Raw genomic sequence first — 144,179 nt, forward strand, 5'->3', positions numbered from 1 at the left:
TGTTTAGACTGAAACATTTTGAAATAGGTAGTTTTTGCGGTAGTATTTACTCAGATGTGTTGTGTTTTGCAGGTGTGAACCATCCGCCTATTGCACCTGTTTCATTTGCACTTAAAATCAAAATCAAATTGTTCGGAGAAAAATCAAACAAAATATTGATTTGTAAAAGCACAGATCTCAGTTCTTTTATCAATGGAATATATTTCTTTTTATTTTTGTTGTCTTTAGCTGATTTGGTGACCTACATTTCAACCATAATGGATAGAAAACAATTGGTCCTCATTTGGGAACTCAATTGATTTCTTGAACCAATACAATGTGGTGGCAATTCTCAATTTTGTTTTGTCTGAAGTTTGTGCTCAATTTTTAACAATAAGAAAACATTTCAATGTATGCAACCGCTTATAGAACTCATTATGATTTTTATTACGTTCTAGTTAAATGGATTCAAAGCAAAATTCTAACTAAAAAAATTGTTGTGAAGTAGTTTCAGTTAACTGTTTTTCCGCTGCGAATGTTACATTTTAAAGCGGATTTGCATTGCGAATGTAATGCAATCAACTGAAACAATTTTTTTCTATTAAATGACGTTTTATTGTCTGACAGAATCCGGTTTTCTAGTTTCCCGATACCGGTGAGCAATATAAATATAGATTAGCATCAGCAATTTTCTCAAAACAAATGGTTTTGTTTCCTAGGTTTCATAATAGTTAACTGCACGGCACAAACAACCAGCGAAAACCCAAAACTTTTTGGTCATTTTAAATCTTCCTATCATGCTTATTGTGATGAGATGGTTTTAAGTTTCAATAAACTTCTGATGAGATCAGTTTATGATTTCCAAATTTCCTAAGCTGCGTGTAAATTTTTGAGCAAATCTTTTTCGTGTGCAGCCTTTTTAACTAAGAAATAACTTTTCCGCACAAAACAACTAAAAAATCAAAAAATCGAGCAATACTTGTTTTATTTGTGCGCATAATCAAAATAATTGCTTTCAAGGAAATAAACAAAGCACAATAATAATATGTAAGAGCACATTTACCAGTTCGTTTATCATTCCAATATAAAAGTTTTAATTTTGAGTCGTGACTTACAATTTGACGGTAAATAATGGAAAATGGTTTGTCCTAATCTGGGAACCGCGCTGAATGCATTTAAAAATTGACAAAACAAAGCAAATCACAGTTTTGGTTAGTCCCACTTTTGTGCTTGGTGTTTTAACAATAAAAAAATAATTTCGGAATTTTTACCTGAGCTTAAAGCTGATTATGAGTTTTGCTACTATAAAGATTTCAGGAAAAACTGGATCTTTTCTGCTAGCGCCTTCCCCCCAGCCTTATATAGCCGTTAAATTTGCACCCCCCAAAATCTAAGTTTTCGCGAATTTTGAGAGCGAAATTTGCATTTCATTGAAACAAGAGTGTCTAGGTAGATTGAAGGCACTTTTAGAATAGTTTCCTTAAGAAGTTTTAAAGAATGAAGCCCTTATTGTAGCCGATAACACCAAAAATGATCTAATGCAGAAATTTTTATTGATGCTTACGTTATATGCAACAAATTTTGCTTGAATACGTAATACTTTCAAACCATAGCTGTGCTAGCTTTTAGTAAATGCATATTGCTCTTATATGTTCACGTATAAGATTACTTAGCTTTAACAATATGTTTACACATTTATAAATGGGGGGTGCCTAACTAAGCGGGGGGGGGCGCTAGCAGAAAAGATCCGAAAAACTTTATTAAAAACAATTTGTAATTGAAAAAATCAGTTTACTGTTGTCTAGCTGCAATTGTAAGAATTTATTTGAAGTTGGATCTGCAGTGCGAATCTTCAACAACGTAATTTGTTTCACTGGCATTTACCTAGATGAGTCTGAAGAAAACGCGGCCACTTGAAAAGGTTGAATTATGCGAATTTCTAGGAAGAAATAAAAACAAAGATTGATTACTTGATGAGAACCAATAAATACCACAAAAACTTTTGAACGAAAATTATGTAAATTGAAAAGCAATAAATTTGCGAAGCGACTGCAGATCAGATTTAAAGTAAGAGCAATTGTACAGCAAAAATGGGGATGAAAATTTACAATGATTTCTTTTTGATACCTCATGTCCCGTTAAACAAGAAAATCAATTACACCAAACCATTAAACAATTTAATAAAACGAAAACAACGAAAACTAAAACTATAACAAAAACGATTTTTACGCTGATTACCATGACTGGTAATAATCATATTAATGTATATATTGAGCGAAATTTCGTTTGATTAGTATTTTGAAAACGTGAAACAGGTGTAAATCGGTTCTTTAAAATTGATTATCAGCATCCCAAACTTGTTGTTCTTTTTTAAACTTGAAGACTGAATAACCTATATTCGCGTAAAAAATAAAGTAAGAACTTGGATCGGGTGAGATGCAGAGCTCATCATTAGTCTGTCAGGCGAATCTGTTCCGGCTAATGATTTCTCCTCTTATATCTTTATGAAGTTACCGTTTTGTTGATGGAGCATTTGGTTTAGAATTTTTTTGGTACATTGAGGACATTGGAGGCAAGGGGAATGATTTGAGCGTGGCTACTGTATTACATCTTCCTGTTTTAAATGGGGGATTGAAACGTGCAAGTCCCTACAGAAGCTGTGGATGTAGAGGCTTGATGATTTACACTGGTAATAATTGTTATTGATAATTCAAACTCGTATTTCTTTCCTCACTGCGTCCTTCATTTTAAGAACGGCCAGCATTTGTTTTGACATAAGTTGATTGCGATTTGATTCAAAGGTTTCCTCAATATAATCGATTGTGAATAAAGTCAATTTCTATCGATTCATTTGCTGCCCTTGATGGTTCAGTTGTATCAAGATTAGCCGTTCTAGGCGTTGATTTGAAGGTCACACGAGGTGGTGGCGTTCAAGAAACTCCGTTTGTATTTGACATGACTCAAACTTTAAGATGAGTCCATGGTGCAATTGAAGAGTCAGAATTATTCAACGGTTTTGTAGCGCGATTGATGGCAGAGAGTAATTTGGTTTTGCCTATTTTTTGGGACAAGGTTTAACGGCGTTCCTTTGTTTAAATTTATTTCGAGCGGCATTTATGTGTAAATTCAGATTTTAGATCTTTTCATTCAGTTGTTGACGTGTTAATAGCCGCTATGAACGCTTCGGGCCTTCCATGGATTTGAAGCAACTAAAAAAGATAAGCAGATTGACCACCAGTCCCTTGATAGACCATTAGACTTTTTGGGTTAGATCCGTTCTGTCATTTTTATCAGACACATACGCTCTATAAGGAAAAAGCCCCAATGGAGCTTTTTCAGAAATCATATTCGAAACCATAAACTCAAGACTCTAATACTCAAGAATTAGGGAAAATACGTTTGGCCACTTCAACTGGTAAATTGTCATAAAATTTAAAGTTCATTGAGTGATTTCACAAGTCAATTTTAAAGTGAGGTAAGTTCCCAGTAAGTTCACCAATCTAAGTACTTGAAGGACTTCTAAACGCGGCTAAGGGTCTCTAATAAAACTGAGACCGCCGTTTTTAAAGCTTAAAGTCATGAAAAGTCATCAAAGTCATGTAAGTCAGGGTAAGACGAAACAAAAATCTGTTAGACGATTTTAAAAAATTGGGAGCGCAATAATAGCCGCCTAGAATTGCTGACGCGGCTATTAAACAAACTGATAGCTACAACACAGCAACCAGAAAATACAACAACTGCCAAGTAAATACCGCGTTTCAAAAGTTCAAAAGGAACGTTTTTCTTTTTAACAACAATGTAATTCTCATTTATAAATCTATGGGATTAAATTCCCTCAAAAAACTATAAATGACAGCCAACCGGTTGAGCTTCAGCCAATATTAAAACTTTGAATTAATTTTCAGAAGCAAGCAGGTGTGGTCAGACAGTGCAGCCTGTCAACAGCATGCTGTTCAATCATTTTTGAATAAAAGTTTCTGCTAAACTTTTATTTTACAAAATATGCTTTCAACAAACTTGAGCCTGCATGTTCAACCCTTTATGAATGCCAGATAGAGAACGCTTGACACGCCAAATGAACTGCGTTTCTCTTAAATATATAAATTTTTTCTCGGCTGCATTCAGCATAAGAGAATCAATTATTCGAGCCGACAGAATAGTATTTGCTTCCATATATTATTAATCGTTTCTAACTTTGCGTGCAGTTTTAGTTAAATTCTAAAAGTATACTTAATTCAGTTTCAGTACTGAAAGCTAGAGTGAATTATGAATGGAATCCGAAAACCATTTAGAAAACAATGCGATCTAAAAAATTGAAAAAAGCATTAAAAATCAAAGTGAAATTGCCGCATGTGAAAAACACCACTAGCCAGAAAGCGAATTTGTGCTCAATCACCGTTTTCTCACTCTATTTAAAAATCAGAGTGAAAAAAATTCAAGTCGAAAAGCCACTCGCTTTTTTGTTTCACTTCATGTTTCAGCATGACCAAAATCACTACTCCAATTTGACTTGAAAAATCATAAAGAAGTGTGAACAGATAGTAAAGAAAACACTGCCTTAATACAATTCAATTTTTTGAATTGTGAAGAAAGGAGAGCGCCTAAATAATAGCCGTTTGAGAGGCTGATGGCGGCTATTAAAAATCTCAATAACTTGTTAAAAGGAGGACAGAAGAAAATATTTTTAAAAAAAGTGATGAGAGGTAGCCCTACCCAAAATAGTCGTTCTTCAAAATTTTACCGATTATCAAAATAGCAAAAAAGTAAGGCTGTTCTGAGCAATCAAAAAAATTAATCTCTCTTTCTAAAATTATCAATAAGAAGTGTAAAAAAGTTGAAATTCAAACTTTAAAGCAACGCACCGGTAAGCATTGAAAAATATCTGGATATATCTTAAGAGCGATTCGCTTTGAGAATTTTTATACATATCATAATAGAAAATAATTACGTCAGAACGCGTTTAGGTTATATTGCAAAACAAGGAGGCTCGTTGATGTGCGTTTGCACATAAAGTTCCGACCCCGCTCGCTCATCAACTTTTTTGGTTTAAATGTCCAACTTTTCGAACAGTTCTCGTCTACGGACTGATTGAATTCCGACTGCTGAAAAGATACGGAGGTGTTTTACAAAAGCAAGACTTACCAAAAATAAACATTTAATTGTGTAAATTTATTTTGTTAATACGCTCATCCAGATAAAACCAGCGCCATTGCTGGTCAGCATTTTGACGTTTTGAAAAAGTACTCCCAGTTTCTAAAAAGCTGATCATACTTAAGTTCAAAACTTATAAATACTTGCATAAAAATAACGAATACAAATTTAAAATGACTAAAAAATAATGCACTCACAACTTCCTGTGACCCCTGGGTTGCCATTTGTACTTGATCCGCCGACAAAATCTGCACTTTTCGTGATGCCATCTTTGTGTGTTGCCAAATATCCGACTTGAATAACACTACACGCAAACAAATCTGAGAAGCACTTTGTTTGACACTTAGGCAATAGCTAATACTACTAGTTCTGGGGGAGGGGTTGGGTGCTCGGCGGTTGGGGAGGGGAGGTATAAGCGGACATCAGTGTAATCAATGTTAGTATAATCATTAGTATAATCAATGGGGGGAGGTATAAGCGGACATTAGTTGGGGGGGGGGGGGGGCGGGGAGTTATAAGCGGTCATTAGTATAATCAAATACCAGACCACTTGAATCAGATCAAAGCCGAATATAAGCGGACATAATCAAATACCTGAGCCGAGATTAATACCGGACCCTAGTGCCATAGTAAATCAGTGCTGAAACATTGTATTCCATTTGTATATCCTCTCGCATTAGAACTGGAGCTAAAACTAAGCCATTCATACAAATATCCATTACATTCTGAAATTAAAACCATAAAAATCTGCAATTTTGGTGCAAATTTGACACTATCCAGGTTCCCGGCGTGTTTTTTCTGGTTTCGGCGTGTATTTACTTGTTTCGGTGGTTTTTTTGCTAATCTTAATACGTCACTTGCAACGTTTTAAGATTATAAGTCATCTTCATGTGCATCACGCAAAACTTTGAACTTTTTGAAATTTTAACAATTTTCTATGATTTTGCTATAAACATCATGGGAATCAAAACAAGGATGTACAGTCTATTTTCAGAAAAGAGGTATCTATGCGAATAGACTGCACATAATGAGGTGCCAATATACTCTTAGCATACACTGATACAGTACTGGGCCGACGTTATACAATTGGAATCCAATGTATCAGCACTGATTTACTATGGCACTAAGGTCCGGGTGAGGGCTGAAGAGTGTGTCTATTGAATTTTCGTCCCCATCCAAGACTGCCATTCTTAAGTGTCTTTTCTAGCATTCGCATCTCAACGGGTGTTGAATTGCCGGCGTCTGCCTAAACATTTTTATTCTAAGGGCTGAATTCACAAGATCAAACACTGATGACTGCGCCACGTAATTGCTGATGCGTAGCTCACTGTAATCGCGATGCGAATGTAAAATTTCATCTGAAGGTGGATTTTCAGTCCGAATCTAAAACAAAGTACCTCTTGAAATTTGCGTGAACAGTTGTTTTCAAATTTAGGGCCTAACTTTTTTTATAATCATCCAATAAAAAAATGTGATCAACGTACGTTTTTGTGCAGAGCAAATAATCAGATGCAATGAAGTTTTGCGGCGTTGCTTTTTTATAGTAATGAATAGTAAGTCTTAAGTTTTCAGCAACCATTTTATAGTCAGGATACTTAGTCATTGTGAAAGCAATTGAATGAAAACGACTGATTTTGCTCAGGTGTGTTTTTACTTCTCTTATTTCTCTTAATTGTTTCAAAAAATTGAACTGTGTGTTGATATTTGTATGTAATTTTCCTTAAGATGTTATTGATACCAAACTCAAGCGTAATTTTGTTGTTACTTGGCGTTCTTTATCCATTGACTTTTCAATGATCTAAGACACTGGACTCTTCAAACCAATATTTGATTTGTCATCCCTATCTGATAAAACCTCAGATTTCACTGCCGTTTTTCTCATGTTGCATCTGCTCAGACATTCAAAGGCATTTGTGTTTTGAGTCCAACAAAACGCAATAATTAGCTCAAATTGATTCTAATATTAGGGCAGTTTGCTGTAGAATCCCGAATTCAGGTAAATTAATTTTTTCCCTCAATGTAAATAAATATTACCATCAGATTTTGTGATCTAATTTTTTGATCGATGATTTAGTTGTGAGCCTATAGTCATATTTTTAGTTGTCAATATTGAGCTGTTGAACTCCGAATGGTGATTGATTTTTGTTTTTTGTAGTTGTATATCTCAATGGAAGGAACCAAGGAACAAATTGTGTCATTAATGTAGTGTAACAATATTCGCTTCTGATGACAATTTTGTTGACTATTGCGTGTGCATGTGCAACTATTGTTCACATGAAACTTTGATGTCTTTTTGATATATACAATCATCTTACAATTCTAATGGGAATCGAAAGGTGCACTGTTATGACTGACGAGTAAATTTTGTAACTCAATTCACATTTCGAGTAATTATTCTTTTTTATCAAAAATTGATTTCAAACTTATCAGCATGGCATTTAATCGATGAAAAATTCAAAATCTCGGCTATTTGTTTCAGAAGGTTGACGATTGAGGTTGTTAACTATTTCAATCGGAGGAAGAAAAAGATAAAACCTATAATCAATATTGAATTAGACTTTGATGATTGACAACTGCGATAATTGGAACCAGTTTTGCGCACTATTAGATAACAAATCATGGTAACTTTTTTTCTGAAAATAATATTAACTTAACAAAACTAACACAAATGCGTTTCAAATCAATCACAGTCAAATAACTCATTCGTGTCAAGTGTATTAAGTCAAATGACTTATTTTTTCAAGCAACAAACAACAAATCAACGAGATCCAGAAGTAAGCACATAATGAAAACATGCAAATGATCTATATTTGTTCCCAATAAATAACATAATGCGTAACAACAGAGTGACGTTTTGAACTCAGTAGTAACAAAGCTATACACCTTGACACACTTTTTGACTCGTTTTTTCCGAAAGCATATTGAACCATCCACCCCATCCATAAAAAATACATGCAGTCCTTCATGGTGAGTATGGATTGTTGTATGAATATCCAGGAGAACTACGAACTATCAATGGAGAAACTATACTATGATTTTTTTCAGAAAAATAGCTGACTTTTCGGTAACGAAGTTTAAATAAATAATGTCAAATATGAAATAAAGCAGCAATATTATGAACAAGCGTATGAAATGCACAAAACAGAAGATAATTTTTAACAACTAGATCTTTTGTCAGAAATTTAAAATCGGTTGACTTATTGTGATGATTTCATCGTCACAAAATTACATAGACGTCAAAAAAGAAAGCGCAGGGAAGATTAATAAAGGTTAAAAAAGGATCATTTTTTGAGCTGATAGTTTTTCAAACAGATCCTGAGGTGATTAGAAAAACTTGATTAAATTTCATTTTTTGTGGAAATTCCGAACGGTGTTGAATTGCGCAGCTGCCCCCCCCCCCCCACCTTATAGAGCTGTGATTGGAATCTCCTGTGTGTAGGGGGCGTAGGTCATTATATATCCTCGTTGTTAATTTATGAGTTTCCAGGCCTGGTTTAGAAAGCAAGCTGTACCCTTATTGAGCTGTTATTGACAAAAAGCTCTTGCGCATACCAAAGGCAATTACTTTAATCTCCAGGTCGTCACTGCTTAAAACTACCGAACAGGGAGGGAACCCAGCACCTATACCCTTTTTGAGCTGTAAAGGTATACGAAGCTGCTGTGCGGAACAACTTCAGGTCATGAACAATCCAGTCTCTGAGATCGTTAGACTGCCTTCCGAGGTGGTATCTCCGAGCTCAGCTTCCTGATTTACGAAGAGCCATTGTGGGGTCTCTGCTCCTTAGAACATGACTCGATCTTTTAGCTCAGAATTAGTGTAAGTATGTTTTGCGATTTATTCTTTTTTCAGCGGTCAGTTGACTTCTACAATTTCTTCTTAGTCATGCCTAATTTAAGCAAGCTCCCAGAAACCTGGTTTTTTACATTTTGATAAGATTCTTGCGAATCTCCCAAGCTTTTTCTTTTTGTTTCTGCTGAGATAAATCCTCCTTCTGCTCATCTTTTCGTTTAATTATGGGCAATAGTTTAATGCATAAGAGCAATCTTATTACCCTGTATGGTTCAACTTTTGTATATAAAAAGCACTAAGTGCAACTTTTTTTTAAACTTTATAACAAGTAAACTGTGTTTGTTGCTGTTTATATTGGTCACATTTTTTGTTTTCTTTTGAACGATGGTCTAAATTTTTCTTGGTGAAGAAATTTCAATAGAAATTTGCTAAAATTATTGGAGTTTCTGTGAATGCATCGATGAGTTGATTGTCATAGTAAGTTTTTGGCCTAAAAACGATAGTTTTTTCTAAAATAATTGAGCAGTTAATTTTTTGAAACATTTCAACGGGCAGGTGACCATTGGAGAAAAAATGTAACTGCAGACGATGTCTTCAATTAAACTACCAAGGGTTTTTTAACACTTGGACTATATATAACACAATATGTTTTATCTGAAATTAATTCAAATAGATATTTTACGTTTTCGCCTATGTTATGTTTAGCCTTCGCTAGCTGAGTTATCTGGCTAACTAAATTTGAGCAAGTTTTTAAGGATACGCAGAATTTCTACCTCAAAAGAACGAGTCAAAGCTATGTGTTTTCTTTTTTTTTATAAATTGCCAGGATAATTGTTTTGTTCGAGTACCAACTTTGAGGCTGAAAGTGTTTTCTAGAAGCACGTTTTTTGTACAGACCTTTGTTTGACCGGTTAATATCTGTTGCGTATTTCATTAACTAACAATTTTACCAATGAAAACTTTGTAAAACCCTGAGTTGAACTAAACTTGATTAGTTTTGCTGATTTTGCAAGAACACAGGAATTTAAGTTTTTTTTCCTGTTTGCATTATGTCTCGCAGAATCATCTCACAAGACATTTTTAATATTTTCCTGCTGAAGAAGTTCAGGAAACCGCTTCTATCAACTATTTTCAACCAACGGTTATATTTATGGCTGGTCATTTTTTAATCAAATGTTGACTTTTCACGTTTTACAGTAAAATTTGAGTGCAACTTCATTTGTTGTTCTGCCATTTCTTTTTCCCAGAGTCCAAATAATGACACGCCTAACGTGCTCACTAACGCAGCGTAGTTTATAATCTTTCAAAGTTTTGCGTTCTCTCTAGTATAATTGACTTCGTTCTGATCAAAATTATATTCGTTTAATGTGTATTCAATGGGCCAAGTTACCTTTTGTTCGCTGGACTTTGGCAATATCAAGTTTTACCAGTTTTCTTGTTACTCAGTGGATTTGCCTCACCAATAAAAAGACCATAAAATTTTTAAATTAGAACAATTTTGAGATCTGGGTTGTGTTATTAAGTCGTTATGAAGTCAATTTTCGTCTTTCGAACTTTTTAATTTCGGAAATTGTTAGAGGAATGGTTTTAATGACCTGGATACGATTTCTTTTGAAAGAGTTTAAATTAATTTCCGCTTGGCTTTGACATCACTAGTTCTCCAAAATTAACTGGAAGGTTGCAGAACGGGTTGCTGAAAATAGATGTAGTGGTATTTTACTGATTTTTTTAAAGAATTATTTTAAGTAAAAGTATTTTGTAATTATTTGTTTGCCTGTTATGGGGCCGAAAATTAAAATTCGACGAAATCCACGCTTGTTTTTTTTTTGTGGGGCTCAATCGAAACAACAACAAATTTGAACAGCAATACGAACTCTAAATCCCAGAAACTAACGTTTTTCAGAAAAAAGATGAGGTTTTCATTTGATTTTTTTATATATTTTTTTATATCGAGGCAGGTGATATCCAATATAACAAGGAGAATAACAATTTTCACAGTAATCTACACAAGATGAGAATTATACTTACGTGGCTTATAAAACATACGAGAAAAATAGTTTCTCAACTATTCAATAAAGAAAACTTCAAATATTGTTTATTTTTCATTATAAAACAAAGTTCATTTTCTCAATAAAAACGAAGTTCAATTTTGTAACAGTGAGAAAACTGATTGGAGTCTTTTTCGGTAATTAATATATACAAAAATTTACTTCCTTGATGAAAAAAATTATTTTCAAATTGCGCAAAATGGAGCAAAATATTTTCATTTTTGTATTCTTTTGCTTTAGTACGCTGTGATGGTCTTCCTAAGCGCTCGTTGTATTACAAGAAATGCGATTATAGAAAAGTTATAGGGACCAACTTTTAAAACATTGCAGCTTCCTTTTTTTCCTATACCAATCTAGTGACCCCAATTTCTCCAGGATTATAATGCTGAAATAAACTGTAAAAAAGTTTAGATAATTGACGAGAAATGATCTGCACTAATTGAATGACTCTTACTAACGATGAAATTATTTTCTCCTATTGTTCATGGGTCAATTAAACTAACCTATTTGATACCCTGTCTCTGAGATCTCCCTTTTCAAAATCTCTAAATTTTCTTGAAGATTTCCGATGAATTCAAAAAAAAGTAAGAAGGCTCGGTAATGCGCGGTTGAAGATGATGTTCCGAATCCGCTCTTCCACATTTTTTGATTTAATTGTCTTCCAAAAAAGAAAGAGACAAAAAATTTTTTAATTGATTTGTTTTTTTTTCCAAAAATAAGTGGTACCTGAATAAACATGGAGGTCCGGTAATGTGCGTTCGCACATTAAGTTCCGACCCCGCTCATCTACATTTCACTTAATTCTCTACCAAATGAGGAAGAGATAAAAAATTAACATATCAACATATCGTTCAACAAACTACTAAAAAAATAAAGCAATCTACTGTAGAGGGCCTATGAAGATTGTGGCTACCATAATATGACTACCACAAAATACCGCAATAAAAATCAAATGGTTACAAGTAATAATTACGACGAAAACTCCTTGTCCATTTACTGAAAACCACTATTAACTAAATCAAAAGGGCATCAGATAAAATTTATACTAAGATGATTAACCGGTACTTTTGGAACAAAATGTGGGATTTTTCCTCAAAGCGATTTTGCAACAAGTCGACCAGAAATTACCAAAACCGGCAAAAGTTTATTAAAACATTGCTTTTTTTTTAAAAAAAGTATTAAATTCGAACAGATTCGAAACATTACGCATCAAATGAAACCATTGAGAGAGTCCTTTATACCTCAATAGAGAGTGACTGAGGCCTTTCATTATCCAGGATATGTCATAAGACTACAAAAAGAACGACAAATACAGGCAAAATTTGGACGAAAAATAATGCACGAAAACGGTGTCCCCCCAATCAATTAAATATTAAGCTGATCACTAAGAATAATAAAAAACTTTGTTTGCATTTTTTGCAGGTGACAAAATTGCTAAGTCAAATGACGCTCATTATTGTGATACTGTGAAAAGAAAACAAAAACACAAAAAAGGGGCAAATTTATAAAAATCACGAAAATTGGTTTATGAGAACTGGTTTTTCCAAGAAGAAAGACCTTTTGAGGAAAATGAGACCGACATGGAGAGCAAATTGTTTTTCAGAAGATAAATGATGTGAACTGTAAATAGAGATGCTTAGCAACAATTTAAAAGACATAAAATTGGCAGATCTCAAAAATCTATCTCTCTTTTTAGTAAAAAAATTATTTTCAAAATTCATAGCCAACAAAAGCTTTCGACTAAAAGATTCGACAGTTTGTCTTGTAACTTATCGGAACACTCCTTGCGACTGTTATCATTGAAAATAAATCATAAGACCATAAAATAACATTAAATATAAGCTGAACTTATAAGTTTCAAAAACAACTTTACGAAACCACAGTTTTGAAGCCATTAAATTTATATATTAACCGATATTAACCGAGAGAATATAACCGAGAGAATAAAGATATTAACCGAGAGAATATAACATCTTCTTTTACGTCTCTTTTGATCATCATGCATCTTTTTGTAAAACGACTATCACAAAATGACAAAAAACAAACCAGAAAAACTAAAAGTATATAAACTTCACAAAATTCTTCTGAAACAAATTGTCTAAGCCCTGAAGACATCATTTAAAAAGTTTAAACAACAGAAAAATTATTGTTTGATTCAACAAAACATTAAAAGAGCTCTAATTAATGAGGCTAAATTACGAAAATGATACAACATTGTAAAATACGAAAAAAACGCAAGCCAGAACAAAAAGGGATACGTTGAAGAATGCTATTACTCTTTTTCTTTAGAAGTTTAATTCGAAAGTCAAAACAGCCATTCAGCCATTAGTTATATACCAACATCAGTTATTTAAGCTCACTTGTTTTCCTATAGTTTGCCACTGAGACCTCTAATTACACAATATTTAACATATGATAACAAAAATTAACAACAAGTAAAGGGCAAAAAATAAAAAATTATACCAATTTCTGCAAGAGAACGGTGTCGCAGCCCTTCAAACCATATATTTTGAAAACAAAAATTGTGTTCACTCTCAAATGTTAAGTAGTTTTTTTCATTTAGATTTTTAAATAATGGGACAATTTAGAAAAAACAAAAACAACAGCAAAAATTGGTAATTATGGGCAACAGAAAAATTGGGCAAAATCAGAAAATTTTGCATAAAAACTCGTAGTACCAAAAGCAAGGAAACCTTCTGTTAAAACAATCGGCCACAAATTTAGTTTTATTCTATAAGGAGGAAAAATTGACCTGTACTTACTGAGTATAAGCAAACTGTTGACAAAAAAATTTTAAAAAATTGACCAGTTCAAAAAATCACAGAAGCTGCCGTAAAACAAATACATTCGATTACAATAAGAGACATTAGGTAACAACCAAATGAATAGAAAAGGGTCACTGGCACCGTTGAGGAACAAATGTAGATCTTTGAGTGGTCAATATTGAAACTTAGACTGCCGAAAGAATAACAACTGAAGGCAAAAGACTAGAATTCAGATAAGTTTTACTAAAATTCTGCCTCAAAGCCATAAAAACCCTTTGGTTCTCTGATAACAAACTGTATCTAAATTCGGCCTCAAACGGACGTAAATTGGAGCTGTCTGTCATTAACGGAGCCGTGAATAAAAAAATTAGTCAGTAATTAACATTAAAAGAACAAAAGCAAAATATTTTGAAAAAAGGCAACATAAAAAAAACCAAAAAGTCTATGATTCTAAGAGTCCAAGATATTATCGAATCTCTCCCTGATTTTGTCGCGCGCCAAGTTAACCAACTAAGTGCTCCACGTATTTGCGAATTAGACCAATTGTTGAGTGGAATTCTTCAAATATTGAAAAAAATGCATTTTGTATAATTATCGAGTTAAATCTGCAAAAAACGGCAAAATTTTAATTCCAGAAGACTTTTATACGGCGCCTATTTGCCACTAGCGCTCTCTTTTTTTTGAGATTAGGGAGTCTGTGTTAAGGTGTCTATGTCACTAAGTCTGGCAAACTTTAACAAAGTGTACCAAAAAAGCATATTTTGTGCCATTTTTGATGAAAAGCGTTTGAATTTTGAAAATTTCATCAAAATTTTCAGCCAAATAAACTTCAATCAAACAATTCATCAACGTTCTTCTATCTCTAACGGTAACAACAACACTCTGCCGTTAAAAGTTTTAACTTACTTTGAATTAAATTAGCGAAATTGTGCCAAATTTTAGCGAAAATTACTTTAAATGTGAACAAAAACAGTCAAATGTTCACAAAATTTTAAACCTCGATAACTCCCCGTAAAACACGAAAATGGAGAAAATCTTTTTAATTCCGTATTCTACGCTGGACGGGCTTTTTAATGATACCACTCACAATTCTCTACGATGAATATATCGGTCGGCCAAAACTGACTGAACAAAAAAACACCCAGTTGAGTATGTAGTTCCTCCCTCCCCACTAAATGGGGGGTCGGAACAAAAATTACCTGGAACTCAAACTATTAAACGAAGTAAATAAATAAGGCCGCTTTAGAAGAGCGATGAGATCTGCCATTAACCTGACAAGGCAGACAGCAAATTCAAATAAAAAAGAGACATAAACTACAACCAAAGCTCAATGTCTATATTTTAAACGTTGCCGACGAGTATCGGACGGATTGCTCTCAAACGAAGGCGCGGCGGTTGGCTTCCACAGTTGTTAGTTAGTTTTAGGGAAGCTAGCTTTAATGGATTCAGCTTTGCTGCCGTTCTTTGCAAGTAGTGTTTTTCAACGATTTTTTACCAATGACAGCCAATTCATTTTTTACCAATGAATTGAACGATGAGGATTAACTACATGTCTTTTAGGAGAAAAAAAATTGAAACAGTAAATTAAATATTTCTAACTAAAATATGCTCATGCATTCATTTGTTGCTTTAATATTTGGTTTGAAAAATGAAGTGTAGGTTACACACCGCAAAATACATTTTATCTAATCTAAACATTAATCTGCAAAAATTTACAAGGGGCTCGGAGAAAGAACGAAGAAAGGAGCGTGATTATATTGCACAGACGGATGGATTTAAAATGTTGTGGATAAACCGCTTCATGATATATTAGCTTGTTGAGAGTGTGCACAGACAATTGTTTATGATTTGGTGTTCTGGTAGTTGTGATAATAGGTTATGTACCTGCTGCAGTATCTTGGTTATATTAAGATATTTGCCATAACTGTCGAATGGTTGCCAACAACAGCTGCAGAATATATCGATGATATACCCCCGGTTACCAGTGGTTACCCGGGTTATCATACAAAATACACTCGACCTGCCGGTCTCGATTCTCGCATTGATATAGAGCTAAACAGGTCGACAAATAGCCAGTATGTCGCAATCATGGTCTAGAACAGGTCAAAGTGTGGCACCAATTACTTCGAAAAAAATGTTAGAACATATGACCCGGGTCGAATTTTCCTCTTCAATTCTCCCATTTTGTTGCAAAATTGGGGGGGGGGGGGTCTAAAGGTTTGAAATGATATCATAGATAATAGTGGGGCTGCAGTGGCAAGGTCTCTTTGGGAAAATGCAGCTCAAAGCTCTAACGTCTTAATGGTCTGCATGGGCTGCTGCGGGGAGGGCGAGGGGTCTGTTGTAATAGGAAAATTCCTAAAATCTTCTTCGATTGCAGCCCAGCCCCGCACTTATATCATTCAGGGCTCAAAAATTCGACTCGGGAACCAATTGTGTTAGTTTGAACATTAGGTTTCAGTTTGCTCTGACTGAACATGAACGCTGTTAATGACTTCATTCACTGAAGTGAAGGGTGACATTGCGTTGGTTTCTTCACGCAGAAGAGCTGCACTGTCCATATTTGCATTTTGATCATTCAAAGGTAGACCGCTGCTCTTTTTACGCCTGGATGTCGAACTCAATTTCTTCTGTTGCAACGGAACTGAAGTCTTCTGATTGGCGCTTTGCACTCGTTGGTTTCTGCTCCATTTCATGTAAAGTTTCAGTCCAATGAACAAGATTGGGTTTATGATAGAGTTCAAGTGGGTTAAAGCAGTGCATGTCCGTTCGATGTAGGTTCCAACTCCGGTTGGTCTGATCCAGAGAAGGATGTGGAACCCGGTAACGCTGTCAACGCTCTGGATGAATTTCAGGTTGTAAAACGGGGTGAAGCATACCCAACAGCTAATGCTAACTACACTAGCATAGAGTTGCAGAAACTTGTGCGCCAAGCTTGAAGAGTTGTGGCTACTACCACTTGTATTATTATTGTTAGCATTGTTATTGTTACCGATATTGATATTGTCATTGTTTGTGTTGATGTTGTTCCGACTCGAGTTGATAGCTCCGTTTTTGAATGTGCAATGAGTGCCATTATTGTGACTGGATGTTGACTCGGTCCTCGCACTGTTTTTAGTTGGGGTCAGGTGATGAGAATGCTCAATGGAATGTTCATTTGACGATGATGATGACAGGAATTGACCAGTGGAGTTAGCTTGATTTCGGTCACCTAAAGTAAACACAGACTCTCGAGGGGAAACGTTTTTTAAAGTAAATCAACCAAATTTTCATGAGGTGAAATCCGTACTAAAAATCAAAAATGGATTAGCACCCTATATTTCTACGAAGTAAAAATATATAGTTCAACAAATTTTAAGCCACTGTTTTTCTACACCACTATTTGTTTACACACTGTTCTACACCACTATTTCTACATTTTGTCTGGGACTGTTTTGTCTGTTTTCTTGGGACTATTTTGTCTGGGACTGTTTTGTCTGGGAATATTTCGCTATTCGGGACTGTTTTGTCCGGGGCTGTTTTGTCTGTTCACCGAATCAACTGGGAATCGATAAATTTTTTTGCTAGTAAGATTTTGAGATATGACACAATTACTTACGGCAAAAACCTCTGTTAGAACATTCGAGTTTTTCCCAATAAAGAATAGTCTCAATCCCATTTGAAATATATTTAACTTGACCATAAAACATTTGAATTCATACCGCAATTTTTTCTTAAAAAATGGCATGATCATATACCAAAACACTTGAATTCTGAATGCACACATTTACATTAACAATCATGTCAATCAATTTACAAAAACATGATGTCTAAGAGGCAGACAATTTGTAATCGCTATGATTGTGTAAACACCCAAATCAAACACTTTCAAAAACCTTTATAGAAAATTTCCAATCAGAGGATCCAACCGACATTTTTTACGAGCAGAATTTGACAAAAAAAGGGGTTTGAAGCAATTTTTATTTTCTTAAAATTTTAAAGTTAATGGTGAGTCAATCCAACTCTTGAAGACATACCAGGTGAAAGCTTGTTTGAGTTTTCTGATTTTGAAGCGAAAATTCCTAAATATCGTTCTTATTAATCTTGTTATGTGCCACGTTCAGAGTGGTTGACCAAGTTAACGGAAGAGAAGGTAATCCCGGGTTGACCAAAAGTTTTAATCATAGAACTTTCATTATATGTGACTTCATAAATCAAAAAAGTTTTAAAAGATTGGCAAAACTATAACTTTGCCATAAATGAAAGTTTTATGACTAAAACTTTACCATAAATGGAAGTTTCATGACTACAACTTTTCTATAATATGGAACTTCTATGGTTTCTACTTCTCCATAACAACAGAGGAGGCATTTAAAGAGTCTTGGTTCTTTTGTGAGTCCTCATGACCTTCTTAAACTACAATGGAGGCTCTTTTTTCCAAGATATATATATATATATATATATATATATATATATATATATGTACATATAGCCGAAAACTACAATCCCGGATAGGCAAGGAATATTATAGCACATCATAAAAGAAAATAAATAAAGCAAAATTAAAATACAGCACATGGGAGAAGATCCCTGTAAGGGCACACAGGGATGGAACAAAAAAATCGATTAAAAAAACATTTTAACCCCCAAAGTTTAAATAAGACGCCAAATAAAAAGAAACCTGCTGCCTTACAATCCTTATGGATAGAAGGCACTGTCGAAACAGTATGTGTAACATTGAACAACTGATTGACTCAGAAGGTCTCAGTTAGCCTAGCGCACGCTTTTTATATCACTTTGAGCAGTCTAGATTTAGTAGTAAATAAATGGGACTAAATTTTACACAAACAATCAAAAAATTAACATTTCCGCACTATTTGCTAGTTCTACACTCTTGGACGTGAACTTGAAAGGAGGACCGTAGATAAAGCGTTTTAGATGCTGCAAAAATTGATAACCTTACATAGAAAAATTTCGAATGCCAAAACATTGAGATAGGTTGGTTCCGTTCTTGATAAGGTGAAACTTTGCTTGACATCAGCTGAAAGATACAATATGCGCTTCGAAGAAGTTTGATTCCTCAAAAAAACTCATTGGCAGTTGCAATTGGTCTTTTCAAGAAAGAATTATCTATATTAACCAAAATTGTGGGTGTCCGATATACGCCAAAGTTTTTTTGGGAGAAAACTAAAACGATGTTCCATCGAATGTTTAATTTCCCACACCATTTGCGCTAATCTTTAGTTTTACAACCGAGCACATGAACCTGAGAGACCAACCACAGTTAAAATGTTTTATATGGTGCCAAATATTGATATTATGAGAAGGAGTAACATCGAAAGACAAAACAGTGAAAAATTGCTTTCAGTTCCTTATAAGAAGAGTGTTTGTTCAATATCAGTTCAAAAACACGAAATGTGCTTCAAAAGTGGTCTGTTTTCTCACCAAAATATTGAAAACCAAGAAAACATTTCTTTTTAAGGAAGAAATTAGGTCTTTTACGGAAAACATTGAACAAAAACTGTTCTATGAAGTTATATGACCGTAACTTTTTTAATGTTGTTTGCTAGTTGCAATTCCACTTGATGCGACGGTTTTGCATTGAACATTTGAGAGCATTCAATGATTTTTTCATTGGAAAAAAAGTTCTTTACTTTTTTCAAAATTTGTTCTTTTTCTATGATTTTCTATGACTACACCATTTCCATAATTCTCTGGTCGCTTAAAACTCAATTTTTCAATTTTTTTAGTTTAGTTTTTTGAAAAATATTTTACCCTCCTTTTCATGATGTATTATAAATTTTAATAAAAATTTTATTTCATTGAACTCCCTTTTATGAAAGTTCTGTGAATACAACTTTGCATAGACGCCATAATATGAAGTTTTATTTTTTTAAACTTTTTAATTTATGGGGTCAACCCGGGATATCATAATTTCCACAAATTCACAATTGGCATAATTTTCCCAAATTATAACACTCATTTGGTCTCACCGGATAATTTCACATGGAAAATGTTCTACTCAATTGTTATGCACAAAGTTTTTCCAACAGATATCTGTTTTTATCAGTTATCAGTTTATCGTCAAAATAGAAAGCTTATAATTTTTGTTATGTATATTGTCTTCATTCCCTTTGCCATTTTTTCAATAGAGATGTAAACTGACTCTGGGATTTCAATTGAATAGCGGGCAGATTTCCGCTTGGAATGAACTTCTTGCTTCCTAAAGAAAACTTAGTAACTTTTTGCAGTGATTACTCGTATAATGTTCCAAAAACTTAGGACCAAGTTACATTTTATCGATTTTTAGTCAACTTAAAAATTCCAAGAGCAATGGATATTGGAATTGTAGCTAAAATGCACCTCAACAACAGGCAATTTGTAATTTTGCAAATTGCAAGTTTACTTTTCCTACCGCGTGCAAAACTGAGGGCTTATTTACCGGCATTTCACACGCGCAACCGTTAGAGAACTGGAAAAAGTTCTTTGCATTTAGCAAATGTGCTCTACGCGCGTCTAATCGTGGCGGCAAGAAACACAAGCAGCAGCAAGAGAAACAGTTGTTGAGCAGACTTGAGGGATGGAAATCAGGTAATTATGCTGCACTGTGGTATGAGGCGGCCTCAATGAAGCAGTCAAATAAAACTAGCAATGAGTCAATAGACGCTTTAGCAAGCCGCGCGAAATCTCTTTGCCTGCAGGGGCAGTTTGGGAGGGCAGCGAAAGTTCTGTCTTCTGACGGCGTCGCACCTGACAATGCTGCAACGTTGAATGAACTTAAAAAGCTCCACCCTAAGGAAAAGCAACCTGATCTCCAATTTGATCAAGATGCTAACACGAACGCATTTCAATTTGACGAGGCATCAGTATTCTCCCAAATCGAGTCGTTCTCCAAATTTACTGCAGCTGGGCCGTCAAAAATGTATCCCGAGCATCTGCTGCATGCAGTAAACTGTGGTGCCCCTGATCAGTCAAAGCGAGCAATCACTAGTGTAATGAAATTCGTCAACTTGGCCAGCAGGGGTCAGCTTCCCGAATTCGTTGCTCCTATACTATGTAGTGCAACACTAACTGCATTGAAAAAGTTCAAAGGTGGGGTTCGTCCTATCGCTGTTGGTGAAGTCATTCGACGTCTTATTGCTAAATGCATAGCTCGTGAAGCGAATTCAGAAGCTGCTGATCTAATTAACACAAAACAATTGGGAGTAGCAGTCAAGGGTGGTGCTGAGGGGATAGTACACGCAATAAGAGTTTCCTTTGAAAAACTGCAAAAATCAAAAAACTCCGGAATATTGTAGATTGATTTCAAAAATGCCTTCAATTCGGTAAAAAGAAGCAAGGTTTTGGAAGCAGCCGCAAAATTCTTACCTAGTGTTGCCCCTTTTGCGACATTTTGCTACTCACAACACAGTCATTTGCATTTTAACAACACATACTTAAGTAGCCAATCGGGAGTTCAAATAGGGATCCTTTGTGGCCGCTTTTGTTTTCTCTAGCTCTGTGGCCAATCATTAAGGAAATTGAAACAAAGATATCAAATCTAGTACAGCATAATTGGTATTTGGATGATGGCATACTTGCTGGTACTCACCATCAACTTTGCACAGCTTTGAATTTGTTGACAAATTTGGGTGAAGGATGCGGTTTAGAGCTCAGAATAGAAAAATGTGAGCTTTGGTCACCCGTTGATCTGTACGCTATATACAACAGAGTAAAAAGATAGCAAAGAAGGACTTGAGGTCTTGGGCGCTGCCCTCGGCAATCCCAGCTTTGTTGCTGCATCTTTGAGAAAAAGAGTCAACAAAATAAAAAAAACTACTCGAAAAACTACCTCGTATCTAGACGACCCACATTGCGCGCTTGGAATTCTTCGAAGCTGTCTTGGTGCCCCAAAGATGATATATTCCCTGCGATGTAACACTCCATCTGAAGAATCCTCTGTTATTTTGCAGGATTTTGACAATCTTCAGAGAACAGCATTTGAGAATATGTTAGGCACCGTTATAAGTGACAGCGCTTGGAAGCAGGCTTGTCTACCAATAAACAAAACTGGCGTCGGTATTAGACAAGCGGTTGGCCAATTGAAAGCGGCGTTTGTTGGGTCAGTATCACAGGCAGACGCTTTAGTTGAACAAATAACCGGTGAGAAAATTACAGACAACCAAATTTTCAAAGAAACAGTGGAAGAACTGCAGAATCTAGAAATTAGCCAATATACACAACACAAGATCCAGGAGGCACTTGACGATGCTGCTTTTTCTGACCTTCTTGGTAATCAGATTTCAAATCGGGAGAAAGCTCGTTTGCTTTCAGTAACGTTGCCTCAATCTGGTGCCTGGCTTTCCGCACCTCCAATCCCTGATCAGGGCCTTCACCTTGAGCCAAATGAATTCAGAGCCGCATTGAAGTATCGGATTGGTGTTCCGTTATACATTGAGGAACAAAAATGCCCTTACTGTCAAAACGGCAGACTGGACAAGCTGGGTAATCACGCTTTAAGCTGTCATGTTCGGGGGATATGATATCACGGCACGATAGAGTGAGGGATAGAATATTTGCTGCTTGCTCGACCGCAAACTTATCACCCGTCTGCGAACTGAAAAACTTGATTCCAGATAATAACTCAAGGCCAGGAGACATATACTTGCCCAGCTGGTCAGCGGGACAACCATCTGCATTAGACGTAACCATAACTTCCACACTGCAGCCCAGTCTAATTTAAGATGCGGCGAGGAGGTGTGGTTTTGCTCTGACAAATGCTGGAGATAGGAAATATGAACAATATGCTCAAAAATGTGCCGAAATAGGTATCCAGTTTGTACTACTCGCGTTTGAATCTTTCGGGGGCTTCTCAGATTTGGTTCGAAAAACTTTGAAACGTAGAGCCTTGCTTGCCGATAACCGAAACTTTCAACCAGCTGGTTTATCAATTGCCTACAATCGGTTATCTCAAGGAGTCTCTGTGACTTTAATGAGAGTTTCAGCCACAATGCTGATCGCCAGAGATCCCCTGTTATGAGATTCATTCCTGCGACAACACCCTCAGCCCCACAATGGTTAATTTACAGTCTTGGCTCTCCCAATTTTAGTTGCCCAGTTATTGCTGTGCGCGAATTTGCTTGTCACCCAATGAGTGGGGACAATGCTCATTTCTTCCGTTCAATCCGATTGTTTGGGTTGATGATGACGAAATTTTGAAGACGCGATTGTGAGGGTTTCTGGGAACAAATTAAAGGCAAATACTCAATTGCGTGGGCACCATGGTGATTTGTGGGCACAAGGCTGATCGCAAGAAAATTTTCTGAGAATCGACTGAACTTAGAAATGATTTCAACCATGATTTCCCCATCCAAGCATATCTTGGAAAAATGTTTTTTTTTCTGTAAAATTACGAAAAATGTATTAAAAAAATCAAATCTACACAGTAAGAAAAAAGTGGAAAAAGTTTGTCGTGTATTCAAAATTTTATTCTAGTTTCCTGTAAATATTCCTGAATAACACACTGTGAAACACAATATAACAAATTTTATGGAGTTTTGACAACTGAAGGTTAAAGAAAAATTATCACCCCCTAGTCTTACGAAGTAAAAATTCAATTTTTTAAGCATATCGTTTCTCCAACTTGTGATAAAGATTCGAAAATTTTATTAAACCATTGATCCTATTGGCTAGTGGTCTTGTCTACCTATGAAAATCAAATAATTAGTCTACCATAACTTGACAGATACCCCCAATGTAAAATTGACAAATTTCATCTAAAATTCAAAAGATAAAGAAAAGTGTCACGAAATCAAGTTTTATTCACATTTTTTCTCTCTATAATGTTTGACTCAATCATTCTTGAACAAATTTGAAATTAAATCAGATTCTGAGACAGCTTTATTGTAACAATGAAACTTGTATGGAGTTCGTCAATTTTACATTGGGGGTATCTGGCCAGTTACCATTTCGTATTTTTTGAATTTCATAGGTAGAAAAGACCACTAGTGTAGGGCAACAATGGTGTAACATTTGTTTTCAAAATATTTTGTTGGAGAAAAAGTTGGAGAGGTAGTGCGTCAAAAACTAGGGGGTGTCAAATAACGTTTACCGTTCGGTATTTTCACTGTCAAGATTATCCGGAGATCACTTGCCCCTTTTGAAATTGGGATACGTATCTGGTAGGTTAGCTTGTTATTTTTTGACACAATCACCGGTGGCAGGATCACCATAGTATAATTTCCGAACACATGCCGAAAATTGGAGAAATTTCATGTTAAACATTGAGTTTTCAATGCGTGAGACTGTAGAGTGCTAGCTTAATTCAAGTGTTCACATTGTACTGAGAAAGTTGTATGCATAGCAGGTTAGATGACTCACAACAAAGTAGGGTAAGTTAGTTTGAAAGTCATATATGTTATTTTATTGGGGTTCTTCATTTGTTCCCACTCATTAGCAATGAGCTTCAAGTTGGTTTGGTTTGTATAATTAGTATTTTGATCATAAACGACTTAGCTTGATCTGTGACTGACTTCTGACACTATTATGAGATCATTTAAAAATTTTCCGGATCTTTTTCGTTTTTTCAGTGAACCTGTCAATACGCAGTAATTCACTATGTAAAAATATGGCATGTGTGTACGTGCGTCTTGGCAAATATGCACCCATATAATATGCACCCACTAAGCTGGGGGGGGGCACAAACAGAAAAAATCCATTATCCCATTACTTTCAAAGTTAATTACTATCCCCAAATAATTGATGACGTCTTCATGATAATAAAAAATCAGCTAAAAAGACAACAGAAAATAGGATGTTAAAAATACCCTTTCTTTCAAAACAAGCAATGTTTAGAAATGGGCTATATAGAAAGCATATCACCAGTTGTGAGTTCAGTTCTGTACTTGTTTTTGTTTATAATTTGAGGTCTTTAGTTTTATTTTAAAGTTTTCTCAGATCCGCTTTCTGATAATTAAGACAGGTGAAATCGAAACCATAATTGAAATTAATGATAACCAAACCTAGTTTCCTATTATTTTCTAACCGTCAAAAAGTTTAAATACAAAACGAAGCAAACTGAGAATTGTTTGATGCTTAACTAGGAAACAAAAAAATTGCTGGTTTATTTGAAAACGAAGGTTCTGGAAGCTTCCGTTTGAATTGGAAATGAGTTCCTTCAAAATCAATTAATACCTAACTGCTTTCGCGCTTCAGGATCCAGAAAAGGTTCTTTCTTAATTGAGATCAGTAAAAATTGGTGTTCCAAGAACAACAACTAAGGGCCAACAATTGTTGATATTGGTCAAGAAGAATGTGAAATGAGTGGTCTGCTCATTGATTAAAAAAACCGCCAAGCGGGGCTTGTTCCATCCAACTAAATGAAGTAATTGAGTTACTGATGACGGTTAGTTAAATGAGAATATTATATTCGTCACGTATCTAAAGAATTGCTCAACGAGAAACCTGATTTTTTTCTTTTTTTCTCCTTTTGGATTATATTATGTGATATTGTTGAAGTACATGCTTCTCTTTCGCCTATAATTTCTGCTCTCATTGGAATACTATTTCTTACTCTACACCAAATGTTCATCAAAAATTGTTTGGGAATTAGATAGAGTTCACTTTTAACTTTAGAAATTTTTTTTTGGAAACACTGGAGATAAAAATTTAATTCTATTTTTCTTGAACGTTTTTGTTGCATAATTAACGTCATTAAATCAACATAATTGGTGGATATAATTTTTTCTAGTTTCGTTTGGAAACAGTTACATAAAATTTGATGCCACCCCACCTTTCTTTATATTTTACCAATCTCAACGAATATGTCGTAAGATTTTCACCTATTTTCGAAGAGGAGGAAGAACCGATTTTCAAAAACTTCTCCTCAAAGGTCTTCTCAAAGCTTGAAAACACAGTCATAGCCAAGTGTGGCATTCCCTTATTCAAGAAGGTTTCGCTATTGAGTTATTATCCTCCTAGTACGGGTTTTATTCAGTATTTTGCTAAATTTTTCCAAGTGCGGGGTACGAAGTGCGGGGTACGTTCTGATTTCTGCTAAGTTAATTTCTAAGTTAATAGGAGTGCTTAATACAAGCGACTGAATGGAGGTGTGGTAGTGGTAAGAACTTAAATTAAACAATTTTACTGCGTGTAATATTTTTACATTTTCTATTTTTATCAACCAATCAAAAGCTAAAGCGTGATACTACGGCTCTCTAAAAAAAGGCGGAAGCCGGGGAGGGAACCCGGGACCTCCTGATACAAAACAAAAAAGTATAGTGTACTGCTCTACGGTTGCTCTACTGGTTAAGTTTTTGTTTAAGGACATGCTTGTTGGGATGGTTTTGTTCAGCGATTTGGTAGCAGAGGACAATTCAAGGTTGAATTTTTTACAACTCATCATTTTCGCATTTATCCCAATTTATAAATTTTGGAGGAACTTTGCCTTCAAAATACTATCCAGTTATTAGACATCCAGCCCATAAAGCAGGGGCTTGATTATGTTTACATTCTATGCCGATAACTTCGCTGGTAACTTCTAAGTTTCAGTTCTTATGCTGCGTTTATCATTTGACGGATTTTAACATTATGTGCCAACGCACATTGTGGATTCTCCTTCCTTGATTAATGCATGGGAGATTGCATTTCAAATCCCTTTTTGCATATGTTTTCATTATTGCCGCCCTTGAGCACTTTTTACCATATAAGGGAACTTACATCATTTCTCGTATGTAACACGTATGTGAAATCGTAGCCACATGAGGAACAAGGCAATTAAGAGGTAATCAAACTCATTTCGGTAAATCGTTTCCGATATACTTTAATGTGCCATTTCGACCCTGTTATTAACTTTACGGATGGGGGGCGGGGGTACAATCTTGGAGCTCCCCGTTACCGTGTCGCGGGGTTAACTGGAAAAGAAGGACCATAGATTTTTTATTTTTCGCGTATTTCTAGAATGCAACATGAAATTTATCTGAACAATTGCATGTTAACGGCAATTGTATGTTACCAATGTGTTTTTTATTAAAAAATTGTATAATACTGACATACCGCTATTTTGATGTGCAAAAGCGTGACAAGCACCTATGAAACAAATGGACCCCTTTTCAACGTAGATAAAAATGCTGAATATGATCCCATTAAATGGGTAATTATTGTGCAAATTGGTCTCACGGGAGTCTTTTCACAGGCAGTCTGCATGTATTACTCTACACTTTGACAGAGGTCTAATGGCACACCAGAAAAACACATTCGCACTTTCACATTCGCAATTTTCAGTCTTAATCACCCACTCAACACATGATGTTGCAAAATTTATATCAGCTCTAGCAAATTTACAGTTGTCCACGATTGCTCTTAACAGGTGTCAGGACAAAATACCCAATGCCAATATACCCAGTGTGACAGAATACCCTAGCTGTACCCAAAACTTTATCCTAAAGTTGAAACTACCAGAACGATTATAAAACATAATATTTAGCCACTGCATTTGACCATCACGCGTGGGCCATGGCAATGCTTCAGTGGCCCGTGGGAATTGATATGAGACTATCACAACAGAACATGGGATCAAATTATCACTTTAATGATGAGTAAACATGTTTGTAATACCGAGTACTAGGCTGTAATCGGATTATAGAACAAAAAGATCATAGTGAATAAATTGGGTATAATGGCATTATGTATATTGGCACACTATGTATTTCGGTATTGGTTATTGTCATGTACCCCAATTAGACAATCAAGGAAAGACTAAATTTGACGCAAAATGGACCTTTTGCAACGTAATGCACAACGTATCATTTTACATTTTTTCGCCATAAGTTTCAACAAACATGAACAACAACCGCGTGATCAGAAATTGCACTTTGTGCTTTCTGCACAGCGGGCAGAGAGGACAATTATTTATTCATGTAGTAAATTGAATGTGAAGTGCGCATGCTGCAGTTCGTCGACGGGACACATTTATCTTTACTCCCACCTCTCCCAAGGGTAATTTTCCATCTATACAGGGTAAAATCCAAAAGAAAAATGTGTAATACTATGCTGTATTTTTGGCAGCAACACCCTCTAGAAGCCATTAAGAACCCAAAAGTCCGATTTCAAAATAGATTAATGAATGGAGTGTTATAAAGCCCCTTTTTTATAAACCAGTTTTGATTCATTTTGTGCTATTTTTGTTCCAAATTTAGACCATATTTTGGGTTAAAATAACTCACCCTCTTGAGAATTTGCTTGGGCTGCCTCTTTAACACCTGAACTTGATTGTGTTGGGTTTCGGATGCGTTCTGGGTGAAGATTTTTGTTATTTACCCCATTGGGCTGAGCGGCGCCATTGGTTACAGGGCCTGAACCCCCACCACCCCCGGCATTAGAATTTCCTGCCCTGCGCCTGACTTCTTTTGAAAACTCCCAGTAGTATTTGGTGACTAGGACAGCTGGGATTAGAAAATCGGCCGCATATATCAGCATGTTGGTCACAAAGAATTGAATTGTCGAATATCTCTCACTAAAATAATGATATTCCTTTAATTGCACATCGTTTGCACTATTATAAAATTGCAAATTGTATAAAATCGACAGGTTTTTCTTGATCAACTCCTAATTTAAGATCAAAGGAGAGCTAATGTCGCTCTTTTGTTGAGTCGATTCAAAGTATATCAGCTCAAGAAAATCAAAACACGGGAACACTTTCTTCGTAAAAAAAACATTGTTCCATCAGAAACCAATGCAATACTGAAGCTCATGATAGGGTTCCAACTGATTCAATTGCTAGCTTCGAGCTTCGAACAAGACAACTCAGAAAAAAAGTTAATGAAATAGATCTTAGAAAAGGAAAAAATTGCATCCCGGGAAATTTAAATCAAATTTTCTGTTCTCTTTTTTTCTTTTACAAAACGCCAGTTGATGCTTCTACAAAAATGGTTATTGTTCCGACCAACTTTAGTTGGGGAGGAGCTATATAATCAAATGTGTTTTTTTGTTCAGTCAATTTTGGCGATCGGTGCATTTATCGTAGAGGTCTATGAGTGGTATCATAAGAAAGCGCGTCCAGTTTACATTATATAACTAACAATTTTTTTGAATTGCGTTTTCTCCACGGAGTTATAGAGTTTTAAAGCTTTCTTATTGTTCGCGTTTTCCATATTTTTACGCATTTTTTTGACAATTTTGCTAAAAGAATATGTTGAATTTTGAAACAACAGTGTTGCTGGTTTTTGCTGAAAAAACATAAGAGTTTTGTTGAAATGTGTGATTCAATTTTTGTCCAACACCTTTGCTGAAGTTTTTTCAAAATTCAGCCTTTTTTAATCAAAAATGACAAGAAATAAGCTTATTTAATAGTTTTTGTTTAAATTTAAAATCACACTCAGACTACTGAAACAAAGTTTTTTTTGTGCATCTTTTCAGAGTGTTGTTGACATAAAATTTGGCCTGTTCTTGACTAATTTAACTCAATAATTATGCAGAACGCATATTTTTTTTCCGATATATTGATTTTTTTGGTCAAATTATCTTTATCTTTCATTTTTGGAACAGTTACCTGTTCTAATTAATGAACGGCATTAGCGAGACTAGTTTTGATCAAATCTTTGTTCTTTAAAGGCCCTAAAAATGCTTATTTTAATCTGTCGACATTTTTTTTATTTTCGAATTTTTTAAAATTTTTAACGCTAATTACAGGGAAAATTATTAGAAATCAATAGATCAAGGCGTAAAAATGACAATTCCGATTAGTTGTCTACGGGGATTCAATGAAATCTATCTGGTTTATCAGTCGCAAGCTCATTGTAGTTTTGACTTTTGAATATACATATTTTCAAAAAACTCAATAGATTCTTGATTTTCGCCATTTTTTTTACGTTTTTTGGTAAACTTGTAGCTTGCCTTCCAATTTACGGTTCTTTTGCTTTGATACTACGAGTTCTCACAGAAAACTTGTGAAATTTGGAATTTCTCCTGTCTTTGAGGTTCTTCTTTTGTCCTTTCACATTATTGACCGGTAATATTTCACTTCATTGGCGTTTTAAAGAGAGGTACAATTGAACACATCAGTTTTTCACTGACCATATTAAGGTTTTAACTGCTTTGACATCATCTAGCAGAATTCATTGGATTTTTTAACTTGATTTGTCTTTCTTTTTGTAGTCGTAGAAGGATAGTTGGATATTTGGAAGAGGAGATAGAGGAGTTCTGGATAATTGGAGGCCAAAGCAAATTTCTGCGGATGAACAAAGGAATCTGTTGACTGATTTTAATTGATAGCTAAATAATTTCGTGACTTTGGAATTAGTTTTTATAAAAAATTAAGTACAGATGTACTTTTTAAATTTGCATTTTGCTTGCTGTTCTTTTGATCTATATATTTTGCAGTTTCATTAATTACAGGTCAAATATCAAATTGAATGTATTAAAAATGGCACATTGAACACATCGGAGGTCATTAGTTCACTGCCTAGTGTTTTATTGGCTTCGGTACAGGTTTTTCTGAAATTAAAATTTTTTAGTTTTTTGAAATTATATGTTTTCGAGAAAATGTGCTTTTAAACTTTTTATTTTTTGTACTTTTTTCAAATCTAGATACTCGGTCTCATTTTTGAGAGATCATTTATTTCATTTTTTGGTTCTCAATGAAAGCGCAATTGATTTCGTCATATTTATTTGGAATAGATTAGATCATCAGCGGCTTCAAAATCTTTTTCTTGCAATTTTATAATGAAATTTTTGTCGGAATATGTTTGTTTTTCTGGACATACGACAAACTCTTTATAATAACGGGTATCAGTGTCATATAATGGTAATTTGAATGAACATAAACCTATTTAATGATAGCAATTTATACCTAATGGTTTTCGTTATTAGAAATTTTTTTCTGCTGTTTTTGATCTTTTTTGTCTACTTGTTGCCTAGTCTCATGAAAGAGTCGTTCGTTGTCTTTAGATGTCAATATTTGCTGTTTTTATTAGATGTTTTTGTGGGTCTTGTCTTGCAGTGTTAATAATGGCAGCTATCATCGGACCACTAATTTAGCACTATTGAGGTTTCTAAATGATTTGAGATGGAAGGAACTTTTTATTCATACACCAATTATTTTTGATCAATATTCGAGATTTTTTGAATTTTTTTTCGAACGCACATAACTGAGCCTCACTGCAATTAAGCGTAATTAAACGGAAAACTTCAACAGATCCAAACCGAGAGAAAAGTTTTTCAAATTGCTCAAATGTTTCGAAGAAAAAGCAATTACAATAGAAACAAATGAATACAAACAAACTGAAATCAAATTAGTTCAGATCAAATTAGTTCGGTTGGTTGTCTACGGCAATTCAATGAAATCTATCTGGTTTTTTAGTAAATTCAAAATTTCATAACCATAACAAAAGTTTGGTTAAATATTTATATTTAACAATCACTTTAAAACCTATGAAAAGTTTGGTCCTTAAAATACCAGTAAGAAAATTAATTTGAAACAAGGAGAACTGGTAGTCAGCGTTCTCACATAACTTTTCAGTCCCTCCAATTATAATCAACAAGGAGGCTCGTTAATGTGCGTTCGCACATAAAGTTCCGACCCCGCTCATTCGTATTTTTTGGTATAAATGTCTACTGAAAAAGGAAACAACGGAAAACCCCCAAGAATTCATGTATCTTTCAAAAAAAATATGTATGAACAAAAAGATTGCTTCCAACGCAAATAACTGTTTTTGATTTTTTTTCGAACGCACATAACTGAGCCTCACTGCAATTAAGGTTAGTTAAACGGAAAACTTCAACAGATCCAAACCGAGAGAAAAGTTTTTCAAATTGCTCAAATGTTTCGAAGAAAAAGCAATTACAATAGAAACAAATGAATACAAACAAACTGAAATCAAATTAGTTCAGATCAAATTAGTTCGGTTGGTTGTCTACGGCAATTCAATGAAATCTATCTGGTTTTTTAGTCGCAAGCTCATTGTCGTTTTTATTTTTAAAGTACATATTTTCAAAATTCACAATGGATTTTTACACATTTTTTGGTCAACTTGTAGCTTGCGGTCAGCAAAAACAGGTCGGATTGTCCTTCTAAGGGCTGAAAAATTAAAATATGATTATTAAGATAGGGTGATTAGCTACAACCACTAATCAGCCTATTGATTCCATAAGCTGTAAATGATTTAAAGAACGCTGCAAATCTTTTAATGAATATGCCTAACAGCGAAAATGGTTTAATTTTTCCTCTGTAAGATCTAATACTTGCTCAAATATATGCTTCATTAACCAAAAAAATAAAACAGAGAACGATAACGCCCCTTAGGTCGCCATAGAATTAAATTGTCATAACTGCTCGTCGAGTCGAAATACTTGACCAAAATTCCTCATTGAGTAGAATCAAGTGCTAAGTCAAGACTGCTGCAAGCTGAGAGAAGTTTGAGGTGTTGCAAAAATAGGGAAAATCCTGCAAAATAGGCGCCATCCAAGTGAAACGGAATTTGATACAAGATCTGTCATGCAAGATCTGGTCAACTCGTGCAAAACTTGAAACATCTTGCCAAGATCTTGATAGACAAACAATTCTTGGAACACCTTGATAAGATCTCGACAAGATCTTATCAAGACATCTCAAGAAACTTTCTTGGCGTAATTTGATACGAAGTTGATAAATCCTGAAACATAGAAAATTTTTTTCTAAGCAACCCAAAGTGAGGTGGTGGAAATATGAAACCGGGAATCCATAGAAAAATCGGCCATGACCAGACAATTCAGACTAAAAATTAGCTATGACTCGATGTAGTGAGAATTAGCATTGCGTGACAATTAGAAATTAGTAGTGAAATTAACGAGAAATAATCACAAGTCATATCCATTTTGGGGTTTCAATTGTTACTATCAATTGCAAAAAGAGTGCCGATGAGCCTAAACTGTCAGAATTAGTGTTTTTGAAAAAAATGGTGTTATGAAAATTTTTGGTTTTAAAGCTGACTTTTTTTGGTTTCGTATTTGATGTTAGATGCTTAAATGCTGTAGTTGCTTTGTATGTATTCAGTTTGCCGAGTGTTGTTTTTTTTGCTGTCTTGTTTTTTCAACGCTTGTTTTTTGTCTTATGTCATGTTACAAATGTTTAGATTTTTGGGACCTTAGTGGGGACCTTCACGGTGGCGGTCCTGTATAAGGTGTGTACTATGTACATATCAAGCAAGCATCCACTTTTATCATACTGGAAAAAAAGCGGCTCATTTGTTGGTTAATAAACTAACGGGAGCAGTATTTTCCGATATTCTAGATAATTCTTGATAATTCTTGCAATTTCTTGATAATTATTGCTTAATCTTATGATTTCCTGCTACATCTTGTTTTTGGGTGCTATTGAATTTTTTATTCTTGATATAGCTTGCCATGTCATGGTTAATCTTTCTTGGAAATCTTGCCAAAATCTTGTTTCTTGACAAAAGTTGCAAGTTCCTACATATCTTGATGTTTTCTTGATAAGTACCATGGCAAGATCTTGGCAAGATTTACCAAGATTTAGTATGTTTCTTATCAAGATGTACCAAGTTTCAGTTCACTCGGATTGCTTTTTGGTTTATAGGAACTGTTTGCCAAGTTTGTTACTGCCCCCCGGTCTATCGCGAAGAAAACAATGATCGTACCCTCTGAATGTGCACCCGTATACTGGCTCTGCACCCTTTCTGTACTCAACTGGTATCTCTTTGTACTCATAGAGCACGCCAAGGGGAATGCCCACAATGCCAGAGGAGGCCCAGACTGTGAACATCTAGAACAAAAATTACTTGAAGTAAGATGGGGGCTGCAGTGATTAAATATGAATCTGATGTTCAAGACATTGAATTTTCTTCTGAAGGAAATCACTTCGAAAGATGGCGAATAAATAAAATAAGGGTTGGAATTTGTAAAGTAAGAGTTCAGTTACTTATTTTATTATCAAAGTGAGCACAAAATTGATACCAAATTTGATTAACTATTATTGAGATGATTTCAATTCATTACTTTTGCAAATCGGAGGAAGCTAGAACTGAATGTTGACTGCACTGTCAGATCTGTTCTCCTCCCTATCGTGCCATTCATAAATGCAATCAATTTTCAGAAATCATTGCACCACCGGAAACAATTTGCCAACCATGACGCATCAGCCAGAAAAAGATTATTTTCAGATCAAATTAGTTCGGTTGGTTGTCTACGGCAATTCAATGAAATCTATCTGGTTTTTTAGTAAATTCAAAATTTCATAACCATAACAAAAGTTTGGTTAAATATTTATATTTAACAATCACTTTAAAACCTATGAAAAGTTTGGTCCTTAAAATACCAGTAAGAAAATTAATTTGAAACAAGGAGAACTGGTAGTCAGCGTTCTCACATAACTTTTCAGTCCCTCCAATTATAATCAACAAGGAGGCTCGTTAATGTGCGTTCGCACATAAAGTTCCGACCCCGCTCATTCGTATTTTTTGGTATAAATGTCTACTGAAAAAGGAAACAACGGAAAACCCCCAAGAATTCATGTATCTTTCAAAAAAAATATGTATGAACAAAAAGATTGCTTCCAACGCAAATAACTCAGTGGAGTAGAAAAGTCCGCATTAGATTGATGAGATCAGCCCTTATTAAGAAAGCAAGTGAAGACGAAAAATAAAATCAAACAACAATAACAATTGCCTGTAATTCACTAGAAAAGATATGAGACCACTCCATAATAAAGCTCGGTAACAATAGGACAAAAAAAACAAAGAAAACAGCAAAGTTAAAAAACTGGTTCATATTTTTAAATACAATTAATTTCAAAGTAATGAAATCCATTAGATACCAATTAAAAAAATGGTCCCATACGCCTCTATAGGAGGGCACTAAGACCTGTCAGTATTCAAATTTTTATGCGGTTACAAAAAGAACAACGAATAGAGACAACAAAAAAAATTCAAATAAAACTAGCGAGAAAACGGTGTCGAAGCCGCAAAGCAATATTTTCCCCCAAAAAATGTTAAAATCAGTCTTCCAGGATCGCCAATAAAGTGTTATGCGTCCTCTATGAGTCCAACGAGCATAAGTCTTAATAGAAAAAAAAAGAACAAAAATCAAAAATTAGTTTACATATTTTTGCAAAAAAACCCGCGTCGAAGCCAGTTAATTCATATAGAGTTATTTAAAAGCCTTAGAATTGGTACAATTACATCTTCCCTCAATTACAATATGGCATGTGTGACCTATAGTTAACGAGGCTAGGTAAGAAACAGATGAAAAACGAACGAAAAACCGGAGTTGAACTGTTTTTTTAAACAACTGTTTTCAAAGTCATTAAAGCCATCAGCTATCTACTCAAGACAGAAATGGGCTCACTCATTCGTCTATATAAAGCCAATGAGAACCTTCATTATCCAGGAAATTTTGTCCGATTAAAACAACAAATTTAAAACAACAGTTGAAGACAAATGTAAAAAATTTATTTAAATTCTTCGAGAAATGGGCGTCAAAGCCGATAAGACCACAATCGACGCCTTTAAAGATTTTTATTTGTTCAAGTATTCTTTTTTTGCTGATAATGTGATTTGCAAACTGTCAATATTGTGCTAATGTAACAAAACGAGAAAAAACATGAAAAATGGGCGAATCGCAAAAGATTTAAAAAAACGTGAAATGTAGTAATATCAAAGCCACAAAACCAGAGTTAACGCTTAAAACTGCAAAAACATTAAATTTCGAATCAGTAGAAAGAAATGGAAGAAGATGCATTCTTTCTTTGCTGGCACTAAGCTGCAAGTTGACCAATTTAGAAGAAAAATAGATACAATTCAATAAGCCATGGTTTATTTAAAAATCAAAAACAACCAAAAGTTTCCGAGTAAAGAAACTAAATACCTTAATTCGGAATTGCCTAGAAAACGAATTGGACCAATCAACAATGCGCTTTGATTTGAATTGTTCTGTTTTTTAATTAACCAGAAAAAGTCATTTTTTTTAAAAGTCCGACTGATTACAATCCGATTTATTTTTAGATTGTAACAGTCCAAGATTGGACCAAAACGAGCCTTGCTATTGTTGTTTGTCACAAAAGATCACTCAATTGTTTCAAAAGCTATAGATCTAGATAATTTGTTAGTTAAAGGATTTCAAAAAATGATGCGTTTTTGATAATCATGGAGTAAACTTAGCAAAAAATGGCAAAATTTTAATTTTGAGAATAGTGTCAAAGGAAGTGCAAGTAACACTAGCTAATTTCAGTCTTAAAAAAATGTGTTCGTTGTTTTTTTGTGTGTGTGTGTGCTTCTGGCAAATTTAAGCAGAGTGGACTAAAGAAGCTTGTTTCGGACAATTTTTGAAGAAAAAGACTGAATTTTGAAGTATTTAGCAATAATTTTTGACAAAAATTTATATCAAAAGAGTCAACAATACTGGTTTGTTGTTAAAAAGAATATGAAAATATGAAAATCACTGTTGTTAACAATTTTTTCATAATTCAGCGAAATTGACAAAAATTTAGGCAGATATTCCGGAAAATATGAATGAAATTCAAACAAAAAATCTTCAATTTCATATTCTACGCTGGACGGGCTTTTTAATGATACCACTCACAACTCTCTACGATGGATATATCGATCGGGCTAAATTGTCTGAACAAAAAAACCCATTTTAGTATATAGTTCCCCCCTCAAGAGGGGTCGGAACAACAATGAAAAATTGATAAATTAAAACCTACTCTCCGCATCGATTTTCATATAAATTAAGTTCAAAAAACCGGAAAATCGAAAAATTCATGGGGTTGATGACGAACATCTGTGTAATACCTTTACTGCCTGTCATCTAACACAAAAATTACTTGAAGTAAGATCGGGGCTGCAATGATTAAATGTGAATCTGATGTTCAAAACATTCAATTTTTTTTCTGAAGGAAATATCTTCAAAAGATGGTGAACTCGAATGAATAAAGTAAGGGTTGGAATTTGTAAAGTAATAGTTCAGTTGCTTAATTTATTATCAAAGTGAGCACAAAATTGATACCAAATTTGATTAACTATTATTGAGATGATTTCAATTCATTACTTGTGCAAATCGGAGGAAACTAGATCTGAATGTTGACTTCACTGTCAGATCTGTTCTCCTACCTATCGTGCCATTCATAAATAAAATCAATTTTCAGAAATCATTGCACCACCGGAAACAATTTGCCAACCATGACGCATTAGCCAGAAAAAGATTAATTTACTAAAATCCAAAAAATACATGTTAACAACGCCCGGCAGAAAATTGATATCGATGTCACAATATTAGTAGCCTGGTTCAGAGACACTAACCATAGCCTAATTTTTTCCAATCTGTAAAATGTAAATTCAAAATTTCATAACCATAACAAAAGTTTGGTTAAATATTTATATTTAACAATCACTTTACAATCTAGAATTAATGTGAAATTAAAAGAGGGGTCGTAACAACAATAAAAAATTGATAAATTAAAACCTACTCCGCATCGATTTTCATCTCAATTAAGTTTAAAAAACCGGAAAAATGAAAAATTCATGGGGTTGATGACGAACATCTGTGTAATACCTTTACTGCCTAGTTGCTTCGAGAATGACTGTAGAAGTCTGTTTTTAAAAAAAATCAACGCATGACCTCTCTTCCTTCGATATAAAATTGGAAATAATAAAATAAAACGAATATTACAAGTTCAAAAAAGATAATTATAAAGTTTTTAGAAAACATTAACTATGAATCACATGTTTCTTTTATTTTATACTTTTATTTTGATAAAGTTCGTTCAAATCAGCTTGGCGAAAAAGTAGCTGAATTTGATTCTTTGTCGGGGTATTGACATAATCAGTAGAGTGATGTTACTGTTACAGCGCAAATGTAACTGGAAGATTGCCAAAATTAGCTTTCATGGCTTGAAAGACCATTAGTCTTTCAAAAGCAAAACCAAAAGGCAACCAAAATCAATAGTTGGCCGATAGTTTCCTGAAAAGAACTGTTTCAAAGTAAATAACCAATAGCTACGAACCGCATCAGTAAATAGATTCAATCTTATTTCATTAGAAAGTCAACGTCAGCTGTTGACTCAGAGATCAAGAGACCAAAACGAAATAGATAAACGTAAAACATTGGATAAAACTAAAAATCTGTCTTTTTGTGCACCAATATTTTCGAAAAAAAACAATAGGTAAATCTTACAAGATAAGCGTCATTTGCGAGAATCCTGCAAGATCTTGCAAGATAAGAGTCGGAGTTCGTCTAGGGAATTGACGCCAATGAACACGCCGCCTTAATTTGACAAACAGAATGTCAAAAAAAGGAAAAACTCAATCAAAAACAATATTTTTAGAGCAAGTGATGTGAGAGCGGTGTTAACGTAAGATGCGAATTGAAAATTTTAAATGATGAAAACATTCTTCCTCAAGCATCCAATGAGACCAGTAATTGTTGATACAACGAGACAAGTCAACAAAAAACCATCAAAGTTAAGAACCTAAAATAATGACACAATTGGAACTGTTTCAGTTGATAATCATCAGGCAGCCAATAGAATCACTCATTGACGAGAATAACTGATAGATGAACCAAAATGACCCCAAAATTGCAAAATTAAAAAGTTAGTTTTTTTAAAACTAATAGTGACAAAATTATAACAAACTTTAGATTCGAATTGAAATGTTACACAAATGTAAACATGCCAATTGGAGAGCCAATGCGACCAGTCATCAATGAAAACAAGGCGGCTCGTTAATGTGCGTTCGCACAAGATGTTCCGACCCGAGCTCATCTACATTTTTGACTTAATTGTCAACCAAATGAAGTAAAAACCAAAATAGATTTTTGAGTTTAAAACAATCGTTTCACAACCTATCTACTAATTGGATTACATAATGTCATGCCTTATTACAACGCCAATTAGATCTGACCTTAAAGAGACAACGAGACAAAAAACAACCAAAAAATTTAGCAAAAACAATCTTCACGGCAAAAACTGAATATCTAAACTTAAAAGCACATAGTAACAACGTCAAAATGCAGTCAAATAAAACCCTAACTACTCAAATTTAATTTCTCCTAACTATAAAGCAGACCGAAAGTTTTCTGAATGAGACCAGGTTACAAGTCAACAAAGAGAACGATCAATGAACCGAAATTCAAAAATATATCAATATTTTTTTAACCAACAAATTTCATAATCCTTGATAAATAACTAAAAAGTTACTACAAAACCAAAAGGTCTTGTTTTTGGGTAGTTTAAGCCTTAGAAAGGAACTAAAGAAAAACCAAAAAAAAAGAAAAAAACGATTTGCGAAAAAACAAACTATTGCTACCATTAAAATCATTAGCTATTATCTGAATATGTATTTTTATTTCAATTCTTATTTCTACTAATTCAGCTACAGGAGAGATTCAATAAGGCTATTTGGGCCATATTTGTAAACCATTGGGATCTGTTACTACGCGATTGTTCTGAAAGAAGAGAAAAAAAAGCGCAAAAAATGACCACTCAAAAAACAAATAATATCAGTAGATTTGTTTTTTGAGTGGTCTTTTGTTTGTTTTTTGAGTATTTGTTTGGTCAGTAGAATTGTTTTTTGAGTGTTTTTTGGAATACAAGAAATTGGATGTGACCTCTCATTGATGAAAATAAGTTACAATTTGACGAAAAGAGCAACAAAAACTGAAAAGTTTGAAAAAAATTAGAATGTGTATACCATGAACTTTAAGACTAAAGGCGATAAACTGACTGGGTGATTCGGGTAACATCAATAATTCAATCCACAATTACAAGCCTAAGAGACTTGTCAGCAATTTACGGCTACCTAATGAACAAAAAACAGGCAAAAACAGCAATTTCAAGAAAAAAATTGAGCGAGAAAAGTGTCGAAGGCATTAAAAAATGAACTTTTCACTAAAAATTTTTCTATATTCAATGAATTTTTTAACAGCAAGTGGATGCATCTTTTTTATCAAAGTAGTTTCAAAGACCAAACATGAAGAAAAACATCAGAACAACGAACTTTTTGAGAAAACTCGTATTATCAACCCCTTTAACTTCATTAGCTTTCAACGGAATCCACTAAATACGCTTAATTATGCCTCCATGGGACAAAGACTCTTTTGGCCATTCATTTTCGTCAAAAAGACCTTACAGTAAGTTATTGAAGATGAAAACAACAACAAAGACATGCAACAACCAAAAAATCAGTGAAAGAGTGCCAGAGGAAAGCGTCGAAGCCATTTAAATCATAAGCTCTTCTCTGAAAACTTTATCTATGATCCGTTGAACGTCCGCCTTAAACTAATGGGAACTATCAGTATTAGAATAATGTGATAAGATTTCAAAAGGAACCAAAAATAAGAAAAAGTACCCAAAAATTTTTAAAATTACATGAAAAATCGTGGCATTGAAGTTCTAAAATTAATAGGTAGAAAATGGAAACGCTTACCAGATTAAAGTTAGGTGCACTAGAAATAATTTTATATCTTGTAAGTACTAAGGTTGACTAACAGCCCACGAAAAAATGCTTAGGATCGGTTAATGTTCAAAAAAGAATTCAAAAAACTTTTCTTAAAGTCTTAACAGCCATTAAAATCAAAAGCTTTTAACTTACGACAATAACTAGGCTCACAAATAACACGATGGCAGGAAAAAGATGTTTCTCATGCATATATAATCAATAATAGATCACAATAAGTCTTAGGACTATGGAACCAACAACAAAAACAGGCGAAAACCAAAATTCAGTAGAAAGGAGCGAGAAGAAAATTTCGAAGCCACTTAAACCATTAGCTTTTCTCTGAAAATTTTATCTGTGATCTACTGATTGTCTTTTCTAAGCCAATGGGATTAGAATAAAATTTGTATAAGGTGTATAATATTTGGATAATGTGATAAGAGATCAAAAGTAACCAATAATACGAAATTTTCCAATTTTTTGTGAATTCTTGTGTTATTGAAGTCATATAATCAATAGTTAGAAGATAAAACCGCCAACGAAAATTATTTTATTTTCAGTAGGAAGCAAGTGGGTTCTTTCATTACTGAGACTGACCAACGGTTCAAGGAAATTTTAAGATTGGTTAATGTTCAAAGAAACTTTCGAAAAAAATATTTTTAAATTTTTAACAGACTATAAATACAATAAATTTTAACGGACGTCAATAAATACGCTCAAATATGATTCAATAGGAGTATGGAATTGTTTGTCATGCATAGGTGATCAATAAGACATCACAACAAGCCTTGTGACTATGAAAACAACAACAAAATCAGGCAAAAATCAAATATTCACTAGAGAAGTGATAGAAGAAAATGTCAAAGCCATTTGAAACCATAAGCTTTTCCCTGAAACATTTTTTCTGTGATCCACGGATTGTTGTCCTGAAGCCAATAGGAGCTGTCAATTTGAGAATAATGTGATAAGATTTCAAAAGTAGATAATAATACGGAAACATCCAGAAAAATTTTTGAAATCTTGTGTCTTTGAAGTCATATTTCGAAAAGTTAGAAGATACAACCGCCAGCTAGATCAAATTTGGTTACAGTAGGAAGGAAGAAGAGGGTGTTGTCGTCACTGAGACTAACTTACAGTTCACGATAAAGTTTATGATTGATTAATGTTCGAAAAAATTTTCGAAAATTTTTTAAAAGTCTTAACGGCCATTAGCTGTCCACTCAAAGCACTAGATGTGCTCACTTAAATCTCATTTCGCAACATATTGCACTGTTAGTCAATGAGTCCAAGCCATAAGACTCCAAAAATTAGTAAAACCTCAAAAAGAAATTCAAAATTTCATTTAAAATTACGAATACTCAGAGTCGAATTAAAAAAAAACATGAGCAATTCCTTGAAAACGATTTTATTTTTGTTCATTGGGCATCAATTTAATGTAGAGGAGCTTTTTCATTAACGGAACCTCGATATGAAAAGTGACTTGTCTTTAGGTGACTTAAAAAAGCAAAAAAAATTGAAAAGTTTATTAAAAAAGAGCTCTCAAATAGATTTCGATTCTTTTTTATTTTGAAGCTCCCCATGAGACCAGAACTAACCTTTTTATCGCCTTTAGTCTATTAGGAACACGAAATTGGTTTAAGTTTGAAATACTATTTTTATGGAAAATATCTTTATTTGAAGAAAAATCACACTAAAAGTGAATAAATATCCCGTGTTCACACAAAACTTCAATCCTCGATAATTCCTCGAAAAAAAACGAAAATCAAAAAAATCTTTTTAATTATGAATTCTACGCTGGACGAGCTCTTTTTAATGATACCACTTACATTTCTCTGCGATGAATATATCGATCGGCCAAAATTGACTGAACAAAAAAAAACCCATTTGATTATATAGTTCCTCCCCCCCCCCCCCCACAAGTGGGGTCGGAACAATAAGGGACAGGAAAATAAAAACAGCAACAAAATTTGGGTAAAATTGGAAATTCTCCATATTTTCTAAAGCAAGCAGCATCCAAGGAATATGAGTCATTAGCAGGCCCTTGAAAAGTGCAGGAAGTTTAAATATCCCTCATTAGAATGCATGGAACACCTTCTGAAACCAATACAAAAAATCAAGATGAAAACATAGGTTAAAAAGCCTCGCCTGAAGCAAAATCTCTTTAGAAAACCTTATTTTTTTCTCATTTTTAAAGGCATTCCGCTTTTCGCCTCAATACAATTCAGTTCTTTGAATTGTGAAGACAAATCTAAAGAAGCTCAATAATAGCACCAATCAGCTATTGATATCCGGGTCACTAAAACGTTGCGTTAATGAAAGTGTACATAATATAATCCTTATATACATAAACCGTTGCGTGAAGGGTTAAAAAATATTTAGGAACAACATATTTGACAAAATCTTATTTTATTGAGTTTTATTTATTTGCATCCGTTGGCGATGATATCTTTCGACCAAAATTGGTTGAACAATGAAAAGTGGGGCTGGTATAAATTTCTTTACACCCATTTCATTGAGGGTTGGAAAAATTATTTAAATGACACGTGTTTTGCTTATGAGTTAATTTTTGTTCCGACCCCTCTTGAGGGGGGGGGGACTATATATTCAATTGGGATTTTTTTGTACAGACAATTTTGGCCGATCGATATGTTCATCGTAGAGAGTTGCGACTTGCATCATTAGAAAGCTTGTCCAGCATACAAATATTGTTTTGATTTTTGTTTTTACTGGAAGATATCGAGGTTTAAACTTTTGAGAAAATAGAGTGAATTCTGTTGATTTTATTCACAATTTCCGGAATTTTTGACTAACACTTCGCTGAATTTGCTAAGATTTGCTAATTTTTTTTAAAAGTGTTGTTGATTTTATTTTTAATTAAAAAAATTTTGTCGGCTATTTTTATTTACTTTTTTGTCAAAAATTCTGGCTGAATATTTCAAAAATCAGACCTTTTTATCAAAAACAACACGAAACAAAACTTATTTAGTTCCTTCTGATTAAATTTGCAGGAAAAACACACCCAAACATCATTAACACAATCTTTGTAGGCTCAAAAGAGAGCTATTTCTACTTCAACTTCCGTTGCGGGTGCTCCGTATTTAAAACTTTGCCGTTTTTGCTAACTTTACTCAATGATTATCAAAAACGCAACATTTTTTTGATTTTTCAGCTAACCAAATATCTCTATCTATAACATTCGAAATACTAAGTATTTTTAATGGACACTCAGCATTAGCAGAGCTAGTTTTGGACCAATCTTGGACTGTTGCAATCCAAAAATAATTCGGATTGTAATCAGTCGCTCTTTTTTATACAAAAAATAATCGACTTTTTAAAATTTTAATTAAATAACAGAACAGTTCAAATCAAAACTCACTAGTTAGGTCCAATTGGCTTCTTAATTAGCTCAAAATTATTGCGTCTAGTTGTTTTTGAAAGCTTATGGTCATTCTGGCATTTAAAAATAACTGATTTTTATATTAATAATGGCTTTTTGAACTTTGCCTCCAATTTGCTCCTAATTTGGTCAAATTGTAGCTTAGTGTCAGCGATGACTGAATGCTTCTTCTTTCTACTAATTTCAAATGCAATCTTTATTGCGGTTTTTTACCATAACTTATGTTTTTATGGCTTTGATACTACTAGATTCCACATTTTTTAAAAATATTTTCAGGTATTTGCCCGTTTTTCACGTTTTCTAGTTTTGTCAAATTATCACGTTATTGACAGTTCATATATCATTATTGGCGTTAAAAGTAAAACACAATCAATATAATTAAAATCTTCAAAGATATACACTCTGGTTTTAACGGCTTCGACATTACTTTTTCGAAGAATTTTATCGAATTTTTTAATTTTGTCTTTTTCTGTCGATTTTACTTTGTCTTTTTAGTCGTATAAAATTTCCTGTACAATTCATTGGTATTTCATGGATAGATGGACCAATATTTTAATGTTTGTAGATAGCTGACGGCTTTCATGAATCTGCAAATAATTGTTTTCCGAAATAAAAAATAACACTTTTCAACTTCGCAACTTTATTCCTTTTTTTGTCTGTTTGTTACCTAGTCTCATTAAGTACAATTAAAATGTGACATAATTTTTGTCGAATGAAGCTGTCAAAAATATTGGTGTCTCAAAATTTAATATTATTAAAGCATTCGTTATGCCTTTACTGTTTTCGACACGGGTCTTTCACAAAAAAAGTAATATAATTTTTGATTTTTGTCATATTTTACGTTCTTTTTGTAGACGTAAGATATATTCTGGATAATTGCAGGCCCCAAGTTATTCCTTTGGAGGAGTAATATAGCTGTTTGTTTATTTCATTTTGTAATTAATTGCTTTCATTTCTTTGAAAAAAAATTTTTTTTTCGGAAAAAAACACATGTACTAGTTGATTTTGCCTTTTTTTTTCTTTTTTGTCTACTTGTTACCTGGTTTCATTAATAAGAGGTCACATAATGATTTATTGGTGTTCGAAGAAAGTGCAATCGACCTTATTTTGAGGGCCAAAGTATGGCTTTAAGACTTCAAAAGGGTTTTCTGGCCAAATTAAACGGGTTTTTTGTTTGTTGTCTGTTTGTTGTTCTTTTTATAACGGCATAAAAATTGAATACCGACAGTTCATAAATCCCATCTTTAAAAACACTGGTAATCTTAAATCTATGGGATCTTTTAGATGATTTCTAATGGTTTTCATGATTTGAATTTGTTTTTTCAAAAAAGGCCAGTTTTTAAAATTTACTGTTTTTGTTCTTTATTGTCTAATTGTTACCAAGCTTTATTATGGACTGGTCCTGTATCTTTTCTGGTAAATTGCAAGTTATTTTGTTTAGTTTCAGTGTTATCTGACGCTATTTGGACTTTGTTATTAAGTTTTGCTTTTTAAAACGGACATAATATTTTTGTTGTTATTGATGTTTGTTGTTGTCTGATTGTGCTTTTCGTCTGGATTTGCTTTCTTAATATTGGCATATCTCCTCAAAAATACATCATTTTTCACTCCACTGAGTTATTTGCTTTGGAGGCTGTCTTTTCGTTCAAACACCAATTTTTTTTGAAAAGTACTTGAATTTTTGGTGTTCTTTATTTGTTCCTTATTTGGTAGACAATTATGCCAAAATTGTGGATGAGCGGGGCTGGAACTTTATGTGCGATCGCACATTACCGAGCCTCTTTGTTTTATATAAAATAAACCTGGCAGTTATCAACATGTATAAGTAAAATACTTATGTATAACTTTTGGCAGAAAAATTAGTTCTGAATGTCATATTCAATAAATTGCAAAAATTTTAACCTCAAAAGGGGTTGTTCTATTAATTTTGCGGTTGAAATTCGCGTCAGAAATTATACAAATTTTGCCCTAGCCTAATTTCCTAAAGTTCATCACTCTATGACTGCTCAATCAATACAAGGTCGCTCAAGTTAAAATAATATTTTTCAAATTTTTCTCAGGTCCTTTTAAACTTTTTAAACCAAAATCTGAAACAATACTTCGTTTTTAATGCATAAATATTTGAATTTTTGTGGTAAACTGTGAAGGAAAATCACTATGCTTTTTAAATTACCTTACAAGTATTTCTATATTCTCAATTAAAATACTAATGAAAGGTAGAATATATTCAGTCAAATATATGCCTCGAAAAACGAAACCTGATTTTGAGTGAGACTCACTGCAATTTCTGTGATTCACTATAATTTCTGGTTTGATTGTTGCTAGGGTGTGAAACTCGTTCAATTGCCGAGTAAATTTTAATTTACTTCCTTTGAAGGAGACGTAAACAAGCTGCAAACTTTATGGTAGGGGATCATTTGAAAACGTTCTTAAATGACTGCTATTAACTGATTTTGAGGAATCCAATTCAATTTGAAGTGTCTGAATTTTTTATTGACGTCTGAAACACCTCGGCATCGTTTTGAGTTTTTTTGCATACAATTGCTTAGTTGCAAATAACAATTGTAGGTCAAAATAATCAATTTCTTTGTCTATTTTAAAATGAACGGCGTCATTAAAGGACAATATAATCTTAAAATCCCCATTTAAAACAATCAAAATAAGCAGCTAAGTGCACAGTACAACATGTAAATCTGCTGGGATTAAATACGTCAATGTTCATACTAATTATCAGTTTGATAAACAGCAGACTTTTCAAACTGTCAATTAAAACAGCTCCCACTTGTAGACAGTTCATTTGAGAACTGCAAGCTGACAGAATGACAGCCATTTTTTTTTATCTAATTGGGCGCCCATGAATATATCCAGATGAACATGAATCTTGAATAATCTAATCATTAGAGACTTTTTAAACTAGGCAATATGAGGCTTATCGCTGTACTTGCTAAAAAGTTGATTGTGAATGACGGAATATGTAATGCTTCGTTTAACGTTTAGTAAAATTTTTAGTAAGAATATTAAATTAAGCAATTTTTTGACCTCGATGAGCGTCGAACTGTCCTGGCAACTGAACAATATCTTGCCAAGGATTGCGAAAACCGGCTATTCTGCAGGAGCTCTTGTGAGATTCTCAACACATGGCCTGTGTTTCTTTACAGGAGTTTAGTTTTCAAAAAAATATGTTGTGCCTCTCACATTTTAAGCCTTTAGCTAATACCTGAGTAATACGAAGTTCAGCTGACAGAAAATCAATTTGTTTTCATGCCGAAAAGCTAATGCGTTTGAATATAAAATAAACATTCAATTCGAGTGTCATAAGATCTCATATTTTACAAGTGAATCATCCGTACTCAAAATGGGATATCATTTCCTTTCGGCCTTCTGCAAACTTCCATTTTACTCTTTTGGTGCATTATTTGGTGCTGCTCATTTACAAAAATGTTGATATTTATTTCTTAAGTAATTTAGAAATTCAATAAAAAGCCTTTCTTCACTTCAAAGCCTTACAGTGCAGTTGAAGACCTATCATTTATCAGTAAATGAAAATGATATTATGGAATGAAAAAGATTTGACAATACCTTAGTTATCTATCTAATCACTAATGTCCGGTTTCTGAAGCTTTTCATTTTCCTTATGATAGATGTGCTCATAATGTCAAAAAGACCTAAACAACGGTCAAGCCAATAATCAGAGAAATCTCAATACATACTATTCCAAAGTATATTAATAACAAGGAGACTCGTTAATGCGCGTTTGCGCATAAATTTCCGACCCCGCTCAACCACTTTTGTTCGAAAATAATCGCCGTATCCATTTAAGAAATCGTTTTTAGCTCAAACCACTATAAAAATGAAACATTAAATAATTAGAGGGCCGAAGATAACTGGCTTCTAGAAAATTAAGAAACAAGACAAACAACAAAATCAAATAAAAACAACACGCGTTTTTCACGACCAAAACTCATTTTCTATCTATTTCTTCAAAAAAATAGCTTTGTTTATACCTCCATACAAAACTATTGAGACAAGTCAATATACAGAGCGTCATACGACTACAGAGGAACAAATACCAGCGAAATCAAAAAGTCATGTCATTTTTGCAAGAAAACGGTGTCCAAGCCTATACGATCAGATTATTTCAATCAAAAAAATATAAAATATGATCAAATGCGCCTGATCATAACGCCATTGATTTGCGACTTTTCATTAAATAACAAAAATGGGATGCTCAGACATGACAGCAAAAGAGAACTTCAGGAAGTGGAAAATTTCAAAAAATAAATTAAAAACTATTAAATTAAGTAGTGTCAACGTCAAAAAACCATTATTTCAAGAACACATCAGCAAAGAACATAACATTATAAATCACTTGAAAAACAAAATAAGACTTCTTTACCGATGAGACTAAGCCAAAACGTTGCAGAAATAAGATTGAATCTGTAAATCTCAAAAACTTATTTTTTCTTTGGAAACAATTTTATAAAAAACCGTAAGACATAGCAACCCATAGCTTTGAGCTTGATACCGCTCAGGAAGCGTATCGGACATCCCATTAAAGTAAGTCGAGAGACCCTGTATTAACACTGAATGCATTCAGAATTCAAAATTTCACGATCAATTCTGTGCAAACGATGTTAAAACCAAAAACAATACGCGCTTCGCTTAAATAAACATGTATTTTTGTTGGTCTCCATTGCACGTCAACTTGATCTATCAATAATTGAGGTTGGATTTGAAAATATTTTGGTCTGTATCTAACATAGAAAAAAACAAAAGGCGAAAATATTTCAAAAAAAATTATTTAGCGCTCCATTACATTCTATATAAGTTTTCAACTATAAAGTTTCATTTTATACCAGAATTGGTCCTGTTCTTAGTGGTTCTCCATTAAAACACAAAAATGTTGCAAATTTTACCCAAATAGATTAAATGACCAACAACTAATTATATCAGAAATAAATGATGAATTTGTGATATTTATCGAGTCATATTACCAAAAATCTCTTATATATCTATTGAAAGCATTTGGTAGTTTCTTTATGGTTCTTTTGATACAAATCTAAGCATAAAAATAATTAAACTCTGTCACAATACCCTAAAAGAGCATCAAATGCTAGCAAAATTAAAGAATGACTTGAAAACTTAAGAAAATAATTTGTTCGTGGCTCTTAACAGTTGGGTTCTTAAAAAATGCAATTGTTCTGAGAAATTTGTTTCATATGTATTCAGCAAACTGAAAGTTTAATTTTTTAAAAATAAAAGATGCATGTTTTATAAATATGAGCTTGCATAAATTAGCACAAGACCGCAAAAACCTTAATTCCAGAAAACCTTCTTTGACACCGGAGTTGCAATTAGTCCAAATAAGAGTAAAGAAAAATTGTGTCAGCACTTTTTTATGTCTGCATCATCGGTTAAAATGGATGAAGTGGGCTAAGTCAAATAGACATATTTGCTGCCACTTTTTATGAAAAAAAAGTTCAATGAAAAAATCAACATTAAGTTTAGCTGAAATATTCACCAAGTTAGTTTGTTCAAACATTTCACCAATTCTCCCCTATCTTTAAACGTCAAAATCAATATTAGCGCTATCAATTTTATCGTATTTGATCAAAAGTTGACAAAAACTTTAGCGAAATTCAGGCAAAATGAGAACAAAACAACGGAAGTTAGGCCAAAGTATGCAAAAATTCAAACCTCCGTAAATTCTCGGAAAAAGTGAAATGCAACAAAATCTGTTCAATTTGAAATTCTACGCTTGAAAAGCTTTCTAATGATAACAATCACATTTCTGTAAGATGAATTTGTCGATCGCCGAAAGTTGAATGAACAAAAAAACTCAATTGAGCATTTATCCCCCCCCCCATTAAAGTGGGTGGGAACAATTAACCAATATGCAAGTCATGTTTTGGTTGTTTGTCTTGGACATAAAAAGACAATGTTGAAAATTGGGCTCAGGATATTAGGCAAAAATGGATTAAGCGAAATAAATTTTCGTAGCCATTAGGAAAAACTCTGAACTAAGAGGTTTCGCAATATCTGCTGGGTAATATAATGAAATTAGGCGACTATAAGAATAGACATCCTAGAGAAAAGTTTGAAAATTCAGCAGAATAAAACATAGTTTACTAATTTTGATCATTTTCAAGATGTCGTAGAGTGCATTTTTCGTTCGTTTTTAGCCACCAGTAGTTCTAAATTATTAACATTAAAAGTATTGATAAGTATTTTTTTCCTTTTTACTCCATAGAAACCAAAATCATTGGCCATGAGGACACTGAGCAAAGTAAAAAAGATGCAAAACATTGAAAACAACGATACATTTTACAAATTTTTTATCTCTCTTGCATGTAACGAAGACTGTTAAGGACTTTTGACAATTTTATAACCTCGAGTGGATTTTGAAGTACCTCTTTAAAGTGTTTTAATTGCTTTTCGCCTTATTTCCACAAAAACTTTAGTTCGGGAATTTCGCTTAATGGATACAAAAATGGAGTTTCAGCCAAAAATCCCATCCCCAGTGGAATCTTTTAACAACTAAAATCTAAAAACAGTTCCTTAATTAATAGAGTCTTATTATGACTTGCTGTCTATGTATAAGTTGCATTCTACCTTTATAAATTGCACTTCACCCTAAATTTAAAAAAAATAGTTCTGCAACCTTTTTAGGTCGCAGAACTGTATTTAATCTGAATTTAATCTGAATTTAATCTGTATTTAATCTGAATTAAAACAGTTTAATCTTATCGAATCAGCTTTTCTCTCAAGCCTATCATATTTGGGTGCCTGAATCTCCCTAAGCAATGTCTTTCACGGGTCCAGTGTGGAAAAGTGGATGTGGAATTAAATGCCCAAAGAAGCTGCAGTTAACTAGAAACGAAGAAATAAATGAAAAATTAAAAAAAAACACGCTCGCTCACAGATACGAACCTGGGAGCCATTAAACGTTGATATTTCTATATTTAGGCAAGGAAACAAGCCACAGAAATGGATTTAAATATGATTATGCCGATTTGTAAATTTTTGTTTTATTTTTTGTACAGGCATATATAACCAATTTGGTTATAATCTTAATTCGAATTGATTCAAAAAATCTTACAATGAGAATGCATCGCTGTCGTGAGAATATCTGCGCATAGTCGAATGGCCATTTGATAGCTGTCAGTCTCTGCACACAGATCCCAAATGTAGTCCAGATGTTCACGTGCATCAGAGCAAGGTCAATACCAGGGAGCCTATAAATATAAAAAGAAAAATTATAAACTGTTTTCTAAGTAGAAAAAAAAGTTAACTCAGGCCTACAAATCTATCATTTGTAGCTTCTGATTTCTAAGGTCCTATATGAAGACAACAGTTCTGCATTGTCGAGTAGAGTCAAATCAATCAGAAAAGCTTGTATTTTGTATCAGTCTTTGATATCTGAGGAGAAGGATCTGGGGAATGTCAAAATTGACTAAACTGCGCCAATGGTTTCTTGTGAAAAGTGTATCTATTTTGCTCCCAACAGATTAGGTACAGCGGAAAATTTGTGAAGCTAGTCACCAGCTACAGTTTAAACACTTCAGTGAAACTGAATAATAAACACACTTGGTGATAGTTTTGGGCGCAACTTGATTCGGGGCAGCGGGTCCGGTGCGAACCAACTCAATGGTCTCAAAAAAAATTTGGAGGCACCTTCTGTCTGACCAATACTAAATTTTTGGTTTTTTAGGTTTGGCCAATGCCAATATTTTCAATATTTTGATCGTTTCGGTCTGCCAATACCCACATTTGTTCTCTTTGGTCATCACAATACCCATATCCAACAAGCAGAGGTCCGGTAAAAAATGGTTCTCCGCAAAATTTATAAAAGTATTCCAGAAATACTGTTTTCCAGTATACTGTTTTCCAAAAATTTATAAAAGTATTCCAGAAATACTGTTTTCCAATGTCGATCAATGGCAACCAAAACTTTTTTCTGGACAATTACCGAATTAATCTTCATCAAATAGTTTCTTAAATTTGCATTATTTATTAATTCAACGGTTTTTGTTATTATTGTTATTTCTTGAAATATTCCCTTTAATTTCTTGTTCAAAAAAATGAAACGAGTAAATTATCGTTTTATTGGTTGCCTCTACTTGTTTTAAGGGGTCTGGTCAATGGTATGGCCTCGGGTTTAATCGATCTGGCCAATGGCCTGGCTTAGGGTTTGCTCACTCTGGCCAATTGTCTGCGCAAGATTCTGCTCGGTCTGTTTAGTTTTGACATTGGCGGCCAATTTCTGGTTGGTCTGGTCAAAATAAAATTTTTGGTCTGGGCCCCCTGACCTCGACTCAAGTCCGTCTGACCAGTACCCCTCTTGGATAGTGTACCTCATCCTGAATGGAACCAAGAATGAAAGTATAGCTTAAGAAGACAACAACTGAACTTATTCAGACAAATTCGTTTTTGTTAAATGTTTCCAAAATGTTTTGGAAATTGATATTAGCTATTATTTCGTCTGGCAGTTAATAACATACTTCAATTTTTCTGAAAAAAATATTTGTCCCCTAAACTATTTGAATCGTTAGTTGTCACACAAAATTGTCTGACTTTGAGCTATTTTGCCTTTTTAGATTTCATTGTGATAATTAGTTGGAAAATTTTGTAAGCAGAGTCCACAGAACGCCAAAGTAAGTTTCATTTATACTTCTTTGTGGCATTTGATTGCAAATATTGCGATTAAAGTTTATGTAATTATTTGAAGATGTCTTTTTGCTCATAAAACGAACAAATACCGAAAAAAATAACTTGAAAGTTCTTTCCTCAAATGCTTTGAATCAAAAAGTTATTGAATTGCTGTGGCATAAAATTTTAAATTTCGTAAGTGTCCTAATTAAGTCTATAAGTAAATTAGGAAATTTAAAGTTCCTCATTTTTTGTTTACTTGTCTTTCATTTTGTTAATTAAACCAACCAAATATTAGAAAGAATTATCTTTGGAATGAAGAGTACAAGGTATGCAAGTGTTGACTCTAATTGTAATCGATTGCGTGTGGATTGTAGATGCAAATTGTTTCAATGATCTTAGTCAGATTTCTTAAAAAACAGTTTTACGATTCGTCAAACTTTTTTGAAAAATGTTTCTACTTATGTTGACCAAGACGAAGAAACACTTCATTCAAAAAAATAATATTTTCTTTAAAAGGAAACTATACAACCAAGTAGTCCACAAAACGCCGCAAGTTTTTGCGTTGAATTCGTTGATAGCGCTTAACCTTTTTTGTAGGAATTGTTGTCAATTTTGATAATGTTACGTAATTTTTAGTGGTAAACTTTTCACCCCATTAAATGCATTTTCATTCAGTTTCTATCGTAGACACCTCGATCCAGGAAAAACGTGCATCAACCACGCCCATTTCTGAAAAAAAAATTATTCAGTTCGCAGATTTAAGAAGGGTCCAACAAAAACGAGGTTGATCTTAATTGAGCATCAAAATTTACACAGCGCTATAGCAGAAATATTTTCCGAACATTCATTTTAGTTCTTCTACGTTCTTCTAATTTTTTTCTAATTCTATGTCAGAGGAGTCTGTTCATTTTATTCATTCACGTAGTACCCTCCCTTTGAAGCACTTTCAGGCCAAGATATCATTTGCCCGGTATACCCAATTTAATTGCTTCAACAAGATGACTTGCAATCAATCCAAATCAATTTGAAACCACCCTTTCGGTCTATTTAATCATCCAATTTCCCTCGGGACGTAATACTATCCGTCCCCTTTTCCACTGCCCACATAATCCCTTCAATCTAAATATAGGATAGTGACCTACTGTTACTTGGTATAATGTAGGGTAATCTTCTTCTTGAGATCGACTTAGCTATTCTTTCTCCATTATATTACATATAAACCATGATGTATACTATATTGATTCAAATAGGAAAAGCTTTTTTGTTTATGGAATAATAAACCCGTCTCAACGCCATTGTCATATTAGATAAGTAAATATTTAACCCTTACTTCACATTAAATTTTACCAAAAATAACAGCCCTACAAGTTCATTTTAAAGATTTTTTTTCGACCTGATAAATGAAGCAAAATTAGCAGAAATTGTTTGTTGTTTACTGTCTTTGTCGAGAAAATCCAGTGAAATGGAAGTTAAAACACTTTGATGAAAACTTGACTGATAAGATCTTCGTACGGTTTTTGGTAAAAATTCACGATATATACGGACATCTTTATAAGATCTATGAAAAAGACAGCTTATGGAATAAGATCTTCATAAGGTTTTCCTCAAAAAAAGACAGACAGTGTGTCTCATAAAATTTTTTTGCTTTCACATTGGCTGCAATTTCACTGCACTATATGGCCAAGAGAAGTATTTTTTCAAATGAAAATGGATCTGAAACTCACAAATTGGCTTTCTAAGAAAAATATGATCTTGCAACTCTATCAAATTCTCTCAAATTTATACCTGTTAACAATTCTGTCGGATATTCAAAAGTTGGCATAATGCGAGCCTACAGACCATGAATTTAAATATACCAAAATTTTGACAAGTAATGGCCAAAATATTATCCGTACAATCTTTGCATTTGAAAGCCGCTATTTTTTTAAACCGCAGTTTTTAGCACTAATCTTCAGATTCAAATTCCGCAAGATATGACTTTTCGTGGTAGAAATTAGAGTCAATCCTCTTACGGTGTAAATTTGACGTTTGGTGCTCTCTTAACAGGTTTCACAACTGTAACCGTTAAAATTGTGTGGCAGGGACTCAAAATCTTCCAAGATTTTTGCACGCATCCTGCAGTATATTGATTTCCCGATAAATGTTTAGAATAATTTTGAGGTTTAAAATAGACTGAATAACTATGCAAAACAGATTCCAAACCTTCAAAAGTCAAGTGTAACACTATTAGTGATCCTTTTTGATATTCACTCGGCAAAGAAAATTTTATATTATATATTATTATATATTTGCAAAAATTATATATTTGCAATTATTCATAAAACTATTAAGGCGAAATTTTTATTATAACCTAAAACTGTTTGAAATGTTGAGCGAACTTTATTCAACTTGCAAAAATTATTGTTCCCAACATGACTGCTTTTGCGACATCATAGATTCAGGCGATATAAAACTAAATGATTTAAAAAACTCAGCTGCATAATATGCTTGTGCACTAGCAAAAGAAATTACTGATAAAAAATTACAATTTCTCTAATTGTTCCGACCCAATTTAGTGGGTGAGGAACTATATACTCAAAGGGTTTTTTCGTTTATCGTATAGGTTGTGAGTGGTATCATTAGAAATCCCGTCCAGCGTAAAATTTATAACCAAATCCATTTTCTTAATTTTGTTTCCTCCACAGAGTTATCGAGGTTTTAAGTTTTGAGAATATTTGACTGATTTTGGTTCTTATTGTACACAATTTTCGTAGTTTTACGCGATTTTAGCCAATTTTGCTTAAAAATATTTATTGTTTGAATGTTTACATTGGTAACTATAGTGTTTTTACTTTTAATTCTAAAAACAAAAGAATGTTGTTGAACCGTTTGATCTGAATTTTTGGGTAAAATTTCAGCGAAAACTTTTCAACCATTTCGTCAAAAATAGTACGAAATTAGCTTCTTTAGTCTACTCTCTTATCATTAACCTAATTAACACTCCTGAAACTGTTGACACAGTCATATTTAACTCGATAGCTACTTGTCCTTGTGGATCGAAAGTGTTCTTGAACTAAAATTTTGCCCGTTTTTTGCAAATTTATCTCGATATTTATGCAAAATGCATAATTTCTTTTTATATATATATTGATATTTTGGCAAATTATCCATATCAATAACATTGGAAACGATTAGGTGTTCCTAATGGACCAAATTTTGTTCCAATCATCAAAAGTCCAAAATAATTGGTTGGTGATCAGTCGATGGCCTTCTTGGGCTTTTGGCCTTGTTTGCTTTTTCCTACGTTAATTACAGAAAATAACCAGTCAAATCAAGGCGTACTAATGACACGTCTAATTATTTTTCTTCCATACTACGAGTTTTTGTAAAAATTTGAGATTTTTGGAACTTTTACAATCATTGAGATCTTTTTTTCTCTCTTTACATCATTAAATGGTCAGATAAAATTGAAGACATCATTTTTTCAGTGAAAAGAATATAGTTTTAGATGCTTTAACAACGTTTTGCAATAGAATTTATTGGATCCTTTTTTAAAATTTTGTAGTTGTTTCTAATTCTTCTGCAGTCTTTCAACATATTCTGAATAATTGTAGATCTCAGTGTTTTCCTGTTGATGGGAAAATCAATTTATGAATGGATTTCAGTTGATAGCTAAAGTTTTCCATGACTAAAAAATCAATGGTTTAAAAAAATTTATGGACGTATTTACCTAAATTTGCCTTTTGCTGAGCTCTTTTTTGTCTAAATGTAACTCACTAATTATGGGTGGCATATCAAATCATTGGTGTTGGAGAAAAACACAATTCAACGCATCGAATGTTTTTAGTGCGACGCTTATTGTTTTAACAGCCTCGATACCGGTATAAGCAAAAGGTTAATTTAAACTTAAATTATTGTCTCTCTTTGTTGTTCTTCTGTAGTCGAATGATAAGTTCTGGATAATCGCAGGTCTATGGTAGCAAAAAAAGCAATGGTAGCAAACTCTTCTTTACTTCAGTCGATTCCTAAGGTTTTTCCTGACTTTGAAATCAAATATTTTAAAAAATATAGTTTTTTTTTAATTTTGCGTTTTCCTGTTCTTTTTGGTCTACTTGTCAGGGGTCTACTTAGTGTCTGAGGACCAACATTTTTTTGTAAAATTAAGATTACGGTCACCTACTCGCATGCATGACCCTCTTTGAACAAAAATTTCCATTTACAATACCGCATATTCACAATGCCTACGCCAAACTGGAAAAAACGCTCTGCATTAAACTAGAGTATCTTTTTACCCCCCAATACAATATCAAAGCCGATTAAACATATTGGTTGAGATTGAAATTGGTTTAGATTTTTATTAACTGCTTTGCAGTGTAATAAATTCAAGGGTGCGACAAAAAGGAAAGCCTCGATTTAAGAGATTATCTGAGATTTTCAAGGTTTCTTTTCAACCGATACAGTGCGTTGCCACATGAAGATGCTCTAATAATAGTGGTAACGCCTTAAACAAGCTCAATTTATCCCTATCCTTCTTAGAATACGGCAATTTTTGCCTTTCGGGACGTGTAAATTGATCACGCTTTCTCATTCTTATCGACCTCATTCCAATTCTTCACAGATTTTCGCATTCAGTATGCGTTTTAATTTACAGAAAATCCAATTACTTAAGTCTGGTAACTTTTTGATTTTCAAAAGAAAATTTGAACGGATCTTTGTTTCAAATAATTGGAATTTTGACCCAAATTCACTATTATGAGGCCGCCATTGATCAAATTAAGCTGTTTTATGAAGATTCGATAATTGGGTGGAGTTGAAGGCCAGTGAGTTGCATTGTTTTCTCTGCTCATTGAGAAAACGGAAGAAAAAGGAAGCCTTAGAATCTTAGAACAGTTACGAAAACCATTTCAACCATTACAAAAACGTGTTTCTGTTCTATTCAAAATGTAGATTAGCAACACTCCTCTTGAAATTTTTATCTAAAATAACCAACCGATGTCCTTCGAATATTACAGAATGCTAGTTGAAACAGATAAAAAAAAAGGTATACAGATCGTCCAGGGTTGTCAATCATACAAAATTTTTAGTACTCATGTAATTTTGACCTCAATTTTTTTATATAAGTTCAAATATGATTGGTTTGTGTTCAAAGGAGCCATAAAAGGATAATAAACGTTTTTTTTCATACATAATTGTATACTTTCGTATGCAAATGGGCTTCATCGCATGTATTATTTTTCGCAAATGCAACGAACAAACACAATTTTCAAATTTGCTTCCAAAATTCTTTAATGGTTTTCGCACTAAAGAACTGATACAAAAAGCAATCATTGCTCATATAATTTGGCGAAATTTTTTAAATAACTACACTAGGCCATTTATGATTTAATTGATTTCCAAAAAAATATTTCATTACAATAAATCTAATTTTTGGTATCACTTTGCTTGACTGAAATAAGCCTTCCCAATTGCTGTTTTCTGAAGAACAATCACACAGAATACTTATTATTCTTTTGATTTTATACAAGGATCATGAATCAAAACTTTGGATCAAAAATATTGAGCTAAGAATAACGGTATGATATTTATTTCATGTACTATTATTTTTTACAGCTGTAGTTCCCGGATTTCAATTTTTGGGTCGCGCAGAAGTAAAAAAACACTCAATTCAGCACAATGAAGAACAAATAAACAAGGCAGAAATTACAAGTAAATCTATGAAGTTAGTCATTGCTGAAAAAAACTAGAATTTTAAGCCACACAATCAGGTCATTATTTTTGTATTGAACAGAGTTGTGCTCTTGATCTTTGAATAGGTCGGCCAATACAATTAAAAATTGCATGATTATAAATTTTTTTCCATCGAGCAAGAGAACTGGAGCTGGAAAAAAATAGAAACGGAATTTTCACTCTGTTGCAATAATTTTGACGAACTTATTGTTTCACAATTCTCAAGTCTGACTATTGATAACCTAAAAGAACGTTTGATCAAATTTTTGAAGAAAATTTACAATTGATGGTTCACATTCTGATCTAAAGTAGTATCAATGAAGAAAAACACACTATCACTATCTCTCACACTATCAATATTTTAATTTTTTCTGGTTAGATATTTTCTTTTTGATTTGTTTCTTTAAACAAACAATAAATCTAAGTTAGGCTACCGGTAACTAGGACAATTATTTTGGGAGGAGAATAAGCTATGTCAAAAACTTTTAATCAAAATTTTAGTGTTTTTGTTCTCGAGCAATATTCAGAATTGATGCTTGTTTCATATGTTTATCCGAAATGATTTTGAGACAATGTGACCATTGCTAATAAATAGCAAAGAGACGCTCATTAACCGCAAAAAATGAATACAGGAAAGTTAAGAGCTGCCTCCAGTACAATTTATATATATATATATATCTATATATATATATATATATATATATATATATATATATATATATATATATATATATATATATATATATATATATACTATTCTGGAACCCAGAAGACAGCAGATGTAACTATATACTGAAAAATTGCGATGAACCCTTTCATGTTCTAAAAAAATTTCGTTTTATTTAAAAATAAGTTTTTTTGAATTATGACAATTTTGAGATCTTTTTTGCGAGCTCCCCAGCCATATAGTCGTCATTTTTGCACCCTCAAAAATTGTAAAAGCTATACTTGTAAAAGCCATCCCAGAAAACCTGAACAATGTTGAGCCCTTATTGTAGCTCATAACACGAAAAATGATCTAATACAGAAGTTTTCACTGATGCTTACTTCAAATGCAGCACATTTTCATTGAAATGCGTAATACTTTCAAACCATAGCTGTGCTCGCTTTTGATAAATGTGTAATGTTCATATATGTATATTAATTAATTGATTAACTTTAATAGTAGCTTTACTTTTTTAAAGGGGTGTGCAAAACTAGTCGTGGAGGCCTAGCAGAACAGATAGCAATTTTGCTATTATAAGATCATTTGGTTGTTTAAAAAAATGAATAGGTGAAATTAACTAAAAGGCTAAGAACAACTCAAGAGCTGTATTTATCTTGTATCATCTTGTATTTATCAGTTTTTATCTGAAGAACTGACTGCAAACTATCCAGTGCTGGGTGTTTTTTTGATAGACAGACTTAAAATCTTTGCCTCCAGCAAGTTGAAAAACCGTGGAAAATCAAAGCCAACGTACATAGGTAAATGTTTGATAACTTTATCAACAATTGGAATAAATTTACGATTTTTCTCTGATTTTCTCAGAGAAAAATATTTCGTTTTATTGCATGCAATTTGTTGCCGTAGGGCCAATTTTTAAGCTTTCTAGTTTTTTCACGCACGTATTCCCCCAAATATATATGCTACTCTCTCAATCAAGACATAATTCTGCCTGTTGCCTCGCTTGCTGACAGTGTTTTCTCCGCTTTCTAAAACTTGTCTAAAACTATAACTACTAAAAGACGAGCGGCGCGCCAACTTATTGGCATTATTGAACGCAATTTAAGATCAAGACAGAAGTTATGACTCCCACATTTTGCATTAAATAGAAACCGCCTCTCTTAGAACATAATTCCAAAGAAATGCCTCCAGGCTTAATTATCGCATCAGCAGTTGCTAGAAAATGCCATTGGCTTTGTTTGTTATGGCATTTATAAAAATAACATCTTGCTAACATTTACAGCAGCTTATAAATTTTTAAACAGGCATATAAAAGTATAAACTTGTGGGAGCTCTCCTAACTAAATTGAGGGAAAAGTCAAATTAGGCCAGTTACTTCCAATAATGTCAATTCAATTATCCCTCTAAGTTTCAAGTCTGATATTCCCGAAAAATTATTTGTGAAGAAAGCGACAATAAAAGTAATAAATAATATTTAATAAGCGAATCAGTCGTAATATGAATGCATTTGGGGCCCAAATGCTTACAAAAGCAACAAGCAACATCTTTTTAACGCATAGGTAACAAAATAGATACCCTAGTCTAGAAGAACGAACAGAAACAACGGAAGAAACTTTTGGTATATCCAGTTTTCCACGTAAGAAATCGTGAGTATGTTTGGTTTCTTCGATATACTCAGTTTCAGACGTAAGAAATTTTCGGTATGTTTAGTTTCTAAGATTCGGTTTGTTCATTTTCAAATGTAAGCTAATCGTCGGTATGCTCGGTCTCTTCAATTAAGTATGTTCTGTTTGAAGCGTAAATAAACTTCAGTATGTTGGATCTCTTAGTTTCAGTATGTTGCGTTTCTTAGATTGTGCATGTTTGGATTAAAAAGTAAGAATTTATCGGTTTTTGAATTACAATATTGTTGTTTATTATGTAATCAAATGCTACAAAAATTTTCTAATCACAACATTTTCAAGGGTGCCTCTTGGACACAATTTTACCAAAGAAAGTGAAAAATGATTGACTTTCTTCTTTAGCTCATTTATACAACCAGTTGAACAAATATGAAATGTTCATTTGTTTTTCCTGTTAAAATTTATCAGACTTGTTGAACCTTGACGGGAATTTTGTTCATTAAATTGCACTCACTGAGTCCTGATATGATCTTGAGAAATCATGTACATAAGTCATTGTCTCATGGATTCCCGTTGTTTTTACGGACCATTCGTTCGGTTTCCTACATTTAAAACCCAAGATACAGAATCTAGAAACCAAAAATACCAAATCTAACAGAGCGAGCTAACTGACGATTATTTAGCCTTGAAATCTGAGCATATAGAATCTAAGAAACCGAACATATTCACGCTTAATTGCGCTTACAACCGATGATTTCTGAACTAAGTCAGAGATCTAATGGTTGATTAAAAATGACTTTGGGAGTTTAATATTCGCATTTATTCGCATATTCTTCGTCAATAGCTTCATTTTTTACCGAAAACTAATTATTTTTAGGGGTGCTAATATCCAAAAAAAATTTGAAGTTTGATTAGAAGTGTTTTTAAGCAAAATTTTTGCAACCAAAAAACAAAAAAAAAATCAGAGCAAATTCCAACTAACGTTATCAGTTTTCTTTTCTCATTTCATCTAAGTCTGAAATGAGTTCAAACGCTTTCATTGATTTCCGCTCAGGTAATTTTCAACTGAGCTGAATTTTAGTTAAGTTTCCGTACTTTGAGACGATGTCAGAGGGAAATCTTCAAGGTAGACTCAGGTAAAAAATCAGTCAGTGATATTTGAAAATTGCAAGTAAAACTGTTCTTTTCAAGCATGATTGGGAAGAACCCTGTTGGTAGAACCTTATTTGAGCTACTCAAATCAGGCGTTTTGTAGGTGAATGTACTCAAATGTTTTTAGGATGCAGGCCCGTGTCAGCTTGTACCTGGCTCAAAAAGCGCAATGCCAACAAAGATGCCATTTTTTATAGCCAGCAGACCATAAGAAAAACTTAAAGCTGATTATTTTCATGGCGGTTGGTTGAAATCAATGGTTGAAAAAGACGAATCTCTGTAGTTAAACATAATTGATACCCTTTTTGAAATAAAGTTAGGGTTGAGGGTTTGATACAAATTACATTTAGAAAATATCATATAAAAATTCCAGACGCTCGTTTTATTGGCATCAAAGATACGTTTTTGGAAACTTCGGCTGATTTGTTTTGTTTTTTAAACTTTAACGACTAAATTAGACGTATATTTGGATACTGTTTTTAATTCCAGATTTGTTTTAATTTTATTCTGTGTAAGAAAGAGACAAAATGATTTGACAGAACATCTTTGATGACGAACTGCATTATGTTGAGTCGGCGTAACCGGGACAGAAAATCTGGCGACAAGGCTACTGTATTGGTTTAAAAAAACTTGCTTTGGAAACGTTTTAAACCATAAGACAAGTCTTACCATTAACGACTGAGGAAGATAATATCTAAAGCATCTCAACTATAAATTAGATTCGTTGTCTATTTTTTCTGTAAAAAAAATTTCTGAAAGCAGCAAAAATTTCGCAGTTTTCGATTTTATTTCACATTGTCTCCATATGAATGCTGTCACGGCCTTTTATTATAAAAAAAAATCTTTTACAGTCTATCTAATATTTTTTACTGGCTGTATCTGTATCTTCTTCGAAATTCTCCATTCAAGTAACAATTTAGCTCGCTAAAGTAAAGTGCTCTCTTGGTTTTGTTTTATTGTTGTTAATGCAGTACTTGTGATCGTCTTCATTTATCAGTTTATCTCTTTCTCCTTTTTTTTTGTGGTAAAAAAATAGATCTTTTGTTGTATTTTGGAAATTTTGTTGTCCTTGAGAGGACTTCATGTAACTACACACTATATGCTGTTAGAAATGTTATGGTTTCAATTCATTTTTATCAATTTTAGACAAAAATTGTTCCCAAGTATTTTTTTTGCTCAAATTCTCTATCCACGAAATATACGAAAGGTGGATTGACTGTTTATTGCGTTAATTTCAAAAAATAGCAATTTCACTTATTTCATTAAGAAATTCGTGTCCCATCGGTGTTTGTTGATGTTTTCTTAGCTCACGAGGTCATCGGCATGAGGATTTAAACTGAGTTTGAGCTGTTAACATATTTCGATAATCATGGGAAAATACGATCTAATTCGATCGTCCATTTCGCTTCCTTTTTTAAGCTAAATTGTTCCCAGTTTCCTCTCTTTTCTCTTTCTTTTCAGTTGACTACGAATGCATGATATAAATAGGCTTTTATGTTAACTTTGACATCGAATTCAGCTAATTGCATCTGAAAGTATGTCACCTTTACAAAGGATTGTACTTCAAACTTAAGGGGGCAACATAAAAGCATCCTGTTTTCAGCCTAATTGAATCGGACATTATTCGACCCGCACTTTTGAAATTGATAAGAGTCAGTACATATTGTAGCATGCCCCAGGGAATATATTTAAGCGTCAAGATTTCAAATGGATTGAATACGATATCAAGCAGAGCCCTATTGAGTTTTCACTAATGATATCCCATTATTGTGTATTTTTTGTTTATTTCATTTCTGATATGTTTCCAAGAACTTAAAAAGTATCAAAAGATGATAGATTTTTTTGAATTTCCTTCTAAATTAGCTGAAATTGTCAATATTAACTTAAATCAGAAATAGAACGATCTAAAAATTGAACTTCTTGATAATATTATAAGGCAACATATCTGAAAACAGAAGTGCATAGAAGAGACACATTAACAAAATGTCTAAAAGTGCAATATTTAGTTTTTAATTAAGTCAATGAAAATTATAAGAAACTTCATTGTGTTCTCAGATGCAAAAGTAATGTAATCAACTATTGTAGTGGTATTTATTTTGAAATGAATTAGAAAACAGCAACAAACCGCTGAAAAATGCTCCAAATATACGCAACTTTTGCAACACTTTGACTCCTTACAGATGATCAAAAAATAGCCCACGCCCCACCGGTTTTCTGATGAGAGTTTAGTTCTCGTCCAATCAAAAAAAAATTAGCCAAAACTGATTGACCAAAAAGTTTTCATTGAAAATACTGTTTTACATTCCAACGCACTAAATTACGTTGCGAAATATCATTTTTTAACTTTATGTTTTGGGAACATTTTTGGAGACAACAATGACAAACCGCGCCACAATTTCCCAATATACTTCAATATTTTGAATGGCTGAAATTGATACCTTAACATTTGATACCGCGGAGTTTTTTAACATATTTTCAAGGATAGCGTTAACAAAAATAAATAAATAATCTGCGCCAACCAAATTAAATTTTTATATAACTATATATTGATTTTTTATATAACTATTTAAAATAAAAGTCTTTTAGTTAAGAAAATTTTTGAAATCTTGAAACTCTATAATTATTTTGTGCGACAGGTAATAAATTTTGAATTCCTTCATTCCATCATAAATTTCACGTTGTTGACAGGTTGTTAATTAGATTCAAAAAATTGCAGAGATGCGACACTGTGTAAAACATTTATGTCGAGTGTGGATAACAATGACACAATTTTATCACTCATTTTATCACTAATTTTCATTTTCACGTTAGTTTAAAGATAGGCATCGGATTAACTGAGACGAATACTTCCAGTTTTGAAACAATTTTGAATAAGTTTCCCTTAATCTCATTGTTGTGACCATGTAAAAAACACTAATTTTAACACATGGGACTTGAAAACTGTTGATGCCTTTCCTTAAGTTTACTTGATAAAATTGTTCCTTTTGGGGGGCAATGTAATGTGGCGTTGGAGCTATTCTGTTTTGAATGCTAGGGGTGCTGATTGATTGGTATATGGTCTCCAAAAACTGAACAATAACTAAGTACTTGTTCTAATCACGGACCAAAGTCAGATAGTAAATTTTCAGAAGAAAAGTATCTATGAGACTTGTACTGCACATCATGAGTAGCAATATGGTCTTAGGATAAACTGAGAGAGCAGTGGATCGACGATATGCAATTGGAATAGAATGTTTCAGCACTGATATGCTATGGGATTATTCTCAAAAAACTAATTTGGCACTATTCAGGCAGTTTTTGACGATAATATCGAGGAAAGTTCTGCTCCATTTTTGTTTTTAGTGAGCCATATGATACATGAATTTGAGTCTTTGTACGCATGTGTGCGTATTCGCGTATGTGCGTGTGAATGAGTTTGAGTGCTTGCGTATATATATATATATATATATATATATATATATATATATATATGCGGGTGTGAATTTTTGTGTGAATATATGTATGTATGTGTGCGTATGTTCGCGTGTGTGTGTGTGCTTGTGTTTGAGTATGTGTGTGTGTGCGTGTATGTGTGTGTGTTTGTAACAAGCTGCTTTCTGACAATTTTGCATAAATTTCCCAAAAGTTGACTTCCAAGAATATCACGCAAATATTTTTTCACCATCCTCATACGTCAAACTACAAGCTTTTTATTCTTTTTTGAAAAAGAAGTTCAAAATTCAAAAACAATAACATTAGTCGAACAGTTAAAAAAGAATTTGATAAGGCACACTTTAATTGACGAATTGCAAGCTATTTTCCCGGTTAGGGAGAGCTTATATCCTTTTATTGCGTGTCAATTTCTAGTTTCTTCTAGCAAGACAGCTTTAATTTTGAATTGAAGATTTCCTCGACAACCATCTATCACCCCGCCTTTCGAGTTAAGTGAATCTCAAATTGCTCTATAAGGCGCCCTGTAACTCTACGCTTCAAACTCAATCGCCCTTTTTCACAAACCGCTTGAAAACAAATAATGTTTGAACTTGATCTACTTTCTGCAGCTCTTTTTGTTTTTCGGACAAATTTTTCTGCTTTTTCAAGAACCAATCTGCATTTAAAGCGGAATATGAATATTTTCATTCAAATCTCTTCTCCTTATTTTGTATTCAATATCTACCACCATTACAGCGATCATATTTAGCATTCTGATGAAATAAAATTGTCTTCAAGGTAGCTTCAAATGAATGAATTCGATTTTGTTCAATGTTTCCAGGCTAATTTATTCAACCTGTCACGCTGCAGAATAGCAAGTGTGTGAAATGTGAATGCCTAATCATTCGTTCACTCCTCCAAGCATTCATTAAAGTGAAATTAGATTTATCACGTGATTAATCAACCTGTTAGTGACCTGTCGCTCAACAAAAGAGATTATTAATAGTCCTGCTGTGATCAACAATAAAAACTTCTAAATTTATATATGAGAGTGATAAATTTTTGAGAAATTAAGCTGACTTTCGAACCATTTTATGCCAACGATTCTCGTAATGTGGTTTTTTTTCTTATCGTTGAGGACTGGATCTATATCCTGACATAGAAAAATTTTAAAAAAGTCATTTGCAAATAAAAAATTTAAGCGCAGAATTTAAGTTAAGAGCTAGCGCAGAATTCTTTTCCAAACAATCAACAGCATGAATGAAGAAAGTCTTAAGATTTCCTTTAATAGACAGAAACAAATCGACAGAAAAGAATGAAACGTTATATTATCTGTTAGTTGGCATTGCTTGTAATCGTTAAAAAAATTCAGCGCAAAGAATTAAAATTTTAGCAGAAATTTATTGCAAAACCAATTTGAAGTCACTTTTCAATTTATCAGATATTTTCCGTGAATCTAGCAAAAATAAAATTTTGATTGTTAGCCATTAAACAATTTTCCGAAACTATCGAAACTTTTAAGATGTTGTGTTAATTAGATAGGAATCTCCTCCCGGGTCCTGATAAAATTGGCGGAACTTAAAAACTTCACATCTGGCTCCATTTAATTTAGTTTTTTCTTTTTAATTTTCAGAGATTAGCATATATCTTATATGGTTCACATTGGTTACAACGATTAATTAAAAGATAATCACAAAAATAGGGTTTATTAAATTCAAATTTTGTAATATTTGGATACAATCCATTTTTTAATAAAATTGGATGCTTCCCCAAAATGAAAGAGAGTAAATAGACAGAAAGCGGCACTTTTTCAGAGTGAAAAATTTCAAAAATAAGATAAATATTTTTAGCTATTCTGAAACATTTTGCTAAGCAGATTATAAGAACGGCTATATGTCTTTTAATGGTAACCACCTAGTTTTAACTGGTTGACTCCGTTAATAGGCAACTGTTTTTTTATGTCTTAGGACCTATTCATCCAATTTTTTGCTTTTATTTTCAGACTAGCTGATGAAAGGCCGATTGTTTTTCTAATAACAGCTAAGTAAATTAATGAAATAGTTGTGAAACACTGCTAATGAAATCAAAACGAAATGTTAAAAATCTTTTTTTGTGTCTTTTTCCGTCTGCATTTATTCATTTCTATTTTTTTTGCTGTACAGATGTGGAACTTTTTTTGTATTGATCGCCAATCAGTCTACTTTTTGAATTATTCATTCAATTGCTTGGATTGTACTAATAAGATTTTTACGCCAAAGAGTTTCCACACTGTTTCATTAGGGTCGCAGTGGATGAAAAAGTAAACTCATTTTTCTCATCACCCAGGTTGAGGTCCCAGACCGAATGTCCGTCCATATGTCCAGACTGTTCCAGACGAAACATGTCTATGTCCAAACCGTCCCAGACAGAACGTACTTATGTCCAGACTTTTGTGCGTCCAAAATTATATATGACCGGACTTTTGTGCGTTTCAAGCCAAAGTTCGTGCCTTGATTCGTGTTTCCAGAGCGTGTAATTCTGAACGCACGACACCTCCTTTCTGCGTTCTTTTTCTGTCTGGACATATTGACCTTTGGTCTGGAACCTCAGCCTGGGTAGTTAAAATGACAACGCGATAGTACTACTAAATAAATAAACTTTTAATTCAGAGTTCAGGTACAAATGAAAACCACAATGGGTTGTATGTTTAGTGTTTTGTTTTTAAAAGGAACAAGCCATAATTTACTTTGGTGGTAACTCTAGTCGGAAACAAAAGTTAATGTAGCATGGTTTTGCAAAAATCTTGATAAACTAAACTTTTTCTTGCAAGATTGTTGCAAGATCGTGCCGAATTATCTTTTTTTGGAAGAAAAAGCGGCTCGAAAAAATACAAAAGCTCTCAAAAATCCGAAAGAGCATTGTCCTATGTTCTTTCTTATCCTACGTTTATTTTAGAAGCAAAAAGCAAAATGAATAAGTTTGAGCTACACCGATGTAGAAATTTTTAGTATTCAACTTCAACGTAACAAAAATCGGTAACGATAATATTTGCTGATAATTAATGATGAAATGCATCACCCCTGATAATTTGGTTAAGCAGAAGGCAAGAAATCAAGAAACAGAACTCGGTTTTTTAAATGAATCATCTTCAAATGGCACTGCGTTAAGGTTACTTGATGACTTTTTTTAATGCCTTTTCTTCCTGTTTGTCTGGTTTTTAATGTTAAAATCAACGACTCTCAGTCAAACTGATTATGAGCGACATTTTAAAAATGTCTCAAGTGCGAGCATGAATCAGCTTTACATTGATAAATTTTCCCAAGAAATGAAAGAAACAGGAAATCACGCTATCTTCTCAAAAATTGAGCAAATCAATTGGACATTTTTTCCCTGATTTGGTGTTTTTCGAGTTGCACATGTCTTTTTTTCAGATACTGAGATTTTTTGCTGATTAGTCACTGAATACATTTAACTAATATAAGTAAGTAGCTTTTAATCATAGTCTTTTTTCCAATGATGAGAACATGCTAGACTAAGGAGTGGTGTATGAAAAGATCATTCTCGACAAATGGAAAAATTTAGTTTGACTTTATTGAGAAGTTGGATTGTGTTTTATGGTCAGTATTGACCCCCTCCCTCCCACTAGACTTTAATCTTTTCCTGAGTAGAGATCTAGACTAGGGCATGTTAAAAGGCTGCATATTATGCCTGAGAATTTGAGTGAACTTAATTCCTTAGTTACTTTTTTAGAATCAAGTTGATTACATGATCCAATTGCTCGAAATGTGGCCTCAGCAATGAAATATATATGCACTAGTTTAATTAAGAGTTGCGCAAAAACCGAAAAATCATCATTATTTAGTGCATTCGCCACAAAAATCACAGGATCGAATTGATTCCAAGAAAACAGGAGCCATTTAACAGCGTCACAGGAGGGTGATTATATTACCATTCATTCTTTTCCTAACCACTAACGACAGACAATCTCAAGACCTTGATTTGCAGGTAAACTGAGAAAAATCTATTTACGATTTACCTTCCATTTAGTATCGGCTTTCTGCCTGTACATTCAAATTATAGCCAAAAAAGCACATCCATAAATGAAACCGGCCTGGTTCTAAAATTAAACCAGCTATCTGTATTTATAGCCACCTTTAATTCATAATACTGCATATATTTGTGCGGCTCTGTGTTTACGCTCAAATCCTTAAGAACAAAGAGCATTAGGAGTGCTCTTTTGTAGAGACAAAAACGAATTGCAATTGAGGAACAGATTGTAACTACAGGCCACTTAATACCACCGGCAAGTCTGCATTGAAAATGGTAAAAGCCACTGCTTTTTATAACAGCAATTGAAATCGGGAGATGCATATTGTTTGTTTAATAGGGGGGAGGAGGAAACAAGAATTGTATTTATTATTAGCAGACACTTTGGGAGCAACTAATGCGGGCAAGGCTGAAAAATGCGGGCAAGGCTGAAAAAATCATTATTCTGAGCAAAATTATGTTTTTAATCTAAGTTTCTCATTTCTCCCTTGTCGGCTAAACACCCTGTTTACCAAAGTTCCTGGCGCACATTGATACAAAATATTAGGAATGCAAAAATATTATTTATCTATGCTTACATACAAAATTAACAAACACTTGGAGTCATTTAACAACGAACCGTAAACCAAGATTTCATGAAAATTAGCCCCCACCCAAAAAAAATTGGAGGCCAAGAGCTTATTCCAGCCCAATTTTTGATGAGCCAATTTAGGTTGATCAATATCTTATGCGGAAAATAAAACGATGACTGAACGGAAATTTTTGGTTTGTTGGTTTCTGGAGGAGATAATGAAGTTAAAAGAAGTCAACAAAAAGGCTTTACTTTTCAGTCTTTTCTGGGTTTCAATTTCTCTGAGGTATTTAAAAAATCACTTAAAACTATAAAAGTAAGCAATAAATTAAAATCTCTAATAGAGACATTAGAGAAAATTTAGGCAATGGCCCGTTTTGAATAATACAAATTTGGCAAAAAATAAATATCCAGTAACAGAATTGATTGCAAAATTGAGACGAAAAAATGACAAAAAATTCCTTAAATTCCTTCATTCAAAAATTTTATTTGCGATATGTGCCTATGCTCAACAGATGATGGAAATTGCGTTGCCTATTACTTGGATAGAGATAATAAGAAGTTGTCTATAGTTTTTTACTTGGAGTGTTTTCCAAAAACTGCATGAAATGAGGTTTAGGAACAATAATAGTGTCCGGTTTTTGCGTTTACTAATTTTACGTTAATTGGGGCCGGCGAATTTTCTTTGCAGAAGAGTCTCTTTGTTAGCAACGTTTTCTTTAAGCAGAAAAAACTTATCTAGGGCTTTAAATTTTCAAAACGAATGTTATTGGTTTCTAAGCAAGCGGTCAGTCAATTCAGTTTGTTCGAATTAAAATTTAACAAGTTATTCTTTCAATTTTTTTTCTGGGGATATGATGACAAAGTGAGATTAGATCTTGAAATTGTGCTGCAGTTGAAAATTCTATCAGAATTTTAAACAGTTTGTGGAAAAATAACTTAAGAATCTTTATCTTTTCAGTTTTAATATTTTATACTGTCTCACTATCCGATATATTGTCCTGACTACGTAAAATAAATTTCTGTTCCGATATACGTAACATAACTTTTCTGATTTAGACTGTTTTCTAATAAGGTTCTTGCATTCTGTTGAACAGAAAATATGTTAATAAAACAAGAATACTTCCGTTTATTATTTTGTGGCTAACGTTAAAAATGTTGGGGGATAATTAACTACGAATAATCAAACATCCAAAAAAATTATCAATTATCCTTCACAACGTCTGATAATTAATTTTAGCCTCAAGTTCAATGAAAATTGTTAGCGCTATGTAATAGGACATCAACAACATTTAATTTGGAAGCACTTTTGGTACGTTAAAATTAAAGTCACACAAAAATACTTTTCTGAGATAAATTTCGTGGCTATGGAGCTTCAAAATCTTTTATTTCAACAGACTAATATCGATCATTCATTGTCCTCACTTAGCAACGAAACTCGTTGTGCTTGACATTTGGTGTCCTTCAAAACTTTTTTGTATTAAATTAGCTTCTAAAAATTTGTCAATCACTTGTTTTGGAAGTATTTTTTTACATAGGCAAGAAACATTTTTGAAGGTCGCTAAGAAGTTTGGAGTAATGCGCAAGCAAAACTAGTTTTTGTTCTCTACTCTGATTTCAAAATTTTTCATTGACTACTGTCGCTTTGAGTTGTTTGGTTTAGCAAAAAATAGCAGTGGGATTTTGTTAACATATTATCTTTTTGTTTAGGATTCGTCGAAAATTACATCTCTGGCAAACTACGTCATCATTTTTTGTCAATAAATTTCTTCTATTTATATGACACTGAAACAAAATGCAAATAACTGGTTGATTTAAAAAAGATTTTAAAATTCAAATTTACAAAAGGAATGAATTTTCGTCCTTGGTTCTGCATTTTGGAATGAATTTGCGAAGCATTTTTGTGCCTTTTCTGCATTCAGTCATGATTCAATCATGAATTTTCTATGAAAACTTGTTCAACTGTTCTGAGTAGGTATTAATTTTAAAGTATTTATTTTAGGGGATGGTTGTGATTGAAAAAAAATATAAATAATCTAAACTAAAATTTTCTCAAATTTTTTTATTGCTCTAGTTTTTTTTTGTTTCCAGATGAAATGATGCAAAATTTATTTTGACCTATGTTGGTCAGCGTTTTCTATGTAGAGTCACACAGCTAACTTTAATGCGTAAATCAGAATACGACATAAACGACACAAACAAATCTTATCTCATTTTGTGTTTTCTATGGGGTTGGAATATTATGTGCAATCGCACATCATCAATCCTCCTCGTTGTAAATTAAACTAAACTCGCGAAGTCATCACTTAGTTATAAAGTAGGAAATGGCTACCATTTGGTCAATTTTCAAAAATGAAGTAAACATACACACACACACCAAAACACACAGACACACACACACACACACACACACACACACACACACACACACACATATATATATATATATATATATATATATATATATATATATATATTGAGCTGCGAACATCTCTTAATCACATTTTCAAAACGTGTTTAGCAAGTCTTGTAGGGAAAATTTGTTATGCAACATGTGAAAATTGGTTATGCAAATTGTGGATTAATTTCAGAAGTGATGACATAAGTGATGAGATAGATTGCTAGTTCCCCACTTTGCGTCAATCCAATTCTGTTAGAGAAACGGGGAACAATTTTTGGCTCAGGAACTGTGGTTTCCTATTCCCGTGAACAAAATAGTTGTTTTCATTGAACGGTCAACTATCTGTCTATCCATTTTTGTTTTCATCCACGGCTGGACGAACTATAATGTCTATTTTTGAGCTGATTGTGGGTTTGTTCTGCCTAATAGGAGATAGGACTTGCCATTACAGATATTGTACATCATTATATGGGTTTAAAAATATCAATTAATAAATTATTGATGTTCAGTTTTGATCATAGGGGAAGGAGGAGGTGGTGGGGGTGGGTGTGGTCGAACAATTCTTCGCCTTATTAAGAATCTATATATTTTCAGTTGAATGCTCTGACACTTAACGAGGGTTTCTACTTAATTCTAAAAAAAAACTTTCGGTGATCTATTAGCAACGCTCAAAAAGTAGAACAAACAGGCAATTTATTACTGTTTAGTTTAAGCCCACTTTATAGCCTGGAATCCACGTGTATCAACGTTGAAATAATAAATAGTAATATTGAAACCATAATAAAAACTGACTTGTAATTCCAGTTTGTGCTTTTTGTGGTGCGGTTTATGAGCTTCTCAAAGAAATCGCTAAATAGTATCAGTGACATTTACTGGTGCAACTTGTCACACTTTGTTTGTTTGTAAAGCAAACCCGTGAACCTGAATAACCCCTTAAAAACTTGTTCAACATAATTCATACAGCTAGTTTTGGAGCGATAAACGTTTAGCGTTTAAACAAACCGTACACGACTGTCATCTTTGTTTCTCGTGGCATTTCTGGAGTCTTGGAACGACAATTCAGATGAGATTTAGAAAAATAACTTGCTGAACGGCCTTTTGGCTGATTACCGATCTCCAGAATAACATACGCCCGATAAATATTTCAAATTAATTTTCTCTCGCATTTCAAGTCATCACGGTGCTTATTTTCAACGATGTGCATTAAAACACAAACCGCTAGAAAATGATCTATTTTACGGATATAAAATCTTAAACACATTTTTAATTGCTCTCGAACGAATTTTGAAGCCTTTATTGTAAAAGTGTTGTTCTTTTTTATTGCACAATTTTCGTTTGACCTAGAACATTTGTTCTAGAATATTCTGTGAACCGCTTTTGCTCTAGAACATTGTGGGAGTTGTCAAGTGAATTTTTCAAGATTCACTTCCTCATTTTGAGTGATTTCAATTGCTCTCATTCGAAAATGAAGTTTTAAAATACAATGTCAGCGGTAGATTCTCAATACGGTTGCAGTTTAGTTCTTAAGATGTCTGGCTGTAAACCTGGAGCCTTGGGATCGAGCTCCTATGTGTTACCGAGTTTTTACACCCATAGAAAACTAAGCTACTCCTCTAAATTAAATTTTCCCTCGCCTGTTGTTCGAGAGGATTTCATCCGACGTTAGTAAAATTTTTGGTAAAACTGTAATCTACTATAATATAGGAAAACAGTTCTTAAATTCGTAACTTAAATTTCTTGTGACAACGCAATTTCAATGTTTTGTTGCCAGCAAAACAGTTTTTCAGTTTCATTCTTTCTTTCACATCAGTCAGTAACCAAGTAACCAAGGAAATCACTCAAAGTATTGAGACCAGTTACGCTTTAATTTGATTCCAAGGAAAAACACTTTTTATTAATGGTTTTAATCTGAAAACGCATAGTTTTTTTGGTATGCTGTGTGGTCTACGACAAATAAAAGAGTTTCTCTAACAACCGATGAGAGCAGCGGATCCCACGGACAGCGTGCTGTGAAAAACTACCACTCATTGTAATTAGATTCAAAGATTTGAGGATATAAGGTTTTTTCAAAATTAAGTTTTCGAAAAAGTTATTAACCAACTTGAATTCTTCTGCTTTTCTTTGATAATTTTGAAGCAAAATAAATATCTGCAATTAAATTTCAGATTTTCGGATTTTTAGATTCTCCTGGAGACGTTTTTTTTTGTAAAAAAATTTTAAAACTAAAGATAATCCATCGAACTCAATCAGTACTCAGTAGTTAGTTTTACCTAAAAACAATTGTGCTTGGCCTTATAATTGAAATTTTTAGTCTTTGCTAAACTGCAGCAGTCAGGCTGCAGTTGATTAATTGCAGCAACCACGATATAAAAATTGTTAAGCTGTAATACAAACTTTTAGGTATTTTTTGAAAAAACTATTCATTCTTCTTTCTTTGCAGTATGATAACAAAATGGTTTGTATTTGGCACCATAACAAACATTGTGTTCATTACTTTCATTTTTGACATGTTTTTAAATTTATCTAATTACTTATCCATGTAAATCTTAAACCACGCAAAATGTCAGATCAAAATGGCAAAAATAGGTAGATTATCTAGATTTCAATTTTTAAGTTTTTTTTGAGAAAAATGATACAAAGGAGATGCTTTTCGTTTTCACAAAAAACAAAAGATGCAGCAAATGCCCTCTGAAACTTCCTGAAGTAATTAAATAATGGGTTAATTCGTCTCTTGTATAATGAGTTTGTCTATGTTCAAATACTTATCTGGTGGAAGGTGAAACGCACATTATCTATCCATCCTCCTTGTTGACCTAAGGCATATTTCGAACAATTTTGTCACTGCACTTCTATTTTGGTGTTTTAGCAAAATATCAAGTAAGCTCATAATTGAAAAAAGAAAAGAGGCTTGCTTACATGAAATTCCGTTATTTCATAAGATTTCTAATCCTGGATTAATTTGCTTTCAAGGCTTTTCAACATCTCAACCTCGAGCTACTGATGTTTGCTGGCTTTAATTTCGTAATGACCTGATGATTGTACAAAGAGATTTCCAAATAAAGAGACTGAAATCATGAAAACAACTGCTCTAATGACAAAAAAATTCACTTCAGTTGAATTATTTGATTGAACACTATACACCTGCTGATCAAACGATGAGATGTAAGGCATGTGAACTTAAGAACCCACATAAAGGTATATCCATTTGATACTCTGTGAAAGGTCACATACAGATAAGGAGCAGATTATCTTTTGAAGGTGTCTTTTGAGGTGCCTTGGGATTTCCCATTGGTCGCTCGAAATGCAATGATCAATGTTTATTCTCGATTCATGCAACTTCCTCCGTTAGAGGAAATGATATCACAATACCTTTTTGTGCAATGAATCGACCCCATACAGATCCTACTTCCCGCAAGTAGACACATGCTCACGCCCAACCATGCACACACACACACACACACACTCACACACACACACACACACACACACACACACACACACACACACACACGCGCGCACGCACGCACGCACACACACACAGACACACGCATAAATATGCACACCAAAAATCCACCGTCTGATAAAACTTACAAAATTTTTAAACACTGCGCATGTCACCGTTACTGGTCCAATATCTGCTTTGTTATACCTAAATAGAAGCGCTGGTGTATGGCTTTGTGTCCTTTTCAAAAACTTATGAAGTTGCTTAAAATAGCTGTGATGACACCAAACCCTCACATTACCTTAATGGTAATGGTAATGAAATATCTGAAAGTTGGTTAGATTTTTTTTAGTAATCTTGTTTCATCGTAAACAGATTGAACAATTATCAAACTGCCCTAAAGCTGACCTTATTAAAATTCATTCAGGAACTACGAGTAGGTGTGGGCTTTTCTTTGTTCCAATTAAAATGATTTGCTTTTTATAGCTGCGTGTTAATTTGTGATGAAAAAACACGGCTTAAAACCATGTCCGCCCCAATTGTCATGCAAAAGAAATTTGAAAATAAAAACACTCGACCAGAAATCATCTACAATCATGATAGAGTGTGAACGGAATTATCTTGAGTTACGCTGTTCACAGTCACCATAGAGCCATAGACTGTAAAAAAACTCTTATAGGAATACCAAAATCCCCATTTATTCTAACTCAGAAAAAAGAAACACGTTTGATACAGAAAAAAACTATAACAAAGCCTTCTATAGGAAATGGCATCTCACCAAATTTATGATCAGCATCTCTGTAGATTACGAAGAAAGTGTTTCAAATTGTGTAAACCACATTAGGTTGTTTAATCATCATGTCAATGGGCGCCTCAGGGAAAAAGTGGATCTATTCTGTTTCGCCCCCCAGTGTGTTTTACGCCCCCGAGTTACAAATTATATGTTGTTATATAGCACGTTGCTATATAATAGCACGTGCGCCTGGGGGGCGTAAAAATATACACACTAAATAAAGTTCAGGTAAATTTAACTGAAAAAATACCTTAACTTACCTGAAACGTTCAGGTAGTTTTGCCTTACCTTAACTTACCTTAACTTACCTCAACTTTACCTGAAAATTACCTGAAAAATTAAGGGGGCACCACCTGAACTTTTACCTGAACATACCTTAAATTTACCTGAAAAACACACCTGAACAGTTAAGGTAAAATTACCTAAACTTACCTGAAAAACGCGCAAAAATTACCTTAAAATTTAATGTAAAAGTACCTAAATAAATACCTGAAATTTGCCTTAAAAATAAGCTCACTAAGCTGGGGGGGCAGAATAGATCCGAAGAAATTTTTAGTTTTTAGAGAAAGTAGTAGGTGCCAGTGTACGCTCGATGGAGATCACAAACTGCCAATTTTATACATTATACAATGGCGTTTCAGAATAGTTTTTTCTGTTTAATTTATTATTTTATCTGGTTTAAGCTTCTGTAATATCTCTTATTACATTTTTGGAATCTTTTCCGTTTGTGCCCCCCCCCCCCCCAGCTTAGTGGGCGCATATTAATGAACCCCCATACGCACGTGCAATATTTTTACATAATGATTTACCATGTAATGGCACGTGCTCTGTAACTGGGGGCGCATACCTTACTGGGGGGCACAGACGCAAAAGATCCCATTTTTGTCGCATTTCAAAAAAAGTTGTTTTTATTAAAATCGGGCTAGTGGGAGAAGTGACGAATACTGGATTGGAGAAGCGAACAACAGAAAATCTATTGACAAGCTGGCAGCGGACATCTTTACAAAATCATAGCTCGCTACCGAGGACAAATCCTTCTTTGAACCTTTGGATGTTTAGCATACTCTACTCAATCTGCTCAAGTCCGAGGGGTGTCAGAATTTAAATTCAAAACTCAATTAAGCTATGATTTGAAAGTTTGCTTTACAAAGACAGGGCAGGACACAGTGTTCTATTTCAACAAAATTATCGAAATGAAGCTTGATAACTTTGTTCATAACTTTGCTTCGATTTAGATAATCAACAAAACATATATGGATTTCCCCTCTCCAGCTTTGAGTGCTTTTGAGGCTACCTCTGGAAGTTAAAACCAGTTTGATCAGCTTTAGGACCCCCCCCCACACACACACACACACCCATAAATCATTGTGACCTATAAATCAAAACAAGAAGGCTCGGTAATGTGCGCTTGAGGAACAGATAAAACGACCCAAAAACTGAAGGATTTTTCGAAAAAATTGGTGTATGGAGAAGAATATCACCTCCAACGCAAATAATCAGGTGGAGTAAAAAACGCCGCATTAGATTGATGCGTTCTGCTATTATTAAGAAAGCGAGGCTAGACGAGAACAACAACAAACATTAATTAAATCCAAAACTTTATGTCCATTTAAAAAAATTAATAACAAAGTCAAGATGGCGTCAGATAAAACTGAAACAAAACAAAAAAACTTGTACTTAATTGAAAAAATATGGGACCAGTCCATAATAAGGCTCGGTAACAGTTAGACAAAAGAACAAAATCCGCAAAGTTAAAAAATATTTTTAAAAACAATTAAATTCAAAAGTAATGAAAACCATTAGATATCAACCGAAAACATCCAAATGTTTTCCAACAACTTATGCCTCAAATGCCTCTATATTAGGGCATTAAAACCTGTCACCATGCATTTTTTGCGGTTACAAAGAGAACAACAAATAGAGTCAACAAACAAAAATTCAATTAAAACTTGCCAGAAAAAGCTGCTGAAACCTTAAGGCAATATTTCGCCCCTCAAAAATTATTTGATTGCGCCTTCTTCAATAAACCCAAAACTGTGGTATGTGATCTCTTGTTAAGGAGACTAGGTAAAAATTAGAACAAAAATAGAAAAAACGGGAAAAAATAAGAAATACTTTTGTATTTTTTCGAAAAGAAATATTTCAAAGTAAGGAAAGCCATTTGCCGAAAAACGAAAAAATGAAATAGGGAGTTTCATTTGTCCAAAAGAAGGGCTTGAGAATTCAGTTTTTCAAAAATATGTCCTACGTCTACAAAAAGAACGTCAAATATAGACAAAAATCAAAAATTACTTTACTTTTTTAATTTTTTGAAAAACCCGTGTCGAAGCCAGTAAAATCAGAACAAACTCTTAAAACACATCAGATTTTGTACACTTACACCTTCCCTTGACAACAATATTGTCATATGTGACTTGTAATTAACAAGACTAGGTAACAAGTCGAAAAAAAGTACAAAAAATGCGAAATTGAAGTAATTTTTTATAATTTTTGAAAACAATTGTTTTCAAAATCATGAAAACCGTCAGCAATCATTACAAAACAGAATATAGACTAATTTATTCCTTCATGAAAAAACCAATCAGATGTGTCACTATCCAGCAAAATCAGACGACTAAAAAGACAAAGTGATAACGATAAATAAAGACAATTGAAAAAATAAAATGTTCTTTGAGATGGGGGTGTTGATGCCGTTAAAACCATAATCTAAGCAGAACATATAAAAAATTTTTATATGTTCTATTTTTCCTTGTTTTTAGCGCCAAAAATGTAATATGTGAACTCTCATTAGTAAGATAATGAGATAAAACGAGGAGAAAAAAACGCGAAATGAGCCAACACCAAGAAATAAAAAAAATGTGAAATCTAGTGGTATCAAAGCCAGAAAACCATAACTTAGCGCTTATAACCGCAAAAAAATTTAATTTTATTTCTTTCGGAGGAAGAGCAAGAAGAAGCATTCTTTTTGTGCTGACGCAAAGATAGAAGTTGACCAAATACAGAGAAAAATAGTGGCAAAGGTCAATAGGCCTTTGTTTATTTAAAAATCAAATATTTTTTAAAGTCAAAGCAACCATAATTGTTGGGGTAGCAATTTTAAATTGCATAAGAAAGCTTTTGGACCTATAAACAGTGAGCTTTGTTTTGAATTGTTCTGTTCTTAATTAATAAAGAAAAGATCGAATTTTTTCTTTAAAATGAAAAGACCGTCCGACTACAACCCGAATTATTTTGGGAGTGTAACAGTGCAAAATTGGACCAAAATCAGCCTTGCTATTGCTGTTCGTCCATTTGGAACACTCAATTGTTTGGAATTTTATAGATCTAGATGATTTGTTAGTTAAAAGATTAAAAATAAAGGCGGCGTTTTCAATAATCATAGAGTAAACAAAAAAACAGCAAAATTTTAACTGAAGACTGCTCTCAACGGATGTAGAATTAACCTTAGCTCCCTTTGTGGTTTAGGAAGATTGTGTTAGTTGTTTTTTGGGTGTGTAATTCTATTAAATTTATTCAAAGTTGACTAAAGGAGCTTATACCGGGAAATTTTTGAAGAAAAAGGCTGAATTTTGAAATATCTAGCTTAATTTTTAGCCAAAAAAATAAATTAAAATAGTCAACAATACTTATTTTTGTCTATCAGAATAAAACCAACAGAACTATTGTTACCCTTTTTTACATAGTTTAACAAAACTGACAAAATTTCAGGCAAAAACGTCGGAAAATGTGAACAAAAAAGGCAAATTGGACTAAAATTAACAAAATTTTAAACCACGATAACTCGCTCTAAAAACGAAAATCCCAAAATTCTTTTGAATTCCATTTTTTACGCTGGACGGGCTTTTTAGTGATACCACTCACAACTCTGAACGATAAATATATCGATCGGTCAAAAATGTCTGAACAAAAAAAATGCATTTGAGTATATAGTTCCTCCCTCCTCGAGAGGATCGGAACATTTAATTTGTTATTTGACAATGTGATGCATGGACAATTTTCGAGCTTTAACAATCCTAGGGTTAAAACCGCTATCTGGATATTTTGACCAGATGTATTCTGCAGATCTCTAATTTCTACTGTAAAATACTTTTTGTTGTTCTCTCAATCTTAAGAAATTAATTTCTTAAATTTAAAATTCAAAAAGTAATTGTAGGAAAAATGTCAATCCACGTCAAGTAATCTTTTTGACAAGTTCCAACTTTGAGGCTACCTACCGAAATTCAAACCATGTTTGGTCAGCTTTAGGACCCCCTCCCCCCCACAAACACCCATAAATTATGGTGACCTATAAATCAAAACAAGAAGGCTCGATAATTTGCGCCTGAGGAACAGATAAAACGACCCAAAAACTAAGGGAATTTTCGACAAAAATTGGTGTATGGAGAAGAATATCACCTCCAACGCAAATTATCCAGTGGAGTAAACAACGCTTCATTAGATTGATGCGTTCTGCCATTATTAAAAAAGCGAGGCTAGACAAAATAACAACAACAAACATTAAAAAAACAACAACAAACATTAATTTAGTCCAAAAGTTTAAGCCCATTTTTGAAAAAATAATAATTAGAAAGTCAAGATGGCGTCAGATAAAACTGAAACAAAACAAATATTTTTGTTTTATTTGAAAAAATTTGGGACCAGTCCATAATAAGGCTCGGTAACAGTTAAACAAAAGAACAAAATCAGCAAAGTTAAAAAAACATTTTCAAAAACAATTAAATTCAAAAGTAATGGAAACCATTCGATATCAACCCAAAAACATCCAATTGTTTTACAACAACTTATGCCTCAAATGCCTCTATAGTAGGGCATAAAAACCTGTCACCATGCATTTTTTGCGGTTACAAAGAGAACAACAAATATAGTCAAAAAACAAAAATTCGATTAAAACTTGCCAGAAAAAGCTGTTGAAGCCGTAAGGCAAAATTTCGCCCCTCAAAAATTATCTGATTGCGCCTTTATCAATAAGCCCAAAACTGTGGTATGTGATCTCTTGTTAAGGAGACTAGGTAAAAAGTAGACACAAAATAGAAAAAAACGGGGAAAAATAACATATACTTTGGTATTTTTCGAAAAGAATTATTTCAAAGAATTGAAAATCATTTGCTGAAAAATGAAAAAATGAAATAAGGAGGTTCATTTGTCCAAAAGAAGGGCTTGATAATTTAGTTTGTCAAAAATATGTCCTACGTCTTCAAAAAGAACGTCAATTATAGACAAAAATCAAAAATTACTTTACTTTTTTACTTTTTTAAAAAACCCGTGTCGAAGCCAGTAAAATCAAAACGAATTCCTAATACACGTCAGATTTTGTACACCTACACCTGCCTTTGACAAAAAAAATTGTCTTATGTGACCTGTAATTAACAAGACCAGGTAACAAGTAGAAAAAAAGTACAAAAAACGCGAAATCGAAGTAATTTTTTTTTAATTTTTGAAAACAATTGTTTTCAGTCATGAAAGTCATCAGCTATCATTTCAAAACAGAATATAGGCTCATTTATTCCTCCGTAACATAAAAAACCAATGATGCCTGTCATTATCCATGAAATTTTATACGACTATAAGGACAAAGAAATAACGATAGTGAAAGACAAATGAAAAAATAATATGTTCTTCGAGATGGGGGTGTCAAAGCCGTTATAACCACAATTTAAGCCTCAAATAGCTTTCATATGTTCTTTTTTTCCTTATTTTTAACGCTAATAATGTATGATGTGAACTCTCATTATGAAGATAAAGAGATAAAACGAGAAAAAAAACGTTAAATGGGCCAACGCTAAGAAATAAAAAAAAAATGAAACCTAGTAGTTTCAAAGCCAGAAAACCATAAATTAGCGCTTAAAACCGCAAAAAAATTAAATTGTAATTTCACCGATGAAAAAGCCAGAAGAATCATTCTTTTTGTGCTTACGCTAAGCTACATGTTGACCAAATAAAGAGAAAAATAGTGGCATAGGTCAATAAGCCTTGGTTTTTTTTTAAAAATCAAATATTTTTTATAAGTCAAAACAACCATAATTGTTCGGGTAAAGAAACTAGATATATTATTTTTAAATTGCATATAAAATTGTTTGGACCTATCAACAGGGCGCTTTAATTTGAAATGTTCTGTTCTTTAATTAACAAAGAAAAGATCGAATTTTTTCTTTAAAAAAAGACCGTCTGACTAAAATCCGAACTGTTTTTGGACTGTAAAAGTGCAAGACTGGACCAAAACCAATCGTGCTATTTCTGTTCGTCCATTTGGAATACTCAATTGTGTCGAATTTCATTGATCTAGATGATTTGATAGTTAAAAGATCAAAATTAAAGGCTGCGTTTTCGATAATCATAGAGTAAAGTTAGCAAAAAACGGCAAAGTTTTAATTGACGACTACTCTCAACGAATGTGGAAGTCGCCTTCGCTCCATTTGTAGTTTAGGAAGATTGTGTTAGTTGTTTTTGGGTGTGTAATTCTAAATTTAATCAAAGTTGACTATAGGAGCTTATTCCGGGAAACTCTGGATGAAAAAGGCTGAATTTTGAAATATTTATCCCAATATTTAGCCAGAAAAATTAAATCAAAATAGTCAACAATACTTTTTTTTGTCTTTTAAAATAAAATCAACAGTACTATTGTGAACAATTTTTACATATTTTAACAAAACTGACGAAATTTTAGGCAAAAATTCCAGAAAATGTGAATAAAAATAAGGCAAATTGGTCTAATTTTCACAAAGTTTTAAACCACGATAACTCGCTCTAAAAACGAAAATAACAAAATTCTTTTGAATTCCATTTTCTACGCTGGACGGGCTTTCTAGTGATACCAATCACAACTCTGAACGATAAATATATCGATCGGTCAAAATTGTCTGAACAAAAAAAATGCACTTGAGTATATAGTTCCTCCCTCCTCGAGAGGATCGGAACAATTAATTTGGTATTTGACAATATGATGCATGGACCACTTTCGAGCTTTAACAATCCTGCGGTTAAAACTGCTATCTGGATATTTTGACCAGATGTATTCTGCAGATCGCTAATTTCTACTGTAAAATACATTTTGTTATTCTCTCAATCTTAAGAAATTAATTTCTTAAACTTAAAATTCAAAAATTAATTGTAAGAAAAGTCTCCATGCAGGTCATAATATCTTTTTGACAATTCAATAGGCTGTTTCTCATCAGTGCTCAAGTTCCTCGGCTCATTTGGTAACTAATGTCACATTGTCTCTTTCGTAAATCAAATTACCTTGTCTTTCTTGACAATTTTGTTCATGCTGTTTCTCTGAGAGATCAGGCAGCGTTTTCCTTAGACAATTAATTCTGCTCAAATGGTCTCTTTAATGGATGAATGAGGTGACATTTTAACTTTGACAGAGCTGAAAAAACTGTTCACGTGATATCACTGCCATTTTATGTCACTTTAGTTTTATACCAATGTCTTTATTGTGAAGACGATAGTGAAAAATTGACGTTGTGACCACAAACTATTAAGATCTTGCCTCGCAGACGTTTTTTGGGAAAAGTTGCTGGTATCCACAAATAAGGCGGGCTGACATTTTACGATTAATTAAATCGAAACCCAAATATAGGAAAACGTTGAACGCCAAGTTAAGCAAAGGTGAAGAATAATTACATTTGTTTGTAATTTTGATGTTTCCCGCCCACTTTAAAATTTCTGCAGAGAGATTGGGAAATAAATTTATATAACCGTCAGAAGCCATTTGCAAATTACTGGAGCAATTAATTGAAAAATTTTGTCATTAATTGAAGGAGGTGTTTAGTTGAAGAAGGAGTTTGTTAATGAGGGAGGAGGAGTGGCCTAACAAATGTCTAATGCGCCTGGGGCGAGGTGGGATAAATATGAATTGACAATTTACTATCGGTGGGGGGGGCTCCTAGACGTTAAATACCCGTTCTGGACCACAGTTGTTGTCGCGCACTAAATTTAGTCATAAGCCCGCTACTTCGAGCCATAGTCCTCCACTTCGCACAAAGATGCATTATTTCGATTCATTGAAAAATTCTGCCCCGTAATAGCAACAGTTTGATAACTGCGTATCTCAGAAAACTATTCATGGTCTAACTAATTCTGCCGCTGAGTACCGCTGCATCGAATCATATATCTTCGAATTGTAAAGCCACATCTCTGAACTATAGTGAGCTTTTTTATTTAATCCTCTGAACTAACTAAGAAATATAGCTCCGATAACTCAACAACATCAACTGAAAGTTAATACAACAAACAGTACATAACATAGAGCTTATCACAAAGTTAAATTAAAAACTTTTTGCATGCAGGAAATATCTGTCCTAGATCTTGGTACCTAGGTAATCAACCTTGCTACAGTCTTTTCTCCGTTGAGTTCTCAATGAACTTTTAAGCATTTAAATACAGAAAGATCATTTTGGCGCCAACTATCTTCGCATCATTTTTTCCTATTTTCAGTCTTAATTGAGCTAGTTAATAAGGGGAAAACGGCATATATGACTAAATTACATATGGTTAAAAAATTTCAACTTTTTAGAATTTCATACCATCTGGCTTGTCAAATTATTATGCCGTTCTTCTACACTGTTTAGTTCGTCGAATCGTGGTTATCCGAATTTGCCAAACAGTTTTGCATTATTTTGCGCATATGCGGAAAAATTGCAGATCAACAACTTTTTCTCTTTAGCTTCTGATGATTGAAAATTTTGAGTTGGAGAATCTTTTGATTCACATCTCTACTGCTAACTTATTTTTGATTGGTCACAGTTGCACAGTTTTGGATCGCTGCTGGTTTCAAGTCACAGTCACAAAGGTTCGCAGGTCCCGCATAAACAAAACACTCATAGATCTTTGCAAAAAAAACTTGAATTATGGCTGACTTTTTTCTGGACGATTGTGTTAATATTTTTTACCACTTTAATCAGCTCGGGATTATTGCAACACTGTATGACTGAAAGATGACGATTAATGAGTGAGAAAACTATGTGTGTTCCCTGCGTACAACTAGTACCTGATACAAAAATCTTCCAGCAAGAAATACTGTGTAAGGTTAAGACAAGAAAGATGCAGTGATTGTCACAGAATTAACATAACGGAGTAATGATGCAAATGTGATAATAGGGTAAAAACATAAAGAGTGGCTATTCTACATGTCTAGTCCAGACAACGCATGCTCTGCAACGTCTCGAAAGATTGTGTAAGGACACTTGAGGCTCACGGGACTCAACTCCTCAAAAAGTTGGACCCAAGACGGTCTTGGCATCGATGCTCTGGTCTTCATGGCTTGGAACTTGTTCGCCTAAAGGTCTGACGAATAAACACCTAAAGTTCCGGCCAAAAGGGATGTGCGCCACTTCACCCCAGCTAGAGGAAAATGATAAGATTTAACATACATTTTTTCTGCAAGTTGAAAGTTCTGCAAATTTCTGTTTTTTTCTGCGAATATCAATCATTTGCAGAATCTTTTGTGATGTATTGAGTTGATCAACCTTATTTGATTTATCGTGTTACTTCCATCAACAAAAACAAAACACTGTTCGTGAAAAAAATTGAAAATGCATTTAGTTCATAAAGAAATAACCGTTTCTAGACAATAGAAACCCAAATAAAACAATCTACTTAAAAATACTACCAAATTATAAAACCTTCCCATAAAGCAGCCTTTAATGAAATTCCCGCAAACACTTAACTGATAATGTTACAAGCATCAATGAATCTCTTGGTGAAATTTAATCCTCAAATTGAGCTCATTAGGGTACATCAGGACACATGACGTCAAAAGGTAAACCTGTTAAAGTTGTCGTTAAAAACAGAACCAAATTGATGAAAAGACAGAGATTATTGTTTTTGGGTGTGTAATTCTAAATTTAATCAAAGTTGACTATAGGAGCTTATTCCGGGAAACTTTGGATGAAAAAGGCTGAATTTTGAAATATTTATCCCAATATTTAGCCAGAAAAATTAAATCAAAATAGTCAACAATACTTTTTTTTGTCTTTTAAAATAAAATCAACAGTACTATTGTGAACAATTTTTACATATTTTAACAAAACTGACGAAATTTTAGGCAAAAATTCCAGAAAATGTGAATAAAAATAAGGCAAATTGGTCTAATTTTCACAAAGTTTTAAACCACGATAACTCGCTCTAAAAACGAAAATAACAAAAATCTTTTGAATTCCATTTTCTACGCTGGACGGGCTTTCTAGTGATACCAATCACAACTCTGAACGATAAATATATCGATCGGTCAAAATTGTCTGAACAAAAAAAATGCACTTGAGTATATAGTTCCTCCCTCCTCGAGAGGATCGGAACAATTAATTTGGTATTTGACAATTTGATGCATGGACAACTTTCGAGCTTTAACAATCCTACGGTTAAAACCGCTATCTGGATATTTTGACCAGATGTATTCTGCAGATCGCTAATTTCTACTGTAAAATACATTTTGTTATTCTCTCAATCTTAAGAAATTAATTTCTTAAACTTAAAATTCAAAAATTAATTGTCAGAAAAGTCTCCATGCAGGTCAAGTTATCTTTTTGACAATTCAATAGGCTGTTTCTCACCAGTGCTCAAGTTCCTCGGCTCATTTGGTAACTAATGTCACATTGTCTCTTTGGTAAATCAAATTACCTTGTCTTTCTTGACAATTTTGTTCATGCTGTTTCTCTGAGAGATCAGGCAGCGTTTTCCTTAGACAATTAATTCTGCTCAAATGGTCTCTTTAATGGATGAATGAGGTGACATTTTAACTTTGACAGAGCTGAAAAAACTGTTCACGTCATATCACTGCCATTTTATGTCACTTTAGTTTTATACCAATGTCTTTATTGTGAAGACGATAGTGAAAAATTGACGTTGTGACCACAAACCATTAAGATCTTGCCTCGCAGACGTTTTTTGGGAAAAGTTGCTGGTATCCACAAATAAGGCGGGCTGACATTTTACGATTAATTAAATCGAAACCCAAATATAGGAAAACGTTGAACGCCAAGTTAAGCAAAGGTGAAGAATAATTACATTTGTTTGTAATTTTGATGTTTCCCGCCCACTTTAAAATTTCTGCAGAGAGATTGGGAAATAAATTTATATAACCGTCAGAAGCCATTTGCAAATTACTGGAGCAATTAATTGAAAAATTTTGTCATTAATTGAAGGAGGTGTTTAGTTGAAGAAGGAGTTTGTTAATGAGGGAGGAGGAGTGGCCTAACAAATGTCTAATGCGCCTGGGGCGAGGTGGGATAAATATGAATTGACAATTTACTATCGGTGGGGGGGGGGGGGGCTCCTAGACGTTAAATACCCGTTCTGGACCACAGTTGTTGTCGCGCACTAAATTTAGTCATAAGCCCGCTACTTCGAGCCATAGTCCTCCACTTCGCACAAAGATGCATTATTTCGATTCATTGAAAAATTCTGCCCCGTAATAGCAACAGTTTGATAACTGCGTATCTCAGAAAACTATTCATGGTCTAACTAATTCTGCCGCTGAGTACCGCTGCATCGAATCTTCGAATTGTAAAGCCACATCTCTGAACTATAGTGAGCTTTTTTATTTAATCCTCTGAACTAACTAAGAAATATAGCTCCGATAACTCAACAACATCAACTGAAAGTTAATACAACAAACAGTACATAACATAGAGCTTATCACAAAGTTAAACTAAAAACTTTTTGCATGCAGGAAATATCTGTCCTAGATCTTGGTACCTAGGTAATCAACCTTGCTACAGTCTTTTCTCCGTTGAGTTCTCAATGAACTTTTAAGCATTTAAATACAGAAAGATCATTTTGGCGCCAACTATCTTCGCATCATTTTTTCCTATTTTCAGTCTTAATTGAGCTAGTTAATAAGGGGAAAACGGCATATATGACTAAATTACATATGGTTAAAAAATTTCAACTTTTTAGAATTTCATACCATCTGGCTTGTCAAATTATTATCCCGTTCTTCTACACTGTTTAGTTCGTCGAATCGTGGTTATCCGAATTTGCCAAACAGTTTTGCATTATTTTGCGCATATGCGGAAAAATTGCAGATCAACAACTTTTTCTCTTTAGCTTCTGATGATTGAAAATTTTGAGTTGGAGAATCTTTTGATTCACATCTCTACTGCTAACTTATTTTTGATTGGTCACAGTTGCACAGTTTTGGATCGCTGCAGGTTTCAAGTCACAGTCACAAAGGTTCGCAGGTCCCGCATAAACAAAACACTCATAGATCTTTGCAAAAAAAACACTCATAGATCTTTGAATTATGGCTGACTTTTTTCTGGACGATTGTGTTAATATTTTTTACCTTTTTATTGCAACACTGTATGACTGAAAGATGACGATTAATGAGTGAGAAAACTATGTGTGTTCCCTGCGTACAACTAGTACCTGATACAAAACTCTTCCAGCAAGAAATACTGTGTAAGGTTAAGACAAGAAAGATGCAGTGATTGTCACAGAATTAACATAACGGAGTAATGATGCAAATGTGATAACAGGGTAAAAACATAAAGAGTGGCTATTCTACATGTCTAGTCCAGACAACGCATGCTCTGCAACGTCTCGAAAGATTGTGTAAGGACACTTGAGGCTCACGGGACTCAACTCCTCAAAAAGTTGGACCCAAGACGGTCTTAGCATCGATGCTCTGGTCTTCATGGCTTGGAACTTGTTCGCCTAAAGGTCTGACGAATAAACACCTAAAGTTCCGGCCAAAAGGGATGTGCGCCACTTCACCCCAGCTAGAGGAAAATGATAAGATTTAACATACATTTTTTCTGCAAGTTGAAAGTTCTGCAAATTTCTGTTTTTTTCTGCGAATATCAATCATTTGCAGAATCTTTTGTGATGTATTGAGTTGATCAACCTTATTTGATTTATCGTGTTACTTCCATCAACAAAAACAAAACACTGTTCGTGAAAAAAATTGAAAATGCATTTAGTTCATAAAGAAATAACCGTTTCTAGACAATAGAAACCCAAATAAAACAATCTACTTAAAAATACTACCAAATTATAAAACCTTCCCATAAAGCAGCCTTTAATGAAATTCCCGCAAACACTCAACTGATAATGTTACAAGCACCAATGAATCTCTTTGTGAAATTTAATCCTCAAATTGAGCTCATTAGGGTACATCAGGACACATGACGTCAAAAGGTAAACCTGTTAAAGTTGTCGTTAAAAACAGAACCAAATTGATGAAAAGACAGAGATTATTGTTTTTGGAGCCTAGGACCTCAACAATGCCAAATTGTCGATGGAATTCATCTCAATGGTATTTTTCTTGAGTAGCTTGGCTGATTTAAATATATCGTTATTGACAATTATCAAGTCTAACAGAAAACATTTTTTAAAATATTGATCAAAAAACAACTGCTCAACATGCTCACTAATTAAAGACTTCTAAACACCTTGTAAAAGTGAGCAACATTAACGATTGAAACGATTGCGGCTCATGGACTACTTACAAATAGACCATGGCACTGAAGATTTTATGTAATACAACGCAGGATTAAAAATGGGCTGGCCAAATTTATGCATGCGAACCAGCGTGCAAATAGATGCTTATTAATACTATGGACGTTTTTTGTTCCACTTCATCGCTCCTCAACTGACTAAATTGTCGGATACAAAAATGAATGTTTTTTTTTCAGCTCAAATGTGTTTTCAAAATCTTTCTGGAAATTCAATGCCAAAAATTTTAATTCCGGCTTCTCAATGGAATCCTCGGAGTTTGGTGTTTTTTCTGGTTTCCGCTATTTGGGACTAAATGGTCAACAAAAGTGTTTTCAAACTTAAAGGTTTCATGTAATTTTCAGTGTAACTTCAAATGTGAAAGAGTGCCCCATGCAGCTGGCCTCCATTTAATCTATATCTGCTCCAAAGTAACACAACTATTACACAACGCCCACAGTCAAATTTGTCAAATCAAATTACTAAACAAGGGTTCAACTGCACCCTTTCGTCGCAATCAACAAATGAGGAGCCAGAAAATGATCCATGAAACAAGATTTGGTAAAATGGTCGACGGACAATTAGATTAAATGGAATATTCAATTGAAGAGATTAGAAAAGACTTGAGAAAAGTAAGAATGCAATTTTAAGCGAAAGACAGATCGATGTTAAAAAATGTCTTGAGTTTGCGCTGGAACAAAAGTATTATCACTCTGGATTAAACGTCCCGTCCTTTTCAATATTTCAATACCAATTCAGAGAAATTACATGTTTTTATGAATACTTTATCCCCTCTCTGATCATGTCTGGTTTATACTTGGCAAGTCTTGAATCAAACCTAAATCTACGCCAGTTTAATAAATATTGGAGTAAGAGGAATCAAAACTGATTTGCCAATATACACGTAGTATTTGCTGAATAAGAAAACTTGCAACTCGTTTCGTTCGCTTTCATTAATGATTCAGATATAACTTATCAGCTTTTGAGAGAAAAGGTACACCATGCATACTTTTTTCGAAAACAGAAAACTGATTTTAATTTTAACTACAGAAAGGTTTGGTTAAGTAGTATCGTCAAAATAATACCTAAAATTGCCAGGAACTATTTATTTAATGATAAAATAGACCAATCCTTAATCATGGCTGTTGGTTTTTGCTCTCATATATACAATCAATTTTAAATGCTAGGGTGATCATACAAAACAGTCCCAGACAAAACCGTCCCAGAAAACAGAGTCCTAAATTGTAAAATAGTCCCAGAAAAAACAGTCCCAGAAAAAATAGTCCGAAGAAAACAGACAAAACAGTCCCGCTCAAAGCGCTCGTTAGACAGATCAAAAAGAAAGTGCAGCTTTGACATTTAAAGAAGGGTTTGAATTCGGAAAATCAAAATCACCGTGGCGCAGTCGTTAGTGCTCTGGACGCACGTTCGGATATCGCTGGTTCGAGTCCGAGTGTGGAAAAATATCCCAGATCGGAAAGTGGGAAAAAGTATCCAAATACGGAGAACTCGCCCATGGGTTGTGAGAGAAGGAAAAATGAAAAGCTAGTTGATCGACATTTTGCAATAATCAGATCACTTCTAGCGTTATTTTTTAGCTTAAAAACTTTTGGTAGAAAATGAATGAATTGAATTACAGAAAATAAAATTCTACAGTAACAAAAGCAACACCTGTTAGAGCTTGATATTATATCTGTAGCCTCTCAAAAAATCAACCATATTCTGATGCTAGTACATTTGAACAAGGGGCCCTTCTCACCACTATGTGCCAACTTTAGAATCTCAAATCCTTTCAGCGACAAGAGCGCACTCATTTGTAGACGATTTTGTTGCCGCGTTCTGTTAACTGTCCTTTGGTTTGAGTTGTAAGCTAGAATTTTTGCTACTGTTTTTCTGTTGATGTCTTTTTGGGCAGCAAATATTGTTTGGCGGGCAGTCTCGTCAGGCATTGCTGCTCTGTCTTTCAACGCCGAGCGGAATTTACTCTTTTCAAAATCAGCTGGATCAGGTAAAGGGCTATGAACTTTGATAATTCAATTGGATCATTGCGCAACCTGAATCTGCCTATACAAGTTGTAGTACAGCAGCGCCAAGAAGATGCGTCATCTGTAAAATGTCGGAGCCTAATATAGCCATAGCGTTCAAAGACGAGCATATCCGATTTTTTATTTGTCTGAATGAATTCTATATTAACAATTTGCGTCAAGATTATAACGCCAAAGATCGTGAGGCACTCTTTTTCATACTTCCCAATTGAAATAAAACCTGTGATTTTGTTTAACAACTAGTTTTGCGTCCATTTTTAATTTTTTGATAATTTGATTCGGTTTAGTTTTATTGGCAGATTTACCTTCGTTATTTAATGCGTTGAGTCAAATCTGTAAAACTTTGAGACTATTTTGTTTGTCTGCGGTTGACTCCTGATTGTCTGCAATTAGGTATTTTAGCATTGTTCAATGTTAGCAGAAAAGAAGGTCAGATAAAGCCTCTTTAACGCTTTGTTTAATGTTTAAGACGTTAATTGGATAGGGAAATGTGTTGCACTTCCCAACGCTTTTGAGAAGAATACATATTGAACAAAATTTTTGTAGTAATTTCAAGCAAACACGATCAGATGATCAAGATATGATCAGCGAATTGCCGAATCGCAAAATATCAATTTTACTTAAATTGAAATAATCGGTTTTCAAATATAAAATTTGAATCACTTTGCAAATTAACATGCCGGTAGCAACCAGTAGATTTCATAGTTTGACCTTTAGAAACAATATATCGTTCAGAATGATTTTAAAATAAACAAATATGTTTTGGCTGCCATCAATGTAAGCTGATTTTATTTGAGATTAAGTTCACGTTTTCGGCGTCATTATGTACTGATGATTCATATGCAGTGTCTATTTGTGTCTAATTTACTTATATATAAATATAATTTAATCTTGTTATGATTACAGTGCCTTTTGGCTGAGGATCCTAAGAAGATAAACAACGGAAGCTGCCATCAATTCTCTACCCAATAACAGTCTGTACTGCATTTTTAATCGCATATACTCACTTAAAACTTTTAGGGTTCCGTTTTAGGCTAACTTAATCCTAGATAATGAGGGAAGGAAGTGTCAATTACCTCACTTCTTTAGCTGCCCCCCCCCCCCTCCCCCTCAGTGACCGGAAAATCAATGCCCCTCAGAGGAAAACATTGGTGACTTATCAATACTCGCAACTTCCTTTAGAGTGACGTAAAAATTTTTCATTCAAACGGATTTCTGAATGGATAAAAACACAAAAATCCGGAAATTAATGTCAGAATTGGGGCATTTGAGACATTAACTAACCAACATACACTGCTTAATCACATTAAAACTTGAACTTAAAACTAGTTCAGAAAAATCTCTGAGTAAAAATACCAGTTAGTTGCTTTGGTTAAAACACGTATTGTGGTTTCAAGCGTACGGTAAAATACGCAAATTTGAACTCCGCAAATGATATGTAATCGGTTGCAAAAAGATACTATTCAAGTGACGTCACATGTAAAAATTCACCTTTACATTTAGGAACAATATGGTTAGATTGCATGCTTCATTTAGCCATTGTCATTATCGTACAATCTGTCAAAATCTATCAGCTCATTCAATATGAAGACTTTTACATAATAGTAAACAAAGAATACAAGGGCAATGTGGAAATAACCAAATTTCTTACTCCTATCGACCTTTCAAGATGATGGAGTTATTGTATTAAACTGAAGAGACCTCAATCTTATTTTCTATGTCTGGAGTTGTTGGACATAACTGAAATGAAAAGTTAAGTTCGAGCGTAGTTTCTTCGAAAGTTCAAATCTGCTTCAAGGGCAGTTTTTCGAGCCGATGTTTATCAGCCAAATCTAAATGACGTTTTTGTGTTTGCGCCATAATATATCATTAGATTTCAGAACCAATTTAAAATATTATTATTAATTTTTTGTTAACCAATTTAGTATGATACAATTGTAACAAGCTCAATTTTGCTTCTGACAGGAAAAAAACAGTTAATTAAGCGAAAAGGGTGCGTCAATATGTTGTAAACAAGTACTGTATTTTTAGCCCTGTTTTTAGTTTTGAACTAATTGCGGCGACAGAAAAACTTTAAAAACTCCACAGCTTCAGGAAATTAAGCGACGTCAATTGGGAACATTTTCTACGTTCGCCCCTTTTATCTACCTTTGAAGTGAAAAACAATTTTATTTGCTCAATTATGCCATTTGAAGACGGCGTCGTCTTTTGATTCTCATCATTGATTTCGTTGCATTCATTGAATTTATTTTAATATGAATTTCTAAAAAGAATTCAATAGAGGCGCCTTCATTATCCAAAAAAGGTGCGTCAACGGAGCGGAAAATTCTAGCACAATCATTAGGCAGTTTTTCTGATTATATGCTTCATAAAGCAAAATTCTTAACCCATTTGGCCATTTTCAGGTGTTTGTGGTATTTTTAAGGAATCGTGGCTTGGTTTCTAACAGTTTCCAAAGCTGAAAAATGGTAGGACCTCGCCACCAAACAGTATGAAGAGAAATACCAAAAATTTCATAAATTCTTGCTGGTATCATATGAAACGAATTAGTGACTAGTCTATTTTGATTTTACAAAAAGGTGTAACATAATGAAAAACTGCTTAGGTCATGATAATCAAAATACCAATATTTCAATCTCTTCGTCTGATTATTAGATGTAGGACCGCCTAGTATGAAAACCATTTCCAGCAGATGTAAGGAGCAAAGGAAAAGTCTACATCAAACGATACAAAAATTTTAAAAAAACTATGCAAACTTTAAATTGATACACATTTTAAAAAAATGTTGATCTCATATGCGTATCTTAAGTTGCGTCAGATTCCGATTACTATACCCAGTTTCCTGGTTAAAGAAGTTGTTGATCACTCATGGTCCGCATAACTGCTTCAACCGTTTAAAATACAAAAGTTGAAGTAAAAAATTTTGTTGTCAATCTATTGCTCATTTGTCAATTTGTGGCAATCAAAATTGATTTTTGTACCTCAATCTAAAAAATTTACAAAAAAAGTTTTTTATTTATTATTGACAACTTTGTTAGGTTAAAACTGTTAGAGTCAAATCAAATTTTTCCTTATAGAGCGAAGGCAAAGTTGGAAAGTACTTTTCCATATTCTTTTCAAATTTTCAAATACTTTTATTTTATGCAAACAGAAACGCATGTAGGAAATAAGCCAATTTAAAGACATTTAAGTGCTAACTACAAACAGCTAAAGACATTTAAGTGGCATTCAAGTCAGTTAAATTGTAGGAACTGGAACTAGCATTAGTGCACAACTTTTCTGTATGTTTATCCAACCAAAGTTACGGGAAAAGGAGCAATTCAAACACCTTTGGTACACTGTTTTATTAATCAGAAAAATTCTACAAATATCCCAATGGCCTCTCCAGTGAAGGCTAGAAAATTTGATAATTCAGCTGCTATCTGCAGTATCATACTGATATGAGCAATAATGTCTGGATATTTGGCTTAGCGATCAGGAAGAAAAACTTGATACTTACGCCTTTCACTTCAGCAACATTTCAAAAGATTTCAAATTTGACTGTCATTAACCCACGGTCCAAAAGCATCTATTGATTAATTTTTACGATCATTTTTTAAATAAGAGAAGAAAGAAATCTGTCAACTTTTGAAAAAGCGCAAGTAGGATGATTTTTAAAAAACTGAATGAACTGCCTTGATGTAGCTTCTGCTTTGGTTTAACAGTTTAACGATTGTTTAAAATTTGCAATAAACATATATAAACTCGATTGCCGTGAACAACTACGTTAATTTATTGGGATCACAAGATTTAATGAAATTATATGTTTTTTTTTCATTTTTAGCATACGAAAAAATCTTTGAGAACGTTTCAAAGCTGAGAGTTCCTAATCGATTGTTCCTACTCAATTCTGCAAAAGAAATCATTCGTTAGATTTCAAAGAAGTCATTTGTTAGCTGTATTGATTTTAGAACTTTTTTTTGCTGAAATTGTGACTCTGCTTTATCTGTCCAGTAGCTATTGATTCTAATTGTTTGACGGTTTAATGATCCAAAAATAAAAATTCAAGAAAAATTAATTGTTTTTATATGTTTATATAGGTATGTACTATTAAAAAAGCTTACTGGAAGTGACTATAGAGCATGTATGCGGCGGAAAAATGAGCCTCTAAAATTTTCAAAATTCAACCGTTTTTTCCTGAGAAACAAAAAGTTTTTCACTGATAATGTTTTGTATGTAGCCACCTAATTTGGTTTTTTAATTGCTCCCGAACAAAGCAATTATTTATGCAGCAATTATATTGCTCCTGTGGTCTTTTTTATGCGACTTTTCAATTGACGGAATTTTCGTCATACCTATTTTATTTTTCGACCCCAAAAACGGGATAAACAGGTAACGCCTTGAAGTTATTATGTTCTCTTAGAGCCTCTTGGCTTACTAAACTCTAAGAATGCGATTTTTCGCCAGATTTCTCTTGAGGAGACAGTTTCATGTTGTGAAGGGCGGTTCTTAATCTTTTGACCCCACCCCTCAGTCCCCCTCTTCACCATAACACCTCAACGCATCCCTACCTCTCCCCCTCCCCAAACACACCCCCAGTCCACCCTCCTCGACTTGGCGGTTTGGAATCCATCGCGTTCAGCCCTCCATACCAACAATACACAAATTGGGTACTACCCTCCAGACCAACCATACACCAGTTGGGTACTACCAAAGCCAACTGCTCGCCCGACGTTAGTCGGTTGTGTTTTGAAATTCGAGTTGTTGCAAATTTACTAGTACCCAAAAAATTTATAGTAACCAGCCTTTGGTTGAATTAATTATAACCGGATTTAAATTTGTAGTGAAAAAAATCCCAGACCATTTTTCAAGTCAGTGTAAGAAAATCATTTCAGAAAAAGGAATCTGCAAGCAATTATCAAAATGGGATATGTTCTCCAGGAAGCTCGTTCAGCTTACGAAAAGACTCAATAAGACCACAAGATTGAATGATCAAGATTTTAGCTTGTTCAAGTTTATGAAAAGACCGTGCGTACAAAATCATCTATAAATCCGTGTTTATTTTGATTTTAACAATAAAAAAACAGACGCCTAGTTTCATTTTTATTGAAAACTTTGTTTGTATTGTCTTTCTTCTTGCTTTTCTTTCTTTTCGCTTGAGCGTAGGCCTCGGGATTTGTATTTTGAACCTATAACATGTTTTAGTAAACTTTGCGTTCTTTGTGAGAGCAGAGTCTGTTTCACATTAGCTTTGTTCATTTTCTTGAATGCATAATATAATTTCTGCAAGGCGTTTCTGCAAGCAAGATTCATAATGGGGTTCCCACGTTAGGCTTCAGAATCGGCATTTGAACATTTAGTTTTTATAGTATTTAGGTGCTACCCACCAGCGCAGTGTATGTTGTTCGGATGATTACTATCATCTTTTCACGAGTTCCTTGGCTCTTGCTCCAAGGATTTTTTTGTTTGCGAGAATGGAATAAGCCTCTGGGTTTGTATGTTTTTTGTTCTCTATAATCTGTGAAAAATAATGCATATACTTATGAAAATGACGGAGTGAAAATTTAGAGAGCTTTAGGACGTTTTCAACGTGTAACGTTGTAAGAACATATCGTAGCATATTTTTGTCCGCACGTTTCTACTTCAGCTTAGCTAACATAGCTTGCCTCGTCTAGACTAGTTTATTTAATCAAATTAACATGTAGTTAATCGCCAAAATATGGAGGTTGATAAGTTCTAGCAGAGCAAGCTTCAATCTGTGCTGTGTAGGAAAATCTAACAAACGGAGCTGAAGACCACAAGTGCATTCTTAAAACTAGAAACCGCCGAACTGTTGATGATATAGCTCTTCTGTACACTCCCTAGTGATCGACGAATTGGAAAACTTGCAGTCATTTTGGAAGCAATCTTGCAAGCGAATGCATACGGGTCTCAACTTGTTTGCAAGATTACAGAAAGTTTTGAATCAGCTTGCAAGATTCTTGCAATTTTTAAATTCACTCATCACTAGGGCTACAATGATTCTTGGTAACAATATGCAAGACAAACATGGAGCCTACAGAAACGTGCCAACAAAATACCATTATCATAAGAAAATATACTCAGTGTCAGAATTTGTTAGAACGGGGGCACAAATTTAAATGGTAAGAAGTATCATTGCGACGGTGATCTGCAAAAATTCTGTAATTATTCTTGAAAAATAAACCTTTACAATTTTTTAGCTGATTAAAGGATTTTCGGTCATCTATATCTATTGTTTCAATATGTTGAAATAACATTTTATCAAATGTTTTGTATTTTCTTAGACATTGCACCTCTGAAAGATCGATACAACGAGTTTAGTGGATAAAAATTTCTTTTCTCGTTTCAACATGTGTTTGTTATTTCTACCATATTTCTCTGTCCTTTATCTCATGATGTTAAAATTTGGAACTATAAGTTTCACACGAAACTGCTATTCTATGGGTTTCTTTTTGTGAAAAAACAAATGGCTTGATAGCGGTTTAAGTGGTGCAAATTTCTAGTGTTCACAAAAATTTGGTGAGACGACATAGACACGACTTAATGATATTTAAGCCTCCTAAAAAGTTGTTTAAATTGCGCGGTCATTTGCAACGGATGATTCATTCAAAACACGATTTTGAAACAACGAAATGATCGTTTCTAAGAACTGCCAGGCATGTTCTGCAAATTGCCATTGCCAGCAAAACAATTTTTATCATTGTGCATATATTTTGCGTCATTAGTCGATAAGGTAAACAGAAAAAGGCTGCTTAAATCTTTTTGCAATTTTTTTTTAAATAACAAACTTGTCGAGTAATGAATTATTGATTTTATTTATCAGGTTCATTTTTAGAATATATATCACCTCTGTTTATTGCTTGAAAACAATTTATTTTGTCAGCTTTTTATCTAGATTTAATAATGTATCTGAAGAAGCTTTTATCTATATAAAATGAGGACAATGTTTGAACCATCAGTGGGTAGAATTAATATTCACAGATCGTCGCTACTGTTACCTTCCCAATATTCCCCTTACAAAAACAGTTTTTGAAACAATGAAATGATCTTTTCTAAAAAATGAACAGCACTGAATTGCTTGCACTGATGGGTTTTATATAGGCCATAACCATTGAGCTGGCCACTGAACTGTTTGTGATATTGAAGCCAAAATTTCAACACAAAGTGCCCTGTGTTTGTAAATTGCAAACGGATTCTGGTTATGATTCAACCTAAATGTCGCAAAAATTAACTAGAAACACAATATTGGCTTAAATTGGAAAAACGAGTCTGAACATTGTAGCTCAACCGCAGAGTCATATTGAACAAAATATCAATAATTTTACAAGAGAGCTTTTTAAACAAAATTTGAAATTTTATCTGCTCGCCTCGATTTGCCTGCTTTTGCTTTCATGGACAGTCAGAGAGCAACTAATTTCAGATTAATATAAAAACAATAGTTTTTGTTTTCAATATTTATTATTACTATTGCTTAAATATACATCATTGCTTGAACATCATTCTCGTGCAATCCATAATTCAGAACTGATCATTTATGGAGCTACTATTTATATTCTCTTTAGTTCATTCATGAAAGGCCAGGCTACTAATTTTGGCATTATCGAAAAGATCAATTTTATCTATCTAAAAATGCCATTAAGGAGTTTTCCAGCTGATATAATTATTCCACCATTTTTCAAAAAGGGTGAGTATATATATATATATATATATATATATATATATATATATATATATATATATATATATATATATGAGGTTAGCTTTTTAATTTCAATCTAATTTTCACTTTCTGTCTACGCATCATTGAAAAAAACGAAAAACACCAGTTTGTAGCCCTGAGGATATAGTAATGAATAAATTGAAAAAAAGGAACACTTAAAATTTGAAAACCGAGAAAGAAAAAGAGACCACTCCAAGGGAGGGAGGGGGGTGACAAATCGCAATGAAATTTAAGATGGCAATTAAAAATTTTAATCTACAAACTATTTAGTTAGGCTAAAAAGAGTTTTCATTGTCACTGTTTTTTCTTACAGTTTCAAGCCCTTATTTAACATTTTCAACTATATGATCACAAAATTTAAAAAAAAAACAATTATCTTGATTTCTTTGTTTCTCAAAGTTTTGTTAGAAACTTTTCATTTGTTTCCTGTTTGTCTGCTTTTCAAAAACTTGGACCAGAACCAATGTTTTCTGCATAAAACGTGATTTTTTAGGAAATAAGAAGACTACAATCCATTTAGAGCTCACAAAATGGCAAAAATTTACTTGTGCAATTATTTTTTTTGTAATTAATTAGAACTAACCGTTTTTGTTTTTTCAAAACCGCGGAGACATATTAAAAACCGGTTTCACGGAATGTACAACAGATCAATCAAATTAATTAATGAAAAGTAAGATAGTGAATTTGGAAACTTTTTCTTATCCTTTTTTGTTTGTTTTCCTAATAATGCCAGAGCAGTTCATAGTTCGTTCAAACTAGCCTCCTCTAGTATAATTAATACAATTTAGAACAATTTGAGAGTTAAACAAAATTTAGATTGCCAAAAATTTACAGATCTTCATTATTTTTTTTGAAAATTAGATAAAATAATTTTTCAATTCTCTGTATGTTGAAATTGCTCTTGAACTGATCTCACTCTGTGGCCATTTCTGTAAGATTATAGAATAACTAGATTATCGATTAGGAAACTGCTAATTTAAAAAACAAAGAGTTTTTTAAAAGATGAAATTGTGTGTTTTTCAAATTGTACTACCCTTATATTTCTAGAATATGTTGAAAAGTTTTCGTTTTTGTCTGTCGAAAGAAGGCGGCATATTATTTAGGTCAAAAGGTACAAGTAATTTTCTCCAATGCTTATAAGTTGCTTTCAGCATTTACTCAGTTGCACATTTCCATGATAGATCTCGGAAAAAGTGTCTTTTATAATTTCCCAACCTTTTCAAAGCATGATACCGCAATGTTTTGTTTTTAAACTTGAAACCGAAACTGTCTTACTAAGCCAATTAAAAAAAATAGTTTAGAACGAGGAACAAAAAAATGGAAAGAATTGATGAATCAAGTCTTTTCTATGGCTCAAAAGGACAATGTCAAAGGTTTCTCTGACAATTCTGCCTTTTAGTTGTTGGAGAGCTGAACCTAAAGCAAGATCGTTTTTGCTGGAGCTGCGTGTAGTACAGCAATGTGCACAGGTTCACGGAAAAGAGCACCACCCAGGCTGGGAATTTTTTCATTAACCCAACTCTGACCATGGAAAGAACAAATCACTTCTTTTTCAGTTTCTCAGCCAATCGATCTTTCGCAACTTAACCTACCATGGTATGCATATGTTATTAGAGCAAATCAACTAAAGGTGATCCATCAATCAAAACTGACAGATTTACCTAGCCAAAAAATAGCCAAGTCTGACAAGACCGGATGAAACATTTCCCATTTCCTCAGCTAGCCGTCTGTGCCACATTTTCTTTCTGTCGTGTGCCGAAAGTCAGAGCAACCACTCAAGAAAAAAAATGCATATGGCCAATTTGTACCCGGGCAAAAATTTGGGACACAAATAATGGAGCAGAAGAGTAAATTACAGACCGTTAGTTGTTTAAAAATGGTGGTCTAGCTTGCTACCATTACATCAAAGCTCAGATGATCTAAGAATATTTCAGCTTCATATATGAAACAGCAATAATGATTATTGATTAATTTAATGCACTTACAGACATGAGAAAAATCCGTAGATGACAAAATCTTCTGTAATGTGCTGAATTGCGTAAAGCAATGCCAAAGTCACATAAAGTAAATCGCCAACAGCTAAGCTCAGCATCAGGATTCCTGATGACCGATTATAAATCATTTTTTTGAAGTTGGACAATAGATAAATTATAACAGACAAATTTAGTACCGACCCTAGAGCGGCGCAAGATAGGTATGCTACTCCAGTTGCAAAAAAGTAGGGATGCTTTTCCTTGTATATGGATCCATTAAAAGACACCGAATTGTTTGAACTTGCTTCAAATGCGGCCATTTCTACACAAAGGTAAAATCAGCCACAATTTTATAAATTTTTTTGTTATAGTGATATAAATTTTAACAATTTTAGGCGACGAAAACTGAGTTAGCACAGTGGATGCCTCAAAACAGCTCAGTTTTTACCAAATTCAATTATAAATAAACAAACAAATAGTGTAACTTTAAGGAAAAGAGAAAATAGGGAAATACGCCAATTGAGGGGTGCAAATCTGCACAAATTTGGGCAATTTTGACCACGGGTGTGGTCTAATTAGAAGAATAAATATTGAATAAATTGATCGGTTGAGAGCGGATTTCAAATTGGCACAAAAATTTATCGAAAATTTGGGAAATTTTGGTTTTTTCACAGTGAACAATTTTTTTTCGGTGACACTTTGCAATTTAATGCGTTGTGACTACAGAATGAAATGATTTTTGCCTTGAAGAGTAAAGGAGCGAGGGAGAGGAAAAAGAAAAAATGGGGAAATAAGGAAAAGGGGAGTATTGTACCAACTATGCGTTTCACCAAATCACAATAGACAAATAGCATAATTTTTTAACGGATTGGTGAACATTTTCAGTAGCTGCAAACCGAAAAAAAACGTGATTGGACAATAGGAAAATAGCTGAAGAGAAAACTGAGGGCTGTAATGTTATTTTGGTTCTTTGATTACTCCGCCGCTATTTTGGAAATGCAATGCTTCTAGGATAACCAGTTTTTGAACTAATTGGTGCGTGAAGCCAAGCATTATTGGACATTTTTGCCACTCTTTAGGGAAAAGGGATACATACAATAAAATAATTGACAGCAGTATGCTTCTTTTGGTTAAAACATGACCAAATAACCATGAAAATTGAATTAAAAGCATGATATAGTACCCCTTTTGCACAAGTTATGCTTGAAATGAAACCGAATGCAATGTTCCCGCACTTAGAGGCGGTTTATAAAATCATTAATCGCTAAAAACTGTTTCAAATTCATGACACCGTATTATTAAACAGAACTGAACGTTATTGACTGGACAGATTTCAACAGCTGAAACAGTTTTAAAATAAATCTTCAGATTATTTACAGTAAAAGCGAAACACAAATACTTGAATGACCCCAAAACATACTTTTGTAACTACCACTAATAAACTTGACTCGAACAAGAATTGCAAGTTTATTTCCATTGTACGCACATAAGGCATAACCTGCCACAAATGTGATAAAATTTCAGAGGACAAATTTTAAACTTTTATAATAGGTGAAATCTATTTAAGGAGTGATAATAAATCCAAAAGATTTTGTAACAGATTTTGCCAAGAGACTTGAAACGTGATTCTAGACATGCCAACGGCATAATTGAGTTATATGAATAGTTTGTTTGTTCAATTCAGCTACGCACAAAAGACTGATTTCCATTTTAAAAAATGATTCGTCTCGCCATTTCACGTAAATACCAAAGTAAACATGGAAAGTTCCTTTCCATCGGCGATCAGATCAATGTCACAAAAGTTGAAAATTTGTTTTCATCTAAAAGTAAATTCTTCCGGAGGGTTGGTAAAATATCGGTGATCAGGGCCGGCAAGGGTTGGTAACCTTAGAATGGCGCAAAAAATTTAAGCACTAATTGATTTTTTAATTAAAAACCCAATGTAAAATATACAACAGGAAATAGATTCAAATCATAGCAAAAATGGTGCTCAACAATGTATAATCGTTAACCAAAAAGATCAATGAGCAACGTATTAAAATTACGGCGCTCGTCCAGCGGTTGTCTTTTTAGGTGGAAGTTTTTGATGCTCATCTGGCCAATATTTTGTCTCGTCATAGATCAGTTCAATGCTGGTCACCATTCTGTAGCTTTAAGTGCAATTCTATTTCTGCAAAATACGATTCAATTAACTTTACTTGGTAATACCAGAAGCAATTGGAGTTTTAAAAATATATTTTTTCAATAGGAAATAATTTTTTATACGTTAGAGTTGGTAACAAGAATTATTAATTGGTGAAAAATTACTGTCTCCGGGTGATTACAAGGTGTATATTTGTTTAAACAATTGTAACTTGGTATAATAAGAAGGCTCGTTTGCTCTGTGTGTGGCGCAAAATCTTCCCATATTGCATTTGAAAGCATAGCATATGTATCAAATCTTTATATCGGAAATAAGACTTCAGGAACGCTTGTTTCAGCACCAAACAATTCTTTTATCGTGATTCTACGAAAAAAAGTTAAAGCTATAACGCTGAAGTTTGGAGCGAAAACAAGAGGAAAAATATATGAGATTTCAGAGGAACCTAAAACCTGAATAACCTTTAATTCTGAAACCCGTTCTTGACTTTAAATTAAGCAAAGAGTTTTCCCAAAAAGTTGTTGTATATAAAAAATAACCCATGAATTTTAAATTCTTTTCCTTGTGGGCAATTTTTATTGAAATTATTAAAACTCTGGAAATTAAATTTTTTAAACTATTCTAAGTTCAAATCAAAGTTCCGATTCAGAGTTAACTGTTTTTCGTAACATCTATTTTTATCAGCAAGAAAATTTTACTCACACACATTGATAAATATGTATGCAGAAGTTATAGTAGTTTTAATAATATAGTATTCTTTTCAGATTATATCTAAGTAATCGAGAATGGACCAGAATCATGTAATAATATATCATGTATATTCAATGAAATTTTTTTGACCTAAAGTTATTCGTAGCAAAATGATACTGTTTCAGAATTGCAAAATACTGGAAAATGAAACAATTTTTTAAAGAATTGTCACAAATACATCGATTATGTGGTTTACATTGTCATCAGAAATGTTTTTTCTTGCAGTATCCAGTGAAAGATGATTCGGTAAAACGAATGAATGAAATAACAAGAAAAAGTCATAACGAATAGAGGCGGTTGTAAAAAAGAGAGAAAAGTAGGTGAAACAAATCAATATGTAAGAGAAATTCCAAACATAGTAAGACAAACGCTGGAATATAATTCAATTACGGAAAAACATTAAAAGATGCAAAAACCGATCAAATTTACGACTATTGATGTATTTTTTAACAAAAAAGCAAATGAGTCACACAAATGAGACAAAAAGATTAAGTACGCCATTTGAAATCTGTGGTTTCTAAATATTTATAAATAATGTTAATACGAAGATAGAATTAGAAAAGCTAATGAGGCATCCACACCACCTGATAAAACGTTGTAGAAAGTTGCAACAAAAAAAAACTATGGCGAATTGAAAAACGGGCACGTCTCAATTTTTTAAAATCATGCATACTTGATTGCTTTAAAAACCACTACAACAAAAACACATATAAAGCATGCAAACAAACATGAGACTTTTTTTCAAACTAGCAGCCAAAATATGCAATTTTGTTTAAAAGAGCTCCGCTTTTTTCACAAATTGAGAGATTTTGTTTTATGTAACAGTTAGTGAAAAAAATTTCGTAGCTTATATATCCGTGAAGGTAAATGAAAAAGCTCTGTGGGGCAACTGAAAATAGAGTAAAAGTTTTGTGTTGTAATTTTGGCTTTAACACCCCTAGAACTAATTATTATTTATTAAAAAACTCAAATTTTTTTACTTTATGAAGAACTCAAAATCTCATTTAAAAAAACAGGTTGATAGAACCATCGTCTACATACAAGAAAATTTAAAAAGAAGACGATATATTTTACTATAGAATCTTTGAGACTTCATAAATTTTTTTGTTTTGGTCAGTAAGCAAAAACATTTATCCATAAACTTTAAAAAAAAACTGTTTTTTCATAATTTGACTTTCAAAATTATAAATTGAAAGTCACTAAAACAACGAGGAAAATAGAGCAACCAGTACTGAGCGAAAATATACAAGAATAAAGTTTAAAAACAAAACGTTTTGAATAAAATTTCGTATCCTAGCAGGTAATCTCCACGAGTAACAAGAATTGAATTCTCAAGAACCTGCGTACATTGATTGAAAAATATCAGCATTAAGGATAATCGAGCAAGCCGCTTAAAAGGACTACGAATAAGAGACATAAAATTAAATAATATCGACATATTTTTAAAAAATCAGTATTTTAAATGAAAAATGTTTTGAATCATAAGAACTGATTCTTAAAGTGGACGCTAACACTACAGCAATTAAACTGTTTTTAATAACAGTCGTGATCAATTCTGATATTGAAAAGTGGATAACACTAAAAGCACCCGTCAAAGCACGTCAAGTAAACAAAAATGTGATTTCTCTCTTATATCAGAGACAGCAAATAGCGCCCCGAAGCTTACAGATTTTTTCTACCTATGCCGCATGAGTTCTTCTTTTGCTCTACAGGTTGATGTGCACGCTCAAACTTGCTTTCCATTTGACATCAAATCACCAAAAAAGACAAAGCGTTCCTTAAGAATTCTGCATCCGAATTATTCTAGATTATATGTAACTAGAACTCAATAATAGCTGTCTTAAAGAGCTGCTATTAGCAGCTGCTTAGAGCAATTTATACTCTTTGACGTTTCATTGAATGACACCATATGAGAAAGAATTTCATTGGCATAGAAGGTGATGACATTTAAAAAAGTCAAAATCGCTGTTTAGTCCAAATAAACAGAAATTGTGAGCCATTGTTGATGGTGTTCAGACAACCTTGCATGCGGACAAACTGCATATTATCATTTTGTTATTTTATGTTATTTTTCAAAATCCTTTTAAACAACTGACCACTAAACGACAGTTCTCAATTGATTTTCTCCCTATTTGTCAGTATTTATACAAATTTTGAATTCAAGTGAACATTAGTAAAAATTAGGTTAACACAGGGGAAGCGCTAAAAATTCATTATGATGTCACAAAACTGGTTGTAAATTTATTGCAATTGTTATTCCCAAAAATGCAATTTTTTTTAGATTTTCTGTTTTCTATGGAGACATAAGATTCCTGCTAGTCAGATGTTCGAAAAAAGACTGTTGTTTTAAATGACTGAATGTTGGCAAAAAAGTTCAGCTAAATTTATCCTGAAATGATGGCTAGATCATGGTGAGTGTTTTTTCCATAAAAAGCAAATTTTCTAAAAAATTTTTCTTTGTAGAGAATTTTTAGAACCAGAGAACTTCAATACAATACCATATATGCTGGCCTGGGATGATTTCTTTTTCAAATCTTTTTTGTGGAGAACCCATCAGACTCCGAAAAGAAACTTCTCTTGTTGTCCTCCTAAAGGCGTCATATATCTGACTGGATGCTTTTTCCCTGGCGAAAGGCCATTTTGTTCGTTCCGGTTAGGAAAGTATAGACAGCCTTTGTCTGAGTTGTGGATGCTACAAACTTCCCTTGCAAACGCGAGTGATGTTTAAACTTCTTAGTCAGGCGTGCTCTCTTTTGTGCAAACGGTGGCTATTCCCGTTTACCCCACAAACAAAGTAGAGAACCTGTTGCCTTCCTCCAGGAAGAAGTTTCCCGTGACATTCAAATCAAGCCTCATTTACCTTTGGTTAAATGTGAAAATTTCCCAAATATTGCTAATACCGCTGATGATGACGTTAGATTTGATCTGAAAGCCACAGGTCTGCGGGCTTTCACAAGATTGAACGTTGTTGAACAGAGCGACACATTTCCTATAAAAAGAAATCAGCGTTCGATACAAATTCTCGAGTAGGAGACCAATTATTTTGTCAAGTGGACACCTAATTAAGTCAAAAAACATAACTGAGATTCTGAATTCAACCTGAAATCTCAATCAAAGCTTCTAACACAGAGAAGCAAAGGTTTATGATTACTCAGCTCTCTTGGCCTATTTCATTTATGTACGTTCTGCATACACAAGAGTATTTTAGCGAGTGCGCTTTAAGATGCTGGCAAAGATCTAAATTGGTCTATGATGGCAAACAACGGACTGGTTCTAGGTCCACTGGAGGTCGCAATTACTACTCTCATGATGATGAGCTTTTGGCTGCAACTGCTGAGGAGTTCAAGTCGTTAACTGGGAAGCTGACGAAGGACTTCTTGCTCTGCCTTGTGAAGGACTCCCTCTCTCACCTCGAACAAGCTCAGTTATCATCTACTTACTTCGAAGCGTTAGACAAAATAATTGACAACATCGGCGATTCCATCTCAAACAACATCCCTACAAATACAAAGATAGACTCATTTGTTTCTGTCAATCAGCCCTCTCAATGAGCCGATACATTAGGGAAAACATTTGACGAAAAAATTACGACAGAGAAGCTGAAAAACCTGTGGTAATCTACAATATAGCTGTTTCGTATGATCATAATGCCGACAAATCAGCGGAATAAACAAAGACTCGGCATCGCCCATTGAGGTAAAATTGCGCAATGAGTTTGATAAACGGTGTGTCATGGCTAATGTTTAGGCACCGAACGGAACAAGGACGTTTATGAACTCAAAGTTAAATCGGAAGCGACAATTGGAGAAGTCACTATTAACCAATGGTACTGCTTGGTTCAAAATAGATTTGCCAAACCGCATCAGAAATCTTTCTCTTATATGCAGCGCTCTTAAAATAGACCACAATAATACAGTCTCAGACATTGTCAAAAATCTCGAACTGCAATTTCCTCAAAAATGGTCTCTTTTTTCGAACCAGCCCCATGTTTAATATGACTGCTGCTTATTGAACATAAATGTTTTACAAATAACACGAAGATATGTTTGCTTTGGACTACTTAAACTTACATTCTATAGAAATATTCTTTCTCACAGACACTTTGTTGAAATCCCTTCATGATAATAAGGTTCTTTCCCTTCTTGGTGAAATCGATGTCATTTACAGAAAAGACCGTGAAAATGCTTAGCATGGCGGCGTTGCTATACTTCTCAAATGTGGTACAAACCTTAGTGTTAAATCGTTTCTCCTTGCTGATTGTTATGGTTTCTGTGCGAGTATCACAGTCACTACACCTATGAAAACTCAAAACTCTATTCCTTTCTTTTTTGTTCGGCTTCCTGTAGGCAGTTGGTATCAAATAGAACCAGCAGCACTCGATCATTGCCTCAGTCCTTGTCTTCAGAACCACATCACATCAAATTCTGTAGAAAAGTTGCTTTGTGTTTTGAGTGACTTCAGTATCCCTGGAACCGAATGGATTACTTCAAAAATCACTCGTACAGAGAACAAACTTACCTCTATTGAGATAAGCACCACTTAAGTTGAGCTCGCAAATCTTTAGCAGAACTCACAAAGGCTGCAACACACTTGACAATGTAATGATTAGTGATGATTCACCCTCTTCAATTTTATCGTCAATGAAGAAAGTCGACTTAGTGATCACCTTCCTGTCAACTTTCTTTTACATGTCAACTAACTTCAGGATGAAGTACAAAGAACCCGCTCCTACTCATTTCATCACTGGCTGAATGCATTCTAAATTGGCTGAATGCATTCTACGAATTCCTTTGGTCTTCACTCCGAGTGAGTTTCCCCATGACTCCTCGCAAATGGTTAAGTTATCCACACACGCTATTATTCTTTGCATACGATGCATCTGATCATCAAAAAAGAAACCATTTGCGAAAAAATGAGTCCAAAATCTCACAACAAAACAAGCTTCTTCAAGTTTGGCGAAATCTCACAACAAAACAAGCTTCTTCAAGTTTGGCGAAAAAAACGTTGTAGACATCTACAGAACAATCAACTTACTCCCAAAACTGTCGCTTGATTTTGAAAGACTTCTCTTCGCCTTAACTTCATAAACGTGAAAAATTGTCTAAGCCCCTGTCATTACAGCTTTCAATCGAAAAGGAGTACAATTCTGCAGCTCCTTGACTTCGTGGAAATTATGAAACGTCGGAGTTTCGAAAACCAATTTTGTTTTTTTTTTACATGGGTTATGACAAAGCCTCCGATAAGGTGCCATTCTGTCCTATATCAAAATTTTTTAACTTTGGTCTGGATTCAACATGAATTGAACTTTTTGACTCCTATAACAGTCATTGTCAACAACGTTTTAACACTTTTTGACATCTGACCAGACCTGCTCGAAATTAAAAACAGTGTTTCATAGGGATCTGTGTTGGGACCGTTGCCCTTTCTTCTCTTCGTCAGCGAAATGCCTGCTATCTCTCTCGACTCAAAGCACTGGCATTTTGCAGACGACGACCTGATAAAAATAGTCCTGTCATTGATTTTTAAAAACGACATGGCTCGACTCTTCCTCTGGAATACGACTAATGGCTGGACTGCTAACCTCAAAAAAAACAAAATTTTTTGTTTGTCAGGTGATGTCACTGTTGAATTTAGTGATGTGATGATTGAAAACGTCTACGGACACAAAGATCTTGGTCTGATCATCAGATCTACCTTGTCATGGTCACCTAAATTATACTACTCTGAATAAAGCTCGACGAAACTCTTTATTCTGAAGTGAGCGATTCCCTGTTCAACTCCTTCTAACATAAATTACAATCTCTACAAAACTATTATACACTCTGTGTTACTGTATGGCTCATAAATCTGGTGTGCTGACCTTTTAGAGTTTAAGAAAAATGGAAAACTTAAGGGAGCAGTGCTTGGTATGGATTTATGGCGCAAGCCTGTCTGATGCACAAAAACTTGAAAAATACCGGCAAGTTTCTCTCAGCTTCCATAGTGAGTAAAGTGTTTTCAGTCTGTTCCTCGTCTTAATTGCTGGTAAATGTATTTTTAATTGCAGAGTTTGCTCAGTTTCAGCATCACACCAGATCAATTTTGAGAAGAACAACAAATCTTTTAAAATATCTACACTGCCCAACTGTAGATAAAAGTATTGTACTTTCAGTGTTACTGTATGGCTCCTATATCTGGTTTGTTGACTTTTAGAGTTTACAAAAAATGAAAAACTTAAGGGAGCAGTGCTTTGTATGGATTTATGGTGCAAGCCTGTGTCCTGCACAAAAATTTAAAAAATACTAAAAAGTGTCCATCGGCTTCCGTATTGAGTGCAGTGTTATCAGTCTGTTCCTCAACTTAAATGCTGGAAATTATATTTTTAATTACAGAGAGTTTGTTCAGGTCTATCAACACACCAGATAAATTTCGAGAAGAATATCCACAAATCCTTTAACACATTTATTTTCCCTATGGCAGATGACTCGTTTTTTGCCAGAGCAAATGACATTTTCTGTTTTTTTTCTGTAGCAACTGAACAGACAATTCATTATCAAATTAGAGGATGGCTGTTGCTATGCTAGTCGAAAATCAAAGCTTTTTTGTTGAAAAACATTTTTGATATAAAGAATATAAAGAACACATAACCTTACCGCTTTTTTGTGCAAAGAATGTTTGCAGATTTAATATCAGTATAGTTTCAAATGGTTACCCATTTTAAAAATATATATATATATATATATATATATATATATATATATAAACTTGTATCTCTTTCTAAAAATTTAAGTCTGATCTCTCTCTCTCTCTCTCTCTCTCTCTCTCTATATCTACCTATCGCTCTCTCTCTCTCTCTCTCTCTCTCTCTCTCTCTCTCTCTTGCATAGGTAACGTGACTCTGATGAAGTACTAGATGATGTAATACTAATTAATCGAGAACCGGGAAGCGGTTCTACATATATGCCAGAATTTAGAGTTGACATTAGCAGAGTCATGTAACCATTTTGAAACGCATTGTACGATTTAGTCAAAAACAATTTACTTGAAAAATGAATTACAATTTTTCGAGGGAGATAAGAATATATCCTTCAGGATATATACCCCCATCCAATTATTGCTTGTACTTACACCCAAATACTATGATTGCCTTATCATGCCAGCACCCTAGACACCGTTCTTGATGTTAGGTCGTAGGTGATTTGTAGAAACGGAATAAATTTTGTTTATTTTCTCGTTACAGAAACAAGAAGTTCCTTTTTTCAGACAATCAGCACTTTTTTTCCTGATGAAACTCTATGATTGTTTTTGTTATTTCTATAATTTTTTGCTATATAAAGCTTTTTTCCAAATGTCTCGATTCCTTTTTTCTTAAAAAAAGAAAATGGTTAACTTCCAAGCTGCTGTGCATTTCTCTGTACCACTCTAACCTCGTCAATAGGTCATGGGCCCAGAAAACTGGAACATGAGACACAAGACAAAGGCATAAAGGGTGGCTTTTTTGACAGAGTGACACAGAGAAAGAGAGGTAGAGGTAGAGAGAGAGAGAGAGAGAGAGCGTGCCCTGAACAAAAAAGAGAGTGTCTTTTGGAGACAAAGACATAAAAAGAAAAAGAGAGAGAGAGTCAGAAGGAGAAAGATAAAGACACAAGGAGAGAGAGAAGAAAAAGCGATAAGAGAGAGAGAAGACAGAGAGAGAGAGAGAGAGAAAACAAATTGTTAATTTGTTAAATTAAATGTATGCTTGAAATTTATAAAGTTGAAGAATCCAGCGCACGTTAGACCTTGAATACAAGGGTGGAAAAATCAATCGTAATTTAACAAAAAACGGCCGATTGAAACAAAAAGTGTCGAAGTGGCGATTAAAGGACTCCGTATCTTTAGACAAATCGATTTGTAAAAGCAATTTTGGCCAGAGTCCCTGCAGAGCATGTCATATTGTGTTCAACATTTGAAACGTTTACAAACCTACAACGTAGTAATACATGATGTATAGAAATCTTGCTTAAAGAATATTGCGAAAATTTGTCAATGCGTAAGAAAAAAGTTTCAGTTAAAGTTTGAGAATTTATCTGCAGGATCCGTTTTCATCGCGTTTAGTCGCATTGTGAGAACCAGTCGCTATATTGGACAATGTCCACTCCAACTTTGTCACAGATACCATTCTGAAACAAAATGGGTCGTCTTTTATACTAAGTATAATGAATTTCTCATTTAAATTGTCTTCAAAAGCACGGTTTTCTAAAAAAAAACTTCACCCTGTTTTAAGAAGATTTTTTGCGGGCTCTGGTTTGTTAATAAAAAGTTTCAAGTAATTCTAGAACCGTTTTATAATTAAAGACAGTCTGGTGGATAATAGTTTTACGTTTAAAAAACGTTTTTTATTTGTGTGTTTCCAAAATCTAAATTAGTTTTGCTTTTAAAATTAGGCTTTTTTTTAAAAAACAACTTGAAGGACTAAACATAGAGAACCTTGTTTAGTGTTCTTTAAATTGGTGTTCTCAGTTGGCCGTTTGAAAGAGTGTGCGATTAGATTTTAAACTTTTTTTTAAATTTAAATTTATATTAAACTTCTTTTAATTTTTTTTTTATTTTTTGGTACTTTTCATTTTTCAGTTAAATTTAACACATAGTGAGAATTCACCACTTTAAACATGAATAGCAAAACGATTGTTAATCTTTGTTTTCGCTGTAAAGAAGAAGAATATGTCCATTTTTCAATGAGCAGTTTGAGGCTCGTATGTTTTGAAGTTGAGTAAAACTGTTGACGACACTGTAGGATATATTGAGTTTATACCTCTCTGAATGGTCGAACCTCACAGGAGCAAATTGACGCGCCCAATAGAAAAAGAGATTTTTGACAAAAAGCAGATGGCCTTGTGGTATGAACTTGTCCACTGCCTCGATAAAAATTAGATTTTTTTGGCGACCGTGTACGAGAAAAGGGACTGAAGCTTGGAACGTGTTGTGTAAGAGGTTTAAACGTTTTGAGAGACCGCGTTTAATGAACCTGATATCTGATTGAACAAATTTGAGAAAACACAGTAACAAAAATTTAGTAGACTATAATACTAGAGACGAGGACATGAAGTTGAACTTTTCCGAAGTTGAAGAGTCAGTAAGTAAAAAAAAGTTTTTTCTCCTTTATTTTGAAGGGACTTCCTCTTGAATTTGAAAGTATTTGTACTCTGGTAAAAAAAAATGGACAAGATAAATTCTTGGATAAAATTAAACGTGATTTGATTTTTTTTTGAAAGTGAGAAACGCAACGAAAGAAACGCAGAGAAATCAGTATCCTTTTCTTTGCCAATGATCGTACTTGTTCTAATTGCCACAAGAGTTGGCACCTTGCAAAATTTTGTCGTTCGCAAAAACAAGAACCGAACAACGAGAAATATAAATCATAAATAAATTGCTTTAGGTGCAAAAAAACTGGACATATTGCCAAAAATTTTTTCACTAAAATAATTCGAATCCCATGCAATGAAAAAATAACGACAAAATAATTTGATAGAGAGTTGAAATTTAGTTTCGGAAGAGCAGGATGAGGAAAACTTCACTTTTTCTCTAGTTAGATTTGTGTTGAATATCAAAATTTTGTGATTGACTCCGACGAAACAAACTATAAGATTAAAGAGAAAAGTGATTTTTTGCTAACCTGGATGATAATTTTTCTCGCATAATTCACAGGGCCAGCAAAACGCACTCTTCAATATAAGGAAAAAGGGATGTTGAGTTTTTCGTTTAGAATAACAATGAAGAACTGAAAAATTGTTTTAAAAGGTGTTGTTTTTGTACCTGATAACTCAAAAAACCTAATTTCTTTTTCAAACCTAGAGACACTTATAATAATATTTTTTGCAAAAAAATTAAACTTGTTTTCAATGAAGTCTCGTTTCCTTTTGAAATTGAAAATGGATTGTTTGTGACGAAAGTTTTCCTTGTTCTATTGAAAATTGCTTCAACGTAGGTTTTTTACAAATGTGGCATGAATGGATGGGACATATCAATTTTTTTGGTTTGAAACGTTTGCTAGAACTTGCTGAAGGTATAAAAATCGGACACTCAAAAATTGATTGTTGTGAATTTTGTGAATTGGATTGGTTGAGTCGGAAAAACAGCTTATTCAATTTTGGACATTGTGCATACAGATGTCTTAGGAAAGTTTCTCCCGAAGCTGTTGGTGGCCATTGTTATGCTATTAAATTTGAAGATAGTTTCAGTCGTTTCTCAAAAATTTATTTATGAAAAGAAAAGACGAGGCCTTGGATAGGTTTAAATGGTTTTGAGCATTTGTTGATAAACCCAGAACTTTAGTGTCTAATGGTGGTGGAGAATACATTTCAAATTATTTTAAGCGGTATTGTAGGAAACAGTGAATTCGTTTTGAAAACTCTGATTCATGTAATCCAAAAGAAAATGAAAAATTTGAAAAAATTTTGGGGAACTTCTGTTGCTATGGCTCAATGTTTCTTGGATAACGCCTGTTTGGACAAAACAATTATACATATGCATTGAACGTGATTTTTTTGTCAGAAATAAGCTTTCCAATTTACCTCTTGAGGAAACAACTTTTGAAATGATTAAAAATGAAAAACCTAATTCATCTCTTGTCAAAATTTTCGGTTGAGTGGCAATTATGCATTTTGAAAAACCATTTCATAAAAAGTTAGCTCAATTTTCAAAAAATGGGAATTTTTTTCTGAAATTCCTATAGTAGTAAGTGCTATTTGATTGCGTTTGATGATGAAAAAAGCAAATTCAAAATTCGAAAGTCGCAAAACGTAACATTTAATGAAATTGATTTTACTTTAAACATAAGGAAACACAAAAATTAGTCGAAGACATTGCTAACGAGTCAATTGAAGTTTCTGTTTTGAGTCAACTCGCTATCAGTCCTTTGCTTCCAGAAAATGTTGATGCGGATTTGCTAAATCCAAACTGGTTGAAGGCAATGAAGAAAAAATACAACTCTTGGGTTGAACTGATTGTTTGGTCCATAGTGAAGATTGATGAAGAACCAGTGGGAAGTAGACGACATTTTGCTTAAAAATTGGTCTTGAGAGTGAATTAAGTTGCCATAAATCTCGTTTTATTTCAAGAGCTTTCAGCAAATCTTTCGGCAAAGGTTTAAATGAAACATACTCACCTACGACTAGACTTTCAACAATTAGATTTTTGATGGATTTGGTTATTTACAAAGATTATCAATTAAAACGAATAGACAAAATACTGCTCATTTAAATGCTCCAATTGAAGAAGATGTAGTCAGAAAACAACCTGAAGGTTTTGAACTTTGGATGAAAATGGAAAACAGTTTGTTTGTAAACAGAAAAAGGATTTGTATGGTTTGAAACAATCTGGAGGAAACTTTTTATGATTTTTAAGGTTTTCTTGATTACAATAAGTTTTTTTAAACTCATTTCGTGACGAATGTTGGTTTAACAAAAATTAGGACGAAAAATAATTGTTTTTTTTGTTTGTGGGTAGATAATTTTGTGGAATTTCTGAAAACATTTGTGATTAATTTTATCTTGATATTTCAAGAAACTTAAAATGAGTGTTTATTCAGATTTGACGTGCTTCCTAGGAATGAAAATTAAGAGTACCTTCTCGTAAAAAAAATTAGCCAAGAGAAATAAATTGAAAAATACAATAGAGTGTTTAGCTCTGATGGTAATTTTGGTGTTCAATGAAAAAAACTAGTCATCCTTTTCGTCAGTACCCATCATCGGTTCTTTCGTTGTGGTAAATTAACCAAGTTAAAAAAGATATGCCAGTTTTGTTGATATTGCTCGAAACCCGAGCCTTGTCTAATCATATGTCTATTTTGTTTTCTTTACACCTGCCAAAATTTTGTCAGCCATAAATCAGGTAATAAATTAAGTCTTTGACCTTGAGACCCAACGTTTTTAGTTCTTTTTTATACACGTTTGACACTCAAAGCGTGTTTCAAGTTATGTTGGACTTGCAAGGAAAAATAAACGTGAAATGGAACAAAAAAGATCTGCAAATGGATAACTGATATGTTGAAAATACGATTACAAATATAACCGAACAATTTCTATAATGATAAAAAATTACAGCAGATATTAACAAAAACATTTTTTTTGTAAAAATGGTTAAATGGGTCAACTGAAGGAGAAAATGAACCTTTCGAGTAAATCGAAAAGTTTTTGAAAATTAGTTGCAAAATTGGCAAGTAACGTAAGTAACCTCATTTTAAAATTATTGACATCTTCATTGTGATTCTCGTAGCTAGGATAAGAGAGTTGAATTTTATTTTCAGTCAACAACAAAGTAAAACAATAACTGCAAATTTAGCAAGAATTATCGGAGATAAGTGAACCAGCAAAAAAAGCCAAGTTTTAAAATCATTTATAGCTAGTCTTCGTGTAAGAGGCTGCTTGCTCGAACTTCTCCTTGATTATGTCTCCAACCGAAAGCAAATTGTGCGAGGTGACAATGTTAGCTCTCGGCCAAGGGACGTAACTCGCGGAGTCCCCCAATGGTCCCTCCTAGGACCACTCGTGTTGTTTTTTTTATTAACGACCTCCTAGATGCTCTAGCCTTCTGTGACTCCTACCTCCTAGCAAATGACCTTATACTTCTGTCAGCCAACTTATTGGAATTCCAAGTGCAAATTGACCTTCAGTCACTTAACAATTGGTTAAAGGAAAATCAAATGGCCCTGACAATAGAGAAGTGTGCAAAACTGACTTTCCGAGGGAAGGATATGGATTTCAAGCTCTTCGGAGAATCCTTGAAAAACAATGCCAAAGTAAGAGAGCTTGGCATTATAATGAATAGCAATCTCAATTGGAACAAGCACATGTCCAAGAAAGTAGCAAAACCAAAACTTGTTCTCTGTTTTTTAAAAAGAAACGTGTCTTTTTCTGTAGATGCTCGAACCAAACTCGGACTCTATAAATCCCTATTTTTCGAATTCTTTTTTAGGGCGTCCAGTGTATCCATCTGCCAAAAATGTCATGACCAACCTAAAAAAATTTCAGAAAAGAGCTGTTAAGCGGATAGGCGGAACAGGAAAGTACGGCCAATAACTCCGTTTTCTGAACATCCTGCCGTTGCCTATGCGTATTAGGAGTTCAAATCTGCCTACCTTATCAAATTTTTGGACCAGCAAAAACACAACTATCACTCTACGGCAGCAGCAATTTGCGTCCTCAAGAACCAAAGAAACTTGTAAGCCTCCCAATACCAGAACTGAAAAGATGATGAATAAATTCATGTACAAAACATCCTATTTGGCAAACAGAGCAAAACAACACGTAAGCATCGAGGAAACCTTTGGACTAATCAGCCAAAAAAGAAGAGTGATCGAGCTATCTTGGAGAGTTGTAGATGCTGCCAACGCCGAACTCAGCTCCTGCACGTGCTTATTGCGTGCAACTGCCACTACTGCAGGGAAGCGTGGACAATTTTCTTAACATAAAATCTGAATCAATTCTATATATTTTTAAATGTAAATCACTACAACAACAACACTAAGCAGCTAAGACTGTTATAGTTTTTTGTTATTAACTTAAGGGGGTACTTAGTACCTTATCATATTTTTGGTATAAACAGTTTTACCAAGGTTTTTTCTCAAACACTTATAGGCTCTAATAATCAATTATCTGTGCATCCAATAAGAGTTTTGTCCTAAATTGTTTCACAAAAATGTATTATACTATGCCGGGATCTATTTTTTCTTATGCCGTTTACATCAAATTGTTTTTTGCTAAAAAGGACTAAATCAGTAATAATTAATTTTTTAAAACCAACTTTTTGCTGTAACTAGCATCATCAGGTTAGAAATATTTAAAAACTTACGTTTGGAGTGTTAACAACTAATATGGTTTAAACTTATCATGTCACATTTTCATATGAACAAAATTTGAATTTTAAATTAAATGAAATTTTTCCAGCAGTTTGTTTCCATTTTTGCAAGTTTTTTGCCGTTTTTTATTACATTTAACTTTAACCAGTCTCTTTGGATTGCACTTTTTTTAAAACGTATGTAAATGGTTTCAAGTGTCATTAATTTTTGCGAGCCGTTGCACTGATCAATGACACGCCACTCCAAAAGCTCGCGAAGAGCCACAACATTCACTCAAATGTTGTCCAACTAGGGAGTGTATTTTTTGGTCCGAAATCCTCGTAGGGATATGTCTGCAGGTCTGCCTGTCATAGATGGAATCACATCTAATACAAGTTAGCTGGTAAACAACATGAGACTTCAGATGCCTCTCAGACCCCGATTTCATTGTAGTTAAGATTTCTTGAGTTTGCGCGTCGTGAAGGTCATTTTTTTTCTGCCGCTGTATTTAGTTTTTCCTAAAATCTTAAGCTAAGGTTATCTCTGTAATGCAGAAACAACGATGGTATTTCATTCTTTTCTTTCTTTAATTATTCAATTGAGTTGTTTTGTGCGACATGCTTGTTTAGTTTCTTTGGTTTTGTTAAAAATTCTGTAACGCTTCATATACTACTTTTGAAGACCAACTCTCTGGATAAAGGTTTTTTAGCCAAATTTTTTCAGTCACTTTTGAATCTCCGTCAAAGTTTTCCAATTACTCGTGCAGCGCACTAGCCAATGGATTTTCCCTTCAATAATAATGTTCTTGGGTTGAAGCGGTGCACAACTTCGGAAATTAAGGATAGTACCAGTGTCTGCTGGTTTCATTCACAAGTAATCATTCTTTTTTCATTAACGTGCACTGCCATATTTAGAACCGCTAAATCGCTTATCATTTAAAGTTTAAACAGTGAACTCTAAATGTGGATGCAAATCGTTGACTTCTTGAAGCAATTTATTGGTGTCGTCTTATACGGTACATTTGTAATCTACATATCTTTCCAAATCTTTCCGTTTTCTGCCATAAACCACTACTGGCATATTTGTGCAGTTCAGACTTATCCAAACGACATCCGCAAAATTTCCGTATTGCTCTTCGTTAATGTAAAAAATATCAATTTGTCAAATTAAAATTACTTCCGATGTTTAAAACAAACGTTTTCGAACTTTACGTTCGTCGTCAGGTTAAAACTAATTCACAAATTGTGAAAGGATAAAATAAATATGTATTTACATTTGTCTGAGACCATTAAAACAATTCTAGGAACTATTCTAAAAAACTAAATTGAAAATGTTTTCCTGTATACAATATTTAGCCTATTTACAACTCATATTTACATCTGTTATCAATTTTTTTAAAAACTATCCCAGTCCAGATTTTTCGATATTGGCCATGTTTTTGTGTTTCTATGGCTATTCCAAAGTTGCCCTAACCTTTAGTATGCCTTTTGTGAAGGTTTTGCAAATTTCGTGTCATGCACAAAATGTTTTGTCCTATGAATCCTCATCTAGTCAAAAATTTGATTTGAACTAATATTTAAGCGTGAGTTCCCGCCCCCCATATTCATCACGTGTTTAGTGCCGGCATCAGCTTGCTGACTTATATAGCTCTTTGTTATACTTATGTGTTTGTCACGATTTCATATATACATAATTTGAAGAGTAATTTTAACGAAGTTTTTTCACTCAATTTGTTTCCAGTTTTGCAAGTTTTGATGTTTTTCATTCCTTTTACTATTTTAATCCATCTTTGAATGGCACTATCTTCCTCAAAATTACAATGTTTTTTATTCTTTTAATGGAAGCGACAGGGTCTTTTATATATTGAGGGAAACCAACTTATAGCTGATTTGTCTTTAAATGCTGCTCAAGATTGTTGTGTAACGCATATTGTTGTGTAACGCATTTGCTTTCTTCAGAAACTCAACTTCAATAATTTTGCAAAATTTATTATCATATCTTTCAAAGATTTTTGTTTTCAACTTACTTTTGTTTGCGGTCAACAGGTTTTCGTTTCGCTCGACAATGATTGCATGCCTCTTAGTGTACCTACCCATCTGCTAATTTAGTATTTTGGCTTCAAAATGTTATATGATTGTACAATTTCCTGCTTCGCCGTGCCCTCAAAATAATTCGTCCAAAATGCTCGCGAGCCTCTCCATTCATCTGGTGGAGCTACTTCTCATTGCTTTTGAAATATACATCCGTTACAGCAATTCTCAATAAAGATTTCAAATTATGCCACTCTAGTTGAACATTATTTGAGGGTAGCCAATAGAAACAACACACAATCTATACAACTTCTAAATCAAAAAATGATATGGCAATTAGTTAAAAACATTACTGAATTCTCTTCTTCGGTTTTTTCATGATCTTTCTGAGACTCCAGGTCAACGGAGCTGTCGCAGCCATTTTCTGGTAATCTGACAGCTATAATGCTAATTCTTAGGGTTTGTCTTTAGAGCCACTGAGTTGACCTTATTAGGTCCGTATTGATGTCAATCTGTCGACGGTACTGAAGAGTGAGAACTACTCTATTAATTTTACCCCATATTGTTGATAACCGACGCGATTGCCATCCTACAAAACAGTTGAGGTAATCGTTGAAGAACAGTTAATTAATAAACAGCAGTTTTGGCGGATTGCATAATATTTAGTTTTATTGTAAAGCTTTTCTCGTATTGATATATTTATTGTTCCAACACCAACTTTTCACAAATTGGGGATTATATATGCGAGGCTGGCTTTTTGTTCATTCAAATCTTCATTTGTTGCTTACGCATCGTAGAGAAAATAGAAAACGCCATTTTCTTTGCATCAGGATCTAGTTTTGACTTATATCCGAAGTTTGACTTATAACCTAATATCCGAAGTTTGAAAAAGGGGAAAAAGGAAAAATGGAAAAGAAAACATCGGTAGGGGGCGGGGGCCTTGACAGATCGCGTTAAAATTTAAGATAACCACAAACACAGAAATTTTAGTAATTTTTAGAGTCTTGATTCAAACGACTAATGGTTTGAACTATTTGGCCAAAAATTTTGAAAAAAAAGCAGTTCCTTCCGCGAATTTTCGTTTTTTTTTTATCCGTCTCTCAGTCTTCTGCTGATATACAACTTTTGTAAGAACTACGGCATCTCTGTATCGACCAGATTTTTTGGTAAATAGAAGCCTTCTGGAAATTTAAAACTCTCAAAATAGCAAAATGTAATTTTGAAAATGTAAAACATAAAGCAGAAAAAATCTTTTAGAAATTTTGGTGTTAATTTTCAAACAATTTTTCTTTCGTCAGGGCTAATCACTTCAGATGTTTCCAAACTACGTAGACGCGAAACGGTTTGATGGAATGAACATCAAATTAACAAAATTCATTATTGAAAAGAAAAGATGGAAATCTTAACTTTTTTTATTTGTATTGCTTATATTGTCAGAGCAGATTGTTTGAACTAACGTCCTCTAGTGTAATGTAGAACATCTGAGTTTGAGAGATAGAGTAAATATTGATCGCTAGGCTGAAAAACTTTTTACAAATGTTCATAGTTTTTTCTGAAAATTAGAAGAAAAATACTTTTACTTCTACATTTTGAAATTGCTCTTCGAACTGATCTTCTACAATCTGTGAGCAGAACATTAGATTGAAAAACCCAATCATTTATGATTATCAATATCATAAAAAATATAGAGTGGTTTTGGAAGATGAGGAAATTCGTTTTTTTTCATAAAAATTATTAAGGTTTTCATTATGTAAAAGCTTGAGTGAAAAAGCCCAAACGTTAAACTCGAGAATCAATTTTCCTCAAAATTAAACAAAGGTATAATGCAGTACAGATGAATTTGAGAGTCAGAGAGTTTATTCAATGACCAGGCTGGAAAACTAAATACAAAGGTTCATTCTTTCTGAAAATCAAGAAATATTTTCTCTTGTGTTTTGAAATTGCTTTTCAAACTAATCTATTGCTGTCTACAAAAATTCAGATGTTTTGTTAAAGTCTTTTTCTGTTCATATAAAACTTTCTCCAAACTTGAAAACTGAGAAGGCCAGAACTCAAAATTAGCGGAAGACTAATGTTCCACTATGCTACCATTTGAAAGCCTTTAGCGACATCATTTAACGTTCCCCTACATGTTTTTCACAAGTGGAGGTTGAATGCAAGATTTGCCAAATTTATATTTGCTTCAAATTCCGTTTTTTAATGTTTTAAATTTCAACTTTTAAATCTAGCTGGTACACAAATTTCAACTTTTAATTCTGGCTGGTAGGACATATGCAAGTTTGTGATGAAAAAAAATGGCCCCTTATTCTCAAGAAACAATTTAGAAGTAATTTCAGAAAAGTTTATAGCAATTTTTGTATATTTCATACATACAAAATTTGAAATTTAATTTTTTTTCTCTCAATTTGTTTTCAGTTTTTCAAGTTTATTGCTGTTTTTCATTCCTTTTACATTTCCATTCGATATCTATGAATGGTACTCCCTTTCTTAAAATTACTATGTTTAAGTCTTTTCCTGGGGGCGACAATGTTTTTTTTCTTTTATATATATATATATTTATATATATATATATATATATATATATATATATATATATATATATATATATCAGGGGAAACCAACTTATAGCTGATTTGCCATAATGCTACTGAGGATTGTTGTTTTCTTCAGAAACTCAACTTCCTTTCTTTGCGAATTTTATTATCGTATCTTTCAAAGATTTTTGTTTTCAATTTAATGTTGTTTGCTGTCAACCGGCTTTCGTTTTACTCGACAATGATTGCATGCCTCAGTGTACCTAGCCATCTGCTAATTTGGTATTTTTTGGCGTCAAAATGTTTTATGGTTGTAAGATTTCCTGCTTCACAGTGTCCTCAAAATAATTCGTCCAAAATGCTCGTGATGCTCACATTGACTGTCCATTCTTCTGGTGGAGCTACTTCTCATTGCTCTTGAAATATACATCCACTACAGCAACTCTCAATAAAGATTTCAAATTATGCAACTCTAATTGAAAATTATTTGAGGGTAGCCAATAGAAACAGCACAAAAACTATGCAACTTCGAAATCAAAATATGATATGGCATAACACCAATATGATATGACATAACACCAATACACAAAGAGGGCGATAAAGCTGCAATCAATATGCATAGACCAATTTATTGCTTATGTTGCCTCTCAAAAGTTTTCGAGAAACTTATGTTCAACAAACTCTATGAGCACCTTAAAGGAACACTTCACGGTTCACAGTTTGGTTTTTGGGCCTCAACGTTCAGCAATTATTTAAATGTTATGCTTTCTAGACCAACTGTACAAAGAAGTCGACTCAATTGCACATGATGAACTTTTCGTTTTCTACATAGATTTCCAGAAAGCGTTTGATACAGTACCCCACCACAGCGTTGTTGCAAAACTGTCAGAATCAGGGATTGGTGGAAAAGTGCTCAGATCAATAGCCAACTACTGCGACGACAGAAAACAACGTGTTCGCATTGGAACCTCAAAGTCGAGCCTTCGTGACGTCACTAGCGGCGTACCGCAAGGTTCAATCCTTGGGCCACTACTTTTTCTCGTCTACATAAATGATTTACCACAAAAAATTGAATGCAGTCAAACCTACGGTTATGCCGATGATTACAAATTGCTCTCTAATAAAAAACATGAACTTCAAATTGATCTCCAGAAATTAAATGAATGGTGCAATAACAACGAAATGCACCTCCATGAGAACAAATGCAAGATCCTTTGTTTCAAGAAAAAGTCGCTCTCTACAATAAAAAATGAAACTGTCAACATCTCGTCTCATCAAAAAGTTCTCGCTCGGAGTACAAGTTTGTGATAACCTCACTTGGCATCAAAACTCAAGCACACGAGCCTCCAAAACTCTTAAAGCACTTTGGTACCTCAGAAGAAATCTTCACCACAGAACTCTCCCTCAAGTTAAATTAAACGCATACAAGGGTTACATTGTACCAATTATACCCTACGCCTGTCAAGTGTGGTATCCGTCTGAATGCGATCTAGTACTCATCGAAAGAATCCAAAAAAGTGCGACGAAATGGATAATAGGTTCTTCTCTCACATATAAGGAAAATTCTGAAAATTCTACCTCTATCTTTTTTACTTCGAACTTCACAGCTTATTACTACTATGTGATCTCATAAACAATAAATACAACATGGTCATAGAAAAGTATATACATTTCAACAACAATAATCGGACGAGACAAGGCGCGAAATGTGAAATCAAACTTACGAAAAAACGATTATTCAAAAGCGACGAAAATTTCTGGTCGGGAACAGCCTATCTCTATAATATTGTCAAAAAACACACAGACCTTACAGACAACAAAAATATAAAATATCGGATCAGCGACATTTATTGGAAATTCTTTTTTAGAAGTTTTAACGAAATTGACATGTGCACTTAGAGAATTTGCTGCCTGTGCAAAGGTTGTAACCCTATTTCGAAATTATCTCATTTATAACGATCAATTAGGGTGCTTCAACCCGTGCATTGCAGAAGCCTGAACTACTACTACTACTACTACTACTACTACTACTACTACTACTACTACTACTATGGTTATTAGTTAAAAACATAACTGAAATCTCCTCTTCGGTTTTTTCATGATCTTTCTGAGACTTCAGGTCAACGGAGCTGTCGCAGCTATTTTCTGGTAATCTGACAGCTGTAATGCTTCTTCCTAGGTTTTGTCTTTTGAACGATCGAGTTGACCTTATTAGGGCGTAATAATGTCAATCTCGATATAAAGAACGAAACTTATCCTCAACACTGAAGGGTGAATTACTCTATTAATTGTGCCCCATATTGTTGATAACCGACGCAGTTGTCATCCTACAAAACAGTTGAGGTAATTGTTGAAGAACAGTTATTTAATAAACAGCAGTATGTTGTATTGCATTGTGTTTAGTTTCATTGTTAAGCTTTTCTCGTTTTGATATATTTATTGTTCAAACACCAATATTTCTCAATTTGTGGATATATGCCAGGATGGCTTTTTTGTTCAGTTAAATCTTCACTTTTTGCTTACACATCGTAGAGAAAATAGAAAAGCACTATTTTTTAGCCATCAGGATCTTGTTTTGACTTATATCCGAAGCTTGACTTATAACCTAATATCCGAAGTTTGAAAAAGGGGAACAATTTTAAATTTCGAAGGAAAAATGGAAAAGGAAACATTGGTACGGGGGCGGGGCTTGATGAATCGCTTGAAATTTAAGATAACCACAAACACGGTTATTGTAGTAATTTTAATTATGTTAAAGGGAGTCTTGATTCTAACTACTAACGATTTTAACTAGTTGGCAGAAAATTTTGAAAAAGCTGTTTTTCCGCGAATTTTTGTGTTTTTTATCCGTCTTCCTGTGTTTTGCTGATATAAAACTTTTATAAGAACTACGGCATCTCTGTATCGACCAGATTTTTTGAAAAATAGAAGACTTCTGGCAATTTAAAACTCAAAATAGCAGAATTTAATTTTGAAAATATACAACTTGAACCAGAAAAATTCTTTTAGAATTTTTGGTGTTAATTTTGCAAACAATTGTTTTTTCGTCAGGACTAACCACTTCAGGTGTTTCAAAACTACGGTGATGCGAAACGTTTTGCTGGAATGAACATCAAATTAACGAAGTTCATTATTGATAAGAAAAGATGTAAATCAGAGCAGATTGTTTGAACTAACGTCCTCTAGTATAATGTAGAACATCAGAGTTTGAGAGATAGAGTGCATATTGATCGCTAGGCTGAAAAAATTTTACAAATGTTCATAGTTTTTTTCTGAAAATTAGAAGAAAATTACTTTGACTTCTACATTTTGAAATTGCTCTTCGAACTGATCTTCTACACTCTGTGAGCAGAATAGTAAATTGAAAAAAAAACCCAATGAATTATGATTATCTGAATCATAAAAAATATAGAGTGGTTTTGGAAGATGAAAAAGTTCGTTTTTTTATTCATAAAAATTATTAAGATTTTCGTTATATAAAAGCTTGACGAGTGAAAAAGCCCAAACGTTAAACTCACTGAGAGACAATTTTCCTCAAAACTATACAAAGGTATAATGCAGTACAGAGGAATTTGATAGTTAGAGAGTTTACTCGATCTCAAGGCTGGAAAATAAATACAAAGGTTCATTCTTTCCGAAAATCAAAGAACATATTTTCTCTGTGTTTTGAAGTTGCTTTTCTAACTAATCTGTTGCAGTCTGCGAAAATCAGATGTTTTGTAAAAGTCCTCAGATATAAAACGAACAGTGTTTTTGAAAAATGGAAAAACTTCCTTCCAACTTAAAAGAGTGAGAAGGCCAGAACTCAAAATTTACTGAACACTAATGTTCCACATTGCTACCAATTAAGAGCCTTTAGCGACAGCTTTTAATTTTCCCATCATTTTATTCACAAGCGGAGGTTGAGTGCAAAAACTGTCAGAATTCTTAAAAAGAATGGAAATAGTACTTTATATTTGCTACAAATTGCATTTTTTAATAATTAATACACAAATTTCAATTTCTAAATCTAGCTGGTAGGACATATGCAAGAGTTCGAAAAAAATATATATGGGCCACTTATGCCCAAGAAACAATTTAGAAGAAAGTTCAGAAAACTTAATAACAAATTTCATTGTCGGTTTCTCAATAACAGAAATAATTGCCAGTTGAAGTCGAAGCCTTGTTTTCCAGATGAAACAAAGAAGACATCAATGAACTTTGAAGAATAATTAGTGCAGATCAGTTGACAAAAAGAAAATTTTACAAGTATTTTGGTGTATGTGGTTGTATTCATGCTTGTGTGGGTGTGTATGTGAGTGCTTGTTTGTGTAATGTTTGTTGTATGCGTATGCGTGGTTAGGAGTGTGAGAGAGGGAGAGGAAGAGTTAGGCTGAGAGAGTTAGGTACTTGAATTGTTTGACAAATAGACGAAGAGTGCAAAAATTGTGAATCATGAAAAAAATGACTCATAAATGAATCATAAAAAATACTTGTTACAAATTGCGGATTTATATATGTCCGAATCCATTTTTTTTTAAATATCTGGCAGTACATCTGCAAAATTTTGAAAAATTAATTGATACTTTATGCTCATGAAACATCAAATTTGACAAAATTTTCAAGTTTCGTGCAAAAAATAGAATTACCGATATAATTGGCTTAACAAGTCCACGACTAGTTATTAAGATCAATCAGAGAAAACCTAAATGGACGGTGACCAACCATTTGTAAAGATAAGTCGTCATAAGGAAAATTGTCAAAAAAAATGTTTTTTGCTGTTGGGGTTTGTGTTTGTGTGAAGTGTTTGTAAGGTTTTTCTGTGTCTTTCAAATTATACTAAACTTATCGTTCTAGAATGTGCTAAAGAGTTTTCGTTTTTGCCTGTCGAAAATACCGCATGTTTTTCGGTTCAAACGGTACAAGTAATTTTCTCCAATGTAGAAAAGTTGCTTTCGGATACTCCCAGCAGTTTCTCTGACTGAAATACTGGTTCTTTTTGCAACGTTGAGAGGTATGTTGGAAGATACTGTGCTACGCTCAGACTCGCACGTGCCATCATGTTTCTACTTTATTTTCAGCTCGTCATATAGTTTATGAATATTTTGTGCCAAAAACGGATCTATTCTGTTTTGGCCCCTTGTTTTTACGCCCCTCGTTAGAAATTATATGTTATATAGCACGTTACTATGTAAAAAATAACACGTGCACCTGGGGGCATAAAAGATTTAAGCCCACTAAGCGGGGGGGGGGCAAACAGAATAGATACCCAAAAACCATATTTTATTGTGTAATGGATCGTGCTCTATGACGGGGGTTTCATAACGAACTGGGGATCCAGTTTTCTGATAAGTGAATCGACGAGTTTGGGAATAGTTACCGTAGCCTAAATCGAACAGCGGTCTTCGATTGGATTTGAATGAAGCCTCTTTTAATATTGATTTTGACGTTTTTGTTCTCGGACAATATAAATATAGCAATGTGATTACTTGCTTTAAGAACATATTGTAACGAGTGAGGCAAAATGAGCTTAAGAGCATCGCCATTTAATTGGTTTATAAAACAGCGTATTCAATGGCTACCAAGAGGTGTGTATTTTGACCGTCTAAGCTTCAGTTTGAAAATTGAGTGAAGTAGCCACAGCTGTAAGGTATTTCCCAAAGTTAATCTTATCGAACGCCTCTTCTGGTCAGCTGATTGTTAGCTAAGTTTACTTAAAATTTGTGGATGTCGCCTTTTGTGCTTGTTTGATCTAATTCTCGAAAATTCTCGTATTTTATAGTTCTGTTTGCTTTAGCTTTCGGTTGCAGTGAACTTTGTATTGCATTCGACTAGCCACGATAGATTTGGTGCCGTAGTAAGTGCTCGATTCCGATTGGCCAAGAAACTTAATTCACTTTCATTCCGATCGTACTTTATGTCGACTTCCTTTACCTGACTACTATTCTAGAAATCGTGAATGGCTGCGTTTCCTTGTTGGATAGTTTGACCTGCTTTTCGTATCTGCGACGAAAATATTCTTCTCCAAAATAGGTGAGTAATATGACATCATAAAGTTTACCTACTACGAAAGATAATCAATTTCATCAGATAATGAAATGCGCCGATTGCCCTCATTTTTCTACCTTCAAATTTTGAATCGGTAGCCCGCTAAATTGTAGTTTATATCATTGCCAGCTGCAAAATAATAGCTTTTACTTAATTTTGTTGCAATCATTTTAAGGTTCACAATTTTTTATTGTTTTTGGTTGGTTTGATTTGGATTTAAAAATGTGTGCTTCGCCCGTTGCAAGCATGCCGAGGTCTGTTCCCATTTTAGCTAGTGCCTTCACAAAGGCTCAATGGATTCCCAAGTTTATCAAACCCACTTCGGTCGGGGTCAAAAAAGAAGAATATACAATCGACTGTACAAGGTATGTCATCAGTTTGTGTATACTGAAACGGAATCAGCAACTTTGTTGCTTCCAGAAACTGATTAATTCGTTTTTTTTTTAAATTTTAGGTATCAGAAAAACCTTGGGTCGAATACAGAATTGAAAAGCAGAGTTGATGATCTGTACCACCGGATTGGGTTAGTTTACCTGACGAACACTGGAACCAAAGATGCAGCCGAGTTGCAGAAACCCTTCGACCGAATTCTAGGAACTGGTAATTTGTATGAAGGTGGCGCAAATCCTAGATCTGCTATTGAAGGAAATGTGTACGACACTGGAGTGTCAATGGAGGTTAGGAATTAAATACCTTGGTGAGAAGAAAACTGACGCGTTTTATAGACATAAGAAAAGAGTTCCCTGTACCCTTGCATGGTACTATTTAATAGCCAGCCTCATCTGCTCAGCCGGGTATTATAGCGACCCCATTTTTTCCGTTTAATTTTATAGTGTTGGTTATCAAAGAGTAATTTGTGTATGAAAAAGTAAGCAGTTAGAATGTGACTGGGTTGTGTGGAACCAACAATTTAGTTTTGTTTTAGTCCTTTGTCCACTACCACCATGAAATGGCATACGTTGACAAATCAGTCAAGAACGTTTTCTTCACTTGCAGTGAACTCAGTCCAGGAGTCGATGGATCCTCCTATGTCTCAGATAACATTCGAGTTACTAATGCTCTGAGTGACACTGTACTTGGCCGGAAGTTACGAGAAAAGGGCGTGTGTTATGTGAGGAAGCTCACTGATAGAGAGCATTTCCAGAACTTGCCTCAGATTGGGGTATATAACCACTGGCAGAAATCATTCTTGACTGAAGACCCAAAGGTGGCTGAAATAAGAGCAAATGAACGAGGTCTTCGAGTTGAGTGGGGTCGAGATCGATTGATGATAACGAAGTACTTTGCGCCATCCTACGAGTACTGTCCGCCCATAGATAGAAACCTGCTCTATGCCTCGATGGCTGACCACAGTATTTGGTTTGATACGTGGCCGCTAGTTGAACAATTACCACAAGAGGTAAACAGTATTTCCACTCCTCAGGTATTTGGACTGCTGTGCAAATTGGAAGAAATTTCAACGGTTGACACAAATGAGTACAGAAATCAATATTCTAAGTGAACATTTTAGTGCAGTTTTATTTGATGCTTTTTAAATTTAATGATTCTTCTTTGGCATCGATTATCTTGTAATCTGAAATCTTCAGATCTATAAATTATACAGTGTTGATTTAGATGTCATATTTGTGCTCTGCGTGTTTCAAAAATTGAATGTGATAAGTTGATTGCTGTTTAGGAGCGGCCTCTGAAGATGACGTATGGCGATGAGAGTGAATTCACTGACAGTGAAGTGGCACAACTGGTTGATGTGTACGATGACTTTGGCATCCAACTCGATTGGAATCCGGGAGAGGCTGCCATTGTAAGTCCAGTTTCTAGGATTAAATGACATAGTACCCAAAATGCCAAAATTCCAACACCATTTAACTCAAGTATCGGAAAATTAATTTCCTTTGATCTATGTCGGAATCTGTTTGCGCAATTAGCAGTTGTTGATGCACTTATGTTGCCATCATTCTTTATGATCACTTGCATGCGAAAACCAGAAGAAATATTGACCTATATCTTTAATGAGAATATATATAACGAGCAGTATTTGTAATCTGCATACGCACATGATGTTTCAACCCATCAAACAAAGTATAGAATTTGAAAAGAAAACTCGGTTATCACTGATTTGAATCCTCAGTTATGTATTGAGCTGTGATATGATCCCAATCGACGAGCTAGCGAGATTGATTGTTCATTCTATGTCTAACAAAAAAACAAGTTGGGAAAGTTCGAATGTTTCATTTTTGTTGTCGATAATTTTGCCTCTACTTGATTTTACGGCCTTCACTTGTGACCATTGCCATTTATCGGAGGCCGGAAGAAAAGCCGGAGAAAATATATGCTTGAAAATCAACCTGTTCTATTAAGTGAATGCTTGTGAAAAGCGCCCAAAAATAGTATCCTCATAGGCGAACTTGTTCAATTTCTGTTAAATTTTCTAACAGATGGTAAAGTCTACCTTATCTTGTCCGTTCAGACTTCCACTGGTGTCTGGCAGTTTTAAAGTGGAAATCGATTTATGACGAAGACATGAGAAAAACAGCACGTATGATAAATTGGGTTTTAAAAGAAATGAATTGAAAGAGGTGGAATACTGAAGTGATCGAAAGAGAAAAAAGTTGAACAATACTTTAGGGACATCTTTTTTCAAATTGAGGATAGTGGATTCAAAAATGTGTGGACAGTGGTTCCGTACATTGATAATGGTTCCTTACTTAATAAACTCCTAGAAATGGAGCTCGTTAGCCTAACGGAAGATCTGTTTAAACTGATATACAAAAAGTTAGGCAAATATATGTTAAATGCCTCAAACGAAGTTCGAAGTAATTATTTTAAACGATTTATGCAAAATTTTTGCCTGATCGTTTTTGAGCTTCTGTTCTACAACATTCTTGCGTGTCTTCTTCATTTTTAATGATTTCAATTGCTCTCACCCCGAACTAAAGTATGATGCTAACATAAAAACGATTGTAGCATAGGATATTACAAGGGCCTCATAGAGGAGTGGTCAATTCTTTTGTCGAGGACTCCGGAACTCATCGAATCACGCTCAAGTCGGATTTTTTGCACCCATAAAGAATTTATCTAGGTTACAGCCCCTGAATTAAATTTCCTCGTCTGTCGTTGTTCGAGAGCAATTTGTTCGACGTTAGTCGGTTAATGTTTTAAGCCAGAAGTGTTCATTTAACTTCATGTTAGTTTGAGTCTGTCCTCTGTTCGACAAGCGGAAGTATTTGTAACGCTAGAAATTCTACGGAACAGTTTCTTGTTTGAATTAAAATTTTTGGATGAAAATAAAGAAAAAAAGCGCCGATAGCTTTGCAGTTGTTGCTCAAATATTGTTGCTGCTGTCGAGTAGCTAATGGATCTGATTATTTTCCGATGGAATTGCTTATTACACTGTGTTTATTAATGTCATAATTGCCTGCTTTAAGTGGTGAACAGACAAAACAGTCCCAGACTCATAGATTATGTCTGTTAATTGCTTATTGATAATATTTACAATCGTTTTGATTTATATTCGGACTATTTTTTCTGCTTTATGGGACTATTTTATCTGCGACTGTTATATCTGGGACTAATTTACAATTTGGTACTTTTGTCCGGACATGGCTTTAAGTATATGAGTCGTAATTATGGACTTGCACATGAAACACTAAGGAGCAGAAAAGAGTAAATGGGTAGTGAAGAGGTCAGAAAAGTTGAAAAAAATTTCGAAGCTTAGGTTTTGCGAAACAGAAATCGAAAGTGTCGTAAGGTATCGATTCAGTGTTGCAAGAGATTTTCCTAGTTGCCTTTTGCATCTCTCTGCAAATAGTATCAGTTAGCTAAAATTGACCAAAAAAGCCAGGCGTGGACGAAGTTTATAAATACCAAAATAAAATTGGACGATTGGAACAATTATGCTTAATGATCATTCTGTAAATGAGAACTATTTAGTAGCTTTTTGAGTTTGGGTATTTTACCAAATTGATTATTTTTGACATTATATGTTGTCGCTGAAACTGAGCTCTGCCAAGCGTGCACTGATTGTCTTTCTGTTTTAATTGCCGCCAAAAAGACTGCGGCTTTTGTGGAAGTTTAGAAGGTTACATGACAATTTACGCAATTCCATTTTAATCAATGCCATTCGACCCAACCTGCCATTTTACCCAATACCAATTTACCCAATGCTCTTTGATCTTTTGTTCAATTATCCGATTACAATTTAGCAGTCGCTATTGCAAGAATGTTTTAAAATGTTGATTCGGACAATATAATCCCATGTTCGGTTGTGATGGTTTCCTATCAAGTCCCACAGGCATTTAATTATTTATTGCTTTCAAACAAAGTTTATAGCAATTATTATTTGATCTCAAACGAAGTATAGCAATTGTATTAGTCCTGTTGGTCTTTTTAGGCGATTTTTCGCTTGACCGATTTTTCTTCTGACCCATTTGACTTCTCGTCCCCAAAAACAGGATAGACAGGTAGCGCGCAGTGGGCATTAAGCTCTCTTAGAGCCTTTCAGCTCACTAGTCTCCAAGTATGTTATTCACAGAAACGGTTTTGGAAACTTATACTTTGGTGTGAAGGGCGATTCTTAGAGGTTGACCCCTAACTCCCCCCCCCCCCCCAATCCCCTGCACATCGTTCAGGCCTTAAGGGCACTGTGCAGCCAAAGATCGCCTCCCACCGTTGCCCCACCCCCCCCCCCCCCATCAGCTCCCTGCTGCGCTCACCTCACGCCCCTACAATTAAGCTAAAAGTCGCCTCACTAAACCGTGGTTAGCAACTGACGAAGTCAACCGCTTGCGGGTCGTTTGAGAGCAATTCGCCCGACGTTAGTCGGTTATGGTATAGTGGGCTAATCTCATATTCAGTTGTGATAATTTCATATCAAGTCCCAAGGGCCATTTAATTTTATAGTCGGCTAAATAGTCGTTCTGATAATTTTAACATTAAGGTAAATTGGGTAAGTTGGCATTGGGTATAATGGAATTGGGTGAATTGTCCTGACCACGTTCAAAATTACCTTATAATTTATCTTGTCAATCAAAATCATCTATCGAATTGGTCATAAATAGCACCTGACTTTTTCTCGGCTTATTATTAGTTACTGCAAAGTATTATTATGTGACTGCAAAGTGCACATTGCGATTCATTCAATCAAATATTTCAGGTGTGTAACTTCCGATTCCTGCACGGTCGACCAATCATACAATTGAGAAGCGGGGAAGTAAGAAATTTGGGTGTAGTTCTGGGCGAATTCTTCAAGCGTCAAGGTCCTTTGCCAGGAAAGTGGTGAAAGGGAAAATGTCATTCACATTTCATTCTCAATGGATGTCATTAATTTCGTATTTAGTAGACATTCAATGCATAAACTCGATGAAAATTCAATGACCCTTGAATGGTCTAGATTATGCATTTGTTATGTAAACTTGAGTCACTTCTGTTTATTTAGTTTGTAGAAATGTAGATTTATGCGAAAGTGTATTCTAGTTTAATTAAAATTAAGTTCTCGTGATAACTTTGGAACCAGTTTTGGTAGAAAACCAGTGAGAACCATTAAATAGACGTAAAATTCAGCAGTACATTATTTGCGACTATTATAATGCTGCGGACTTTTTTATTGTTAGCGTCAAAAATCAGTGAATGGATGTAATATTGATTTTCAAAAATCTTTTAGAAATAATTGCTGAACTCATAACGTAAAAGTAGAACAAGAGGGATTGCTCAGTACTGTGCATTTCATAGAAATTTCCAGCTTGAATCATGGAGGACTTGACAACTCGATCACCCCAGAAGCTAAAAATTTGTAAAATCAGACCGGATTTCAAAAGTAACCCGTTTTTGCTTACTAATGTATGGAAAAAATAGTCAAATAGAAACATCAAAAACATTGTTTTAAAATTGCGTTTTTATCTTTGCTTTTCAGACGAGATAGACATTGAATAAAATTTCAAAACTAGTTTTTGATATTCAACCTTTAAGGATTATTTTTTCAGGCAGCTGGAATGAATGATCCTATCAATCATGTGGCGATCATCATTTGATAGAAAAGAATTTTTCGAGAAATAAACTTCATAACTTTTCATTTCCTGTTTTCGCATAATTGAAAAAATATATTTGTCTAAGCCAGAAAAGTGGACAAATCCATTGAATCTTATTGATAATTTTTGTTGATGATTTTTATTTATTTCTCTCGAACTACCTTCGAAGCAATTATTGTAAAGTTGTTTTTTCCTGCTACATTTTTGCTTGACGTTTTTACGCTTTTGTTCTCAAACATTTGGAGTTATCTTAATTGCAACCACTCCTAAGTAAACTTCGTTAGTAAAGTCCAGTGTTGAAAGCCATGTTTTTGCACCCGTAAATAAAATTTTATCTAGGATCAGCCGCTTAATTAAATTGCTGCGCATGTAGTTCGAAAGCAATTTGACCGACGTTATTTGGTTTATGTTAAAATTTCGTGATCCAAGAACTTTTTATCTCCAAAGTACAGCAAAAAATAAATTTAGTTTTGAGTACAATTGCCCACACAGCATGCAAAATTGATTATTTTGATGCTTCACTACATTTGATATATCCGTTTATTTCGGTATCTTGATTTCTGCAGTTTTTAATTAGTGAAAAAACTTTTTTAATATCCCAAAGTTTTTATAATCGAACCACTGAACGCCTCTGGGTAGATCTGTTCAACATAAAGTCAATGCTGCACAACAAAATAGAGAAACATATAGTACCATACTTTTGGAAAAAGCAAGTTTTCGAAAATTTTAATTTCCGTGGGCGTCTCGTAAGAGCCTTTTACCAATTCTTGATAAAAAATTGTTGGCCAGTAAAATATCTTCATCTTTTCACTTGGGGATAAAAACTATAGACTTAATCGGAAGCAGCAACCAGAAAAATTATTTCGAAAACCCAATCTTCAAATTGAGAAAAATAGGTAATAGATCGCTGTTGTCTAATTAAATATAGACAAAGGTGTTTGAGACACAGCAATCTTTTTCGTTTATTAAAAATGGAGTGCCTCTTTCTTAGCAACACATTATATCTAAAAAGAAGTCGAACAAAAATTTGAAAAATTTCTTCAGCAAGCTAAAATTTAATTAATGTCTACAAAATTTTATTATATACAACAAACTAGTGACATCCACAGCAACCGACAGAAAACAACAAAATAAGAATGCGTCAACTGATGCTAAAGAAGTTTTACGAATCAATTTTTTTCCCTACGTCTGCTTGAAGCGTAATTTGAATTTATTTTCTCTTCCATTTTGTTTCTGATTCCGCACAACTGGAAACACTCTTTTTTTGAGCTATCGTCACAAAACGAAACCATTGAGCAAATATGACGAAACACTTTGAAAAGAGGATGACTCTGAGTCAATGAGCAATTTTATTCACCTGTTTTTCTCTATAAACATTTGGAGAAATTAGTTATTAATCAAGTTTCAGCCAAAAGCACAAAGCTGCGAAACCAACTTCACTCAATTTTGAATTACAAGAAAACTCGAAGAAGACTTCAACAAATAGGCACTGATTTGGCCGGTTACCTCACCGAGAGATAACAAAGTTTGCTTCCGATCAAGTGTTGGTATAGTAATTAAACGCGAATTTCAAAAGTAATTTTTTCATTAAAAAATATTTTGTTTCGTCAATTTTCTTCAGTAACTTACGCTGAGAAGAAGCACTGTCATTGAATTTTGAAAGTTTCGCTTACATAAAGGATCAACTAAAAATATATAAGTTTAAACATGAATGTGTAAATTAGCCCATTTTTGGCCGAACTACATTGGTATCTGCGCCTTATTTTTGGTCTGCAGTGACAAAATTTAACAGGCGGAGAGGGGAACTTGCAAATAACAGGAAGAAAAGTTCGTTTGGAACTCGATTTCAACGGCAAAATCAACTTATATCTGCAATAATTTCCTTTACTTTTGTTGATTGAATAAGAAAACTAAATTTAACAATAAATTGGAATTCTTGAAAGGCTTTGGTTCAAAACAGAAAAGAAATTCGACTCATCTTCCCAAAACATCAAGTCTGTGATATGCGTTTTAGTTCCAGAATGTCCCCCTTTATTCAGTTCTAAAACTGCGAAGCCTGAATTTGAACAGAAATCCGTCCCAGATGACGATGTAAAATGCAGTATCCGCCTTGAGCGGGTAACTGCAGACGATTAACGTAATAAATTCAAAGCGGAATCAAACCTAACAATCGCAATCTTATTAATATTTCTTTATCACTCGTAATGATCACTCGCACTTAATTTCCCAGATAAGTTTTGTGAGATTTTCTGCAAAGTTCATACAACCGCCCGTTTAGTCTGGTTTTATTTGAGGTATTACATTTTTTAAAAACACGCGTTGGTAGCACTGATTTCCCTAAAAACGACCCTTAGAAAATTTTCCTGAAGCTAAAATGGTGGTTTTGATCTAAATATAACCAGTCTATACCAGACCGAACACACTGAATTTTGAGCGCTTTCAGTATGTGTGACTTTAGCTGAAAAAGAATTTTGTATCTCTTTGAAAAAAAACATGACTAACAACTACGAGAGACACCTATAATATTTTAATGAGCTCTCAATCATTTTTGCATTTTTGCTATTCCTTTGACCCTTCCTGTTAGCAAAGTTTAACTGGAAAAACTTTTATAAAAATCAATGTTTTAGAAAGATTAACCGATGACAAAAAATTTGGTCAGTGCAAAACACTTTCACACTTTAGCGTTGAAAGTTTTTAATTTTAACGTTTGGCAGCAGTTCCTTTTCTTGAGGTTCACTAAGTTGCTGAGGCACTATGCTTCAGAATCTTTTCCGAGATAAAAAGTTACTGTTTCGTTCATTAAAAAAAGCATAGCATAAAGAGCAGAATTTTAGAAAGAGTAGAGTTTTAGAATTCAGAGTAAATTAGTTCATAGAACAGACTGAAATTTAATTAAATCTGTAAAACATTTTCGGCCAAAACTGCTACATCAGAACGTGAGGAAAACTTATTAAAAACGTTTTGGTGGTATCAGTAGTAAATGCTGTCTCAAGAGAGGGAGATTATCCAACGACAATTAAGCATGGGATAATAGGGGGTTATCCTAGAAGGAAAGGGATTAAGGGGATTATACCACCTTGAAACTCACTTTTGAGTCATGGCAACCCCAGCGATGGTTGAATTGAAAGCTATTCACGAAACTTACAAGGAATTGAAAAAAGATTTTTCTCAATACGGTAAAAGGTTTCTTTAATTCTTGGCAACATGTCAGTACTTGAATCCTGACCTTGATTTGGATGTTGCTGTGAATATGAGACCCTATGGTGGACTGATTGGTTTTGATATTTCTTCTCTGGACAAGTATTTCAAGTCATAAAAAATTTTGAGGTTGCATGCTATACTTCACGACGCGTCAGGTTTTGTCTTTGAATATAGTGAAAGAGGGCCGGGCTATTCATATGTCCTACCCTGTCCAGTGACAAACGAGTACATTGGTCACGTGACAGGACTCGTCTTCTATCTGTATGTAAAAACTTTTAAAGGCAATTTATTCAGTTTGCTGGAATGTTGAAATCACGGCCAGTTGTTCTTGATTTTGAAGGCTTTCGCCATAACAATTCAAGTTTTATTATCAAGGAACTAGCAGTTTCGACAAAAAATAATTGAGATACTGTGTCATTTTTACCCCCAACTTCATTCAACATACTGTCTTCGAGTGAGAGACGATCATACAGTTGGGTGTCAAAATATATCCATGGTTTGAATTGGGGATAGTGGAGATCACCCATATTGTTTTTTGCAACAAATATTTGATAGCACAGCACTTCGATTTCCCTAGGCAACTTTTAATGCGATGGAACAGAAAAAAACAGAAACTCTGCAGAAACTTCTGAAAAGGGACGTTATCAATTTAGAGATTTTATTATGTCCACAAAAGGAAAACTTGAAATTTTTTCACGAGACACCAATATGTACTTTACATGTTTTAAGCTGTCCTAAGCGACGAAGAAATAAACACTGTGCAAGAAAAAAGCTACACTTTTTTTTACCTGTGGCTAAAGAATGAATTGACGGTCCGAAGAAAGCAGCACCGTCTTTACATCAAGTGAACGTCTCCCCAAATTAAGTGGTTTACAGTTGTATAGCAGATGAATATCAATTGACAGTTACATTTGTCAAAGAGGAAAAAATTGACAGTGGTGGTCAAACTGTACTGAGGAAACAGCAAATTTTCCGTACTGGAGCTTAAATAGAAGCCTTCAAGAAATACCTTTCGTTTTTGGAGTACTTTCAATTGTACCATGTCTTTGGAAGGGAAAGTGCGAAAGCTGAAACTAACCCCTTTACCTATGTCCAAGCGTGCAGTACCAGTTCTGATGTCACTGACCGATAAGAGTCTTCCAGCTGAAAAAGACAAAGAAATGTAAAGAACAACGTCCAGTCAATTGTTTTCAGAGACAAAACTGACAGAGTAAATGCGAACTACACCATTACTATTATCAGTGATAATCAAAATTCTCAATTTGTTTCTTATGAAATTTATATTTTGAAATAACCATATTTACCTCTTTCTTATATATATTTTTTTTGAGATGAGCAAAGCAGAGGATCAGTTAGAAACGGGCGGGGCAACAACTGACTGAGTGTTTGATGATAATCACCATGAAAGACGATCATGGAGGTTTTTTAATTCACGGATACCATGACCAGTTGTTTACTTTACAAAAGTTTTCATTTTAATTATTCTCATAATTGTTTCTCTGGAAAACTGGTTTTTTCAGCTTGAATGTGAAGAGTCTACATTTTGATTTTCGCTTCTTTCTTGTACAGTTGAATAAGTTCTTCCCAACCCAAAATTATGAATAAATTCATTTCATCAACTGACCTGTTTTTATGGTCGTTTGCGGTCCATCATGTTGTGGAAAAACAGAGTTTATTTTCAGAATGTTTCTCGAAAACACTTTTTCTCCAAATTTCCTCTCGATTTTTTTTCTACCAACTTGAACAACCCAAAATTAAGTTTCTAGAGGCAAATTTAAACATACAGTTTACCAAATTTTGAAGCTTCGATTTGATATCAGAGTTCCAAACTGTCTATTGGTGTTGGACGATTCATGCGAAGAAATTTTCGATGACAGAGTTTTTGAAATTAGCTACAGCAGCACGCCACAAAAACATTAGTGTAATTTACGTAAAACACAATTTATTTCAAGAAAGTAAAGGGTCACGAACTATTGATCTTAGTACAACACACATCATTTTATTTATATCACCCCGTGACAGTCAACAGATTAGTTTAATTGGTCGACAGCTGGATAACACACAATTTTTGACACATACCTACGAGCTAGCAACAAAACAACTCTTTGATCTTTTATTGATCGATCTGGATCCATTAATCCGACGTTTTACGTTACTGTTCCATTATTGTTCCCCCGGGACCATCCGTTTTTTATCTTCCCCCAGCTAAAGCTGTTTTGAGTAATGAGAGAGAGAGAGAGAGCTTTGTATGCTGCGGTGAATGTTAAGGACATCGGACATAAAATCAAAGAATTAACCAATTCGGCTCCAAATAGTTTTATTAACTTTCTGTGCGAGTGTTTGCTTAATATTGTCAACGCTTTTGACGTTCCCGTAAACAAAATTGATACAATGCTATGAACTTTCATTTAAAAAACTTTTATCTAATCAAACAAGTTTAAAAACAAAAGGCAGATTTTTGCTAGAAACACGGTTCTTTTAAAAGGTATTGCTCTCTCGTGTTACCTTCATCTAAGGAAGTGATAATGTATACTGAAGAATTTATTTTGATTCCCAAAAGAATGTTCAGATCAATGCAACCGGCGAAAAGTGAAATGTTTGATAATCCTGTCTTTACACGGAAAGCCACTCAATTGTCTCTCATTCAAAAAAACAAGTGTTACAAAAACAGGAAAAAGTGAAAAAGAGGATGGAGCAGTCCAGACATAACCCAGCAAAAATGTTGAAACAGATCTTGAGGAAAAAGAGGAGCCCCAAAGTGATGATAGTGAAATTGAACCTAATGTCAAAAAACGTACAACTACAAAGTTTCAGTCAATAATGAGAGATTTGGGAGTGATGGAGAAAAACAAGATCGGAAGGGCAGAAGTTATTCTCAACAAGAAATTGGAATCCCCGACGGTATCCATTGAAGATCCAAGTGGTAACATTCATATTGACAACCAACCACTTGGCTTAAAAGCGTCAAATTTTTTGTATAACACACAGCAGTCAACAAAGAAAATTGATATTCAAAATTATTTCAGAGCGTTATTATGTCTCGAACTTCCACCTCATTTAGTTTCGAATACCTATGCCAAACAGATCTTACAAGCATCTGAAAGCGAAGAAGACATTTTTGCAAGCCCACAAGGACAATCAGGAAGCGGTTATCTAGTTATCAACCAAACAAAAACGAACACTAGAAAAAAGGCGTCAGAAGACGAGAGCAAACAACAAAAATGGTCTTACTTCTTCTGAGAAAAAAACGTTGGAACCACTGTATTTGAAGGGACTTGCATCGTTGGGAAACGCAACGCGATTAAAAAACCAAAACAAATTGTCGTTTGGTAAAATTAAGTCATAGTTGGAAACCAAGTCATCTTTTACAAAACATCACACAATTCATTTACGATTTCCTAGACTTAAAGTAATTGTAAAAAACATAAATGAAATTTGGTCCGTTCACTTGGCTTATACGGACAACCTAGCAAAAAACAACAGAAATGTTAAAAACTTAAAAACTTATTGGTTGCGGTCGACAGTCTTTCCAGATACCTTCGTGTGGAGCCCTCAAAGTATGCAACGGGAACTGCTTTGGCCTTTAAAAATAATAAAAAACAAGCAACCACAAAAACTGTGGGTTGATGATGGTAGAGATTTCCTTGGAGCCTTCAAAACTTTATGCAACAAACGAGGAAATAATTTATAGTGCACTTTTGGTGAAAAAAAGTCTGCATTCGCAGAGCGGAACATTCGATCACTAAAAAACATTATCTACAATTACCTTGAAGAAATGTGGACATACTCCTACATAGAAAAACTGTTAATTTGTGGAAAAAAAATTAACTCACGGGTCAGCCGAGTAACCAAAGTTGCTCCAAATAAAGTCACTAAAAATATGTTCCTTGACTTGTCTCTTTGAGCGCTCAAACAATCAAGTTTCAGAGACCCAAATTTTACGTTAAAGATTTTCTTACAATTGTCAAAAAGGCGAAGCCTTCAGGAAAGGGTATAAACAAGCATTCACCGACGAAGCTTTTGAAGTAGAAAACTTACAAACTTATTCACTTATTGATGCAAACGGTGGAAAAATTGGAGGCAAATTTTATCAACCAGAGTTACGGCTTGTTCGTGTAGAGAAAAATGAGCGAAAACCTTTCACCGATGAATTCACTGTTCATGTTATTTCGTCTGCTTCAATAGAAATTTCTGACTCCAACTCTCTCAGTCCTTTTCGAAACTTTTTCATTAATGAAGTTCAACTTGCTGGTGACTGCAGAGTAGCTCTCAATGGGATCATTTTCCCAACAAAAATTGAGCATATTTTAAATGGAGACATGGTAGTATATAGCTTAAAAAGGTACGAAGCTGTTTTGAGTAATGAGAGAGAGAGAGAGAAAGAGCTTTGTATGCTGCGGTGGATGTTAAGGACATCGGACATAAAATCAAAGAGTGTCAAACTGCGCAAAGAGTGTCAAAAAAATCATATTCTAACATTTTGATGGACGAAGACGACATTAATGGTTTAATTCAGAGATGTCAAAAACTAAAGCAGAAATTGCGAGGTGTATTTGCTGCAGACAATTTTCCTTCAAAAATGACAACAAACAATTTTTGACAACAAACAATTGACAACAAACAAATTGACAACAAACAAAATGACAACAAACAATAAAGTCCTGGCACTCACTGGCTCCCCATATGTAAAAAGAACGACCATCTTCTGTTTGCTGATCCTCTTGGACAATCATTGTTTTCTTACAAGAATTTTTATCAATGACGTGCAAAAAATAATGTACAATTTTACCTATTACTTGGAAACATTTTTGCAAGCCCACAAGGACAATCAGGAAGCGGTTATCTAGTTATCAACCAAACAAAAACGAACACTAGAAAAAAGGCGTCAGAAGACGAGAGCAAACAACAAAAATGGTCTTACTTCTTCTGAGAAAAAAACGTTGGAACCACTGTATTTGAAGGGACTTGCATCGTTGGGAAACGCAACGCGATTAAAAAACCAAAGCAAATTGTCGTTTGGTAAAATTAAGTCATACTTGGAAACCAAGTCATCTTTTACAAAACTTCACACAATTCATTTACGATTTCCTAGACTTAAAGTAATTGTAAAAAACATAAATGAAATTTGGTCCGTTCACTTGGCTTATACGGACAACCTAGCAAAAAACAACAGAAATGTTAAAAACTTATTGGTTGCGGTCGACAGTCTTTCCAGATACCTTCGTGTGGAGCCCTCAAAGTATGCAACGGGAACTGCTTTGGCCTTTAAAAATAATAAAAAACAAGCAACCACAAAAACTGTGGGTTGATGATGGTAGAGATTTCCTTGGAGCCTTCAAAACTTTATGCAACAAACGAGGAAATAATTTATAGTGCACTTTTGGTGAAAAAAAGTCTGCATTCGCAGAGCGGAACATTCGATCACTAAAAAACATTATCTACAATTACCTTGAAGAAATGTGGACATACTCCTACATAGAAAAACTGTTAATTTGTGGAAAAAGAATTAACTCACGGGTCAGCCGAGTAACCAAAGTTGCTCCAAATAAAGTCACTAAAAATATGTTCCTTGACTTGTCTCTTTGAGCGCTCAAACAATCAAGTTTCAGAGACCCAAATTTTACGTTAAAGATTTTCTTACAATTGTCAAAAAGGCGAAGCCTTCAGGAAAGGGTATAAACAAGCATTCACCGACGAAGCTTTTGAAGTAGAAAACTTACAAACTTATTCACTTATTGATGCAAACGGTGGAAAAATTGGAGGCAAATTTTATCAACCAGAGTTACGGCTTGTTCGTGTAGAGAAAAATGAGCGAAAACCTTTCACCGATGAATTCACTGTTCATGTTATTTCGTCTGCTTCAATAGAAATTTCTGACTCCAACTCTCTCAGTCCTTTTCGAAACTTTTTCATTAATGAAGTTCAACTTGCTGGTGACTGCAGAGTAGCTCTCAATGGGATCATTTTCCCGACAAAAATTGAGCATATTTTAAATGGAGACATGGTAGTATATAGCTTAAAAAGGTACGAAGCTGTTTTGAGTAATGAGAGAGAGAGAGAGAGAAAGAGCTTTGTATGCTGCGGTGGATGTTAAGGACATCGGACATAAAATCAAAGAGTGTCAAACTGCGCAAAGAGTGTCAAAAAAATCATATTCTAACATTTTGATGGACGAAGACGACATTAATGGTTTAATTCAGAGATGTCAAAAACTAAAGCAGAAATTGCGAGGTGTATTTGCTGCAGACAATTTTCCTTCAAAAATGACAACAAACAATTTTTGACAACAAACAATTGACAACAAACAAATTGACAACAAACAAAATGACAACAAACAATAAAGTCCTGGCACTCACTGGCTCCCCATATGTAAAAAGAACGACCATCTTCTGTTTGCTGATCCTCTTGGACAATCATTGTTTTCTTACAAGAATTTTTATCAATGACGTGCAAAAAATAATGTACAGTTTTACCTATTACTTGGAAACCAACCAATTCAAAATCAAAACTCAGAATTGTCAAAACTCGCACTCTTTTTTTTTGCTCATTTAATATT

At 33.9% G+C, this 144,179-nt stretch overlaps 2 protein-coding genes across 2 annotated transcripts; one reads left to right on the forward strand and one right to left on the reverse strand.

Annotated features, from left to right (window-relative positions):
* Positions 1–15,960: 15,960 nt before the first annotated feature.
* On the reverse strand, positions 15,961–102,312 carry LOC142340083 (uncharacterized). Its single transcript, XM_075390497.1, has 5 exons — positions 101,136–102,312; positions 50,611–50,746; positions 33,323–33,447; positions 27,914–28,203; positions 15,961–16,944 (listed from the first exon to the last, which is right to left on the reverse strand). Exons 1-5 carry the CDS (start codon positions 101,441–101,443, stop codon positions 16,184–16,186), a joined length of 1,620 nt encoding a protein of 539 aa, XP_075246612.1. The 5' UTR covers positions 101,444–102,312; the 3' UTR covers positions 15,961–16,183.
* A 26,120-nt stretch (positions 102,313–128,432) lies between these two features.
* On the forward strand, positions 128,433–133,899 carry LOC142340084 (uncharacterized). The gene is made up of 5 exons (XM_075390498.1): positions 128,433–128,764; positions 128,854–129,076; positions 129,325–129,798; positions 130,075–130,200; positions 133,552–133,899. Exons 1-5 carry the CDS (start codon positions 128,622–128,624, stop codon positions 133,675–133,677), a joined length of 1,092 nt encoding a protein of 363 aa, XP_075246613.1. The 5' UTR covers positions 128,433–128,621; the 3' UTR covers positions 133,678–133,899.
* The last annotated feature ends 10,280 nt before the right edge of the window (positions 133,900–144,179 follow it).

Source organism: Convolutriloba macropyga, chromosome 5 (assembly GCF_964194025.1).
Source record: "Convolutriloba macropyga chromosome 5, txConMacr16.3, whole genome shotgun sequence".
In the NCBI taxonomy this organism is placed as follows: domain Eukaryota; kingdom Metazoa; phylum Xenacoelomorpha; order Acoela; family Convolutidae; genus Convolutriloba; species Convolutriloba macropyga.

Coding starts and splice junctions, on each gene's coding strand:
- LOC142340083 (XM_075390497.1), bottom strand. CDS start 101,443: ATGGCCGCATTTGAAGCAAGTTCAAACAATTCGGTGTCTTTTAATGGA. Junction 33,448..50,610: donor GACAGCGATGCATTCTCATT/GTAAGATTTTTT, acceptor TTTTTGTTCTAG/ATGTTCACAGTCTGGGCCTC. Junction 16,945..27,913: donor CCAAGCAAATTCTCAAGAGG/GTGAGTTATTTT, acceptor TGTTTACTTTAG/GTGACCGAAATCAAGCTAAC.
- LOC142340084 (XM_075390498.1), top strand. CDS start 128,622: ATGTGTGCTTCGCCCGTTGCAAGCATGCCGAGGTCTGTTCCCATTTTA. Junction 128,765..128,853: donor TATACAATCGACTGTACAAG/GTATGTCATCAG, acceptor TTTAAATTTTAG/GTATCAGAAAAACCTTGGGT. Junction 129,077..129,324: donor ACACTGGAGTGTCAATGGAG/GTTAGGAATTAA, acceptor GTTTTGTTTTAG/TCCTTTGTCCACTACCACCA.